Genomic DNA, 137,892 nt, shown 5'->3' with positions numbered 1-137,892 from the left:
TGCAGCGCTGGATTCCCATATGGGCGCCAGTTCAAGACCTGGCTGCTCCACTTCTGATCCAGCTCTCTCTCTGCTATGGCCTGGGAAAGCAGTAGAAGATGGCCTAAGTCCTTGGGCCCCTGCACCCATGTGGGAGATCCAGAAGAAGCTCCTGGCTCCTGGCTTCGGATCAGTGCAGCTCTGGCTGTTGCTGCCAATTGGGGAGTGAACCAGCAGATGGAAGACCTCTCTCTCTGCCTCTCCTCTCTCTGTGTAATTCTTTCAAATAAATAAATAAATATTTTTAAAAACAAATAAAAATACACACTAATAGACATTTTTAAAATTAACTCACCTGCGGTTGGTGGGTGCTCACCTGAAGGATAGAAGTTTGAAATATTTGTAAGTTGTTGGAAAGTTTTGAAATTGGAATTTTGAAACAAGTTTTCCATTAGCTTTACCACTTAAGATGAATGAAATGTAAATACTTCTTCAAGTTCTATTCTAGGAAAAATAGCAACATTTTAAGAGCCAAGCATCAAAATACAATAGCGCTTAGTTTTTGGTCATGTGATTATGGGGGGGCATTTGATTTTTACTTTTGTTTTAACTTCATTTTCCAAATACTGCTAATAAACAATAACAATTAAAATTAGGTTTAAAACTATCTATTTAAGTATTTGAAAGTGGGGTGGAGAAAGAGGGAGCGGGAGAAAGAGAAAGAGAGAGAGAGGTCTTCCATCCACTGGTTCACTCCCCAAATGGCTGCAAACAGCTGGGACTGGGCCAGGCCAAAGCCAGGAGCCAGGAGCTCCATCCGGGTCTCCCATGTGGGTGCAGGGGCCCAAGCACTCGAGCTGTCACCTGCTGCCTTCCCAGGCTGGATTGGAAGCAGAGCAGCTGGGATTTGAGCTGGTGCTCTGATAGTGGGTGCCGGTGTTGCGAGCAGTGGCTTAACCTGCTGTGCCACAGCCCTGGCTGTCTTGTGCACATCACGTGGAAGAGCAGCGAGTTCGGCTGTGTGTCCGTCATGCGGGTGGCGGGCGTGTTGCTTGCTTGTCCACACCTTCAGCTTCCACTTGGGAGCCACGGGAGCCTGGACTTGCAGCCTTTCCCTCCGACACACACTGCCCGGTGAAGAGCCTTAGGGGCCTGGGGCAAGGCCCCCAACACGTTGCTGAGCGTGCGAATCACCAGCCCAGCTCGGATACATCCCGGGCCTGCCACGTGGGCGCAGCCACAAAATAATCACAGGAAGGGACTTAGACAGGTGTCGGCACGCCCATGACCACCAACTTCACGGGCCTCCGTCCACAGGACCTCTACCCTACGTGACCTCCACCCCACACCATCAGCTCCCTGGGTGTGTCTCTGCCTCGCTTACAAAGAGAGAGCCATCAGTTCAGGCCAGTCCTTGTCCTTTATATCACGGCTTATCTAATTACATTAGTGAAGGTGCAAGTATTTTTAAAAAGATTTATTTGAAAAGCAGAGCTATGGAGAGAGGGAGACACACACACAGACACACACACAGACACCCTTCCACTGCTGGTTCACTCCCTGGAAGGCTGTCATGGCCAGGAGGGCTGGGCTAGGCGGGAGCCAGGAGCCAGGAGCTTCTTCCAGGTGTCCCACGTGGGTAGCAGTGGAGGGTCCCCACTCAGCTCTGGGTGGTGAGTAAGGGAATAGGGGGTTTGGAACAACTGTATGGCATCTTCCTTTCAACTCACGGCTCCAAGACCCTTCCTCCCACTTATGCCTGGAGCCCTTATAGTAACCAACCCCAGGGGCCGGTGCTGTGGCATAGCGGGTAAAGCCGCCACCTGCGATGCTGGCATCCCAAATGGGCACCGGTTTGAGTCCCGGCTGCTCCACTTCCGATCCAGCTCCCTGCTGATGCACCCGGGAAAGCATCGTAAGAGCCCACATGCTTGGGTCCCTGTACCCACATGGGGGACCTGGAAGAGGCTCCTGGCTTTGGCCTGGCCCAGCCCTGGCTGCTGCGACCATTTGGGGAGTGAGCCAGCAGATGGAAGATTTCTCTCTCTCTCTCACTGCCTTTCAAATAAATAAATAAATAAACAAACCTATTTTTTTACAAACCCAAGTCCTTCCATTTGCAGTAGCACAGGTGACCTGGAGGACACAATGCTCAGTGAACCTACCAAGGGGCCGACGCTGCGGGCATCCAGGTAGACCAGGCGTCTCGAGCAGTCAGGCTCACTCTGTGGGTGGCAGCCACAGTCCCCCCCATGTCTGAAACCCAAATGCTTCAGACTCTGGCTGACACGACGCCACAGGGGAAGGTGCCACCGCAGAAAACGTTATTTCCTGCTGTCTGTGCCCGGCATGGATGAGGCACAGGTGCGTTTTGGGTTTCGCCTTGATGACTCAGGATGTGCACAAAGATGGCAGAACCGCGTAAGAACCCCGAATCGGACCTGGTTCTGAAGCGTTTGGAATAAAGCGGCCCTTGCAGGGCCCTGAGCCCGCAGCCCACGCCTGCCTCTAACCGCGGTCAGCAGCGCTGGGAGGAGTGACATCATTCCAGACGTGGGCACCTGGCTGCCCTGCGGCCAGGCCAGCGGGAGGCAGCAGGAACTCTGCTCCCGGCCCAGGCGTGGACTCGCAGGCTCAGAAGCTTTGCCTGAGCCACAGCCAGAGCTCAGGGGCACTTGGGAACCACCTGAGGGGGAGCTGGACTTCTGAGAGCTCGCCCTGGGGCAGCTCGGGGTGGGACCGAGGAGGCTGGGGTGACCCCGGGCAATGCCTGGGGGCTCTGAGCTGCTGTCCCTCTTCCAACGTTCACATTGGAGCCCAGGGCTCTGCCGACCTTGAACCATCACGGGTGCACCCCTGCCCCGCGGTGGATGTTCCCTGACCACACTGCCTGCCCCAGGACCTGTGGTTCTCAGGGCATGGTGGAGTCTGTCCATGGGGCAGTCCTAGGGGCCAGGGAGCCCTCCGAGGATCTGGCCTCCTGGAGAATTGTGCAGAACAAGCATTTTGCACGAGGCAAAAGTCTCAGCTCTGGAATGAGGTGCCCCCAACACCCCACTCTGAGAACCGAGGCTGAGTGACCCGCGCGTCTCCGGGTGGCGCGCCCGCCCCTGTGTCTCCCTCTATCTTCAACACTCGTGTGTCGGAGCCTTGCACGTCCCAAACCTGCCACGTGTGCTTTGGGGGCTCCATCACCAGAAGCCCTGCCCCCCCAGCCAGGTCATCTGGAAACTGGCAGCCGCCCCTGGGAGCCAGTGCACAGGGCAGGGGCAGGCTGCGGGGTGGACGGGCAGAGCGGCGCCGCTGCGTCCTCAAACCAGACCCCAGGAGCCCAGGGCCTGGGGCGTTCTCCTTTCATGTGTCACTCTGAGAAACACTTTGTCCCCAAGAGGTCGAGTTCTGTGGGAAAACAGCACTCAGGCCGCATCCCGACAGCGCAGACCTTGTAGGATAGTTTTCACCAGCTTTTTTCATATCCATCCTCTCTCTCTCTCTCTCCATTTCTATCACCTATCATCACCTATCTCCATCTCTAGTTATCTGTCATCTAAATCTCTATGAATCACCTGTCCATCTGCCCACCTACGTCTCATCTATTTATCTATAGATCTATCATCCACCAATCCAGCTATTTATCATCCATCGGATATCATCAATCATCTACCTATCCACTGATCTATTACCTATCATCTATCCATCCACCCATCCACCGATCCACCCACCCACCCACCCATCATCCACAAATCCATACACCTATTACCTATCATCTATCCATCCATCCATCCACTGCCCATCCATCCACCCACCCACCCGTCATCCACAAATCCATACACCTATTACCTATCATCTATCCATCCATCCATCCACCTGCCCATCCATCCACCCACCCACCCGTCATCCACAAATCCATACACCTATTACCTATCATCTATCCATCCATCCATCCACCTGCCCATCCATCCACCCACCCACATCATCCACAAATCCATACACCTATTACCTATCATCTATCCATCCATCCATCCACCTGCCCATCCATCCACCCACCCACCCGTCATCCACAAATCCATACACCTATTACCTATCATCTATCCATCCATCCATCCACCTGCCCATCCATCCACCCACCCACCCGTCATCCACAAATCCATACACCTATTACCTATCATCTATCCATCCATCCATCCACCTGCCCATCCATCCACCCACCCACCCATCATCCACAAATCCATACACCTATTACCTATCATCTATCCATCCATCCATCCACCTGCCCATCCATCCACCCACCCACCCATCATCCACAAATCCATACACCTATTACCTATCATCTATCCATCCATCCATCCACCTGCCCATCCATCCACCCACCCACCCATCATCCACAAATCCATACACCTATTACCTATCATCTATCCATCCATCCATCCACCTGCCCATCCATCCACCCACCCACCCGTCATCCACAAATCCATACACCTATTACCTATCTATCTATCTAGCTAGCTAGCTATCTTTCCTCCCTCCCTCCCTCCCTTCCTTCCACCCATCCATGTATCTATCCATCCACCATCTACCCAACCATCCACCCATCCAGGCACCCGAGCACCCCAGAGTGAAGGGAGGGAGCTGCATGGTGACAAATCACACAGCTTCTGCCCGTGGAATTTCCCGATCGACAGCCTCATTTTTTCATCTACATGATTCAAACCCTTCTCTCTGTGTGCATGTCCATGCACTAAGCTCCTGGGAGCCACAGACGGCTTCTTTTCCTTTCGTAGGGCACGTGATGCTGGTGGCCGGGGGTAGGGGCGTCCCCTCCTCAGCGTCTCACACTTCACATGGGGCAGAGGCTGTGCGAGGCTCGTGTTTAAAACCCCCAGCCCCTGCCGCCCTCACCTCACTCCTCACCTTCGTAGCGAGTGCTTGCCGCACCGTGGAGCAGGGAGGCCCAGACGAGCAGCGCCCCCAAGGGCCGGGCCATGCTCCCCGCTCCCAGGACTGCTGGCCCAGTGGCTCGGCCTTGGGATTTTATCTTCCAGGGACCTGAACACGGGGTCCCACCTTCTCCTCCTGTTCCCTCGCCACCCCGCCCCTCTTCAGTGCCCAGCCTCCTCCTCTTCCTCCTCTTCCCCCTCCTCTCCTGGAGCCCTCCCTCCTCCTCTCCCCTCTCCTTCCTCCCTCCCCTTCCTCACCAGTCCTCCTCTCCTATCTCTATCTCTCTCTCTCACTCTCCCCCCCCCCCCCGCCCCAGAGCTGAGCCACCTGCCTTGCAGAGGAACAGAGACATAAAGAGGAAGCCTGAGGCATCTGGCACGCGGTGGGGACCGGGACAGGACGAGTCCCGGGGAGGAAGTTCAAGTTGCTCTGGGGAGAGAACCCTCGGGGAGCACGCGGGCAGCCATGCGAGGGGCCTTGCACAGCTGGGGGGGGAACAGAACGAGATCAACTTGTGTGTGTGCGTTTTTTGAAACCCATGAGCAGGATTTTCCTGATGTGTGCATATTCACAAGCCCCTGGGAGGCCCTTTGTGGATCCGTCTGTCCATCCGTCCATCTGTGTCTGGCACCTTGGCTTCTTTGTGAGTCAGGGTTGAGGAATCCCCTGGGGAGGCCGGGGAGGCTTCCTGGAGGAGCACCAGTAGCTCTGGTTGTGCTTGTTGATCTGTCAGCTGGGCCACCATGCGGGGCGGCTCTCCGTGGCTCTCTGTGGCTCTCCGTGGCTCTCTGTGGCTCTCCGTGGCTCTCTGTGGCTCTCCGTGGCTCTCTGTGGCTCACCTGGTGGGCTGCAGGGGACCTGGACATCCTGAGGATGAGCAGTGAAGCCTCAATGGTCCCCTCTGTTTCCAGTCTGCTGTGTTCTTCATTAGAATGAATTAAAGTGAAATAGAATGAACTCTTAAAAGTTAAAAATGGCTATCATTTCGGCTCCGCTGTTTTTCCCATAAATGAGGAGCTCCTTTGGAAAAAATGGTGGGGGAAAGTCCTGCCTCCAAGTTACAGCTGTCAAAACTCAGAAATCTGTCAGAACAGTTCTCAGCTGTGTGGCTTGTGGTGCTGGCACCAAACACACACACACACACACGTTCCTGGAAATGAGTACCATGCCAAACCAAAAAGCAGTGCGAGGATTTTTCAAAAAAACTTTTTAAAAAAGATTTATTTACTTATTTGAAAGGCAGAGTTACGGAGAGGCAGAGGGAGAGAGAGAGAGAGAAAGAGAGAGAGAGAGGGAGAGAGAGAGAGGGAGGCCTTCCATCCTCTGGTTCACTCCCCAGGTGGCTTCATCTGTTCGAGCTATGCCAATCCGAAGCCAGGAGCCAGAAGCTTCTTCTGGGTCTCTCACATGGATGCAGGGGTCCAAGCACTTGGGCCATCTTCTACTGCTTTCCCAGGCCTAGCAGAGAGCTGGATCAGAAGTGGAGCAGCTGGGTCTTGAACCAGTGCCCATAGGATGTCAGCGCTGCAGGTGGCAGCTTTACCCGCTATGCCACAGTGCTGGCCCTTCAAAAGTATTTTTCTTTTTTATTTTTCAGAGTTATTTTATTTATTTGAAAGGCAGAGTTATAGAGAGGGAGAGAGAGGTCTTCCATCTGCTGGTTCACTCCCCAAATGGCTGCAATAGCCAGGGCTGGGCTAGGTCAAAGCCAGGAGCCAGGAGCTTCCTCTGGGTCTTCCACATGGGTGGCAGGGGCCCAAGAACCTGGGCCATCTTCTGCTGCTTTTCCCAGGTGCACTAACAGGGAGTTGGATCAGAAGTGAAGCAGCTGGGACTCGAACCGGTCTCCATATGGGATTCTGGTGCTGCAGGTGGTGGCTTTACCTGTTGCGCCACAGCACTGGCCCTGGAGCAGAACCTTAAACAGGATTCCTGGATCTATCTGTGTCTATCTATCTACAGCATAGCTGTCTATCTTTCATCTATCATCTATCTATATCGCCTATCACTTTTCTATCTAAATTGTCTATCCATCTATCATCTATCGGTCCATAGATACCACAAATATCATCTATCTACATCATCTCCATCATCTCTCAGTATCTATCATCCATATACCTGTTGTATCTATAATCTATCATCCATCCATCCACCCACCTATGTACATACCCACCTCCTTATCTGTCTTCTATCTATCTCTACCTACCTTCATATCCATCCATCCACTTGGCCATGTAGCCATCCACTCAGCCGGTCACCTACCTACCTTAATCTATCTATCTATCTATCTATCTATCTATCTATCTATCTATCTATCTATCCATCCATCCATCCAGCTATTACCTATCCATCTATTACCTACCTATCATCTATCTGTCTGTCTGTCTGTCTGTCTATCTATCTATCTACCTACCTACCTACCTGCCTATCATCTGTCTGTCGATTTATCTATCGTCAACCTGCTATTCATCAAGAGAAACCAGGGGGCTGGCGCCGTGGTGCAGTAGGTTAATCCTCCGCCTGTGGCGCTGGCATCCCATAAGGGCACTGGTTTGAGTCCTGGCTGCCCTCTTCCGATCCAGCTCTCTGCTGTGGCCTGGGAAAGCAGTAGAAGATGGCCCAAATGGGAGACCCAGAAGAAGCTCCTGGCTCCTGGGTTCGGATCGGCGCAGCTCTGGCCATTGCAACCATTTGGGGGAGTGAACCAATGGAAGGAAGACCTCTCTCTTTGTCTCTCCCTCTCACTGTCTGTAACTCTACCTCTCAAATAAATAAATAAAATCTTTTAAAAATGCATAAAAAGAGAGAACCCAGAAGAGCTCTTCCAAAGTCACAGAAACCTGGGAGGGTGTGAGAAGTGGGGTACAGGGGCCCCCACCGAAAGGGCAGGAAGGCCCACTAGAAACACAATGCCAGCCACATGCAATGGTGTGCCTTTCATGACAGGTGCAGTTTATTTTAAATATTGTCTGCGAATCCCATGGTGTCTAAGTGATCATCATTCCAACAGGATCCCGGCAGGCGGCGGCGGCAGAGAGGAGGCGGTACCACCGACGACGCAGGAGGGTCAGGACCCACTGTGTTCCAGTGCTCGGGGCCACGTGGCTGCCCTCCGCGGGTGCGCGCCGGAGAGTTTCCTGAGCGGGCACCGGCAGCAGGCATTTCCGCGGCACTCGCCGTGGCCCAGCGTGGGGACTTCCCTCTGTCCCCGGGTTCTGCCCCGGTCGCCCTCCGCGGAGACCTCGCCTCCCCGCTGCCCCGGCCTGGACCGCTCCTTCCCCAGGCTGTGTGTGGCTGACTCTTGGTTTTGGTTCCAATTGCACCTGCTCGGAGAAGCCTCTCCTGTCCACCTGCAGGAGGCACCTGTCAGGTGCCCTCACCCTGTCACCTCCTTCTTGTACTTGTACATCGTCATAGGGTCAGACACTTCATTTTTTGCACTGGGAACGTTCAAGATCCCCTCTGTTAGGAGTTCTGAGACAGCCAATTAATTGTTGTCCACTGCAGCTACCCTGCTGCGCTGCAGGGCCTGCACACACACACACACACACACACCCCAGGGCCCGCCAAACCCCATGCAACATCTCCAGATGGGTTCTGCCCCCTCGGCTGAGCATCGGGAAACCACGCCCACCTGCCTGCGGCCACGCCCCTTGCGGGCTCCCGGGCGGGGTGCCAGAGCCGAGCACGCCCCGGCCCGGAACGCGGGGTCCGGGCCGAACGCCGCGGCTGGTGCTCCGGGAATAGCCCGGTCCTCGCCTGCGTGTTCCCGACGTGGGCGTTTGGCTCGTTTTGTCGCTTTGTCGCCGAGTCACCGTCTGGAACCACCCACCCGCAGAGGCTCTGCACGGCTTCTTCCCCGAAGGCCCCCTGGGAGACCCAGAGCTCGGGTTCCCGCAGGGCCCGGGGTGGGGGGCGGCACCTGCGGTGGGGGTTGGCGGTGCACACTCCTGCGAGTCCCCAGCCCTGGGGCTGTGACAGCAGCGGGACAGAGTTTGGAGGTGGGGGTCGCGGTAGAACCGGATGGAGGGTGTGGATTAATAAGCCCCTCCCACACTTCAGTCCGCTCCTGCGGCTGTGTCTTGGCCCCGCCCCCACCTCCATTCACTCATGAGTGGCAAGCCCTCACCACCTAGGTGCCTACCACCAGATCCCATCTCTCTTTTTTTTTTTTTTTAAAGATTTATTTATTTATTTGAAAGAGTTACATAGAGAGGAAAAGACAGATTTTTTCCCATCCATTGGTTCACTCTCCAGATGGCCGCAACAGCTAGGGCTGGGTCAGGCTGAAGCCAGGAGCCAGGAGCTTCATCTGGGTCTCCCACCTGGGTGCAGGAGCCCAAGCATTTGGGCCATCTTCTACTGCTTTCCCAGGTCATAGCAGAGAGCTGGATTGGAAGTGGAGCAGCTGGGACTCGAACTGGTGCCCATATGGGATGCCAGTGCTGCAGGTGGTAGCCCAACCCTGCTATGCCACAGTGCCGCCCCCGAACAACATTTTTACAGCTGGGCTGAGCCAGATCTTATACCTATTCTGAGAGGCAGGGATTTTTTTAAATAATATATTTGTACATTTATATAAAGAGTTATACTGTTACACAATTTTTAAAAGGTGGGGGGGATAGAGGAAGGAAATACAATATATTCTTAGAATTATATCTGCGTATCTGTTAAAAACTGATTAAAGGGGCCAGTGCTGTGGTGTTACAGTAAAGCCGCTGCCTGCAATGCTGGCATCCCATATAGGCACCGGTTCGAGTCCCGGCTGCTCCTCTTCCCATCCAGCTCTCTGCTGTGGCCTGGGAAAGCAGTAGAAGTGCTTGGGCCCCTGAACCTGCATGGGAGACCTGGAAGAAGCTCCTGGCTCCTGGCTTCAGCCCATCCCAGCTGCAGCCATTTCGAGCATCTGGGGAGTGAACCAGTGGATAGAAGACCTCTCTCTCTCTCTCTCTCTCTCTCTGTAACTCTGCCTTTCAAATAAACAAACAAATCTTTGTAAAGAAAAAAAATTGATTAAAAATAAAAGTACGTGTAATATAAATAGATGTTCTTTTTTCCTCAAAGATTTAGTTATTTATATATTTTTCAATTTGAAAGGCAGTACAACAGAGAGAGAGACAGACAGAGAGAGGTCTTCCATCTGCTCGTTCACTCCCCAAATGGCTGCAACAGCCAGGGCTGGGCCAGGCCAGAGCCAGGAGCTCCATCTGGGTCAGGGGCCCATCTTCGTCTGCGTTCCCAGTCACAGCCACAGGACGCCAGGTCAGACGCAGAGCCCGGGACCCGCTGTGCCACAGCGTCGGCCCCCATAGGCATTCTGGTCGCACGGTCCTCCTCAGAGGCGGGAATTTCCACACCGCGCTCTGCCCGGGAGCGAATGCAGCGGCAGTGGTTGGAGGACTCGGACCCGGCCTGCACCTGCTCTGAGAGCCGTCACCCATGCCGTGGCCCTTGTGTCACACAACCTTCCAAGCCTCGGTTCTTCTCTTAGGGGAAGCAGAGCTCGTGCGCCCACTGCTCGGGCTGTGGGAAGGATAAGAAGTTGGCTTAGGATGTCTGGCTGCAGAGGGCACGCGGCCACCGGGTCAGACCCAGTGCCTGTGGAGGAGGCGGGGCCTACTGCGCAGCTGGGATCCACGAGGAGGGCCCTGGGGGCCATCTGTGTGGGTTGGAATTCAGGCCCTGCAGTTTGCTTGCTGTGTGCCTGGCCTAGCTCTGCCTGCACGTGACCCCAAGTGGCACAAGTGGCACAAGTGGCACAGAGGGTCTTGAGCCCATAGGCTGGAATCTGCTGACTCCACCAAGGCCTCCATCCCATCTCCATCACACCGGAGGTGAGTGTGCCGCGAAGTGATGGAGAAGATTCAGAAACTGAGAACCAACGGACGGGGCCGCAGCAGAGGGAGGAGGTGGTGCGGCAGGGGTCTCGGGACAGGCCTGGGGTCTGGGCCCCGGCTCTGCTGTGTGACCGTGGTCAAGCCAGCTCACCCCTCGGGCTCCTGCGTGCTCTGATTTTGTGAAGTCCTCGTTGGCTGGGTTATTCCCCTCTGTCCACACTCGCAGGGAAATGCGTGCAGCCTGCATTTATCCAGCCACCTGGACATTCCAGGCACAGGGTCCACAACCGGACCAGGACCGAAGCTATAAATCAACCGCAGGCTGTCTCCTCGGAGTGACAGGTGCGGGCATGTGAGCTTCAGACCGGCCAGTGCGTTGGTGGAGACGGCTGTGTAAGCCAGAGCCTTGGCCTGGACTGCCCCGAGGTGCCAGGGGGGAGTCCCGAGAGGGAAGGCTGAGAAGAAAGGAAGGGCTTGAGCCACGCCCCCCCAGCCCGGGAGAGCGCGCGGCGGTGAGAACAGGAGGGCAGCAGGGTCTGGATTATGGAGGATTGAGACCCAGCTAAGAGGATCAGGCCATCTGCCGGGAGACGCTGCAGCTGGCTAATAGCCTTCATTACGTGTGGATTCTTAGCCACAGCCCCCTCCCCTCCCAAGGATGACCTTGACCATGAACAGGGCATCCGCCCTCCCCCGCCTCCTGCAGCTGAGAAGCACGGATGGTGACGGCGGCGATGCCAACAGCTGCTATTTGTGAGAGCGAGAGAGAGCGAGAGCGCCACCTGCTGATTCACTCCTCAAGTGCCCACAGTGGCCAGTGCCAGGGCCAGGTTGAAGCTGGAAGCGAGGAACTCGGGCCAGGACTCCCTCGTGAGTGGCAGGGACATATCAGTGTCAGGCTGCACATTAGCAGGACGCTGGAACTTGAACTCGGGCAGTCTGATATGGAGTGCCGGCAGCCAGGCAGCCACATGCCCACCGCGATGCTGTTGAGTGGCGGAAAAAAAAGAGATGTTCAGTAGGCTTGAATTCTCATTTGCATATTAATACTTCTGATGAACTGACTTTAAATTATTCCTTATCTGTTTATTTTTAAATGACTTCCTGTCATTTCTTCTTTTAAAAAAGATCATTTTATCTACTTGAAAGACTGAGTTGAGAGAGAGAGAGAGAGAGGAGAGAGATCGACCATCGTCCATCTGCTCGTTCACTCCCCACATTGCTGCACTGCCTGGGGCTGGGCCAGGCCAAAAGCAGGAGCCAGGAGTTCCATCCGGGTCTCGCATGTGGGTGCAGGGGCCCAAGCACTTGGGCCACCTCCTGCTGCTTCACCAGGCCATCAGCAGGGAGCTGGGCTGGCTCTGGTGCTCATACAGGAAGCTGGCGCTGCGGGCAGTGACTTAACCCACTGTGATGTCCTCGCACGGAACAGAGGTCCCAGGAGCCGAGTTTCCTACCCGTCACTGATCCAGGTGTTGGGCTGTCACTGCCACTTCCACTGGCCACCAGCATGGTTACCCACTCAGCCTTCGTCCTTTAACTTGCTCACGTTTAAATAAATTCACCGTAAAAGTTACCGTCAGTATCAAACCACAAACAGGGCAGAAGATAATGCCACAGTGCTTTTGCCCGAGTCTTGCCCTCTTTTTTTTATATTTATTTTTTGCTATAAAGGGAGATTATGAAGTCTTAGAGTTGCTGTGGAGAAACACCAGCATTGAACAGAAGCTTTCTCTTTTGTGTAATCAAGAAGTGAAAAGACCATTGGAAAAGGATTTTGTTTCAGTATGGTTCAAAAAAATTTTTTTTCTTTTTATTTATTTATTTATTTTATTTTATTTTATTTTTGACAGACAGAGTAGACAGTGAGAGAGAGAGACAGAGAGAAAGGTCTTCCTTTTTGCCGTTGGTTCACCCTCCAATGGCCGCCGCGGTAGGCGCGCTGCGGCCGGCGCACCGCGCTGATCCGATGGCAGGAGCCAGGTGCTTCTCCTGGTCTCCCATGCGAGTGCAGGGCCCAAGGACATGGGCCATCCTCCACTGCACTCCCTGGCCATAGCAGAGAGCTGGCCTGGAAGAGGGGCAACCGGGACAGGATCGGTGCCCCGACCGGGACTAGAACCTGGTGTGCCGGCGCCGCAAGGTGGAGGATTAGCCTAGTGAGCTGCAGTGCCGGCCTCAAAAAATTTTTAAAAATTACTTATGAGAGCCAGAGAGCCAGAGAGGGAGAGGGAGAGGGAGAGGAGAGAGAGGAGAGAGAGGAGAGAGAGGAGAGAGAGAGAGAGAGAGATCCCATCTTCTGGTTCATTCCCCAAATGCCTGCACTAGCTAGCATGGGGTGGGGACCTGGGAACTCAGTCCAGGTCCCCAGCACAGGTGACAGATGGCGGGGACCCAGTCGCTGGAGCCCTCCCCTGCACCTTGCAGCCCTGTGTCAGGAGAGGAGAGGGGGAGGCACCCCAGGGGTCCACTCGCTTCGCTTGCAAGGGACCAACAGCTTCTTCCCCGGGTGCTGCAACCATGTGGTCCATGACAGCAGAAGGAAGCATCCGGTGTAGACCCAAGGTGAGGGGCAGGAACCACAGTCTGGGTTACGCCCCCTGGCCCCTGTGGGTTACAGAAGGGACGGCGTCCGTGTGCATGGCCCAGTGCTGTTCTTGGCAGATTAATAAGGAGGAAAAAACCACAAAGTGTAGATGAAAATGGACTTGGGGCTGGCATCGTGTGCAGCAGGTAAAGCCACCGCCTGTGATGCCAACGTCCCGTATCCCTACTAATGTACCTGGGAAAGCAGCAGCAGATGGCCCAAGTGCTTAGGTCCCTGCACCCACCTGGGAGACCCGGATGGAGCTTCTGGCTCCGGGCTTCTACCGGGTCCAGCTCTGGCTGTTGAGGCCATTTGGGGAATGAACCAGCGGATGGAAGATCTTCCTCTCTGTTTCCTCCTCCTTCTGTAACTCTTTCAAATAAATAAATCTTTCAAAAAGGAAAGGAACTTGAGAGATTCTGTTCATTTTTTCAAAGCCCAAAGTGTTTTTAACAATTATATAACTTTTGTGGTTTTCTTTTTTCCATGCACAGAGGCAAAATACCATTTAATTTTTTTTTTTAATATTTATTTTAGGCCAGTGCCGTGGCTCACCAGGCTAATTCTCCACCTGCGGCGCCAGCACCCCGGATTCTAGTCCCAGTTGGGGCGCTGGATTCTGTCCTGGTTGCTCCTCTTCCAGTCCAGCTCTCTGCTGGGAAGAGAGTCCAGCTTCCCATGGCCCGGGAAGGCAGTGGAGGATGGCCCAAGTGCTTGGGCCCTGCACCCCATGGGAGACCAGGAGGAAGCACCTGGCTCCTGGCTTCGGATCAGCTCAGCGCACCAGCCGTAGCGGCCATTTGGCGGGTGAAGCAACGGAAGGAAGACCTTTCTCTCTGTCTCTCTCTCTCACTAACTCTGCCTGTCCAAAAAAAAAAAAAAAAAAGATTTATTTTATTTATTTGAAAGACAGAGTTACAGGGAAAGAGGTAGAGCCAGAGAGAGAGAGAGAAGTCTTCCATCCCCTGGTTCACTCCTCAAGTGACCACAATGGCCAGAGCTGAGCTGGTTTGAAGCCAGGAGCCAGGAGCCTCCTCTAGGTCTCCCGCATGGGTGCAGGGGCCCAAGGACTTGGGCCATCTTCCACTGCTTTCCCAGGCCATAGCAGAGAGCTGGATCGGAAGTGGAGCATCCGGGACTCAAACTGGCGCCCATATGGGATGCCAGCACTGCAGATCGGACTTTAACCCACTGCGCCACAGCGCCGGCCCCCATTTAATTTGTTTTAACCAGTTTCCCAGTGTGGGACACTGTTGACACCCAGCTTGTGACTGTCTGGGGCTCTCGTTCTCTGGGTGTGGTAGATCAGATACGCTCCCCGCTTCTCACAGATGTCCCATGACCTCCCTTTGGCCATCCCCCAGATGAAAGTCACAGATGATAGCACCTGTTTCCACTCCACTGCCTAACCGGAGTGTAGGATGGAAATGCAACACCGTAAGGAGGTGAGGAGTGGGGGTGTCGCAGCTACCCTGACGGCCGCCGAGAAGCCGCGGAGGCTGGTGCTCCCAGGCCCCGCCTTTGATCCGAGAGCTCAACGAGACTGCGACACCTGCCCCTCACCTGGGAACACAGCAGCCGGGAGAGGCAGGATGTGGCTGGGGGAAAACTCACAGCACCAAACGATGTACTGCCTTTGCTGGAATTCTGGGAAAGCAGTCACAACAGGGCAGAAGGACTACAGGGAGTAGCGAGACCACGCCAACAGCGTGTGCGCCCGGATAGGGTCCCAGCCCGCGGGGGAGGGGGGCAGTTCTACCACAGGCTTGTTTGGGACAAATTAAGTAATTGAATATATATTAAAGATATTATCTATTCATTTGAGAGGCAGAGCTACAGACAGGGAGAGAGAGAGTGATCTTCCACTTGCTGGTTCACTCTTCCAGTGGCCACAATGGCCAGATTGAACCCAGGAGCTTCTTTCGGGTCTCCCATGTGGGTGCAGGAGCCCAAGACTTGGGCCATCTTCTACTGCTTTCCCAGGCCACAGCAGAGAGCTGGATGGGAAGTGGAGCAGCCGGGTCTCCAACCGGCGCCCATAGGGGATGCCGGCACCACAGGTGGAGGCCTAACCTAGTATGTGGTCCCGTTTTTGTCTGTTTTACTCGGCACCATAGCTCCACGTTCCGGAGCAGGCTTTGCACATCATAGGCTGCAGGTGAGGATGTGAGCCAGGAGCAGGTGCGGGAGGCGGGGAGGACCTCGAGCCTCTCTCGGGGTTAACCGCGACCGCGGAGGCTGCTGAATCAGACCACGCACCCGGGGCATCCGCTTCCTGGACTTCCGGGCGACACGCACTCGGTGATGAAGGCCGGGTGACCCGCCCCAGGTGGTGGCGCGGTGGGACGCTGCTGTCCAGTTTCCCTGCGCAGATGGCCCCTGGGGTGCGCGGCGGACCGGGCTTCCGGGGTGGGCGAGGCCGGGGAGGGGGCCTCCAGGGGTGGGCGAGGCCCAGGGGCTTCCAGGGGTGGGCGAGGCTGGGGGGGGGGGTTTCCAGGGGTGGGCGAGGCCCGGGGGACTTCCAGGGGTGGGTGAAGCCAGGCCGGGGGGCTTCCAGGGGTAGGTGAGGCTCGAGGGGGGGGCTACCAGGGGTGGGCGAGGTCCGGCGGGGGCTTCCAGGGGTGGGTGAGGCCCAGGGGGCTTCCAGCAGTCGGCGAGGCGGGGGGGGGGGGGGGGGGCGGCTTCCAGGGGTAGGTGAGGCGGGGGGGGGGGGGCGGGGGCTTCCAAGGGTGGGCGAGGCCCGGGGGGGGGCTTCCAGGGGTGGGGCTTCCAGGAGTGGGTGAGGCCGGGGGGGGCGGCTTCCAGGAGTGGGTGAGGCGGGGGGGGGGGCTTCAAGGGGTGGGCGGGGCCAGGGGCTTCCAGGGGTGGCTTTGCAGTCGCCTGGCTGAGCTGGGGACTGGGGGCGGGGTGTGTATGGGGGGTTCCTGGCCACTCTCTCTCTGCATCATATTTTTTTTGGGGGGGAGGAGGATTAATCCTCCGGGGATCAGCATTTTCTAAACCTTCATAATCCTGATTTGCGATCTGCCTCAGTGCCCCGAGGTCGTTCCCCGGGAGAGGGACACGGGGAGGTCGGGGAGAAAAGACGCAGGCCGCGCCCGGAGTCAGCAAGTGAGGGGAAGCCGGCGGCCGGTGCTGCCTGTCACAGATTCTTCTCCAGGGCTCAGAGGGCCGGGAGCCCGCTCACCTGCACACTCGTGGGCGCCTCACACATAGCCTGCGTTTCAATTTTTTTTTAATTATTCTCAATTGCACCAAAAGAAAGCTCGCTCTCCGTTGACTTTTGATGAGTTTTTCCTGGGGTCCCTGGGTCTCTCCCTTCTTTATTTCTATAGACGCTCCCCGCCTGCCCCGGGCAGGGCTCTGATGCCAGCCCCAGCTCCGTCCATGCTGCTCCCCTCCCCCCACCTCCCTCCTGTGAGAGTCGTCCTCCGCCAGGGCTTGCTCCACACTGACCAGGTGGAAAGTTCCAGAAGCTTCTCAACGAGACATCATCTTCACAAACTCTGCAAAGGAAAGGTCCCCAGTGAGTCAGCTCCTGGTGACAGCAGTGGGCTCTAGTTTCTCGAGCCTTTCCTGTGCTCAGGCGCCACTGAGATCTTTGGGAAATCGCCTGGTCCCTCCAAGCCTCAGTTTGCTCGTCTGTAAAATGGGAACCACAGGACTGTTACTCGCGGGTGGGTTTTCAGAGGGTTGAATGACAGCGCACGTGAAGACACCCTGAGTGTCCCCCACAAATGGGCATTGTATCTCATCTTTCCCGCCACCCTGGAGGGGTTAGATGAAGCAGCTGAGGCCAGCGAGGGAACAGGTGCACCTGAGTGCCGGGGCCAGTCAGTGGCGGGTCCTGCCCCTGACCTCATCAGGACACAGTCTGGGCCGGGTGAACTTGCTGACCCCACCCGGGTTTTGAGGTCAAGACCCCTCCACTTACCCCCCCCCCAGCCTTTTGCTCATACTTGAACTTGGAGATGAGTGTGGCCTTCCCTCCCCCCATCACCTTCAAAGTCCACGGTGCCGTCCCCGTTCACGTCGGCCTCCCGGACGACCTCGGCGATCTCGTGGGGCGTGAGCTTCTCGCCCAGCAGCCGCTGCATGGCCTGCTGCAGCTCCCCCAGCGTGATCTCCCCGTCCCCGTTGGCATCGAACTGGACAGGAGCAGAGGGGCCCTGCTGGCGGCACTGGAGACAACAGCCAGTGTCCTGCGTCCCCAGTGCCGGTGAGCACCCAAGCCCTGGGGACGTCGCCCACCCGCACGAAGGCTCTGTGGGGATGGGTCTTTTGTGTGTAATTTTCATGTCCACATTCTGTTTTAAACAGCTTTACCGAGGTATAATTGATATGCTAAAAGCTGCTGGTAGGCCAGAAGGATCTTGGGTTTCAGATATGTTTTGCACCCAAATCAACTTATTTTCGAATGCTATTTTGCATGAGCCTTTTGGGGTCCCCTCGTATCTGAAGTGAATGGTTTGGCGAATTTGGACATTTGCATACTGCGAAGCACAAGAGGAGTAACTACAGCCACCGCCCCCACGGGTCCCCTGAGCCCCTTGGGAGTTTGTGTGTGAGTGGGGTAGGAACAGTAACGGGAGATCTGCCTTCTGAACCACATTTCTAGTTCTCATGTGTTTTAAGATGTGTGTATTTGACAGAGAGAGAGAGAGAGAGAGAGAGAGAGAGAGATCTTCTATCTGCTGGTTTACTCTGCAAATGGCCACAACAGCCAGGGCTGGGTCAGGCTGAAGCCTGGAGCTCCATCCAGGTCTCCCACGTGGGTGCAGGGGCCCCAGCACTCGGGCCTTCCCCTGCTGCCTTCCCAGGTGCTTTAGCAGGGAGCTGGATTGGAAGCAGAGCAGCCAGGCCTCAAACTGGCATCTCAGTATGGGATGCTGGTGTTGCAAGGCCAGCCCCTTTAACAAAATTTTAAAGGCGCAGTGCTGGACAGTGGATCTCTGGAACGGAGACATTCTGCATGACTGCATTCTCTTTGGATGATAACTTCCCACTTAGCCTTCTCCCTTTGCTCTGTTTCTGTGAGTTTGGATAACTTTAGAAATTTTACGTAAGTGGGATCACGCAACATGTCTCCTCCTGTGTAGTGTATGCATACAATGGTATATTATGCAGCTTTAAGAGAGGGTTCTAGTCCCAGTCGGGGCGCCGGATTCTGTCCCGGTTGCCCCTCTTCCAGGCCAGCTCTCTGCTGTGGCCAGGGAGTGCAGTGGAGGATGGCCCAAGTCCTTGGGCCCTGCACCCCATGGGAGACCATGAGAAGCACCTGGCTCCTGGCTTCGGATCAGCACGATGCGCCGGCCGCGGCAGCCGTTGGAGGGTGAACCAACGGCAAATGGAAGACCTTTCTCTCTGTGTCTCTGTCTCTCTCTCACTGTCCACTCTGCCTGTCAAAAAAATTAAAAAAAAAAAAAAAAAGAGAAGGAATTCTTGGGCCTGACACTGTGGTATAGGGGGTAAAGACACTGCCTGTGGCGCCAGCATCCCATGTGGGCACCAGTTTGAGGCCCGGCTGCTCCACTTCTGATCCAGCTCTCTGCTATGGCCTGGGAAAGCAGTAGAAGATGGCCCAAGTCCTTGGGCCCCTGCACCTGTGTGGGAGACCTAGAGGAAGCTCCTGGCTCCTGGCTTGGGATCGGCGCAGCTCCGGCCGTTGTGGCCAATTGGAGAGTGAACCAGCAGATGGAAGACCTCTCTCTCTCTCTCTCTCTCTCCTCTCTGTGTTAATGCTTTCAAATAAATAAATAAATAAATCTTTAAAAAAGAATCCCTATCCTGCTCGGGCCAAAATCCCAACCCTGTTCCCCAACACCAGTGCCTTCAGGAAGGGGTCCTGCCCTTTGCTACTCAAAGGCGAGTAGAGGGAGACAGACAGACAGACAGACAAGCCGAGAAGTCTCTTGTGCGCAGTGCCTACTTCTACACCTGGGGCTAGGCCAGGCCAAAGCCAGAAGGTGGCACTCGAGTGTGCCATGTGGGTGGCAGGGGCCCAGTGCCTGTCAGGGTCTAGTTCACAGGAAGCTGGAACCAGGAGTGGAGCTGGGACTCGGACCCCGGGCACTCTACTATGGGATGCGATTGTCCCAACTTGCGTCTTAATGTAGGCCAAAGGCCCGCTCACAGATTAACTTCTCATAATTGATTTTATTTTACCCAATGTAGCCAAGCGTATCATTTCGGAATGCAATGAATTTAAAAATCATTAATGATTAGGCCGGCGCCGTGGCTTAACAGGCTAATCCTCCGCCTTGCGGCGCCGGCACACCGGGTTCTAGTCCCGGTTGGGGCACTGGATTCTATCCCGGTTGCCCCTCTTCCAGGCCAGCTCTCTGCTGTGGCCCGGGAAGGCACTGGAGGATGGCCCAAGTGCTTGGGCCCTGCACCCGCATGGGAGACCAGGAGAAACACCTGGCTCCTGGCTTCGGATCAACGAGATGCACTGGCCGCAGCGGCCATTGGAGGGTGAACCAACGGCAAAAGGAAGACCTTTCTCTCTGTCTCTCTCTCTCACTATCCACTCTGCCTGTCAAAAAAAAAAAATTAATGATTTATTATTTACTTATTTATTTATTTTATTTATTTTTTTGACAGGCAGAGTGGACAGTGAGAAAGAGAGAGACAGAGAGAAAGGTCTTCCTTTTCCATTGGTTCACCCCTCAATGGCACCGTGCTGATCCGCAGCCAGGAGCCAGGTGCTTCTCCTGGTCTCCCATGTGCGTGCAGGGCCCAAGTACTTGGGCCATCCTCCACTACACTCCCGGGCCACAGCAGAGAGCTGGCCTGGAAGAGGAACAACCAGGACAGAATCCGGAGCCCCAACTGGGACTAGAACCCGGTGTGCCGGCGCCGCAAGGCGGAGGATTAGCCTAGTGAGCTGCGGTGATGGCCGTATTATTTATTTATTATGCACACTGGATGTCATAACCCTTAGCATACCAAGTAAACAGTACCCATGTACTTAGCCTACTTAGCTCACACATGGAGCAAGGAAATACACTTAAGTTTACAAACACACTTATGCTAAGTAGACTAAATCTTAATCCAGCACTTGTCAATGTGGACACTAAATTTTGATCAGAAATGCTTGATCTGATGGCCAGCACCAGGGAACAAAGGGTTAAACCCACTGCCTGTGATACCAGCATGCCATAGGAGCATGTTTGTGCCCTGGCTGCTCCGCCTCTGATCCAGCTCCCTGCTAATGTGCCTGGGAGAGCAGCCGAGGATGGCCCAAATGCTCGGGCCCCTGCACCCATGGAGGAGACCCGGATGGAGTTCCAGGCTCCTTCCTGCTTTTGGCCTGGCCCAGTCCTGGTTATTGTGGCTATTGGCAAGTGAACCAGCGGATGCAAGATCTCTGTCTCTCCCTCTGTCTCTGTAACTCTGCCTTTCAAATAAATAAATCATTTTTTGAAAAGAAATACTTAATACGAATTTCAACTGAAATTCCCAGTTGAAAGGGTGAATTCTAACACCCGGCCTGTCTCAAATGAAAGTTTTCTACAAATTTTCTGCAAATTCATTTGCATTTTAACACTTGGACAGAGGAGTGTGGTCAGTGGGATATTCATGGAAATTAAACAAATAACTGAAATCCACCGAGACGAGTTACAGCCGCGTCTCCGGGGCTCAGCGGCCACGCGCGGCCGGCTGTGGCTGCTGCCGTGGACCCGGCATTTCCCAGGTCACAGAAAGTGCTGCTGGGTGGAGCGGCTGTGGATCTGCCCGGGCCGACCTCTCCCAGGGTCTCAGCCCACGTGTGCCCGGCTCCAGAGACCTCGCGCCCAAGCTGGGTTCTGTCCTGTATTTTGGCTCTGGCCGGGGGCAGGACTTGGTCAGGGATGGAGGCAAGCCCCCTCCCTTCCCGGCTCCTGCAGTTCTGCCTCCCTACCGCAAGGGGCTTCAATGAGGCGGTCTCCTTGAGTTCCCTCCCGGGACCCTCATATTCTTGGACTTGCCCTCCTATCACATTAGACACCCGGCCACCCGCTTTGGAGGACGCAAGAACTTGGGGAAGCCCTGGAACCCCCGAGGCCTCAGTTTCCCTCACCGGCATGGCAGGGAGACGTGACCGCGAACTCCTAACGTTATTGGTGAGGGTTCAATCAGACAGAACACGCAGCTGTTCGAGTGTCTGGAGGATGTTACTGCCTTCCCCACCGATCCCGCCATGGCTGGAGAGCAAGTCCTGTCCATGGGAATGGCCGATGGCGGGGTCTCTGCTCACCTCCTTGAAGGCGTCTCGCATCTCCTGGACGCCGATCATCCCGGCAGTCTCTGCAAGCAATTTGGGGGTCATCAGCTCCACGAAGTCCTCAAAGTCTACACGGCCGCCCACTGGGGACAGAGGAGGTGAGGTCAGTGGTGCTTAATACGCCCCGCCCACTGGGGACGGAGGAGGTGAGGTCAGTGACACACGCCCCCTCCCTCCAATGCCTCAATTCCAGAAATCTATTGGCCTCCATTGCCCTGCTTTTAACCTTTGACCTCCTTCTACTTAGCCAACTCATGCCCTCCTGTGCCTTTAATCTGAGCCGGTGGGGCCATGATGTGCTATGCAGGAAGTAGCTGGCTCTCTTTAAAGAAGTATTTTTATTCGAACGGGAAAGGGAGACAGCGTGGGACAGAGTGAGAACAACTGAGCGAGCCAGCGACTGACCTACTATCCATCCATACACTGGTTTTCTCCCCAAACGCCCACACCAGCTGGGGTTGGGCCAGACCAGAAATGGGAGCTGGGAACGCCAAGCGGTGTCCCACGTGGGAGACAGAGACCCGGCTTCCTGGGCTTTTATCGCCACCTCCCCTGGCATTGACTGGAGGCAGCGGCGGGAGCAGAGGCGGGGCTTGAGCCCCGGGTGCTCCAGTTTGGGATGCGGACACCCCAAGCGATGTCAGCCGCCGCACAAGGCCCCTTTCCAACCGAGCTCTCACTGGCTGAGAGTCACACACAGTTAAAGGAGCATTGGGGGCTCTCCCAGACATGGACACAGTCATCCCTTGGTGTCTGTCTTGGGGTGCGGTGGTTCCAAGACTTCTCCGCAGATACCCAAATCCGCACCTGCTGAGGTCCCTGGTGTGCCATGCTGTGGTATCTGCAGAACCCACGCATGCCCTCCAAAGCCTTGGGTCACCCCCAGACCTCTCACAGCCCCTTAGCTGAGCAGTGTCGCTGTGTTGTGTTGTTTAGAGAACAATAGGAAAACAGAGCCCACATGTCAGAAGCCACTTTCCTTCCGAACGTTTCCCATACCCGCGGCTGGCTGACCCCACGGGTGCGAGACCCGCAGACGCAGTTGCCTTGAACTCAACCTTGTTCCCTCAGTTACCAGGAGCCCAACCCCAGTCGTATGCCAGCGTTGTCCTCGCTCTGCTCTCCATCTACAAACCCGCCCTTTCTGCAACGCTGTTCACCAGCAGCAAGTCCAGCGCCAAGCTTCCTTCTAACGCCCAGTGCAGCTCCAGCCTTGTGCTCCCCGGACGAACCTTGCAGTGCTAGGAAACCGGCATTTGATCAGAACCTACCAGCGGCTGAGCCTTTGCCTGCGTTAGCGACGTTGGCCCTTCCTCTCCACTTTCCCACGAGCCAGGGAGGGGAGCATGTTCACCCTACTGCCTCCACATGACTCGCCATGGCCACGCGGAGTAACTAACAGAAGGCAGACTTGAACCCAGACCTACCTCTGAAAGTCGCCCCTTGAGCCACTTCCGATGCTGTCTCCCCCAGTGTACAAGAGCTGTCTCTTCCAGACTTGGGGTCTTTCTCCCCTTGTATCCCCAACTCTGTGTCAGCTTCCGTACCCTCCCCCCAGCTTCCCCAGCCTCTCCGCCAGCCATGCCTCCTCCCCCCTTACAGTTCATGCGGATCTGCTGCCCCAGCTCCGTCAGCTCCATCTCCGTGGGCATGTAACCCATTGTCCTCATGAGATTCCCCAGGTCCTTGTAAGAGATGAACCCGTCTCGGTCCTTGTCAAACTCAAGAAATGCTTCCCGGAGCTCTGAAAGTTAAGAGAGGAGAGGGCATCTGGGGGAACTTGAAACAGTCAACGAGGAAGAGAGGCAGCCATTGAAACTACCAGTGAAGCACTGATTAGCGGCTTGAGGGAGAATACATTTTAAAAAGCTGAAGAGTCTAGCAAGCAGTGATGAGTGAAACATGATTGCAAGGGGAACAATCCCTCTGATGCTAAATGGCAGCCTTAAGGCCCTTCAGGCTCCTGGGACAGGTTATGGGGAGCCTTGAAACCACAGGAGAAAACCCAACTGTTTCCAGTTCATCCTAAAACTCCTGAGTCTCTGAGACACTTGGGGATGGATTCGTCTTCCAAATACGTTGGGGGATAAACTCCCACGAGAAAGAGGTTTTTTTTTTTTTTTTTTTAAATTAGGGCTGTGTTGGACGAGAGAGGTGTAAAAGAGAAGGGATTAACACGGAAATGCACAAAGGGACCCAGAGTGGGCTCAGGGAGCAGAGGCAGTGGGAGGCAATGGGGCTGGGTGGGGAGTGTTACCTTCGATCTCATCCTGTCCCAGTGGTCTCTCCTGGAAAGGAAGGGGTGGGGTGGAGGGAATTGGGAGAGAGGGTCACAAATCCAGCATCCATCTCTCCAGCAGGTCCCCTGTCCCCCGAGCTGTGCCTCCTTCTGCCTCTTCCTGCTTTCCCTCCTCCCCGCCCCTCATCTGCCTCCTCCGATCTCCCGGCTCCCCCCGCCACTGCCCTCCGCTCCCTGCCTTTCCCCCAATTTCCTCTTTCCCATCTTCCACTTCTGGTCTCCTCTTCCCTCCAGCCTCGCCCCGACATTCCTCCCTCTGTGAAGACCAAGTCACTTGCTCTACAAAGAGAGGGAAACGTTCTGTCTCCGCTAGCACGTTCAGAGCGCTAGGCTCCGCCAGGCTCTGTCCACAGCCATGTCTTAGAATCTCGGGACTGCTCGGTGAGGTAGGTCCAGATACCGTCCCCATCTTAGCCATGAGGATGCCGGAGGACGGGGAGGCGAAGGAAGTCGCCCAAGGCCACACGGCTCCTAAGTCGTGGGTCCCCTCTCACGGGAGGGAGAAACCGCTCCCGGGAAGTTCTGCAGAAACCCAGCTGTGGCCCCAGGACGTGAGTGCTCTGGACGTGTGAGTCAGAATTCTTTCTGCTACAGCCCACGGCCTCTTCTCCCGGCCACATCCATCTTTCCTCCCAAGGGCTACAATCCCTTCCCATGGGACAGTGTTCACCGGCATTCAGGCAGGGTCATCAGTGCCAGCACAGCCAACGCCTAAACCTCTGAGAATGTCCAATCCTTGCTGCTCTGCCCCCTCCTGGACTTGCCTGAAGGGTCGGGCTTGGACCCACGGCATCCACCTGGAAAGTCTAGGGCCACTGCCCTCTTCCGGTGCCTCATCGCCCTTTATCCTCGGTTCCCTTCCTCCAGCTTCTCCCTGACCACGCCCTCCGTGCAATCCTTCTCCCTCCCTCCTCCCTCCTTCCTGTGTTCCTTCCTTCTCCTCTCTCACCCCCCAGTCTTGAAGTCCAACAACTGAAGCATGCCCATAGGAATCAAATCGACTTGACCCTGCTGCTTGCTAACTGTGTCAAGGACTTCCTGACTCAAAGCTTCATTTTCCTCACCTGTAAAACAGGGATGCAAGAACCACTGACCTCATGAGTTCTCAGGAGTAAATGCCACCAGGGCATTTAAATCCATTTGCATAGGGCTGGGCAAACAGCAGCTGCTTGATAATGAGTGGCAGCTACTATCATCATCACCACCATCACTTCCATCGTTACCACCATCAACATCATAATCACTATTAACATCACTGTCATCACCACCCTCACCATCACCACCATCACCATCAACATGACCACCATGACCACCACCATCACCATCACCACCATCACCATCAACATGACCACCATGACCACCACCATCACCATCACCATCACCACCATCACCATGGCCACCATCACCCTCATCACCATCACCACCGTCACCATGGCCACCACCACCATCACCATGACCACCATCACCATGGCCACCACCACCATCACCATGACCACCATCACCATGACACCATGACCACCATCACCATGACCACCATAATCACCATCACCATCACCACCATGACCACCACCACCATCGCCACCATCACCACTACGAGTGTGCACGGGACGGAATGCTGATGATCTCTACGATGACATCATCCCGCTTCCCCCTTTGACTTCTGTTCCTCTCCCCTTTCCCCTGCCCCATGGGCTCTGACTTCGATTCCGCCCTCACCAGTCCTCAGGTCCCACCCTGTCCCCTTGAATTCTTCCGCCTCCTCAGGTCCCGCTGTCTCATCTGTCCCTTCGTTCCATCCCGGCTCCCTTGGCCGGCCCGCCACCCTTCCCCGGCGTCCCGCGCCTCACCCGCTGTTTCTCAGCGATGCCTTTCCTCAAGAAGATGCAGGCGGGGCCCATGGGGAACTGCATGGAGGGGGCAGGACAGAGCTCACCCAGCACTGATCTCAAGTTGGGCCCCCGCCTTCCTGCTCGCCCCCGGTGGATCAGCCTCCTTATCTTCTCAATCACTGCTGCGCTCGCCTCTCTCGGCCTCCACCGCGGTCCTGTGTCTCGGACTTGTGACAGCTGGACCAGAAACCTCTGCCTGAACCGGGGAGGGACCGGAGCAGCTCCTGCCTCCCCATCTGGCTGGGGAAGGGCGGGGAGAGCCGGTCTCGGGCTCTGAGACACTTTTATCCCCAGAATGGAATTGGAAAGCGTGGTTTGAAAGTGGGGATTAGAGCAGGGGGCAGCCGTGCCCTCAGCGCTCCCGCTCACATTTCTCGCTGGCTCTAAGCCTGGCCTTGGGGCAGTGAAGGACGGCGGGGACGTGGCCCCTGGCCTCCAGGTGCAATTCTGAGTAGGTCAGAGATGGGTGCAAAGGAGCACGGTGCAAGAGGGGCCAGCAGGGCTTCAGGAAGTGAGCGTGCACGGCGGGGAAGAGTATGGTCACCCCTTGCCTTCCATTCTTCCTGAATTATCGGGGCGGGGGAGGGGAAGGGTGCGAAGGGATGGTCATGTCAGGACCCAAAGGGGTGATGGGGACGCCCACTTGTGGAGGGGCCAGGGGAGAAAGAATTCCAGTGGGGTGCAGGGGAGTCCCCATGGAGGGGGGCTCAGAAGCGGGGATGAACCCACGCAGGGGCATCTTGGTGTGGCACGCTGGAGCGTGAGCTGAGTGGTGCTAAACGCGGACATCATCCCAAGTCAGGGTTTGTTCTGCAGGTGGGTCAGGAAGGAGCCCACACATGGGGGACCTGGCGCGCCATGTCACAACCCAAGCAGAGGAAGCAGGGTGTCCGCTCACCAAGGCTGCGTGGTGCTGGCCGTGGAAGCCCGAGGAGACTGAGAAGCCCACAGGCGTGAGGTGACAATGGGGAGGGAGGCTGGTTACACACGGGGATTCTACCAAGGGAAGCAGGAAGTGGGTCTCCCAGCATCAGAAAGGGGAGCTATTAATACAGAAAGGGGAGTTTGTGGTTCACCAGGGTGCTGGGCTGGAGTGGCAGGCGCTGGTCTGTACTGAGACTTCAGAGTGCGGTGACACAAACAGGAGGCTCAGAGCCGCGGGGAGGGCGTCCCTGTATTTTCTAGTTTTCTCACTAGGAGGACGGGCAAGCAGTGACATCCCCCATCGAGAGCGCCACTGGCCGGATCCGGACTTCTAAACACTGTCTTCCACTGAAACGAGCCAGGGTTCCTAGCAGAACGGCTGATTCTCCATGTAGACCAGGAAGTGGACAGGCATTGCTCAAAGTTACAGAGGACCCAGAGTGGCTTGGAGAAGCCCCATTGGCCACGCTGGGGAATTGGAGAATGAAAACGAACAATGAGAGTCAGAAATTGTGGATGATAGCGAGGGGCACAAGAAGCTCCTGAAGATGTAAATTCAGAAGTGTCTGGAAAGTTCCGTATTGCATGCCTCAAAGTATCTCCCTATCAAAGGAAAGAATCGTTTTATGGTGGGGAAATCTGGTAGATGTCATCTCAATCAGATGATCAAAATAAGTTTTGTCAGTTATGTGGCAAGTCAAAATTTGGCCCCGCCCCGTAGGGCGTGACAAGACCATGGCACTGCTTTTGTGATACTGAGTCTAAGACGACCTTGGAGAGGCCGGATTGGAAGCAGGGTCTGCGAAGTAGCTGGCCGGTTAGCTCCGCAAATATCAGGGTCACAAAAGTCAAGGAAAGGTTGAGGACGCATTCGAGATGGAAGAGACTGGGGAGACGCGGCCAAAGGCGACACGGACTTCTGAGTTCCCGCGGGGCAGAAGGGGACGACTGGTGGTCTGCCGGCAACTGTGGGGGCTCTGTGGCTTGCAGATGCAGCATCCCAGTAGTGGCGCTCCTCCTGTGTGCATGTCCGTCTCTGTGTCCACAACCCTGTTTCCATAAGGACACCCCCTACAGCGGACTGGGACCACTCTGATGATTTCACCGTAACTGCTCACGTGTGGACGGCCACACTCACGGGCGTCGGGGTTCCCACGTCAACGTGTGTTGGAGGACACCATCCAACCACTTTATTTTGTTTTAAAGATTCATTTATTTGAAAGGCAGAGTTACAGAGAAGCAGAGGCAGAGAGAGGGAGGGAGGGGGGTCTTTCATCCGCTGGTTCACCCCCCAGATGGCCGCAATGGCTGGAGCTGGGCCCATTTGAAGCCAGGAGCCAGGAGCTTCCTCCAGGTCTCCCATGCGGGTGCAGGGGCCCAAGGACTTGGACCATCTTCTACTGGTTTCCCGGGCCATAGCAGAGAGCTGGATTGGAAGTGGAGCACCTGAGACTAGAACCAGCACCCATATGGGATGCCGGTGCTGCAGGGGGCGGCTTTACCCGCTATGCCTCAGCGCCAGGCCACTTTAAGTTTTGAAAAGCTGCTGTACGGATCGCGCCAGGCACGGCTCTAAGGCCTTGACACTCGGGCAGGCGTCCCAGGGACACAGGCACCGCGGTGAGATGACCTGTCCTCCGCACGATGGGCCTGGGGAGCTTGCGGGAAGCTGGTGCCCTCAGCTCAGTCCCCAGCTCCACGCCGAAGAGGATGGGAAGGAAAGGCGGACGGAAGGGCAGAGCGGGGCAGAGCAGCAGAGGCCGGTGAGGAGGACGCACGGAGGCAGGGAGCAAAGGGCGGGAGAGTGGTGGGAAGCGAAGGGCCAGAGGCGCCCGCAGAGCGCAAGGGGACATGGGCGGCGGCTGGGGGGCGGGCGGACTGAGACAAACTCGCCCAGTCCATCACTGAGCTGGTCAGCAAGCACTAACTGAGCACCCATCGTGTTCTTAGAGCCTCCCTTGGCTTCTGAGAGACCAACACGGCGCAGGCTGAAGCTCGCACTCCGGCCATGCTGCTTATGTGGCTAGGACTGTGGTGTGGGTGGGTGTGCAAGGCAAGCCTTGCGCTCCACCACCACTTTCATTCTGGCCGTGCGGACGTTGGAGACGACGGCCCTGAGGGTCAGAGAGTCGTGCTCCAGCTGCAGGGTGTTCTGGGGGGTCTTCAGGGCGCATCTGGCCACCTTCAGCTCCGGGGACGTTCCCTGCATGATGCTGTGGAACACGTGCTCCAGAGAGGCGGTGGAGACCGGCCCGGCCAGGACGGCCACGGCAAACTCAATGCTGTGCAGGGCGTAGCTGAAGGGAACGGAGAACAGGAGGGCCAGGTGGGCAGCCCTGCCCTGGTAGACCAGCAGGCCCGCGCTGCCCTGGAAGCTGGCGCTCGCCTTCGTGAAGGAGCAGCTGACGGTGTGCTTGGGAGCCAGCACGGGGGGTGGGGCCTCCCGGGCATGGCCGCTCTGGCAGTAGAACCTGGAAGGACAGCGGGAGGTGGAAGTCACTCTGGCCGCACACCAGACAAGCCCAGAGGAGCCGGACGCCCCTCCAGAGTGCCCGCGGCTCAGGGGAGAGACGGTCTGTCCTCTGTGGAGAGTCCTGGGCGCTCACCCCAGCTCCTCCACTTCCTGGGCGGCGTGCTTACCACGCAAACGTGCACGTGTCTCTCCTCCCCTAGGAACCAGGCTAGGAACCAACTCTTCAGCCTGCATCAGGTACCATGAGACCTGCGAGAATTCGCCAGAGCCGGTCCCGGCCCCTCTCCATGCCTCCCCCACACTGACACCAACCCAGCAATAACCGCCTTTTTCCTGTGTAGACCAAGGTCATTTCTACCCCAGGGCCTTTGCACTTGCTTTCTCAGTTCTCCCCCTGCCCCCTATCATCCAGTCCTGGCAGAACCCTTCCTCCTGATGCCTTCCCAGACCACCCCTTTCCCTATGGCGCACTTCTCTCCAGTCCCCAGCCTGCACGCTTTGTTATCTTTAAGGCACTCTGCCTAACTCTCTGGCTGACTCCTTAGCTCAGCTGTTGGCGTCACGTTTCCGCCCAGGAAGATGCAAGTGGCACGAGGACCTGTGCCTTGCCCGACCGGCCTGCTGCACCTGCAGCACCTGGGGAGACGCCAGGTGTGCAGGTGCACGGACGGCACCCAGGAGGGCGGAGTCCATGGCAGAGCCCCAGGGAGCCCTGGGTTTGTCTTCCCTAACTGGGCAAAAACACGTGCACAGGAAGGTGGCACGTTACGTGTCACATGTCGGCAGGGCTCGGGTACAGGATGAGTTCATGGTTTGGGCTGCACCCAGCCGCCCGCTGCCCTGCTGCTCTCGGAGCCCGTGGCCCAGAGGGCTGTGTGCACAAGGAACACGAGTCCCCTCCCTGCAGCTTCCGTGCAGAAGCTCCAACACCCAGCGTCTGGTTTACACCAAGGCCCTTAAAGAGGCCACTCAGCTACAATGCGGTCTCCAGGCTGGGCCCCGAACCCGTGTGGAGGGGAGACCGGGACCCAGACACGTGCACAGGGAGACCTCGTGAGGACGCAGAGACCAAGGAGCAGGGCCTCGGGGACACCTGGGTCTGGTCTCGACCCCAGACCACAGCGTCCTCCGGCATCCCAAGCAAGGAATGTGGGTCCCTAAGTAGCAGACTGGTGGCCGGCAGATGACCTCCCCAGCCCCGCCCCGGGGACGGCTCTGGAGAAACAGGCTGGAGGACACGGCCAGCTGCAGGGTCCGGAGTGGCTTTCTCTCCCCTGTGCTCCACAACCCTGACAGGCTACAGGGCTCTACCCAGCCTGCTCACTGAGAAGCCAGGCAGCGAGCGGAGCAGGTGCGGTGCCCGGGAGCGAGGGCTGGCGTGGAGGCTATGGAAGGCACCCCTAGGCGTCGCACACCGGCCACGTGACCTGGGGCCCAGCCCTCGGGCAGCAGCCACTCCCTGCAGGGAGGGGCTGGCGAGGATGAGCGCAGGCTGGGTGCCCGGCAAGGAGGGGCCTTCAGGAACTTGCTGTGATTCCGCCTTGCCTGCGTCTGGACAGAGTCGCACAGGGAGTGCGTCCCACCTGCAGGCCCCTGGGTGGGGGCCAGGCCGTTGTCCAGGGGAACCAGAAGCCTAGACACCGGCTGAGGCCCTCGCTCATCCCAGCGTGGGGGTGCCCGCCACGGGGAGAAGGGGACGGGGACGGTACTCACACGGGGTCTGTGAACGTCTCGTCTGTGTTGTTGGTGATCTCGATGCCCACGGCCCGGGAGCCCGTGATGTCCTCCGCCACGTGCTCCATCTCGTCCTCCATCATGTCCTCCCTCATGTCCTCCGCCACGACCCCCGCCACTTTCACCAAAGAGTGCCTCATCACGTCCTCTATGCAGTGGGACCGGAACCTTGCCAGGGGCTCCTTGGCACTGGAGGGAGAGGAGGCCGTGAATCTCACCGAAAAGCTACTCTGGAGCCCCCACTCAGGTCGGCAAAGGGTCCGGCAGGGACGGCCCTCAGCGCGTCCTGCTTGGCCCTCACAGCCGTCCAGGTGCCGACGGCTTACACCCCCACCGCACCCCCACCCCGGCCGTGCTCCCATTCCTGTAGCAAGGCCTCTGCTGTGACAGCACCGAGGGTTGAGGATGAGCCGGGTCCGTCCCTGGGCGCCCGCAGGGAGCACCCCCGAGCTCGGTGCCCACTTCCCTACGTGCTTTCCTTCAACACGCATGACTGCCCCTTGTCATTCGAGCCATCGTCACTGCCACCGGGGCCAGGGGATCTGGCACGCTGTCTCAAGTCTCAGCCCCCAGCGTCACAGAAGGAGGATTATTCAAATCCAGGGAAGACATTCTCCACGGACCCAACCTGGTTGTTTCTTTTGCCCAACCCCTCTGGAACTTTCCATGCGCACTTTCCCAGTTCCTTAGCTTCTTCTCCTGCAGAGCCCAGGACCAGGCTCCGCGCGACACAGCTGCTTGGAAAGGCTCAGCGTGCTGAGGTCAGACAGAAGCGGCAAACACTGCTTACCCTGCCTCTCTTTCAAAAAGCATGTTAGCTCGTTAAAGGCTCTGACAAGTCCTGCAGCAAAGCCCCGGTCCCTCCAGCCTGGTCTGGCTGTGTCTGGAGCCTTGCTGAACTGCTGTCACCGGACGTGTGGAGGCCGGGGAGGCTGATGAACACCCCAGGCACAGGACTGGGGCTGGCCCTGAGTGTAGCGGGTAAAGCCATCGCCTGCGATGCTGGCAGCCCACATGGGCACTGGTTCATGTCCCAGTTGCTCCACTTCCAACTCAGCTCACTGTTAATGTGCCTGGGAAAGCAGCAGAGGCTGGCCTCCCAAAGCTTGGGCCCCTGCACCCATGTGGGAGACCCGGAGAAAGCTCCTGGCTCCTGGCTTCAGCCTGGCCCAGCCCTGGCCTTTGCAGCTATTTGGGGAGTGAACCCTGTCCCCCCACAGCTCCAAATGCCAGCAGTGCAGAGGGAGAGATGCCCTGGGGAGCCCTGGCTCCTTCAGGACAGGGCCAGAGGTGTCTCATGACCCTGGGGGGACAACCGGACCTCTGCAGTGACGCCGGCCTGATCGCCTGGGGGCGGGCTATGACGACACTTGGGGACAGTGGTCTTCAAGCACGCACCAGCCAGGGACAGAACGCAGCTGCAGGGAGAGACGGGAGGGACGCGGGGATGAGGGCTGCTTCCTGCTGCTCTGTGGCCCTGTCACCCTCAGTGTCTGTCACCTTCTAGTGAGCTCCATTCTCTGTTCAGCTCACCTGGAGCCGGCTTGGGACACTCGCAACCACACAACTGGGCGAGGCCTTCTGCAAAATATCTGTGGCCAGCTCAGACAAGTGACTGTCACGACACTCCGAGGGAGGAGGCCTGAAAACGCTAACACTGACTATTGCTTCGTGTGTCCATCGGGCCTTATCTCCAGCACAGGAAGACGTGCTGCCCAACTCCTGCCCACTTACAGATGGCAAATCTGAGGCCGGGGAGGTGCCGACCTGCCTGAAGCTCCCCCAGTAGTCTGGGCCTCCACTCTCTGCCGCCTGGGTGATGTGACAACTGCGTGGGACAAGGCATCCAGCTGCTCATTTGAAAAGGTGACTGCTGGGGCCGGCATCCTGGCGTAGCAGACAAAGCCACTGCCTGCAATGCCAGCATCCCATATGGGCACTGGTTGGAGTCCTGGCTGCTCCACTTCTGATCCAGCTCCCTGCTATGGACTGGGAAAGCAGTAGAAGATGGCCCAAGTCCTTGAGTCCCTGCATGAAGACCTGGATGAAGCTCTTGGCTCCTGGCTTTTAGCTTGGCCCAGCTCTCACAGTTGTGGCCATTTGGGGAGTGAACCAGCAGATGGAAGATCTCTCTCTCTCTCTCTTTATTTCTCTCTCTCTCCCTTAGTCTCTGTCCCTCATTTAGTCTGTCATTTTGTCTTTCTAATAAATAAAATAAAATCTTAAAAAAAAGAAACCCTAGGCAAGCTTGCCCTCTAGACACCCCAGCTACACGGTCCACACTGACACAGCGTGGCCACACACTGTGGTGGAATGAGAAGGCCATGCCAAGATGGCCTCTGGCAAGCGAGCGTCAGTTACTCAGGAATGGCTTCCAAACCTACCTGGCAATGGAGCCTGCCTGGCAACAGGCTGTGATTGGTTAGGGCATAAACTGTCCCTTGACCGGATTGGCTGCCTTGGCTATATAAGCTGCTGTACCAACTGAAATAAATGAGTCTGCAGGCTGCTCACCTCTGGCTCGCTTTCACCCAACTCCTGGGGACTGTGTGGTGACTCTGCACCTCTTGCCCCCAAGGCGCTCCTAATGGCAGTCCCAGCAAATGGCTCCCCTCTGCTTTATTCTTCCTCAGAAAGCCACTTGCTGCCTGTGTCCTGTGTCCCCCGAGGAGCGAACTCATGTGGGGAAAACCTGGCTTTGCTTCCCTGACCGTGGTGGCCCTCAGGGAGCCCAGGGTCAGCACAGTGGAGGGCACCCCTACCTGGCCGCCTTTTCCATCTCTTGGAGGATACGCTCCGTGTTCATCCTCACGTTCTTCTTGGACAACTCCAGCAGCTGGGTCACCAGCTCCAAGGTGTAGGTGTCGGCCAGCTTGATGGTGCCGTACGTGCTGACCCATTTCTGAATTTCATCTGAGAGGTGATCAGACCAAGAAAGGAAGCTTGGCGTGGGCTTGGACAAGGAATCCTACTGACTCTGTCTGCTTGCCACCAGGAGCTGGCACGTGACAGCTGAGGACCAAATGCAGAGGGCCCACGACTTGGCTTTGTCCATCCCTGGATCGTGGGTTTCTCTGTATTTCTGTTACTGATAGCCCCTGCCTGCAGGGAGGCCCACGTGAGAAGAGGAAGGTACTCGGACTTTGTCCCCTACTCTCCCCTTTGTCTCGTGCCAGGAGCCAAGCCAAGAGGCCTTTCCAGGCTGGTGTGGGGAGCAGCACCATCAGGGCACCCCAGGGGCTGGGTCGTCCAAGCTGCTGCCCATCTAAGCGTGAGTGAGCACCATGGGATGTCCCGATGTGGAAGACATGGGAGATTCGGGCAGGGCAAGGACACCCCCTACGGAGGCAACTCGCAGACACACCCATGACCCCTCCGCAGGCCCCAGGGCAGGCAGGATGGCCAAGACGCCCCTGGCAGGGGCCCCGCCCCGCCCCCCAAGCACCCACCTCCACAGGCGTCCGTGTTGAACAGGGGAAAGTGCATCACGACAGGCCCGGCGTCCCCTCTCAGGACATAGCAGCTGCCAGGGGCTTTGGCCCACTTCTTCAGCGTGGCCTCCTCCACGGGGGGGAAGGCGATCTTGTGGCGGTGGCAGTAGTCGGCCGTAGCCCTGATGGTCTGCGGGGAAGGCAGCGGCACCTGTCTCAGGACTGGCCAGGAGACGCCCGGGAGCCTCAGTGAAGACCCCCACGCCCAGCAGAGCAGGGTGCGGCCGGGTGGGGGTAAGCGTCCCCTGAAGGCACACTCTGTGCTTGCATTTTCTCCCGCTCAGCAGCTTCGTCCTGAGGGCCACTGTGCACCCGGGTGAGTGGACTTGGCCTCCTGGGCCCGCAGCCAGCTCCTCCCTGTGCCCACCTCCCAGCCTGCGTCCTCAGCTCCTTCCCATGCCCTCTCGTTACCTCGAAAGGATCGCCGGCGCTGAAGTCAAAGGAGAGGATGAGCTGAGCCTCACGCGAGGGGGGCAGCACGAGCGGGTAGGGGGTGTTGATGGCAAAGCCCGCATCCACCAGGTGCAGGAGCTCCCGGCTGTGCATGGTCTTGTCGGCGATGGCACCTGCAGCGGCCGGAAGAGAGGAGCAGGGATTTGCTGGGACCAGAAGTGAGGCTGGGACACACAGCGGGAGAATGGGAGAATGACTATTGCTGGAGTGGCGAGGGAGCCGGCTGCGGGCTGAACTGTGACCTCCTTATGCGTATGCTGAAGTTTCAAGTATTTTACTTATTTGAGGGACAGATACACACTGAGAATCTTCTATCCACTGGTTCACTCCCAATTGCTGAAGCTTGGAGTAGGGAACTCAATCCAGATCTCCTATGTGAATGGCAGGGACTTGAGCTGTCACCTGCTGCTTCCCAGGGTGTCCATAAAGCAGGAAGCTGGAATTGGGAGTGGAGCTGGGATTCCAACTGAAACTCAGGCTGTCCGATATGGAATGTGGACGCCCCGGGTGGCGACTTCACCACCAGGCCGCAGGCCCACCCTCTCTTCCATGGTTCAGTCGTAACCCCAGGACCTCAGAGTGTGCCTGTGCTTGGAGACGGGGTCTTACAGAGATGGGTTTTATTTTTTGGTGGGCCCCAGTCCCACAGGACTGGCATCCTTCTAAGAAGACACCAGGATATACACACACACAGGGGGCGACCAGGTGAGGACACAGAGGGAAGACAGCCAGCTGCAGGCTGACGAGGGGGCTGTGGACACAGCCAATCCTGCTGAGGCAGCTCAGGCACCCGGCACCCAGAACTGTAGTGAAGCTACCGCCTGCCACGCTGCCATCCCATATGGGTGCCTGGTTCCAGTCCCGGCTGCTCCACTTCCAATCCAGCTCCCTACTAACGCACCTGGGACAGAAGCTCAAGATGGCCCAGGTATTTGTGTCCCTGCTACCCCTGTGGGAGACCCAGATGGAGTTCCTGGCTTCGGGCTTCCACCTCTCCCAGCCCCAACCATTGTGGCCAGCTGGGGAGTGAACCAGCAGCTGGAAGGCCTCTGTCTGTCTCTCCTTCTCTGTGATTCTGTCTTTCAAATAAATAAGTGGTTGGAGGCCCCATGTGTGGTGTTGTGCTGTGGCTTCCCTGACCACAAGTCCAGTGCCTCTGCCAGTGCCTTCTGTTGCCGCTGGGGAATGATCTCCTCCAGCTCCTCTGGGAGGAATTTGTTGCTAAAACACCCATCCCGTGGCCCGGGGCGTGCACACTGGACAGTCTCTTCTGAGGCCAGCTTTGTGCAGACAGCTGCAGCCCCTGTGCCCTGTGCAATGTCCGGCCAGGGTTTACTCCTGCTCTGGCTGGGACGGCATCTGAGTGCAGCCCCCAGGCCGTGTGGGCTGGAAGCTCGGCTCTCGGTGCGGTGGGGTTGAGGACATGGCAACTTCTAAGAGGTGGGGCCTAGGGGGAGGTAACTGGGCTTTAAGAGGTGGGACCTAGGGGGAGGTAACTGGGTCACCACTCCCTGGAAGGGATGAAGCTTGGCCTCGCGCAGCGAGTCCTCCAGAGCGAGGGTCGTTACAGAGCAAGGCCGCCCCACAGGCTTGGTGTCTTCTGCACATCGCTGTCTCCCTTCGCGTTCTCCTGCCCAGCAGCCATGAGGCCCTCCCCAGAGGCTGACCACATGGGGATGCCTGAGCTCAGACTTTCAGACTCCAAAGCCACTAGCTAAATGAGCCCCTTTGCTTTACAAGTCCTCAGCTGCAGGTTTCTTGCTACAGCCGCCCAAGGTGGGCCAGTGGTCACGTGACTCCTCAAGCCTTGCCCAGCCCTGAACAAGAAGGGGTGGGTTGGGACTCACCTCCCTGGCTGATGCACCTGTCGTGACCTGCACGGAGCCAGTAGGGCCCAGCACACAAAGATGTTTAGCACAGTCTCCCCACAACAGCAGAGGGGCAGTTCAAAGGTGAGGGGTGGGCATGGCCACGGGAGAGGGTGCCCGCCAGCCTCGGAAGCCAACTGGCGTCAGTTCTACCCAATGGATGGGGTCCGTCCCGTGGGAGGAAAATGCATCAGGTGTGTTTCAGATCAGATCCTACAACAGGCCCACAGTGAGCTTGGGTTCCGACTTCTCAGGGACTGGGCTTTTCATAGTGCCTTGAACTCACGCCAACAAGGTCACACGTCTTGCCCGGGGAACCAGCACCCACAGGAAGACCCCCACAGCTCTTGGTGAGGGACAGGCCTGAGATCTTTCTTGTCCCTTCCCCCCCACCCCACCCCATCCGGTCCCCACTGGAGGGAGGATCCGGGCTTCTCACCATGTCTGTACAGGAAGTTGTGGATGGTCCCCCATTCCCACTTGACAAAGCACAATGTAGTTTTCGCCATAAAACAGCAAGACTCTGTGACAAACTCTAGAGGGAGAATGGAGAGGGCCAGAGTGAGTGGGAGGGGCTGACGTGTGCACCTGCCTGAACTCACAGTGAACCCGAGCCCCCCCATGTGACTAGTGGGGACAGAGCCTGAAAGTGGGACAGTGAGGCTGTGTGACGTCACGAGCCTAACAGGACACAAGTCCTTAAGTCTGAGGAAGACACAGCGATGGTGCAGGCAGAGGAAAGGCCCCAGGGGGCACGGCCAGGAGGCGGTCGCCTTTGGTCTGGGTTCAGCCACCAAGGCGGAAGCGCCACATCACCCTTATGTTGTCTGGTAAGTTAGGATAGAGGAGGGTACTTCAGAAGTCTCGCAGAAACTTCTAGACACCCACACGTAACATCTTCCTAGTGCGCGCTTTCCGTGTGTACGTTTCATGCGTTGCACACAAAATACATGTTATCTTTCCATCTCGTTTCCCACAAGCCTCTAGGGTTCTTATTTGGGTCAGATCTTTTCGGAAGAGCGTACCGGAGGCTTTTGTCACAAATCTCATCTCTCCCCATGACCCACAGGGAGGTGACCTGAGCATCTCATCTGACTTTCCCCAGTCCTCGGCTTTTCAACTATCGCCTTAAAGATGCCTTCCTTCTTCCTCAACCCCGGCTACAGGGAGGGGGGCCCTTGGCTGGGCAGTTAGGACAGCTGCATCCCACACTGGAGTGACTGGCACCGTTCCCAGCCCTGGCTCCTGGCTCCAGCTTCCTGCTAACGCACACCCTGGGAGGCGGCCACAATGACTCAAGAATTTGCTTCCTACACGCATGTGGCAGACCTCGACCGAGTTTCTGGCTTTAACCTTGGCCATTGAAGGCACGTGGGGGCAAACCAGTGGCTGGGGGTTCTGTCTCTGTCTCTCTAATAAAAAACGATATTAATAAAGGGAGCCTGACCAAGAGTATCTCAAAGGCACCAAGTTCGTGGCTGGCTTGCTATTTAAATTATATACAATGGAAACCAAGGAAGGGACAGAGTTCACCCTAAAGAGACTAAAACCAGGAATTTATGTAAGACTAAAAAAGAGATGAACCTAAGTGTCCATCCGCTGACGAATGGCTAAGGTAATGCGGTCTGTCCACACAATGAAATAGAGTTCAGCCAGCAAAAGGATGCAACCCTGTCAGTTGCAAGGGATGCGGTTGGAACCAGAGGTCACTGCCTTAAGGGAAAATAAGCCAGGCACCGGAAGACAAGCACTGCGTGACCCCGCGTGTACGTGGGATCTAAACAAGCTGACGTTATGGAAGTGGAGAGTGGCGTGGTGGCCATCAGAGGCTGGGGAGATTTGGGGGCTGGCAGAAAGACCGGCTGGCCGACGGGCTCTACACTGTAGTTAGGAGAAACGCGTTCTTCTTGTACTGCCCCTAGGGTGGCTGCAGACAATGCCACTGCGCTGCCTACGTCACGAGGCCAGGAGGGAGGGTCTCGAATGCTGTCACCCCGAAGGAAGGACGAGCGCTCACGGAAACAGACATGTTTACCTCAATCCGGGCAGTACACAACGTCCACGGCTCAGGACGTCGGTGGCCCCCACTGTAAAACACGCACCATTTGGAACGTGACAGCCATTTTTCCAAAGAGAGGAGAGAGGGAGCTGTAGAGCCTGAAGGTGGAGAACGAGCTCTCCTCTCCTGGACAGCTGCCGGGTAGCTGGTCTCCGGCGGCTGACAGCGGAAGCCCTAGAGCCCGGCTGTGCGGGGCCCGGGGCTGTCTCTGGTGCTCCCAGGCAGCGGGCTTAGTGAGAGGTTCTTGCAGCCCCTCCTCTGTGGCAGGGACCCCCAGGGGCCCCTCCCCTCCAGGTAGAAAAGAACAAACCAACCCGGAATGGGGGGTGGAGGGGTTTCCTGAGAAACACCACAAATCCAGTGAGGTCAGCCACAGGTGCACACGGCGGGGGCGGGGGGTGACTCTGTGTGGTGGCTGTGTGGGCAGTGCTATGGCTGTAGCACAAAGCTGGTGTAACAGTATGCACAAGGAAGCTTATCAGTTGTCTGTGCTGGGGACATCAGACCATGCCTTGCTTTGCTTGAGACCCATAATTTGGAGACTGAACCCTCCCCTGGCCCAGCTGGCAGAAGAATCAAGCTGTTTTCCCTGCTAAGAGCCTTGGTGTGTCCCGCCTCTCTGTCCCAGTTTCCTGCCACACCTCCTCACCAGCTGCCTGCACTCTCCCCTCCTTCCGTCTCCATGGAGTTTCGCTCCGTCTAGGTGGTCCTGTTTGTGGCTGGCTCACCTGTCTACTCTCCATCTCTTCGCGACTCTGAGAACCTGGTCCGTCCCCTCCGGCCTGCACCAACTCAGGACACCCCGGTACGTGCATGGACCGTGGGAATCTGGCCGTTTCGAGTAAGAGGGGGCGGGGCTCACGGATCAGCACTCACTGAAGATGTTCTTCACGGTGCTCATCGGATTGTATTCGAGGAGCCCCTGCATTATTGGGCCACTCCTCTCACTGCCTACGGGGGGCTCCTCTTCTCTCGTGAAGCAGTACACCAGGTATTCCAGGAACTGGCCCTGCTCTGCCGGGGGGATGCTGCTCCAGTGCCGGATCATCTCGGCCAGCCAGGTGTGTTCGGGCTCATCCTCTCGACCTGTCTCGAGAAACCCAGGTGGTCACCCCCTCGGACCATCTGTGTCCCCAGTTCCGTCTCACCCTTCACGGTGCTCAGCATCTCCTCCTATGCGGCTGTACCTTCTCCACGTCACCTTCTCTCGCCCCACTGTGGCCTCAGTGGCTCTTACTGTCCAGTCTCCCTGGACTCTACTGCAGGGCTCACTTCCAAGCCGTCTCCTCATCTGCTCTCAGCCACACCCATGAATCAGGAGCGAGTCAGTGTTGATGTGACTGCTCACACCTGTGCCAGGCCCACCCGCGGCTGCAGCGGGCACTCCCTCCTCCCACCTTCCCCATCCCCGTGAGGAAGGCCCTAGGGTACCCCACTGCACAGGTAAGGAGGCACTGAGGCACTCGCCCAGGTTCTTCCCCTGCTCTGTCTCAGGGGAATTCTGTGGCAACCACATCCTGTCCCCAAACACGTTCACCCATGTCCTAAAGCAACCAGGAATTCGTCAGCAGCACTGAAAACGGGGAAGATTTCCCACAGACCCCAGGTGTTCTGGCTTGTAACTGTTACCGATCGCCCTGGTGCACCCTGGGGTCAGAAGAGGCGGATCTGAACCCAGCACTGCTGTTTATGAGCTGTGTGTCCTGGGCTGGACCACTCATCCTCTTGGCGCTTCTGCCGTGGGATGGTGGTGAGGACTGGACACAGAGGCGTGCGGACAGAGCGCAGGGCTGAGCCCACGCCGCCTGGAAGCAGGGGTCCCTCCTCCCAGAATGCTGACCATCACAGGAGCTGAACGCCCTTCTCAGGACCCTGCGTTCCCCAGCCCCAGCCGCTCTGCTTAGTTCATGGGCCAAGACGGACCGGACCACACATGCGTGGGGCGCTGGTCCCCGAGAGGCTGTCGCCCAGTGACGTCATAGTGGATGCCCAATGACGCAGTGCTTCGAATGAGTGCCCAAGGCTGTTTACATTCCTGTTGGCTCAGCACTTCCCCCCCAGCCTCTGCCCCCTCGCCAGCGGAGCCGGTGAGGGTCAAGGGGAAGCAGCCACCCCTGCATCGCAGCCTCCCAGCCCCGTGGTCCCCACCGCGCAGGGGTTGCGGGCGCCCCCTGGTGCACAAACCTCCCCTCGCGATCTTCAGCTGCAGCTGCAGGGCCTGGAGCCTGTCGATGACGCTGCTGGAGCCGGGATCCTGGACGTAGGCCAGCAGCAGATCCAGCAGAGCCTCCTCCAACTCCCACCCTGCTGAGACAGCAAGCGCTCACCCTCAAGGACCCTGGTGCCTCACTGCCTCCCACAGTCCCCTCGGGACTCTACCGATGCGGGAGGTCCACGCCCTGGCCGCTGTGGGCTTTGCTTGTGAAGGCTTGGCCACGGGGAAGGTACCTGAGAGTGGACGTCCCTCCCGGGCCCACCCTTAGCCCATGATGGACGTGGATACAGCTGAGGGACGGAAACTCCCTGGCCCCGGAGGAGCCCTCACTGCTGCCTAGACTTAGTTTGCTTCAGGGGACCCAACAGGAGATGGGGGCAACCTCCGCCACCCCCAAACTGGTGCCACCGTAAGATGGGGACAGCTGAGCTCGAGCGGCTTGCCCATCGGCCCAGGATGCGAGAGATGCGGTTCCTCCCAGGACCACGGGGGCCTCTCATTCCCCTTCACACCCTGACGTCATTCTCCAGCCTGGACTTCCGGTTCTCAAGCCTCAGCTTCTGGCTCCGTCAAAGGCTTCCCACATGCACCTCGGGTTCTGGTGGGGCCTCTCCTCCCCCCTCACACCCTGACGTCACCCTTAGGCCTCAGGCTCCCGGGATCCGGGGATGGCACACGCGTTCCCCGCCTCCGCACCCCTAGCAGCTCCGAGCGCGTCAGCTTGGTCCGTCCCTAGGCACTGAGGAAGGGACAAGGCCCGGGCGCACGTCCAAGGCCGAGCGTGAGGCAGGCTGACGTCGCCTCAGGTTCCAAACGAGGACTTTCCAATCTCGGGCACCCACCATGCGGGCCCCAGGGCTCCGGAGAGGGGAAGCCACCAGAAACAGGGAAGCCACGTGTGGTGTGGCCTGGACAGCCAGAACCAGGAGGAAAACCGGCTTGCTGGGGGTGGGGGCATGAGGAGGGTGGTCAGGGAAGGCTTCTCTGAGGAAGTGGCATTTTGAGCAAAGCCCCCGGATGGAGGATGGGAGGGAGGCCTGTGGGTTTCTGAGGAAAAATAGTGGGTGCAGAGACCCTGAGGTGGGACTGAGAGGGGTGTGTGTGTGTTCAGAGACAGGGGGATGACCAGAGTGCTTGGTGGCCCCCAAGTCCCAGACTGGGATCCCAACCTGCAATGGTTAGGGTGGACTTAGGAGGCCCGGCCTCTGACGGGTGATGACGACATGAGCGTGGAGCCCTCCTGAGTGGGGTCAGCGCCCTTCGAAGGGGCCTCCCAGGCCTCCCTCGCCTTCTTTCTGCCACGTGAAGATACGGGGAGTCCCTGCTCTGCACCTAGAGAGGGGCCTCCCCGGAACCCCACTGCTGTGGTCTGGGCGTGGCTGAGGCCCGCAAGGCTTGTGTGTTGAAACGGAATCCCTACGGAATGTAAACTGTGCAACCATCATAGAAGACAGAACGGAGATTCCTCAGAAAACTAAAAATGGGTCTACCTTTTGACCCGGCCATCCCACTCCAGGGAATTTATCCAAAGGCAATCAGCACATGAGCGAGTTCCCTGGACCCCCACGTTTATAGCAGCTCACAGGAGCTAAGTTCTGGGATGAACCCAGATGGCCATCCGCTGATGGCTACATGAAGAAAATGGTCTACTCAGCCATAAAAAAAACCACAAGTGAGATCCTGACTTTTGCCGCAAAACAGAAGCAACTGGGATAAGCCAGACCCCAAAGGACAATATCACATTCTTCTCTGGGTTGTAGCTAGTATATGGAGAATAAAAAATCTAATGTGTACGAGTGAAATGGACATCTTGGGATTTGATTATTGTTCACAGCCCCTGCCTATATTCCTGCGGGACAGTGGTCTTTCTACTTTTTACTTGTTGAACTATTTAGTGGGGCATCAAACCTTTGACTAGAAAGAAAAGTAAAAATATGCAAAAATTAAAAAAGAGAGGGAGCAAGAGCGAGGATGCGAGGGGGAGCATCACTATATTCTCAGAATTGTATCTATGAACGACATGAAATCTGTTCTCTTTATATTAATTTTAAAAAAGCAGTTAAAAGTAACTAAAGAAATGTCACCCCCACTGTGAGAGAGTAAGAGGTGGAAACCGGATCTGTTGAGAGGCAGGGCTGCTGGGAGGCGATCAGGGTCAGAGGCGGCCACGGGGGAAGCCCCCGTGCTGGAGCCCTGGCTCTGTACGAAGACACGGAGAGACCTGCAGAGACCCAGGTGCCCAGCCTGTCTCTTGCCGTGCTGTGCCTGCATGGCCCATGGCTCTGCCAGCAAGACAGCTGCCGCCAGCTACAGGCCCTGGAACCCCCACAGCTGTGACCCAAATAAACCTCCTTTCTCTGCAACACCGCCCAGCCTCAGGTATCTGATTACAGTAACGGAAAACCAGCTCGACAGCAGCCCCGCTGGCTGGCACCAGCAACTTGCACCCTGGCACGCAGGTCCACGCCTGCCAGCCTCCCCTGCGGTTCCGGGGGCCGTGTGACTGACCTGTGTGACTGACGTGACCGGACTCGTTGTATGCCAGGCTCCTCAAGGTTTCTGTGGGACAAACAAGGAGATCTTGGGTGGAGAGGACGAGCAACCAGATGCAAAGAGGTTGGATTCCCGAGACCCCACCTGCAGGACAGCTCGGGGAGGGCCACCCTTCTTCTGGGTGAGCGAAATACAACCCTTTCCTCTCTGTCTCCTATGTCACATCTCTCCCTGTCTCTCTCTCATTACGCCTGCCCACACAGTCTTGGGGAAGGAATTACAGCTCGCCAGTGCCTTCTCCTGCAGCCGTGGTGGACGGAGCGCGGTGAAGAGAGCACCCCGCTCCTCAGGACCCCCTCTCGTGATAATTAACCCCTCCCGAGACGACACCATCGCCCGCTCACCTGAGCCAGTCCCCTCTCACTAGGTCATGAGACACCCCCCACACCTCCCCAGCACTGTCACCGTGATCTCTGGGGAGTACGTTCAAGCCCGAGCGACGGCCAGTGGGGCAGGGCCGACACCAGCAGTATCCACCTCAGGGGGGACGGGTCGCCGACGGCTGGCTCTGAGCCACCGCCCCTCCGTGTTCTCACTACTGATCCACAGCAGGCCGCTTACCTTCTCTGATCTCATAGTCTAATCTCAAGGTTCCTTCCATTGCCAGTGCCTTTTCTGCAAGAGAGCAGAGGTGAGAACACTGACGGTGCACCAAAGCCACCAGCGACGACGTCGGCCATTTTTAAAGCAAATATGGATGACCTGGGGGGTGGGGGACATCTCTGAGCTAGAAATGGCAGTGCCAGGCCGGAGCCTGCGGAAGGCCCCAGGAGCTGGTTTGTGCACCCGCCTTCCACCTTTGTGTTCAGTGAACTCAAACTGGTAACTTGAACTTGCACCCTGGCACGCAGGTCCACGCCTGCCAGCCTCCCCTGCGGTTCCGGGGGCCGTGTGACTGACCTGTGTAACCGGCGTGAATGGGTTCGCTGTATTGCAGGCTCCTCAAGGTTTCTGTGGGACAAACAAGGAGATCTTGGGTGGAGAGGACGAGCAACCAGATGCAAAGAGGTTGGATTCCCGAGACCCCACCTGCAGGACAGCTCGGGGAGGGCCACCCTTCTTCTGGGTGAGCGAAATACAACCCTTTCCTCTCTGTCTCCTATGTCACATCTCTCCCTGTCTCTCTCTCATTACGCCTGCCCACACAGTCTTGGGGAAGGAATTACAGCTCGCCAGTGCCTTCTCCTGCAGCCGTGGTGGACGGAGCACGGTGAAGAGAGCACCCCGCTCCTCAGGACCCCCTCTCGTGATAATTAACCCCTCCCGAGACGACACCATCGCCCGCTCACCTGAGCCAGTCCCCTCTCACTAGGTCATGGGACACCCCCCACACCTCCCCAGCACTGTCACCGTGATCTCTGGGGAGTACGTTCAAGCCCGAGCGACGGCCAGTGGGGCAGGGCCGACACCAGCAGTATCCACCTCGGGGGGACGGGTCGCCGACGGCTGGCTCTGAGCCACCGCCCCTCCGTGTTCTCACTACTGATCCACAGCAGGCCGCTTACCTTCTCTGATCTCATACTTCGGACTCAAGCTTGCTTTCAATTTATGTAACTTATCTGCAAGAGAGCAGAGGTGAGAACACTGACGGTGCACCAAAGCCACCAGCGACGGTGTCGGCCATTTTTAAGGCAAATATGGATGACCTGGGGGGGGGGGGGGTGGGGGACATCTCTGAGCTAGAAATGGCAGTGCCGGGCTGGAGCCTGCGGAAGGCCCCAGGAGCTGGTTTGTGCACCCGCCTTCCACCTTTGTGTTCAGTGAACTCAAACTGGCCAGGGAGGGGACATTTATACCATGGAAAATGGCAAACAAGTAAACACGTCAGGAGACCCCAGCTAAGAGCCAGCTTAGCAAGGCCCACTGTGGAAGTGAAGTTCCGATGTAGCCCGCAGGCTCATGCTTTTCTCAGACTGACCTTGAAACAACGTATGGCGAACACCAAGGTCAAAGGACAATACTCGCGCGAACGACCCAGCACGGTGCTTGGCTACCTGGGGGCATCTCTTAGCTTAGGTGTTAAATGAATGATGAGTAGTTACAGCTGTGAACCGTCAGCGACGAGACCCAGCGAGGCGCTGCCCTAAGCACTTTACACACATCTGGTCACTGAAACCTCCCATCCAACATGTGAGGCTGGGACTGCTCTCCTCTCCACGTCCTGGCCGGGGGGATTGGGTCACAGAGTTTAAGCAGTGGGCCTGTCCACGTAACTACAGTGACTCTCCGGTTACAGACGCACACGCTGAGGCCAGAGGGGTTAAGTAACCTCCCAGCGGCCGCAGGGCTCCTGGGCCCCAGGGTGACGCTCCGTCCCAGGCAGTCTTTGCAGCTGCCCACAGCGAGTGCGTGAAGAGCGGCAGCGATCTGCTAGAAGGTGCAGTTGTCTGAACAAGGACGTGCGGCTCTCCCTTCTGCCACGGGCCAGGAGAGCGCGGCCGATTCCCTCGTGGAAAATAACCTCTAGGCACGGACCACTCTGCTCCCCAGACACTCACCCAGAAGGAACTCCTTAATGGACTCCATGCTGGCTAGAGCGCTTCCCCATAAACCTGCAGAGGAAACGGAATTACAGTCAGAACGCCTCCCCCCACGGCTCCGACACCTGGCAGTGGGTGGAAGTCACCGTGCGACTCTGCGCTGGGAGGGACGCCTGTTCCTGCACTCGGGAAGTGGCGAGAGCACCGGGCACTTTTCTAGAAGGCAGCAGTAGACAAGACAGGTGGGGTGCCTGTTCTCGGGACCACGCTGTGGACGCGGCCAGCCAGCCAGCCACTGTTGACCGCCCCAAAGCCACCCCAAGCTCTGCACCTGCACTTCTCGGGACAGAGGCGGACAGGGCAAAGATCTCCCAGCCTGCCTTGCAGCTAGGGGGAGGTCGAGCCCTGGTCTGGGCAGATGGCATGGGGGGTCTCCTGGGAGGTGTTGCCCTCTTCCTGAAAAGGGGCCGGCTCAGTGGACATGGCCACCGTGGCAGATGCAGAGGGTGAATATAAATTAACATGGGTGGAGGCGCGGAAACCCAGACTGAACCCAGGCCCCAAGCTCAACCCTGCTGAGCGAAGCCCGTGTTGGCAGCTGCTTGCTCCTGTCTCTTTGTTTTGTGAGAAAATTAGACCTAGGATGGTCGTGTGGCCTAGTGGTTAGGATGCCCCTGTCCCACAGGGGAGCCCCTGGGTCCGACCCCTGACCCTGGCTCCTGCTTCCTGCTGATGGAGACCCTGGGAAGCCTGGATAATGGCTCAAGTGTATATCCGAATTATTTGCTGAATAAGTGGAAATTCAACTATCTTTGAGTTGTCGCTGCCACTAGCTGAGTGTTTCTGTTTGTGAGAGCCGACACAGCCACACCTTCGGGTACATCCTCCCCCCCCCCCCCCCCAGAATGTGAACAACTCAGCTGGACTGGTCCCACGCAGTGATGCCATCTGATCCCGCGGGGGACACCTTCCAGCCCCTGCGTGCTGCGAGGTTCACGATGCCACAGCTAAAAGTAGGATGACTGTCGAAGCGACAATCAAGACAACCTCGGCAAGTTCTGATTTCACCGCCGCTTCTTTAATTGCTTTTTTATTTTGCTTTGTGTAAATACCTGGTTGTTTTTGATGTGGATGTGTTTTGAGGGAGACACACACACACACACACTCACACACACACACAGAGCTCCCTCTACTAGTCCTCTCCTCAAGTGCCCACAATGCTTGGCGCTGAAGCCAGGGGTTTGGAACCCAATCCAGGTCTCCTACGTGGGCGGCAGGGACCCAGCTACTTGAGTCCTCAGTGCTGCCTCCCAGGGCCTGCGTTAGCGGGAATCTGGAGTCAGGAGCCAGACACTCCCAGTGGGAGGCAGGTGTCTTAACTGTTAGCCTACATGCTTGCTTGTTCCATCACTCTTTTTCTTAAGGAAAATCGTAGGCCCTTTGTTTTGCTGGTGCCCTGAACACATTCTGGATCTGGCTCTTGGCAGCTGCAGCCCTGGATCTGAGCCCTGGCCATCCTGTTGACTCTCCTGGGATGTCTGCTAAGACGCTGTGATCGGTGCCATTAAGGACCCCCTAGACAAACTGGTTCCTCAGCCGGAAGAACAAAGCCCCTTCCTTAGGAAGCCCCCAGGGCCTTTTCTTTCCTCCCAGAAATACTTGTAAATAGGAGCTGGGCAGAGCCAGGGGCAAAACCGCCTCCCCCCACTTCCCGTTCCCTCCCCCACGAAGCCAGGACCCACCTTTCAGGAAGGCCAAGTCTCGCTCAGGCTTAGCTGCGATCAGTTTCCCGTTCTCAAATCTGCTTCCAAAGTGGGTGGTGGAGACGTAGGCCCCGAGCGCAGGGTAGCCGGCGTGGTGAGGCGTGAACTCAAACCAGGTCTCTGGGCAGGACAAACAAGAGTGAGTCCCCAGCACCCACGGAGCCCGGAATGCAGCAGGTGCTCGGAGAGAGCAAATCTGTTGGAGGAGGAGAGGCGACCCAGACACTGGAACATCTCTGCCTGTGTGGGCTCAGAGGCCACGTGGACATCTCGTCCCCGGGCTGTTGAGAGCTGCTGCCAAGCTGGTGGTGGTTCACAGTCTCTGTGGCTTCCTGTTCCCCATATTCCCCAGAGCCTGAGCCCTCACCTCCATCTTCCTCCTCCCCCATCGTGCAGCCTCCCAGGCCTGGGAGTGCGGGGAGAGGTCAGGCCTCATCGCCACAAAACCGAACTGTGGGCACTTGGGAGGTCAGCAGGGCATTTCGAGGAGGGAAAGCACGGGACCAGATTTTTCAGTCTGGGGCTGTCCATCAGACCGCCATGGAAGGAGGTGACCTCACGGGACAGGGCAGTCAGTGAGGAAGTAAGTACAAGTCCTCCAGACCGTGAGCCCGGCTGGCTTAGGGGTGGTGGAGCGAGGACTAGGGGTTTCAATGAGGAGAGGTGACTTACAGGCTTTGGAAAGGACTGGATTATGGGATGTTATGGGAAGGAGAGTTAGCCGTGCCCAGGCTGGTGGGAAAACGGCACAGGGGTCCCTCCTGGGGAGCGAGGGGTGAAGCATTCAGGAGATGACGTCCAAGCACCGGGAGCATTGCCTGACAGATGGGGAGCAATCAGGTGAGCACACACAGTTTATGCTTGGGGACCTGGCTCAGGAGGGCTGGATCTCTGAGAGCCTGGGGCTCAGAGAGGAACCAGCCAGGCTGCAAAGTCAAGAGCATCTGGGTGAAGCTGACCTGTGAAGGGGAAAGAGGCCCCGTGCTGGCTCTCACTGTCCCTGTGCACGCAGAGCAAGCGTGTGCCCTGCGGTGCCTCCGGGCCTTCCCCGCGCTCTCCTGGGCTCGCCACAGGGAGCAGCAGGAAGACACCCCCACGCTCACTCCCTCCGTGCCTTGCAACCCCTCCCCTGCCCCTCCCTCCAGATAGTCTCTTACTCTGGGATTTCCTCTTCTTCCAGGCGGTTTGAAAGTCACCATCGATGGCTGCAAACAGCGGGTAGGGCAGCCTTCCTTCGTCCACAGGCTGCTGCATGCTGGACAGGCGGCATTCCTGCAGCTTTGGGTAGAGAGTGCCCAGATGATGCATGGGGTGCCCCCTCGGCTGCTCCCCTGCCTTTTCCTTCCTGTTCATCTTTGAAGACACCACAGTAGGTGGTCAATGAATGGCTTTAAAATGAGCGCTTTGTTGTACATCCTGCTCCTTGGTCCCCCTGGGAAGTGCCAACTCCAGCCTTGCCTGTGTACCTCCTCCTGTGCCTGGGGAGGTGACTTTGGGTTTGGTTAAGAGTTCAGGCTCTCTTGGAGCCAGAGCTGTGGTGTAGGAGGCTAAGCCGCCACCTGTGACGCTGGCATCCCATACGGGCACTGGTTCAAGTCCCTTCTGATCCAGCTCCCTGCTAATGCACCTGGGAAAGCAGCGGGAGATGGCCCAAGCGCTTGGGTCTCTGCACCTGCATGGAAGACCCGGATGGAGTTCCAGGTTCCTGGCTTCGGCCCAGCCCAGCCCCAGCTGTTGCTGCCATTTGGGGAGTGAACCAGTGGAAGGAAGATCTCTTTCTCTCTCTGTATCCTCCCTACTCCCCACTCTGCCTTTCAAATAAACAAAACTGTATTTATTTATTTATTTGAGTGCAGGCTCCAGAGGCAGACTGCTCTGCTTGGTCCCTCACGTTCACCTTTACTCACTGGGTCAACCTGGGCACTGTCCCTCATCTCCTCCTTCCTCGGCTTCCTTCTCCTCTCTATAATAGGGACTCTTTTTTTAAAAATTTTTTTAAATTTTTTAAAAAAATTTTTTGATAGGCAGAGTGGACAGAGAGAGAGAGACAGAGAGAAAGGTCTTCCTTTTGCCGTTGGTTCACCCTCCAATGGCCACCGCGGCTGGTGCGCTGCGGCCGGCGCACCGCGCTGATCCGATGGCAGGAGCCAGGTGCCTATCCTGGTCTCCCATGGGGTGCAGGGCCCAAGCACTTGGGCCATCCTCCACTGCACTCCCTGGCCACAGCAGAGAGCTGGCCTGGAAGAGGGGCAACCGGGACAGGATCGATGCCCCAACCGGGACTAGAACCCGGTGTGCCGGTGCCGCAAGGCGGAGGATTAGCCTAGTGAGCCGCGGCGCCGGCCTCTTTTTATTTTCTTAAATAGTCATTTATTTATTTGAAAGGCAGAGTTACCGAGAGAGAGGGAGGCAGAGATAGAGAAAGCGATTTTCTATCCACTGGTTCATCCCCCAAATGGCTGCAGTGGTCGGGGCTGGGTCAGGCTGCAACCAGGAGCTAGGAACTCCACCCAGGTCTCCCTCATGGGTGGCTGGGCCCCATCCTCTGCTGCCTTCCCAGATGCATTAGCAGGGAGCTGGTCTGGAAGTGGAGCAGCCGGGACTTGGGCTGGTGCGCACAGGGGATGCTGGCGTCGCAGGCAGCGGTTTAACCTGCGGCGCCACAACACCAGTCCCTGCGCTGTGTATAAACGCAGGGTTTCTATCTGCAAAGCCTGGAGTTTTAACCGAGTTAACTGGTCTTGGTGACAAGCCTGACCCCAGACCGTGCTGTCTTAGGGCTACCTCTGTATGTCACAGGGCTCAAGCAGAATTCGTATCTAGGCACTGAAAGCACTCGCTGGGCTAGGGAACTCCTATTTTGAATACTTTGGGAAAAGTAGTGCAGCCAAAGAGGGTGTGACTGGGTGGGAGTTACCCAGTGGAGGATTCTCAAGGGGGTCTCCATACGTTCTCCACGAGCAAGACCCGTGGCAGGGCTGGTGTCCACAGGTAAGATGCACGCGTTGGGCTCAGGACGGCCTCCCCCTCAATGCGCCTTAGGGGGCGCAGTGCCATCCGCTGCAGGCCCTACGTTGGACAGCAGAGCTCTGGAGCCGACTCGTGCTGCCTAACTTAAACGTTACACCCACCTTCCATTCCCGCTTCCCCACCCGGGCCCTGGGAGCCACTGCTCCATTCTCCTCTTCTGCGAGGCTGGAGGTGCAGTCGCCCGTGCTGGTCCCTCTGCGACTGGCTGCTTCCACCTAGCGTCATTTTTTTTTTTTTTTTTTGACAGGCAGAGTGGATAGTGAGACAGAGAGAGACAGAGAGAAAGGTCTTCCTTTTTGCCATTGGTTCACCCTCCAATGGCCGCTGCGGCCGGCGCATCTTGCTGATCCGAAGCCAGGAGCCAGGTGCTTCTCCTGGTCTCCCATGCGGGTGCAGGGCCCAAGGACTTGGGCCATCCTCCACTGCCTTCCCGGGCCACAGCAGAGAGCTGGCCTGGAAGAGGGGCAACCGGGATAGAGTCCGGAGCCCCAACTGGGACTAGAACCCGGTGTGCCGGCGCCGCAAGGCGGAGGATTAGCCTGTTAAGCCACGGCGCCGGCCCACCTAGTGTCATTTAAGAGGGCAGATTTCATGTTAAGTGTCCTTATCCCCTCCCCTTCCCGTGTCCACACAGAGCGCAGAACACGAGGTAAATTCTGGAGGTGATGGGTGTGTCTGGGATCTTGATTGTGGTGATGGTATCACAGGTTCGTGTGTATGTCTGAACTCATCAACATGCAGATGTTAAATCCGGATGCATGTTCAATTCTGTGTGTGCCCACTATACCTCGAGGAAGCTTGAGAGAATATCAAGTTACCACTGGAGGGTGGGGGAGAGGGAGAAAACCCCAGCTCCAGGCTCCCAGCGGCCAGGCGTACCTGGTCCCCTCTGTCATTGCTGAACCACACCTGTTCACCCAGGCGACACAGCCCCGTGGAAACCCTACTCCTACCCACAGTAACTTCAGTCTCCTGCCCTCTCCGTGTCCCCATCCCACAGGTCAGGCTTTCTATGTCCTGCTGCTCCCATTTCTAAGGTGGGACCACTGCTTAGCCCAGCCCAGCGGTTACAGATGCACGACCATCCTAAACCCTCTCCTGTGAGAACGGCACCCCGTGTTGAGGTCACCCCGGGAGCCACACCCGTTCGGACCCCACACTGAGCTGGCAAGCCACGTCTTCAAGCAGCGTGGGTGGCATCCCAGGACAGCCGGTGGGAGGCTCCCAGGGTGAACCCAGCTGGCATCCGGGGGTGCAGGAAACACTTGCAGTTCTGTGCACAGAGAAGCAGACATACGAAGTCCTCCTGACACACGGGAGCCAGACACAAGCGCAGACAGACGTGAATACAAGATACTGGGCAGCCAAGGAGAGACGAAGGGATGGAGAGAGAGCTTTTGCTTTGGACCCTTCCTGCTCTTGGGGGCCCCTGGATCTTCCCAATAAGTGCTATCACTGGATCACTTTGCATCCGCGAATCAGAGCCCAGTTCTGCTACTTGCAAGCAAACCCCAACATACTTCAGTTTCAAGGCCACATCCAAGTGACCAGATTTGGAAGAGGTCTGGGCTCTCTGGCCACCCTCCTTGGGGGTCCCGGCCGGGAACCACTTACTTCTCGGGTCTGTTTGGTGACCACCATGTAGGCCCAAAAGTCGGTCAGGGAGTAAGTGTCCTCCTTCGCCGCCTGGATGGTTCTGGACATGCTATGGTTCAGGTCCCACTCCCTCTGGTCGAACCGACGTCTCAGGTCATCCTCCGTGTCTTTCGTGTTACCCTGGTTACTGTAGAACGAGGACATCGCCCTGGCGGACAGGGCCAGGGGAGTGGGTTGGGAGCCAGAAGTGTGGACCAGGAAAGCCGGGGAGGGTGTGTGGCTCTGCATATCTCCCTCATAGAGCGGGTGGCGATCAGAGCAAGTGGTGAGTAATCACAGAAAACAAAGAACGCCGTGGAATGAGAACATGCCCAACGCACAGCCTTCAAGGCCTTCAGCCGAGAAGAGGAGGGCTGAGGTACAGACCCCAGTGTCGTGTACCTCCAAGGAGCGCCGCTGAGTAACAAGTTGTGAGATCCCTGTGCCGGCAGCACCCCCTGGGTTGTCCAGCAAGGCAGTTCTCTTCAACACTGTGCGTTCCGCTCAGCACGTAAGACGGGCTTTCAGGGCGTCCTGGGGTCCTAGGTGAGACCCTGCAGGACCTGCCTCACTCCCACGCTCTGCCTCTCTGCTCTTCATGCGACTGTCTCCATTAACCAATAACTTCATCCTCCATGCCCAGCTCAAAACTCAGCTGTGCGTCAAAGCTTGAGCTTAGAAAGAAACTCAATCTATCCAGCTAGGTCCAACATTCCTGCCTCAGCCTGGCCCATCTCACTCTGGCTCCTGCTCCCTGGTTTGTTCTTAGCTCTTGCACTGAAAATGTGCCACAATCAATTAGTAATGTCTACCCTGGGCTTGGAGCAGGTGCACAGGTGTGAGTGCTTCATTCCTGTTGTCTGGGGCCTCTTGAGTGAAAAGTCTTACACAGACTGAACTCAACACTATATCACAGAGGCAGAGAAGCTAAAGGGGCTGTGTCCATCCACCGCCAGTTCCAGGCTCCTGGCCTCAGCCTGGCCCAGCCCCGGCTGTTGTGGCCACTTGGGGAGTGACTCAGTGGAAGATCTCTCTCTCTCTCTCTCTCTCACACACACACACGGCCTCTTAACATAAATAAAATCTTAAAAAAAAAAAAAAAAACGAGCAGGCACTTGGCGTCAGGAAGACGATGCTCTTGCATTGTTTCAGAAGTCAGCCTGCCTCCCATCCCCAAAGGGGACACTTACCAGGTGGACCCTGAGACCCCTGCCAGGTATGTGACAGCATCCAACAGGCCTTGTTCTTGGAGCTCACTCAGGACCCCCAGGCAGGCGATGTGGGCCCGCAGCCCCCCACCGGAGCACAGCACGGCAATGACCGGGGCCTGGGCGTCGGGGGGAGGATTGGTTAGGGTGTGGGTCCTCGGGAAGAGTTAGGGACGAGCGGGAGTCTGGGCTCTTTCCGGCACAGGGCATTGTTCTCCTGTGTTGCTGCTGTTTCCTCCTCTTACCTCTGCTCACCCTGGCTGAGTCGGGCTGGGACCCCAGGCACCCAGGGACAACCCCAGAGCCCCCAGAACTCCCATGCCCTGACTCCTCCCTACCTCATTGGCCTCGATGTTCAGCTTTTTCAGAGCCGCCAGCACCTGTTGACTGCGTTTCTCCACGGCCGCCTTCTCTTCTTTCTGGATCCCAGGATTTATGGAAACCTCAGCGCTTCCCAGGACAAACAGAAACAAAAACCACAAGTCCCAGAAGATTCACAGCAGGATGGGAAGAGCAAGAACAGTGTGGTGGCTGGTCTACCACTGTGCATGTAGCCCAGGGAAAGAAACCAGCACATCAAAGATATCGCTGAGCTGCCCTGTTTATTGCAGCACTGTTCACAATGGCAAAAACACAGCCTCAACCTGTGTGTCCGTCGACGGGTGAATGGGCAAAGGAGACGTGGCCTGGGGACACAACGGAGCGCTATTCGACTGCAAAAATAATGAAATTCTGCCATCTGCAGCAACGTGGATGGAACTGGGAATGGTGGGGGGCAGAGGAACTAAGTGGAATAAACCAGAGACTGCGCTGTGGCGTAGGGCCTCAAGCAGCCGCCGTGACACCAGAGCCCATGTGGCAGCACCAGTTCGAGCCTTGGCTGCTCCACTTCCGATCCAGCTCCCTGCTAATGTGCCTGGGAGAGCAGCAGAAGACGGCCCAAGTGCTTGGGCCCCTACCCTTTACATGGGATAATCGGACAGAGTTCCTGGCTCCTGGCTGCAGCCTGGCCCATTTGGGGAATGAACCAATGGATGGAAGAGCTCTCTCCCACCCTCCCTCTCTCTCTCTGTCACTCTGCCTCTCAAATAAATAAATAAATCTTAAGAAAGAGAAGGAGAGAGAGAGAGAGCGAGAGCGAGCGTGCCAGGCACAGAAAGACAAACACCACACGCTCTCACTCCCAGTGGAAGCTGAAAAGCTGAATGTGATAGACGTGGAGAGTACAGCTGGTCACCAGAGATGAGGAAGGGGAGGGGGCTGAGGGGATGGAGAGGTCGGCCAACAGACATCAAACTGCGGTGCGATGTGAGGCAGGTTCCAGCGTTCTGCAGCACGGCACCTGGTCTATCACACGTTTGTAAAGAATCCTACATCAGGAATTTGAAGGTTCTCAGCACAAAGAAAAAATGTCTAAGGAGCTGGAAACGTGAGTGCCTCGATCCAGTCGTCATGCTTCCTACACGTCACATTACATGCATTCCAACACACGCGTTAAATGATCACACGGAGCCCCGCAAGGGCGTACCATTATTAGGCATCAATCCATTTTATTTACTTATTTTATCTAAAAGCAAGATTTATTTAAGTCAGAGACCTCCTGGTGCAGTGGCCAGGAGGGGAGCTCCAACAGAGGCAAAACCGGAAGGGGCAGGTGATACTCGGGTTTTTAAGCACAATTTTGGGGAAGAAAGAAAAAAAAAAATCCTGACTATCAACTTGACAATCAATAAAAAAGCAGGAACAAAACCCATCAAAAGACCTGATCTGTAATCTTATTTGCCCTGTCTGGCTTGCACATGATAAAACAAAAATGAATTTATTTGATTTTTAAAAAACATTTACTTTATTTATTTGAAAGGCTGAGTGACAGAGAAAGAGGAAGAACAGATTTTTCCATCTGCTGGTTCACTCCCCAAAGGGCTGCAATGGCCAGGGCTGGGCCAGGCTGCAGCCAGGAACCAGGAGCTCCATCTGGGTCTCCCACATGGGTGTCAGGGGCCCAAGCACTTGGGTCATCTTTTGCTGCTTTTCCAGGTGCATTAACTGGGAGCTAGATCAGAAGCAGAGCAGCTGGCACTCACACCAGTGCCCAAAGGATACTGTCATTGCAGGTAGTGGCTTAACCCACTATGCCACAATGCTGGCCCCTAAGTAAGTACATTTAAAAATAGAGTATAGAGTAGGATGTTTGTAGGTCTGGGCAATTACTGTGCCATTTTATGTAAGGGACTGAGCATTCAAGGATTTTGGTATCCGTGAGGGGTCCTGGAACCAATCCCCTGTGGACACTAAGAGTGTGGCTGGACCATATGCTATTAAAACCAACGGTAGGGTGCGGCCGTGGTGAAAACCAGTTTGGCAGTTAAAACAGAATTACTTTATAACTCAGCAATTACATTCCTAGGCATCTATGCAAAAGATTTGAAAACTGGTGTTCAAGCAAATACTGGATGTTCACAGCAGTGCTATCTGTAATGGCTACAAGGTGGGAAAGAGGCAAGTGCCCCCGGTGGTGAACAGATCCACAGACACGCACATCCAGGCCATGGAACATCGCTGGCCACAGACAGCACTGACACCTGATGCGTGCCGCAGCACGGACCAGCCATGGGGGCAGGTCAGGCCGAGGCCAGAGCCAGGCACAGGGGCCAGGTGTTCTACAACTCCCCTCATGTGGAATGTCTAGAATGAAAAAATCCACAGGGGCAGAAGGCAGAGCAGTGGCTGTCAGGGGCTGGGGTGATGCTCAGTAGGTCTTGGGCTCCCTTTGGGTGTGATGGGACATTCTGGAACCAGACAGGTGGTGGTTGCACCAGATCATAAATGTGACTGGATCATTCCCTTTAAAATGGCTAAAATGGTAAACTTGAGGTTGTATGTATTTTATCACAACAAAAAAAAAGTAGATAAAAGGAGAATCAATGGCACCTGTTTCTTTTTGCTTTTTTTGTTTGTTTGAAAGGCAGAGAGAGAGAGAGAGAGAGAGAGAAAGAGAGACTGATTTTCCTTCTACTGGTTCACTCCCCAAATGGCTGTAATAGCCACAGCTGAGCTAGACTGAAGCCAGGAGCCAGAAGCTTCTTCCTGGTCTCGCACGTCGGTGGCAGGGGCCTAAGCACTTGGGTCATCTCCCTCTAATTTCCCAGGTGCATTAGCAGGGAGCTGGACTGGAAGTGGAGCAGCCGGGACTCAAACCAGCCCCAGATGAGATGCCAGCCGTGCAGGCAGCAGCCTTGCCTGTATCACCACAATGCCAACCCCTCTTTTTACTTTAAGAAGAGCTAGGGGTGTGTGCGGGCCAGCCGCACCAGTAGAACAGAACCTGAAGGAGGGAGTGGGAATGAAAAGAGGGACAAGGGCGCAGAGAACGGAGCCAAGACAACGAGGCTGACCAAGGCTCATTTAGTCTAATGTCTCAGCGGTATTTATACGTAACCAGCTGCAGAACAAAGCAGCACAAAAGATAACAACATACGTAAGCAACTTATCGGGGCCCTCGGTAGCACAGATAATTTTAACAGAGCGTTCTTGATTAACATTCTTCTTCAGAATGGGAGTATGTGACTTTCTTATCCCAGGAAGACCACAGGCCTGGATTAGCCTCGACTTGTCCAAAGGCTGCCTACAGGGGCGAGCACTTGGCACAGCGGTTAGGACGCTTCCCACATGGGAGTGCCAGGGTTCTGTGCTGGAGTCCAGCCTCCTGCTAACGCAGCCACTTGCACAGGACTCCTGGACTGAGTTCCAGGCTCCTGGCTTTGGCCTGGCCCAGCCCTGGCTGCTCCAGGCCTCTGCGGGGAGTGAACCTACAGATGGGATCTCTCTCTCTCTCTCTGCCTTCCGCATAAAGACTACCTAGATAAAAACGTTGCTATTACATGCAAAGTCGCGCGTGTGGCTCACCTGTCACAGTCCATCTCGCCCGACTTCCTCAGCTGTTTGGGCTGTGTGCCTTTCCTCGTTCTGCAGCAGGTTCAAGGAGGTCTCTGGTCGGGATTCTGCTGGTGATGGTTCAAGATGAGAAGTCCCTAAAATGGATGAGATCATTTACCCTTCAGCCTATGCGACGGATTGCCTTACAAACATCAGGGATCAGACTCAAGTACCCAGAAAATGAACTGGGTAGGGGCAGGGGGTAAGTCTGGCAAGTTTGTCAAAGGCTTCTTAGGGTAAGTAGTCACTTGGTTTGGTGGGTTGGGGCCAAGTGTGCTTTGCAATCGCCCGCCTGGAGCCTGGCCCGCACCTCCTGTCCCCCTCCTCTGCATACCAGCTCTGCACCCCATCTGCCCAGAGGCACGGGAGACTTTGGGCTCCTTGGCGGGCACCAGGAAGCCAGCCCGGCGCGGCCATGCACACTTAAGTAGCTTCCAGGGCTGGCTGTGGCCCGAGATCCGTCCCTGCTCTGCCGAAACCCTTGAATTCCTCGCGTGTGAAGGGAAGGAACTGGGCCTGGCAGCATCTCAAGTTCTCATGGGGTTGCTAGGAGACAGGCTGAAAGGGATGGGACCCTGACAAGGGGACACCTCGGGCCACCCTGTGAGCTCTGAATACCCGCTCTGCAGCTAGAGCTGGATGAGAGAAAAAGCCCGGGTTCTATGGCAACATGAACTCACTGGGGAGCACGCACCCACGGGAGCCACCGCGGTCCATTACCAGCAGGGTGTCAGGAGACCCTCACACCTACAGTTTTTTTTTAAAACCTATATCTATTTTTTTTCCCCAACTGTTTATCTATTGGTCTATTCCTGCACTAGTGCCCATTATGGACACAACTGGTTTAAAGTTTCTCTATCAACGTTGCTGGTCACTACTGCCCCAAGAAGCCACCAGAGGCTGCGGAGTCCCTGCCTGTGGAGCCCAATGGGGAAGCCTCCAGCTGGGGGCCCCACTGCAGGTGCAGCTTCAAGGCCACAACACCAGACTTGAGTGAAAGCTCCAGTACTTACAGGTCCTGGGGGGCCCACAGCAGTCCTGGGTGCCAGTGCAGAGAGGTGGGGGAGAGGGCAGAGGCCAGCTGTATATATTGGGCACCAGGGTGTGGGTCAACAGGAGATAACAAGCAAATGCCTGGATGGTGCGTCTGAAGCAAGCGGAAGGAGAGGGGTCCTCTGAGTTTTTATCTGCGGCCTCCTGCTTGGGCCATCCGGGTGTGACTGGGTGTGACTGTTAATTGCACCAAGGGTGACCGGGCCCTGTTTCTGGGGTGAGAAAGTCCTAATGCCTGCTTCGAGGCTGACGCCAGGGCAACGCGGAGCTGCTGCCCTGTTTTAAATGTGACTGCTGCTGGGCACGTTGAAGTACCTCAGAGGGCAAGCTCCCTGCCTCCCCGCCACCCCCGTTTCTCGTCTTCACGGACATCCTTTCCCCTTTTGCTGCCAGCAATCTAACCCAGCAGCCTGGGGTGTGGACAGCACAGGGTTCGCCGAGCTTGCACTTCCACCTGGCTGCCCGTCGCCTCTCCCTCCCACTGTTTTCTCCCTGCACCTCTTTTCTCTCCCTCTCCTTCTGGGAACCTCCTGAGCTCCTGCTCTGGCATCCACATCTGTTCTGTGCAGAGCGGGGAGCTGCGCACCAGCGGCCGAGGACTCGGGCCACAGAGTGGACAGCGTGCTCGGCCTGCGCGGCTCACAGACCGTGGGACACACGGGTCCGTTTCTCTGAGCCGCAGTTCGCCACCTGGAGGATGGGCCTCATGGCTCCTATCGCCTATGATGAGGCTTAAATGGGACCACATGGAACTTTCCAGCATAGAACGAAAAACCTTCAGCAAACATCTGTTACCTCTGCCTTCACCGAGTTTCCTCTTTCTTCCTTCTGGTTAAAACAGCACCCTGAAGAGATGGCTTACGGTGTTTTGTAATTACAGACAAAATGTTACTTCCTCTTTCTCTCTTAAAGAGAATAGCTCCTTGGCCAGGTCTCCTTGTGCTCACCTGCAAAGTGAGGAAAACAACGGTACCTTTCTCTGGTGGGGGGTTTTCTTTTAGTTTTAAACGTTTCATTTGACATATAGAAATAGAGCTTGCGCTGTTGTACCCGAGACGTCGGATTCCCACCAACTAAGACCACCAGGAGCTGAGGTTGATGCAAGCGCAATAGTTTTATTTCAAACTCGAGTTTGGACCGACGTCCACACCAGGCACAGCTGGGCTGGATCAGCGGCAATACAGTAAGGTCATTAGGGCTTTTATATAGTTGAACAAACATCTGATAAGCTCATATTTTAAATTTATATATATATATTTTGACAGGCAGAGTGGACAGTGAGAGAGACAGAGAGAAAGGTCTTCCTTTGCTGTTGGTTCACCCTCCAATGGCCGCTGCGGCTGGCACGGTGCAGCCGGCGCACCGCGCTGATCCGAAGGCAGGAGCCAGGTGCTTCTCCTGGTCTCCCATGGGGTGCAGGGCCCAAGGACCTGGGCCACCCTCCACTGCACTCCCGGGCCATAGCAGAGAGCTGGCCTGGAAGAGGGGCAACCGGGACAGAATCCGGCGCCCCGACCGGGACTAGAACCCGGTGTGCCGGCACCGCAAGGCGGAGGATTAGCCTAGTGAGCCATGGCACCAGCTTAAATTTATATTTGTTTTATGATTCGCTGAAGTATAGGGTCCAAGCCGCTAGGTGTACGTGCCAAACTGCAGGCTTTTGGGATGTTATCAATCACCTTGACTCCTGATAAGATTCCTGGAATTTTAGGTGTTTCCCTACTATCTGCTAACTGGCTGTTGCTAGAGGACTTTATCGCAAGGGGAGTTTATTTTTCTTCTTTTAGGAGCTTTTGGCTTAGGGTTCAGGGCCCGGTCAGGCCCAGGTTACAAGATAGAGACCTAGTCTAAAATAGCTGCGCCTTGATCCAGGCTCAGGTCTCTCATTCCCCCCCTTCCTCTGGTAACTATGGGGAGCAGTCATGGTCCCCTTTTGCCCATTTTCGTGCCTGCTCGTCTAGGGGCTGGTATTGAGACTGCAGGACCATCACCTGTACAGTGCTGACCCCTGCCTTCTAGACAGTCTAGAACAAAGGACAGAAAGGTGCTCTCTAAGCCAAATAGAAACTGACAGAGGGTCCTGATAATAATCTGGTGGACTTCGAGGCCTTATTAGTTATGAGGCCCAGACCTATTTATCTTTTTACATGGGGTACATCTTAGGGAGGTGTGAACTTCCTTGGGAAGGCACCCTGTTGACTTCCATTACCTTGCTGGCCTGGGAGGAGAGCTGGCCAGGTAAAGGCAGGTGGCATTGCTAACTGGAAATTTACAGTTCTGCCTGCAGTGTTGCTGACCCTACTTGGCCGTCCCCTCTGCAGCGGTGGTCACTTTGGAAGCCAGGCCGAGTGAAGTTTTTCAGCTTAGAGCCAACAAGATCTGTGGCTCTGACCTGGGCGTCCTTCGACTCCAGGGCAGTTCTATTTCCAGTGACCCTGGCAGACTTCTGTGGAAGCCTGGGCTTTCCACATCGAAAACCAATGCAGTGGACTGGCCTGTTGGGTCTTTTCGAGGGCAGGCCACTGTACAGAGCAGCCATTAATAGGCCTGCCACTATCTTTACATTGCTTCTGATGTCTAGCTTTCTTTTCCTCCTGGTTTTTGTTAAAGCAGACCAGAGGATGCAAGTCAAGGGAGTGCCCAAGTCCCATCTCTAATCTTTGTGGCCTAAACTAGAAGCCTACAGTCACAGGCATGCTCTTATAGTTTTTATTTTGAGGCAGACAATGCCTGTGAGGAAAGCTATGTTCTCATTTTAAACTTTTTTTCTTGTTTGGTCCGAAAGAGAGGTTTTACTTGTTTACTGTACCCATGGCGAAGTAAGCCTAGCTGTGAAATTGTAATTTAAGCTTTCCTTTTGGCTATACTATTATTACAGAAAATGTTAGCCATTTTTTATAACATCTTTAAAAATTAAACTGCACACCTACAGAGTTCTTCAGAATAAAATTAGTTTCCTACCCGGAAGAGAAGAGAGAAATGAGGGAGCAGGTCCCAGACTGCTTGCTGACAACAGCAGTATTTAGCAAGTCATTTCAATGATTAGATAACAGCTTATAAAAACATTTACCAGAAGGTGTAATGTCTTATAAATTTTAAGAATATATGTATTTGGAAACATTTTTAAAATATTTAACATGGTGTAGCTTGTTTAACCAGCAAACTTAAGCATAAACACATAAAAACGATTTTAGTTTTTTGACCAACAGATTTAAAACATCTGATACAGAGATTTAGGTCACATGAATTAAAATGTATCTTTGATTAATTTTGGCAGTTTAAATTTATGAACAATCTTTCATCCATAAGTCAATTAAAACAAAGCTCTTAATAAATTTTCCCATGTAGACATACAATATGTACACACATATAACATAACGTTCACGATGGAACAATAAGGCAGTTTCAGTAGTAGCCTAACTCCTCTTTGTAAATTACCAATTGATTTAAATTAGTTTTTTGTTCTTAGTAACCTCAGTTAACCATACTTTTTCTCAGCTGATACCTGTAATACATTATTGGCTTCATCTGTTTACAGAGCCATCCCAAGTACTGAATACAATAGAGGTGGCTGGAAAAAGTCCATCGGAACCTACACGAAACTGTGGATGACAAAAGACTTTAAGTTGTCACGTTTAAAATTATAAACTCATTAACTAACAAGAGGCACTTGTTTATTACTTTACAGTATTTTTAAAAATACCTGTAGGATTTTACAAAGTAGTTAACTCTTTTATGCCTTTAGGGCTTTCTCTTTAAGATAACTATCATGTGTAGTAATACAAGATTATTAGACTTTTTAACTTTTAGACATTTGTAGCAGCAGCATTTTATATTAAGACTTCAAATTTAGCACCACTTTACATCTTGACAGTACTTCTAACATAATCTACATAGCCTGATTAGTTGGTGTCTCTACAAGATGATATGTGTCTTTGACAATTTCCAGGGGCCAATCTATAAATTGTCAAAGTTTAAATGTTTGAAATTTTGATTTTTTGAATGACTGTCAAGGGTGCCACGAAGGCTCAAAATCCAAAATATCTGGTTGAAATAAGATTTTTTTTAACATGATGACATAGTACAGACCAAATTTGATCATTGTTAGAAAGTGATTAAATGCCTGAAAATAAGTACATATTTAAATAACCCGTAGCTCTTAATAAAAAAAAAAAACTCATTTTTTTTTTATCTATTTGACAGGTAGAGTTATAGACAGTGAGAGAGACAGAAAGGTCTTCCTTCCATTGGTTTACTCCCCAAATGGCCGCTATGGCCCAGAGCTGTGCTGATCTGAAGCCAGGAGCCAGGTGCTTCTTCCTGGTCTCCCATGTGGGTGCAGGGGCCCAAGCACCTGGGCCATCCTCCACTGCCCTGCCGGGCCACAGCAGAGAGCTGGACTGGAAGAGGAGCAACCAGGACTAGAACCTGGCGCCCATATGGGATGCCAGCACCACAAGGCGGAGGATTAACCAAGTGAACAAAGGCGCCGGCCCCAACTCACCTGTTTTTAAACAATTAGAATTTAACAGAGACGTCAAGAGAACATAATAGATTACTTTAACTCATTAACAGAGGATCAGATTTTAATTTTATGGCAAAGAAAAATAGACTAATAGTTTTGTAACCAAAAATTTCTTTTTCCCATAATGTTCTGTGACTTTTTTACACCTTTTGTCCCTTATTTAAACCTTTTTTAAATTTTAGTTTAGAGTAAACTAGCCATTAAGATAAAACAATTTCTATAAACCATGTCCTTTTTTATTTAAAAATCTTTTTTTAACTCTTTTTTACCAAGAACACGCTTTTATACTTGTGACCTTTTACCACCTGCTGCTTTTCCTGATCTATACTCCAGCCAAACAGGCTTTGTCCGGTTCTTGGTGTTCCTGGCGGCTGGGAGGGCCCCTGTGTGGCATGGCTGCAGGCACAAGTTGAGCATCTCCGAGCTACATTTCTGCAGAGCACGGGCAGTTCACTCACATAACAATACCAGTTGACCGGGGCTTCTCAGCTCTTTTCCCCATGTGAGTGCTTCCAGGAAGCTGACGAAGGAGAGAGGAGGCCAGGTGATCTGGGGCAAAAACGCGCTTGTCAGGAAAACGCCATCATCCATCCCGGCAATGACTAACAGCACCCGCTGCCGCTCCAGACTGCTTCCAGGGGCCTTAGGACCTCAGCTCAGCGTCAGTGGCCTTTCCCCCTGTCTGGTAGAGGAGGGGCCTCTGGCCTCGGAGGAAGGAGATGGGGAGGTGACAGTAGTGGGGCCTCTTCTGGCTCTCCCAGGAGAATGGGTGGAGAGGCTGTGTTAGTCCTGGTGGGCCCTTGATCTCTAGACCCAGGGCTGAGTCCTGGTCACAAGAATTTTGCTCTGTTCCTGCCTGTTAGCACAGAACCATATCCAAGGAGGTTGAGTTAATGTAATTTGTAACCAAGAATTTATATAGGAACTCATCTGGGTGCTCTGCCTATCTGGTTATCACCAGGTACACCTTCAGTGACCTCCGGAGCTGCTGTGCTGGGCTCCAGCACCCTGGCAGCCCAGCAGAGCCTCAACATTAAGGACCTGGGCACTTCCCCTACGCTGGGCCAAAGGGGTGGCTCGGGCTCCCTGGTGGGTGGGAGGGGCACCCTGCCTCCCTCCACAGTGCCTGGTACTGAGCGCATTGGGCCCCCAGGCCATGTATCTAATTGGCTGGCCCAGTGGCCCACTCTCTCCTCTGCGCCTTGTACAGGTTTCCCTGAAGAGCCGCAGCAGTGACAATAATGACGACTCTGCCCTTATCTTAGATGGGAAGTGGCCTCTAACAGTTATTTAAATTAAAAGTTGGGCCTTTATAGATACTTTTTAAATTAAACCAAAAAATGTTTAACTTTGTAAGATCTACCTTAGAGGCCACAATAAAGCTCTGATTACCCGTTGTTACCTTGCCGGACCTGCGAAACAGGCAGGCAGCCTGGCAGATTACACAGTAAAAACTCTTTTTAAAACAGTGGTTTTTTTTGGTTTTAGAAGAGCCTAAGGCTCCTGGAAGCCTTTTAAAACTCAATGTCTAGTTACATTTTACCAAATTATCACAAGCCATAACTCTAGCAATTTTATGCATGAGATTGTTACTTATTAAGTATGTTTCCCTAGACTTTAAGTTGAATTTGAGCCTGGTCTTTCACCAAACAACTGTCCCAGGCTGTACCCAGTCAACAGTTAGACTGGTACCGTCTCTGAAGCAGAGTTGTTCCGGCAGCTGCAAGACGGCTCCCAAGAGTGACTGTGGGCCAGGGGCTGGGGTGTCATGGGTGAACATGGGTGTCACCAGATTGTTAACTTGACTTAGGAGACTTTCAAGTTATCCCTGCCCCATGCCGACAGTTGGTTTTGAATGGAATTTTCCCATAATGTGCCCCACCTTGGTCAGTGTCCCAAAACAAGAGACAAAGACCTCCGGAACAGGCGCTCATCCGGTCTGCGATCGCTTCACCCACCTGGCCATTCTCTTTGCAGAGAACACGGAGCCACAGCTTAGGGCTCAGACTCCACAGCTACAGGGCCGTGCAGCCACACATTCACACCCCACACACACACTCTTTCATTACAGACACCAGACAGGTACCTCACCAGGAGGACCCAACAGAAGCAATCATAATGATTGCAGGGAGGTGACCAGTCTCCCCTTCTGCAGGCCTGAATACTGAACGCCCTGGGGCAACTTACTGGGGCCTGAAGTCCTGGAGATCTGTCCACTTGCCCCATTTGGTTGGCCATGTAGTTAGGATCCCAGGGAATGGTCCAGTTGGGAGGTGCAGGGAGGTGTGCTTCCAATCTTCTTGTTCCTGGGCCCCTGCAGTCTTGCAGGTCAAGGCTCAATGGGCCAGCTTTGTTTGAACACCCAGGGGTTTCCCAGCACTTGCTAATGGCACAGTGGGTTTCCTGCTGCTTGTAAAGGGAGAACAGTGGAGTCGGGGGTCGGGGGCAGCTGTCCTTTGTACCCTTTCCCAGGTGGGGAAAGGTGGGGGAGGTGGCTGGTAGGGAGGAGAGAAAATCGAATCTTCTTCAGAGTCATCCGGTCAAATGGGATAGAGCATCGCTGAAGCTTAAGTTTTAGTTTTATTTATTTATTTTTTATCTGCTTTGCCAGGACAGTTCCAGACAGCTAAAATCTTTGAAGGCTGTTCCACTCACTCTTTGACATAAGCCCAGCAACACGGAGGCCCTCTGACCCCCACAACTGTGCCGTTTCCCGCCACCCTGTTGGGGATGTGCATGTCCGTGAGGGCAGGTAGAAGGAGGTCCCCTGGGAAGTGGCAAGTACGGCTTCTAAAAGCAACCTGGGTTCTTGTGCTGGGGCCTGTGCCCTACCTGACCCTGAGCCTCTATCCCACCTCTCCTCGTCCAAAAATCAGGTCTAAGGATGTCCCACTTGGCCCTTCCCGTCCCGTGTGCTCCTCTCAGCACCAGGCCCCTTGTGTCAGCCAGGGCAGGGCCACCCAGACCCCCAGCCCATCTCAATGACTCAGCATGATCGAGGGTTACTTCCCCCTCAGCACAGGGCAGTGAGGGCCAGCAGCCAGGCAGTGGGAGGGGGGGCATGTGGGGCTCAGCTCCAGGGCCCGGGCCTCTCTTGCACCCAACACCCCAGGGACCAGCACAGGTTGCTGAGTGTGGCCCTGGGCCCTGGGTTGGCCACTCCCAGCTGTTCGCAGCCCATCTCCCCTCCGTGGGAGGCAAGCACTGTCTCTGGCACTGTGCCCTGCTGGCATGCCCCCCAACTTCAGCACCCTTCCACCCTTCCCATAACTCAGCAACAAATACCCAGCGAGTCCAACCCGAGTGTCCCAGGCCACCCCTCCCCAGTCTGAGGCACCAGGTTTGGGTGTGCCCCGACTTTGAAGAGGGCCAGGCAAGGCTGACTCAGGGGACCACACTCCCTGTCTTATTTGGCCTCTACTGCAGGAACAGGAGTCCCGAGAGCCGCGGGCCAACAGGGGGACCCCACAGTCTCGCGCGCCGCCCTGCTCTGTCCTCCCAGCTCCAGGCTGGCCCTGCTCCAGCAGGAGCCACAGTCCAGGGGAGGCTGCCAGGGCCCTTCTGGAAGCTTCTGCATCACAAACCAACAGACCTCCCCTGGGCTGGCCCTGGTGCTCACACATCTGACCCGACCCGGAGTGGATGCAGGGGGTGGGGGTGGGGGCACTGGACTGGCCTGGTCCACCCGGACCCACCGTGCACTGGGGTGCCTTCCCCAGTGGGTGGCAGAGCTGGGTGTCACACGCAAGTCCCAGCCCTGCTCTAAAGGTCTGGGGCTGCAGCCTGCTGCCCGGTCAGCGCCCTTCCTGTTTCCCTGTCCCCTCACTGGGTCAGGAGAGCCTCCCTGCAGGACTGCTGGGAAGGCACACATGCTCTCTCACACACGCTCTCACGTTCACGGACATACTCACACATGCTCAAACGCACGCACTCATGTGCACGCACACACGCACTCACACGCTGACACACACGTGCTCACACATGCTCTCTCACAAACGCACACTTCAGACCGCCAGCCACAAGGCTGTTAACAGTAAGTGAGACATCAGAGTCCCCAGGGGCACTGGGCTCTGGCCAGGTGGCCTGCAGGCACCACACGGGGATCCATGGCACGGCGCCGGTTTAGGCGCTTGAAGCACGTATTAAAGAAATGCGGAGGGCCGTGCCCCAGAGCGCGGGTGTCTGGTGATTGTTTATTGAGGGAAATCGGTGAATGAGCCCCAGACACAGAACTCGAGCTCGGGCCTGCGTCACCAGCTCCATGCGGTCCTCCAGCCGGGCGGGGCTCAGAAGAAATCTTCCAAGTCGGTGTCCTCGTCCTCGTCCTGTTGGTTCTGAATCTGACTCTGCCTCCAGTACAGATCGGCCACCTGCGAGGGAGGCGGCGGTCAGGCGGGCCCTCTCCCAGAAGCAGGCCCGGCCCGACGCCCCCTTCCCGAGAGCCTCACCTCAGCACCGGTGGTGGCCTCTTCCGGCATCTTGTCTTTCCGGACGCGAACAAAGCGAGGGAAGCGAAGGGAGATCCCCTTCTCCTTGTCCACCTGCAGCAGGGGTGATGCTGCGACCTCCATGCGGCCACAGCCACCCCCGGTCGTTTCCCCTCCCCCTTCCCTCTGGCCTCGGCGCCCGATCCACACAGAGGGGCTGAGCACCGGGCTGTGGTAAGGGCTCAGGAAGCTGAGAAACGTGTGGTGCATAAGCGCTTGAGCAATACTGGCCACCACAGCAGCCGCTGCGATGCTCAGGGCTGGGGCACGTGGCCTGGATCCAGAGCCAGATCATGGGTTCAAATCCCACCGTCCAGCCTCACAGGCACCTGCACGTGTATGGTGGAGATGCTCACATCCCCACCCCTGTCCCCGTCCTGGGCAGACAGGAGACAGGCACGGCTGCCCGTGAGCGCTGCCCAGGCGCCCTGGCTCTAACGTGCTGTGCGAGTCGGAAATGAGACAAGTCAGATCAGAAGTTCTTGTTCCCCCACTTCCAACCAGAAAAGGACGTGCCGGCTGCGCTCTGAAGGATCAGAGGAATCCCCAGGACAGCGCCTGCTCCTCCCTGGACACCCGCCCTGCTGAAGACGGCAGGTGCATCCCCAGCACTGGCCCCGAGGGCCGAGCCACCAGGGAACTTCTGCTCCCTGCTCTCCTTTCTGGGACCCATTACAGGCCCGTGCCCAGCCCGTCACTCACCAGGCCACGGGCAGCAGGGTAGATGGGGGAGAGGGAGAGATCCGCACACTTCACCTCCCACACGGTGGTGGGGTCCAGCCAGTGGTCGGGGGCCACAGCACCGCCGGCCTGCACATAGGGGCGGGGCGCAGGCAGCACCAGGGCCTGCAGTGGGAAAGAGGAAGAGAGGGTCACAGATCCCCACCAAGGCCAAGGGTGGGGAACGAGGTGGAAAAATGAGGGGTGGGGACAGAGGAGGAGAGGGCAGGGGGAGGGGGCAGGGAGGAGGCAGGCTGAGAGGGGGGCAGGGAGGGGGCAGGCTGAGAGAGGGGGCAGGGAGGAGGCAGGCTGAGAGAGGGGGCAGGGAGGAGGCAGGCTGAGAGGGGGCAGGGAGGAGGCAGGCTGAGAGAGGGGACAGGGAAGAGGCAGGCTGAGAGGGGGGCAGGGAGGGGGCAGGCTGAGAGAGGGGGCAGGGGAGGAGGCAGGCTGAGAGAGGGGACAGGGAGGAGGCAGGCTGAGAGGGGACAGGGAGGAGGCAGGCTGAGAGGGGGGCAGGGAGGGGGCAGGCTGAGAGAGGGGGCAGGGAGGAGGAGAGGGCAGGGGGAGGGGGCAGGGAGGAGGCAGGCTGAGAGAGGGGGCAGGGAGGAGGCAGGCTGAGAGAGGGGGCAGGGAGGAGGCAGGCTGAGAGGGGGGCAGGGAGGAGGCAGGCTGAGAGGGGGGCAGGGAGGAGGCAGGCTGAGAGGGGGCAGGGAGGAGGCAGGCTGAGAGAGGGGACAGGGAGGAGGCAGGCTGAGAGAGGGGGCAGGGAGGAGGCAGGCTGAGAGGAGGCAGGGAGGAGGCAGGCTGAGGGGGCAGGGAGGAGGCAGGCTGAGAGAGGGGACAGGGAGGAGGCAGGCTGAGAGGGGGCAGGGAGGAGGCAGGCTGAGAGAGGAGGCAGGGAGGAGGCAGGCTGAGAGAGGGGGCAGGGAGGAGGCAGGCTGAGAGGGGGCAGTAAGGGGGACAGGAAAAGTAAAGAAATGGAAGACAGCGGAGTCGGGACATTACAGAGGCAAAGGGATGGGATCAGAGACCCAGAGGAAGAGGGACCCAGAGCTGGAGGGGAAGGGAGAGAGCCGAGGCCCAGAGAGGAGGGAACAAAAAGGGAGGCAAAGAACGGACAGAGGCAGAACCACGATCCAGACACCACAGCCAGGGGTCGCATTCCCAGCGCCCCTCTCACCGGGGCTAAGTATTCCACGGGCACAACCTGGGAACACCTGAACGGCGCTCGGCAAGCCCCGGTGTGACCGAGGCTCTGAGCTGGAGGCGGCCCGGCGGCCAGTAGCCGGCAGAGCTCTGGCGCCCGCCGTCCTCCTGCCCGCACCCTGAACCCTCCGACGGCGGAGGCTGAGAGGCCACGCAGCTCACCTGGAGGCTCTGGTGCTGCTCCTCCAGCTCCTCGTCGCTGAAGCCCGTCCCCAGCTGCAGGGAAGACGCGGGGTCAGAGGGCACCCACAGAATGGGGGTGCGGTGCGGAGGACCCCATCCTCTGGCTCTGGTCCTGTCTGGGAGGTCACCCCCTGAGCCCCCCAACATCTCCAATCCTAATGCCAAGGGTTTCCCGCTCTGCCCGAGGCAGAGGCATCCCAGCGGGGCGGCTCCTCACCCACTGTGTACAGTGGTACCGGTACTGGGTCTCTGGTACTGAGAACCTCAGCCGCCTTTCTGCCTTCTGTGCCGACGATACTGCTAGCGGAGGCCGTTTGGTGCAGCAGCCAAGGCACTGCGGGGGACACGTGCACCCACACTGCAGGGCCTGGGTTCAAATCCTTGTTCTGCTGTGGATCCAGCTTCCTACCAACACACACCCTGCGAGGCAGGTGATGGCTGAAGCAAGTGGATCCCTGCCATGGGAGGCCTGGTCCAGTCCTGGCCGTCGCCAAGTGTTTGGGGATGGGCCTGTAAATGGCGTCTCTGCCCGTCGGACAAATGGAGATCTATCCCAGCACTGCTCGGTGGCGACAGACAGACTGACGCTGCTGGACTGCAAAGGCACCTGTGTCAGACCACACGGGCTAACCGAGCTCACACTGCCAGACAGCAAAGGCACCTGTGTCAGACCACACGGGCTAACCGAGCTCACACTGCCGGACAGCAGAGGCACCTGTGTTGGACCACACGGGCTAACCGAGCTCACACTGCCAGACAGCAAAGACACCCGTGCCAGACCACATGGGCTAACCGAGCTCACACTGCTGGACTGCAGACACCTGTGCCGGACCACACGGGCTAACCGAGCTCACACTGCTGGACTGCAAAGGCACCCATGCCAGACCACACGGGCTAACCGAGCTCACACTGCCGGACTGCAAAGGCACCCGTGCCAGACCACACGGGCTAACCGAGCTCACACTGCTGGACTGCAGACACCTGTGCCGGACCACACGGGCTAACCGAGCTCACACTGCTGGACAGCAGAGGCACCTGTGCCGGACCACACGGGCTAACCGAGCTCACACTGCTGGACTGCAGAGGCACTTGTGCCAGACCACACGGGCTAACCGAGCTCACACTGCCGGACTGCAAAGGCACTTGTGCCAGACCACGCGGGCTAACCGAGCTCACACTGCTGGACTGCAGAGGCACCTGTGTCGGACCACACGGGCTAATCGAGCTCACACTGCCGGACAGCAAAGGCACCCGTGCTGGACCACACGGGCTAACCGAGCTCACACTGCTGGACAGCAAAGGCACCTGTGTCGGACCACACGGGCTAACCGAGCTCACACTGCCGGACAGCAGAGGCACCTGTGTCGGACCACACGGGTTAACCGAGCTCACACTGCCGGACAGCAGAGGCACCCGTGTCAGACCACACGGGCTAACCGAGCTCACACTGCCGGACAGCAGAGGCACCTGTGCCAGACCACACAGGCTAACCGAGCTCGGTGAGGACGTCATTCTTAAGGACAAGTGCAGAGAACTGGTTCAGGAACTCGGCGCAGCTGCACCTCAGAGCGCTGGTGTAGGCTCCGCGTCACACCCCGTGTTTCGTAGAATAAAGTACTGGGGTGGGCACTCTGCGGAGCCTGGGCTTCAGTCCCGGCTCCACTCCAAGTCCAGTCTCCTGCTAAAGCACGCCCTGGGAAGCAGCAGGCGGTGGCTCAGGTGTTTGGGTCCCTGCCACCCACGTGGGAGACCCAGCTGGAGTTCCGGGCTCCCAGCCTTGGCCTGGCTCAGTCCTGGGTGTTGCTGACATTTGTGGGGAGTGAACCAGGGGATGGGAGATCTCACTGTTTCGCAACATAGATTTTTAGAATGTGTCTTTAAAATAAATTATTTAAGGAGGAAAAAACAAAAAAAAGAGAATGACTCATAGACAAAGGTCTATGCATCAAGAAAACTGCCAGGGGCCAGCGCTGTGGCACAGCGGGTGAAGCTGCCGCCTGCAGTGCCGGCATCCGATATGGGCATTGTTCAAATCCCGGATGCTCCACTTCCGATCCAGCTCTCTGCTGTAGCCTGGGAAAGCAGTAGAAGATGGCCCAGGTCCTTGGGCCCCTACACCCACTTGAGAGACCCACAGGAAGCTCCTGGCTCCTGGCTTCAGATCGGCGCAGCTCTGGCCGTTGTGGCCATCTGGGCAGTGAACCAGTGGATGGAAGACCTTTCTCTTTGCCTCTGCCTCTCTGTAAATGCCTTTCAAATAAATAAATCTTTAAAAAAATAAAAAGAAAGCAAGCAAAGTGCCTCTGGAGTTACTGGTGCTGTTTCTTGCTCAGTGTGCGGGATGAGGGAGACCCAGTCACACTGCACAGCCGTAAAGGCCTCTCCGACTTTCTCAGCGGCCCCTGCAGACAGGGACCGGCCACGGAGGCGAATTCTAGGAGGCACAGGCCTTGGCCCTGTGCACTGTTCTTTATTATTTACTCATCTGAAGTGCAGAGTAAGAGAGAGAGAGAGAGAGAGAGAGACAGACAGACAGACAGACTCATTCTCTCACCCACTAGTTCACCCCCTCAATGCCTGCCATCGCTGGGGCTGGGTCAGGCTGAAGTCAGGAGCTTTCTCGAGGTCTCCCATGTGGGTGGTAGGGACCCCAATACTTGGGCCACCACCTGCTGCTTGCCAGGGTGCTCATTAGCAGCGAGCTGCAGCAGAAGCAGCACCGAGCCTCAAACCCAGGCACTGCACTACCGAATGCCAGCCTCCCAAATGGTAGCTCCACCCCTGCCCCGCAGAGCTGCCGCCTGGGTCCTCTCTCCTGGTGTCTGCAGCACGCATGGCCCTGATGGCCGGCACACTTGCAGCTACACTGTGACAAGGAGACCAGAAGCCCATTAGAAAGACAACTGTGGGTAAAGAGGCTCTGGAGGGGCCGCCGCCGCCAGACTTCCTGTCACAGAGAAGGGACAGTCCCTCTCTAGGCTGAGCGAGCACCAGGCAGCCGGACACAGTTCCCGACGTCCACAGCAGCCCTGCTGCAGTCGGGTCCTTCCTCGGGGGAGGGCTATCTGTCTCTGGACCTGGGCCCTCCTGAGGCGCCCAGAGTAAGCCCCCCAGGGTCGGCCCGGCGCCCGGACCTTGCAGATGGCCTGCAGTCCCTCGGTGTCTTCGTCGTAGCAGGCCAGCAGGAAGCCCCCGTAGCGGCCGGCACGCTTCCCCCGGCCCAGGTAGGCGCCAATCACCACGAGGTCCAGGGTGTCGCCCACGCCGTCCAGGTAGTCCTTCTTCAGCTGCGGGAGGGAAAGAAAGAGCAATGGGGGTGCCGGGCGCAGACCTTGCTGCCGCAGCTACGGGGGCCCAGGCCGGAACTCCTTGCAGGGCCTCCGAGGATGAAGACAGGCTGCCAAGAGGCCGCGCGAGGAAGGGGCTTCCAGGCTTCAGGAAAGGAAAGTGGGAGGAGAGGGCTGGGCCGGGATGTGGGGCCCCCTTGGTGCCACTGTCCCTCAGCCTGGGGACAAGGTGGCTCCCTCCACAGAGTACATGAGTCTCCAGTCACGTCATTGATTAAGCACCAACTGTGTGCCAGGCAACTTAGCCTTCAGGGTACAACAGTGCATAACGCCTAGGCCAGGGGCGAGTGACACACACACGGGACGATCCGGTTCCCTTGGCCCCTCTCTCCATTCGAGCCTCCCACTCCTCACACCAGTGTCTCCACTTCTGCCCAGTCCCGGGGCAGCAGAGGAGCCGTGCAGTCAGACCGCGGGACGATCCGGTTCCCTTGGCCCCTCTCTCCACTCGAGCCTCCCACTCCTCACACCAGCGTCTCCACTTCTGCCCAGCCCCTGGGGCAGCAGAGGAGCTGTGCAGTCAGACCGCGGGACGATCCAGTTCCCTTGGCCCCTCTCTCCACTCGAGCCTCCCACTCCTCACACCAGCGTCTCCACTTCTGCCCAGTCCCGGGGCAGCAGAGGAGCTGTGCAGTCAGACCGCGGGACGATCCGGTTCCCTTGGCCCCTCTCTCCACTCGAGCCTCCCACTCCTCACACCAGCGTCTCCACTTCTGCCCAGCCCCTGGGGCAGCAGAGGAGCTGTGCAGTCAGACCGCGGGACGATCCGGTTCCCTTGGCCCCTCTCTCCACTCGAGCCTCCCACTCCTCACACCAGCGTCTCCACTTCTGCCCAGCCCCTGGGGCAGCAGAGGAGCCGTGCAGTCAGACCGCGGGACGATCCGGTTCCCTTGGCCCCTCTCTCCACTCGAGCCTCCCACTCCTCACACCAGCGTCTCCACTTCTGCCCAGTCCCTGGGGCAGCAGAGGAGCCGTGCAGTCAGACCACGGGACGATCCGGTTCCCTTGGCCCCTCTCTCCATTCGAGCCTCCCACTCCTCACACCAGCGTCTCCACTTCTGCCCAGTCCCTGGGGCAGCAGAGGAGCCGTGCAGACCACGGGACGCCCCGGCTCAAAGCCTCGCTGGCAGTGTTATCTCAGGGTGGTGGTCCCAGGTGCCGCTGGCTGCTCTGACCTCACCTCGCCTGCCACTGAGGCCGGCCCCCTCAAGGCCTCTGCACTTGCAGCCCCCCAGCCCCACCGTGGTCGACCCTTCCTGTACTTGGGGACTTGACTCACGCACGGCCTCCGGAAGCGTTCCCCGGCCCCCAGCAGCTGGTGCTAACTGCACTGCTCACAGCCCCGGTTCCGGCCCAGCCTCACCCGGCCAGCACTGCCCGGCTTCTCTCCTGTGTGGAGGAAGCTGGAGCAGAGCCCTCCCAAGACTCCCCTGCGGCGGCAGCGGCATTCGCAGAGCGTGGCGGGGGCAGGGCTCGCCACCACCTCTTGCTGAGCTCACACATGGGACTCGCAGGGGCCGCAGTGGGGGGCCAGGTGGGGCTGTGGGGAGAGCTCCAGAGTTGGACAGGGCGGTGCCACACCCGACACCCACTGCCCCTCAGGACAGGCTGGTGGGCGGGATTACCTTGAGCCAGTTGTGCGATCTCTTGGCGATCTCGTAGGTGGCGTCCACGTCTAGGGTCTTCACCATCAGCCCCTCGCAGGAGTCTGGAGGAGACACAGGCAGGGTCCCTGGGAGCTCCCTGCCCAGGCCGGGGCATCTGGGACTCCAGTGACTTTCCAGGGCTGGCGATGGGGCCTGGGGCCAGCACGGGTCACGAGAGGCTGCAGACCTCGGTGGGGAGAGGCACGGGGGCCCTCACCTTTCACCGACTGCTCCAGGAACTCGGCGATCTGCTCGAGGTCCTTGGTGTCCAGGGAGGTGGCGAAGAGAAACTCGCCCTCCGTCTCCACGAAGTTCTCACGGAGCAGCTGCCGGCGGCGGGACAGGGGCTCGCGCACCAAGGACTGGGGAGAGAGGGTGGGTGTCACGGCACAGCAGCCCTGACTCCAGGCCCACAGGACGTGTACTTATCCTTACTGTAAAACAGCACGGTATCTGCCCGCAACCCCCACGTTCTCTGTACTTAAATGGCCACTAGGCCACCCGCGCCAGTATGCACACGCTGTCACGTGTGCCGCTCAGGGACACAGACAAAGCCTGTGCGTGTTTAGGACAGACACCGCCTTGCTGCTGACTGTTTCTGCTCTTGGTTGGACCCAGAGACGGGGGCCGGCATGTTCTCAGCTCTGGTCACAGCCGTGCAGCTTGGCTGACGTGGGGCACAGGGGGCACGGGTGACATGGAAGCACACGGGTGAGGCCTGAGGCCAGCGTTGTGGTGCGGCGGGGTAAGCCTCCACTTACGAGGCTGGCATCCTGTATCAGAGCCCCGGGCTGAGTCCCGGCTGCTCTGCTTCTGATGCAGCTCCCTGCTAATGCACCTGGGAGAGCAGCAGAGGACGGCCAAGTACGGGGTTCCTGCCACCCATGTGGGAGCCCGGAGGAGCTTCAGTCTCCTGGGTCTGGCCTGGCGGAGGCCTGGGGCCACTGCAGCCATGTGGGGAGTGAACCAGCAGATGGATCTCTTTCTCCCTCTGCCTTTCAAATAAGTAAAAGTTGATCTTTAAAAATAAATGGGCAAGACTGTGCTCCACAACACCTCCCGCAGACAGACCTGGCCGCAGACACAGCCGCTGAGCCCCGCGTGGGACCGGATCCGTGAGGGGAAAGCTCTGCCCGCTGTGCACGGTGCAACCACTGCCGTGTGGAGGAGCCACTCATGACGGCTTCGTTAGCGTCGGTGGCGCCTGCCCTGCGAACCTGCCTGACTACACTCAAACCTGGGCAAGGCCCGAGCCTCTGAGTGTGCAGCATCAGAGACGAGGAAGAGGGGAGGCGTCTCCTCGCTCCAGCTCCCTCGCTCAGCCCGAGGAGGGCAGGCTCACCTCCGCCAGACCAGGCGCCCGACACGACAGGCGACTCTCCTTGAAGTTTGTCCTATTAGAACTTAAGTGAGACGTCCAAGAAAACACGCCTACGTTAAAAGGCTTTAGCGGGAGGCGGGGCTCTACTGGAAGCAGGTGTTCCTGCCTGCTGTGGACAATCCGGCAATCCGCCGCCAGGGAGGGACTCGCAGGCCCCTCGGAACGGCCCCATGGAGAACCACCGCCCGAGCGTGGCCTCGGCTGTGACAAGGCAGGCCCGAGCTCGGCCACCCGGGACTCACCTGTCCGTTGAGGTAGATGAGGTCGAAGGCGTACAGACACACCTGCACCTGGATCTCCGACGGGTCCACATCCTGGGGAGGGCAGACGGACGTCAGGCGAGGGGAGGCTGAGACAGCACTGGTGGGCCGTGCCCATGGTGCCTGAGGCTGCTGCGGTCCCTTGCACTGCGCCCTCCTCCCCAGCTAACAGGCTCAGGCCCTGACACGTGGGGACTCCGCTCAGCCCCCAGAGCTCATCCTCCCGCACCAGGTGTTGGCTCCCAGCGCCCCTGCAGCTAGCGGTGGGGACGTGACACCGTGGCCAATCGGAAGTGGGGGCAGTCTGCTGCGGTGCACGCTGTGGGGGCTCCGGGAACGCCCCTTCCTTCAGTTAAATGGCAGGGTGTGGGTGGGCCTGTCCCCTTCCCAAACCGGGATGTCGGGATGGGAATGTGATGGCTGGGGCAGTGGCAGTGATTTTTTGCAAAAGTGGAGAGAATGGCATGGGGAGGGGGATGGGGAGGAGGGTGGAGGAGTGTGGCGCCACGGAAGGTAATGGCACGGCCGACAGTACCTTGCGTTTGCGGGTGGTGAGCACCTGGAACGGCTGGATCTGCTTCTTCTCCCGATCCCAGGCCACAGCCTCGGTGTCCAGGATGAAGGATGTGACTGACGGGAGTTTAATCTGGAAAAGGAAGGGAGAGATCGGGGCTCGCGACAGCTGGGAGGTGCGTCAGGCCAGACCCCTGCTCCTTCTGCAGCGTCAGCTTCAGCGACACAGGGACGCGGTTCTCGTCTGTCTCCACCGCGAGGAGAGAACTGAACCCTGACGAGGACTTGCTGTGGCCCTGTGAGTGGAAACCCAGAGGCCCTGGTCACTGCCGTCTCCCTCTCGCCCACGTGATTCCCAGGGAACTTGTGGAGTCCGTCCAAGCCGCCTGCTTCCCAGCACCTCACTGCACCCAGCCCACAGGCCTCCCAGCTCCCACACTGACCCCTCCAACCCAGGTGTGATCACGGCACGGCCCTGCTACGACTCCCTACAGCTGTGCTCTCCTTGTCAGCCCCTGGTCCTTCCCTGGGCCCCTCAGCTACTGTTTCTCCCGCAGACACCCCCCCCCCGCCCCCAAGCATGCTGTCCCCAGCTCCCAGGTGCCGTGCAACACGAGGGCCTGGCTTCCGGACACCAGGGCAGGCCGGCAGAATGTCACTCCTCCCCTTCAGAGCCAACAGCACGGCCCCGGTGTGAGCGCGGCAAGGGCGGCGACCCCGGCAAGCCTGGGTTATACCCCCTGCCTCCTGCGCAGGACCCCAAGAACCCGCATGCGGCGGATGAGCCCAAAGCAGCCGGAACCAGAAGGCGAGGAGCCATGTGGCACCACCCACAGGGCTCTAGAACACGCAAGGCCGGGCTCTGCAGGCCAATACAGCAATGGGGGAGGTGGGGCTGTCAGAGGACGGGCTCGCTCAGCCAGGGGCACGGGGAAACGCTCTGCGGTGAAGAACACGGGAACGTTCTCTAAGTGGACCGCGGCACCGGCTGTGTGCAGCTCGGCCCTGTTACAACCTACTGTACTGGGGCCGGTGCTGTGTGTCCTGGCAACTCCACTTCCAATCTAGCACTCTGCTATGGCCTGGGAAAGCAGAAGATGGCCCAAATCCATGTAGGAGACCCGGAGGAAGCTCCTGGCTTCAGATCGGCCCAGCTCCAGCTGTTGTGGCCATCTTGGGAGTGAACCAGCGAATGGAAGACCTCTCTCTCTCTCTGCCTCTCAAATAAGTAAATCTTAAACAAACAAACAAACAAACAAAAAAAAAAAACAAAACCAAAAAACCCTACTGTACCCTGCACACCCGGAATCACAGCCTTTCACGGACACTGCGCCCTTGTGCAGGTGCCGTGCCATGCCTGCCTCCTTCCCTGCCTGCACCGGTTTCCTAACCGAAGGGGACAGGCAAGGAGAAGGCCTGTGCTGTAGGCTTCTGGAAGGGGCCCCGCCCAGCACCATGGCGACTCTGGGCTCACAGCTTTGGGCCAAGGCCTGCAGGCCGGCCCCCTCCATGCCTGTCCCGCCCCCGCCATGCCTGTCCCGCCCCCGCCCCGCATTCCCTGCTGAGAAGCTGCGGTTGGAATCGCAGTTTTGTGGCTCTCGGGGCCACGCTGGAGTCAGTCGGGGCGGCTGCCATGCTCTGAATGGACTTGGCTCCCACACACTCACACTCCAAAGAGGCAGGTTGATGGCACCAAGAGAGCGGAAACTTGGCCCAATTACGGTGTCTGGGAGGGAGGCGGGCCTGGGGGAGGTCCTCAGTCCACAGGGGCCAGCCCAGACGTGGTTCTCGTGAGGTTGGGGATAAAAGGCTGGCAGCAGGGCCCAGCCGCTCGGTCTCCTGCCTTGCTGTGAGAACCTTCCTCTATGGCATTGCACCAGCCACCGAGCCGCAGCACTCGGCTGGACCAACAGGGGCTGTGAGCTTCCCAGCCGAGCCAGGTAAACCTCTCTCCTGAAGCAGCTCGCCTTGGCTAACAGAGCTGACCAACACACAGGCAGAGGACAGGAAGGATGCTGGGACCCCTCCCTCTCTGGAGATGTGACAGCTCTTTGCGGACTGTACAGGGACAGGTGTTGGGAGTGAAAACCAAGCAGCCTGGGGCAGCGGAGGCAGAGGCTGGAGTGAGCTGGGCTGGGAGGACGGCTGTGTGCGAGGAGTTGGCTCAGGATGGCCTGCCCTCGACTGGAGAGAGAACACCACCTGTGGAAGTCACCAGCTGCCACCTCTGACCCCCGCCCCCGCCCGTGCTGGCCTGGGTGGGCCTCAGCCTTCTGCAGCCGTCAATGTGGTCTAGCTAGGCAAAGTGCAGGCGAGCTGGAATTCTTACAGCCCCGCGATGGACCCCTGTCTCTGTCAGCTCAATACGATCCCCTTCCCAGGATGCACCTGTCTCATCGGAGACCCCACTCTGCATGTGTATCTGACTGTGGTCCCAACCCCTACCTCATACAAAGGGCAGAGTGGGGAGAGGCCCCTTCCTGCCAGGGCCCAGACTTCCAGGTACTGCTTTGCTCTCACGGACAGCCCTGCGGCACACGGAGTTCCTCCGTGTGAATGTATGTCTGCTCCCTCATGTTACACACCAAGTCCTGTCCTTGTCTGTGCAGGCTACTCATCTCTGCTTAGGATTTGTCTTCGCAGGAAACTAACACGCTCACTGGCCACAGCCCTCGAACCGCAGCTGCAGCACACGGCGGGCCCACCTTGGGGATGCGGCTGATGATGTCGGGGTACTTCCCAGTGTTGTCCTCCTGGTTCCTGCTGAAGATCTTCACCTCCCCGCCTTCCAGAGCATGGATCTGCGGTGCGGACACAAGGCGAGATCAGAGCCGGCCACCCCCCGCCCCTCCTTCTCTCCACCCTCGCCGGCAGGCTCTGGAGGAGGAAGTGGCCCACAGCCCCAGCACGCCCCTCCTTGGGTGCACCTGCGCCTCCTGCTGCCCTTCCCCTCGGCACCTCCAACCCCTGCAGCCCTCCCCGCAGCACGCGGCACTGCTGACAGACTCAGTCCTCCTGGCTCCTACTGGGAGCTCAGCAGTCCGCTCACAGTCCTGGAGTGCCCGATGCACGCCCTGCTTCATTTCACTGCCATCTTACGGCAGGGCAGCAACGGAGCCAACGTCAGGAACTCTGACGACTTCACCATCAGATAAGCTGGCGAGGGGCCGTCAGTGTGCTCACTGCACGCATCACTGTACACCACAGCCCAGGGAGACAGGTGAGGGGCGCAGGGCAGCACGCGGCAGAGGTCGGCCCGGAGCTGGGGTCGGGACCCCGCCCTGCTCCCAGCGTTCTCCTCCTGGGAAGGGCCGTGCCCCCCGTACCTGTGCCCTCTGCCCGTCGTACTTGTACTCGCAGGTGAAAGCTGCCTCCTCGAAGCGCTTCAGGACCTCGCTGACGCCCCGGGTCGGGTGGGCCAGCATTGGCCTCAAGGGGGTGCCTTGGGAGGAGAGAGGGAGGGTGTCAGGAAGACTGAGGGTAGAGAGAACACGGCAAGGGGTGGGGCGAGGATGGTGAGCTACGGATGTGCCCAGGACCCCTCTCCTTCCCAGCCACTGAGCTGAGCAAATGGTTTCGGAGCGGCTCTGGGGACCATGCCCCAGCTGCAGGCTGTGAGTCAGGGTGGGGTCGCCGCCTTCCGTAGAACCTGGGCATTCCCCCTCCCTTTCTACAATCCTAAACAGGAATACGCTCACACATGTTCAGGGGAGACTGGGGTGGCAGACAGAGACACAAGGGACTTGGGGTCTGGAACACAGCTGCCCGCCCTCCCTTGCCGGGTGTGCTCTGGACGCTGATGTGCGTGAGAGCGCCCCGCCTGGCCTGACCCACGGCCTCTCTTCTCCACAGCAGCTGGGAACGCTCCGAGAACAGGCCTTCAGCATTGGGGAGAGGCTTCAGCTGGGGGCGCCCGGCGCAGTGGGACGCGAGAGCCTGGGGCTGGCACCTGGGCTCAGCTTGCAGTGTTCCGGGAGCCGCTCCAGCCCGTGCTCCAGCAGCACCGGGATGATCCGGTCCAGGTCGGGCACCTCGCTGCGGGGTGGGGGGTCCTTTCAGAACGTGCACGGCCTGTGCTCAGAGCCTGGCCGCACTTGACAGCCTCTGCCCCCACCCTGTTCCCTGCCCCCTCCATGTCATTGCCACCGAGGCCCAGTAGGTTCTCTACTTGGCTACGCAAGGACACATTCTCCCCCAGCCAGGCTTCCCCTGCAGCGATGAACTGAACTGCGCTGGGCCAGGCCTGCAACCCAAGGTCGGTGGAGCCCAGGGAGGCGGAGCAAGTAGTGGCCCTGCCCCAGGAGCTCTGCAGAGCTGTGCACACCGGCAGCTGCCGGGGGCGCCTGCGATGCTGCTCACGGGCTCCCGGTTCTGACCTCACCCTCTCGCCGCCACCAGCCCTGGGCGGCTCTCACGGTGTCCTCGCGTGACTGTCTCCTGCACTTTCCTGACTGCAGCCCAAGCTGGATCCCGCTGCCCCCGCTTCCGCGTGCTGCCAGCGCCTCCTGGCTCTGCCTCCTCCCCGAGCCGTCCCCGCACCTGCCTTGTCTCGCTCGCCACCCCCGGCCACCTGCAGCGCCCTCCCACGTCCCCCGGCCGGGCCCTCACCAGAACGTCTGCTTCAGCACCATGGCCTGCTCCTCTAGCCACGTCTTCCTGGCCTCTGCTGTCCTGCCCTTCCCAGCGTCCACCACGGCGGGGGGGAATGCTAGGAGACAGGCACCAGGGACTTGGGGACGACGGAGCCCTCAGCCACCCGGGAGCCATGGTCAGGGGTTTGTCACCGGGCAAAGAACGCTTATGCCACTGCTCAGCTTTCCAGGCAGAGGAGCCCAGTGGAAGAAGTTGGGCTGGGAAGGGGGGGCTGTGGCTCCTGGGGGGGAAGGGAGCATCAGCACAGAGCGGCCCCGAGACCGCAAGAGCTCACCTTGGCCAGGGGGCGTGAGGCTCACAGCCTGGGTGAGGGCCATCAGCACCGACTGCTCTGCCAGCCCGAGGCGTAGCCGCCCCCTCAGGGCCCTGGGGAAGAGAGCAGGCTGGAGGCGGGCCTGTTGGTACCTCCCCCGCCTCCACACTTGGCTCCCACCTCCTCCTACAGGTCTCTGTAGACCCTGTCCTCAAAACCCACAGCAACATGCAGAGCCAGGAAGGGACCCAAGAGGTCACATGGCCTCGTCTAACAGGTGAGGGAGGCTGCCCAATGCCGACCACGACCACCGGCCTGTAGTGCAGGGCGGGAGTGGGTGCCCAATGCCGACCACGACCACCGGCCTGTAGTGCAGGGCGGGAGTGGGTGCCCAATGCCGACCACGACCACCGGCCTGTAGTGCAGGGCGGGAGTGGGTGCCCAATGCCGACCACGATGTAGTGCAGGGCGGGAGTGGGTGCCCAATGCCGACCACGACCACCGGCCTGTAGTGCAGGGTGGGAGTGGGTGCCTCGCAGGAACCTACATTCTCATCTCAGTTGCCCAGAGAGGGGCCAGAACTGAACACAGCCCACCCCCAACCCAACCCCCGCCTGTGATGGTTAACACCTGACCCAGGCACAGGCCTTGCTCCAAGCCAGTGACCTCGGGGAGTAGGCTTAACCTTCCAGCTCCCTGCTGTCAGCTGGGGTAAGGACAACAGGCCCCTCCTTGCAGAGCTGTGGGGGGGTAACTGACATAGGGCAGAACACCCAAGAATTGCTCCCAAGACACGCATGGTCAACACAGCACACGTGGCTCTGTGCTGCACTGCTGCGGCTCTCTGGCCAAGGCAGACATCACTAATCAATCACAGCACCCTTTACCCTTGAGCTTAAGGACCATCTCCAGGTGGCACCACCAAGGGGGAGAATGGGAAACGATCAAGCTTTTCTCATATGGGGGCAGTCAGAGCTTCAGCAGTACCTCCAGCCACTTTAGAAGTCCCCTCTCCCCAACCTCGCAGACCCCACAGTCACCTGGCGATGAATCGGGCTTCTGAGTGTCGGCAAGCAACAAAGAGGCCTTTGATGATGTCCATCTTCTTGGTCATGGACTGAGGAGGTGGGGGAGGGGCCGTCAGGGCCCAGCTCCCCCCCCAACACTGCCCTCACCGATGGCATGCCTCTGGCTCTCCTACTTCCCTCCCACTCTTTACCCAGCAAAGACTGAGAGTCTGTAGGAAGGAGGGATTGGCTCTGCTCCCCTCCCACAGAGGAGTCCCAGCCCCCGCAGGCCTAACCAGAGCCTTCCTGCCACACCCATGACCTCAGGTCCCCGAGGTGAGGGCCCTGCCCCACTCACAGCGCTGCCAGTGAGCCGGGCGATGTCCCGAAACTTGGCGAAGACCCCGGAGGCGGTGAGAGGGAGTGGCGGCAGCATGAACCTCTGGGTGACGCGGCTGTGCTCTGCCACCAGCCCCACGTCACCCGACTCGGCCGCTTCAGCCCGGACAATGTCCAGCTGCCGACCTGGGGAGGGGGTTTGACAGCTGTGGCTGGGTCTCCCTTGCTGGGGCCCCGATGCGCTGTCTCCTACCCTTGCCCTTTGCTCTTCCCCATGGCCCTGTCCCCTGACCTCTGTCTCCTTTTACCCGCAATGGCAACCAGAGATACCTCTCACCTGCCCACGATCCTTCTGGGGCTCCCAGAGGCCTGCATGATAGATGCAGAGCGCTCAAGGCCCTGGGCGGCCCCCACTCCCAGTCTTGTGCCCAGCCCTGGTGACCCTGCGCCTGCACGGCCCCCTCGTTCCCTCCCCTGCTCGGCTCCTCCAGGCGCTCCCAGCGTGAGTCCTTCAGGCTGTCTGCTACCCTGATCCCCTGCCTCGGTCCTCACTCCAGCCCCCACGCCCTGCCGCCTCCACCTTTCCCCGGCCTGGCCTTCCCTCACCTGCACTGCTGCCACCATGCTCTCCCCCAGGGTCCCTCAGCCGCCACTGCTCCCTCGCTCACCCTCCAGAATCCGCCCATTATCTCTCCCCCACCCCCAGCTCCCCTCCAGCACGGCCCCCTCACCTGTGGCCTGGGCCACCGCCTTGAGGAGGACGCCGTCCCCAACACCGAGCTCCAGGCCCTGCTGGGGCGGCCCCAGGCGGTTGAGGCTGAGGTAGAGGATGGGGAGGAGGTCTGGCGGCGACAGGGCTACCACAGAGCGCAGCAAGTTACTCAGCGTCTCCACCATCCGGAGCCTGCGGAGGGGTGGGGGCTGTGACCACCTGGCTCCTCAAGGTCAAGGTGGGGGTGGGGTGGGGGGAGGAGGGGCACTCCCCATGGGTGGGGGAGGTCAGTGGCTGCGGCGCCAAGCAGACTTGTTTCAAGCACTCGGCACATTTCAGCTCGGGGCCTACGTTAGCCCCCTGACATACGAGAGGCAGTGAGTGGCCCAGGTCACAGAGCCAGGGCTGAGCCAGGAACTGAGGTGGCTGCCTGCTGGAGGTGCCCAGCTGCGCCCTGAGCTGTGCTGCTCGCTACAGGAGTGCATCCGAGGCCACACACACCCTGGAGGAGCGGGCCGCCACGGCAAGCGCAGGGCCTGGCACACAGGAGCTGTTTTTCTCAGAGCAGAAGTCATTAACAAATGCAGAAGCAGGGGAGCCCCTAAGTCACCATCCCATAGACACCTGCAGCAGGCAAGACAGCCTCTGGGAGCGCGGTGAGTGGCGGAGTGGCCCCCACCCCCGGGCCACGCAGAGAGCCTCAGGAGGCGAAGCTGGGTCTCTGTGACCAGGGCTCCCGATGAGCTCACAGGAGAAGGCTGGGCCCTAAACCCAGCACGTGCTCTTGCAGGACAGAAAAGGACAGACAGACGGAGGCAACACGAGGGCGAGGCGTCCACGGGCTGAGAAACACCAAGGACAGCGGCCGTCACCAGGTACAAGCGGGGCCTGGCCCTGCTGCTGCTGCCGGCACCAAGGGAGGGCGACCTGTGCTGAGGCCCCGAGCTTCTGCAGCTCTCGACCATGCACAGATGCCAGCACGGGGGCCAAGGTCTAGAGACACGTGTGCTGCACCTGGCCTCACCGCAGACACCCACGAGGCGCCTGCTGACTGCAGGGCAGTCACCAGGGCCAGCCGAGCCTGTGGCCGGGAACCAGACGGGGGCGGCACAGCAGCCCTTCAGCAAGGAAACATGGGCGCCCTGAGCCGGCAGGCCAGCCATGGAGACAAGGACAGAGCCAGGGACAGGACGGGCAGGGACTCTGGCCGGGCCCTGGACTAGAACAGAGAACAGAAGCGGCAAATGGCAAAGTTCAGCACGTCACCTGTCGGTGGACCTAACGTGCGGCCGGGACCCCCGCCCCGCGCTGAAGCAGGACCTCAGCACAGACAGAGCTGCTCAGGGTACACGGGGCCTTTCTGCACCACGCCCGCAGCTTTCTGCGAAGTCTAAACTACTTTACAAAGTTTTGAAAATATGGTAACTCCTGTTTGGGGTTGGGGGTTATCAGGGCAGTCGCTTGCAGGTCTCCTGCACTGGGTGGTTTCTGAGTTTCTCCTGTATTATGTTCACAGTCCCCAGGGCGAACCTGAGACACAGTCGTCCCTTTACTCATGGAGAAGCCGTGGCTCAGACGGGCAGGCCACCTGCAGCCAGGCAGCAGCGGAGCCGGCCACTCCCAGGCCTGCCTGTGCCCTGGGCTGGGCTCTCACTTGGCTGCTGTCATGGCCTGGACTCGGAGCCCCTCAGCAGGCACCCGAGGCCTTGCCACACTGTCCGAGAATGTTGCGACTCCTCCCTGTGGGGCTTACGCCAACAGGGGAAATTTCTCAAATGTTCGCAAGGGGACACGCTGATAAGAATCAACCACTCTGGGGCCAGCGCTACGGGGCAGTGGGTTAAGCCGTTACTTGCGACACTGGAATCCCACATGGGAGTCCGTTTGAGTCTTGGCTGCTCTGCTTCTGATCCAGCTCCCTGCTAAGATGCCTGGGAAGGCAGCGGACAATGCCCCAAGTGCTTGAGTCCCTGCCACCCACATGCGAGAAAAGGATGGAGTCCCCGGCTCCTGGCTTAGCCCTGGCAGGTGTGACCATTAAGGAGGGAACCAGAAGGAAGTTCTGTCTCTCCCTCTCTCCAGCTCTTTCACACAATACATCTTAAAAACACAAGAACACGGCATCAGGAAGAGCCTGAAATGCCCCCCGCCTGTAGACCCCTGGAGAGTGCTGCGTGGCGGACAAGATGAAGGGACACCGGGGCAGTCGGGCCACGGAGACTTAGAACAGGAAGCAGACTGAACTGCGCCGTCAAGCCCACATGCGCTAACGCCCCTGCTCACGGACCAGCAACGCGGCCGTGAGAAGGACCGGAGTGCGGGCAGCCCTGGGCGCGGGGCCGCAGGAGCACCCCGAGGAGAGGTCCGGGCTGCAGCCGAGGTCAGACAGTTTTCCCAGCACTGAGACGGTAAGGAAGGCTCAGCCGCTTGCGCTGACCCAGGGCTGCCACCTTCTGTAGCTCCCATCATGCTGACAGGGAGCCTGCACCCCACCCTGAATCTGGGGTCGCTCTTCTGTCCGCTCTCAACAACAAAGCCAGGCAGAAATGAGGCTGTGGATTTCTGAGCCCAGGCTCAGACCTGTGCCCATGACCTGAGGGGATGGGGCAGCGGACGGCCACGCGGGGCAGGGAGGCACAGGGACAACTGGGGGGACAACTGGGGGAGTCCCACCCCCCAGCCCTGGTTTATTACCGAGCAGAGACCTCCTCAATCTTCTCAAATGTCCGGGCCACGGCCAGATAAGGGACCCTGGGAAGGCAGAGAGATGCAAGAGCCCTGTGTATCACTCATGGTCCCGCCACCCACCCTGGGCCAGCCACCTGCCCCAAGCGGCCCGGCACGCGGCCCGGTTCCTCCCAGTGAGGCCTCCTGTGGGGACGGGGACTGGGCTGGGCGTCGGGGGAGGGAGAGGCCTCACTTCTGGCCAGGTTTCCAGCAGGCGTCTTCCACGGGGTGGTAGTTGCTCTTGGCAGGGTTATAGTTCATTGGGTCCAGGGCTCTGTGGAGGCAGGAGAACAGACAGGGTACCCCTGGGTCAGCGAGAAGCCAGCCCTCCGCCAGTATCCCCTGAGCGCCTACCATGTGCCAGGCCACGCCAGGGCTAGGGCAGGAACCCTGCATCCCTGTCACCTCTGAGAGTCACGTCCTGCTCCCCCTGCGTGCTCCCCTCCGCCCCTCGGGCTCTGCAGTGCTGTCCGTCTGGCCAGGGACACTCCCTTGGCACCCCATCCACCCTCAGGTCTTTTACTCGACTGTCGTCCCCTACTGCCCCCGACTCCCCCGCAGCTCTCGGCGAGGACGTGACGCACGGTGCACGCTGCACGCTGCCTCCCCTGTTCCGTGGTGAACTGCAGAGCAGGGTTTTCTGTGATTTGTTCTTTGCTGGGGCTCCCGCACAGAGAGCCGCTGCCTGACCCCCCGTCCTTCCAGATAAACATCTGGAAGTGTTCGATGAAGTCCACTCTTTCACCGTGCATGTCCAGGCTCCAGAGAGGCCAGCCTGAGTGCTGGGAGCTGGCAAGGAGAACTGGACCCGGCCCTGGGAAGGCTCGTGGTCTGGTGGGGTGGGCACCTGGCCTTGTGACCCGGCATGCGAGAAGGTTGCTGCGAGTGCTGGGGACGCACATCTGCTCAGAGGGGAAGCTCCGGCCTCCAGCAGGCTCATTAAGCAGGGGCACGAGGGCCGCTGGGTCGGCACCAGTGCTCTGGGGGCCAGTGTGTGCAGCGGCAGGCAGCGGAGAGGGGAGTGAGAGACTGCAGGTGCCGGGAGGCTGGAATCTACTGGGGGCAGGGCTCTCAGGAGGGCCCGAGGAGCTGGCCATCTACCCTGGCTCTGGCAACCACAGGTTCGGGACAGGGCAGGGACGAGGTCTGCGCTCGTTACTGTGAGGGACAGAGACGTCCTGTGCACACGCCAGAGAGCGTCCTGCCAGAGCACGAACATAACGAGGTAATTACGTATCTGACACGCGGAACCCCACTAGTAGGCAGGACAGGCGCTCAGCTCTCAACGCAGAGCAGATGTGGCCGCCAGCCAGAGGGCCAGAGGTGTGCAGGGCAATGGCTGAAGGGCTCGGGGCCCGTGCTGAGGACACCGGGCAGCCTTGAGAGGCCCAGCCCTGCGCACCACGGCTGCAAGGCTGCAGGCCCTACTCCTGGGCGGGCGGTCTGGCCTGTGCTCAGCAGAGCTTTGCGGCTGGGGCTGGCTGGGGCCCACGAGGGCTGAAGCACTGGCTGCTGGCCCTTCTGGGCAGAGCGCTGGGGCTGGGCTGGGCACCTCTCAGACCCGCCACGCCGCGCACTCACCCCCTGGCCTCCTTCCTCGCAATGCCCGGCTCCTCTTCCTTCACTTCTGCTTTGATGGCCGGCTCCTCTTCCTTCACCTCTGCTTTGATGGCCGGCTTCCGGGGAGCTGGGAACGAAGCCAGGGAACAGTGGGTCTTTTCTCTTGAGAGACCCCCGCCTCCCACCAGATCCAGCACTGCCCAAGGCTCGCGGAGACAGGGGACAGGTGGGGTGTGGGGTGCTCTGTAGAGAACCAGGAGAGCAGACCACAGAGAAACTCACTGAAGAAGCTGCTGAGTGTCCGGGGGGCGCGGGCAGGAGGCTTGGCCTGGTCCTCCTGTGGCTCCTGCTTCACGGCCACCTGGGGCTCTGAGCTGCTTCCCACCGGGACCTCTTCTAAAGTGAGGGGGCACAGGTTGAGGCGGGCCGCTTCCATCCCAAGCCTGCTGTTTGTACCCCCCGCTACAGAGGGAACATGGGGGCAGCTCTGCCGGGCATGTACACGGTACACGGTACACAGCAAGCTGGAGGTCCACACCGGGCTCATACTGCTGGTCCTCTGATGGCACCTGACACCCAACCCAGGGCGGGGGGCCAGGGGGAGCAGAGGACCAGAACTCACTGGGGGACTCGGGGGGCTCAGGGGGTGTCACAGGCCGGGGCCCCTCCTCTGCATCCTTCTCCTCTGGCACTTCAGGCTCGGTGGGGCTTTCTCTCGGGGTCTCTGTTTCTGAGGACAGAAGAGTCAGATGGCCTAAAAATAAATAAGTCAATAAAAAAATCATTTCCCTGAGGGCACTTCCAGCCCAGAGACACCCGCCCCACGTGCTTTCTTGTGCCCCAAGCACAGCGGGCAGCCACGTCCGTGAGCCCTCAGGCCCACAATTCAATCAACCACGATGGCAATCAGCTGTGTCTGTCATGAACAACACAGTACAACCACCATGGACACGGCGTCTACACCGTGGGCGTGAGACACGAGTCACCCCGAGACGATTTAGAGGGGACAGGCCACACAAGGCCATTTCATCGAGGGGCTGGAGCGCTGGAAGATTTGGGGATCAGTGGGGGCTGCAGACGCTGAGGGTTGGCTGCCTGTCTATCAAGTGACGGAGGTGTCAGGCTGAGCAAGGCAGGGCCCTCGGGAAGAATCCAACTCCAATGCCCACTTGTGTGCTAAACAATAAACAGACTGCGCCCCCTTCCCAGTAACAAGTCTTCTGTGAAACGTACCATGTGAAAATGCACCTGACAGCTTATTGAAGACAAAGCTTAAGTCTGAAGATACTGACTGAAAAACTCTAAGGGTAACAATGAAACCAGCAGAGTTACCTTGGGGACAGCTTGCCTTGCTAGAAAAGGGCCGTGACCCTCCCCCACCGACCATGGCCAACACTGTATACAACTTACAATGATGTTTGCTCCTAAAAACTGCTGACAGGAATTAAAACCTTGGCTGGCCAGCGCCGCAGCTCACTAGGCTAATTCTCTGCCTGTGGTGCTGGCACACCGGGTTCTAGTCCCGGTCGGGGCGCTGGATTCTGTCCCGGTTGCCCCTCTTCCAGGCCAGCTCTCTGCTATGGCCCGGGAAGGCAGTGGAGGATGGCCCAAGTGCTTGGGCCCTGCACCCGCATGGGAGACCAGGAGAAGCACCTGGCTCCTGGCTTCAGATCAGCGCGATGCGCCGGCCGCAGTAGCCATTGGAGGGTGAACCAACGGTAAAGGAAGACCTTTCTCTCTGTCTCTCTCTCTCGCACTGTCCACTCTGTCAAAAACAAAGCAAAACAAAACAAAACAAAACACCTTGGCCAAATGCAAATCTGCCCTGGGGACAGAACTCTGAAGAGGACTTTTTTATCAGACAAGCAAACATGCAGTAGTGGCGAATGTGTGACTGGTACCATCTGAGATCTGAGAGGCCGGGAGCAGCCAAGGGCCCAGGTCTCCCTGGCTGTGTGCAGAAGAGCCCAGGGAGACTGGCAGGAAGTGAGACAGTTTCCAAGGAGACCCGGCGACCCCTGCTGGACGCCGTGTGAACTACACGCTTGAGGCCTCACAGCCTGCAGGGACGCATCTGCACAGCATGGTTTTCACTTTAGAAGAGGCCCCGGTGATAAACACTCAGAACTGGGCAAAACCCCACGTGAGACCGACACGGGGTGGCCATTCCTGCTGGATTCCATGGCTTCAGATGTGTGGTAAGCACGGTAGCTGTACCCCATTAGTAAGCAGTCAGGATTACGTAAGAACAAATCACAAACAGTGGTTTTTCTCTGAGCGGAGTGTATCACTCAGCAGCTGCTAGACCTAGCTACTCCATATACGGAGCTGTTACGGTAATGGCCTAGGGAGCACCACGACAGATGACGACACTAGGAGGGCCACGAGCCAAGAAAAGTCTGGGAAAAAATCAAAACACTCTCCAGAAAATAAATATAAAACCAGAAGACAAAAATGGGGAACTGAGTTGACACTGAATTAGGGTGGCCACACAGATGCATTCCAAAGTGCCTTCGACAGCAGCTCCTGCGGGCGTGGGCTGAGGCGGACGCCTTCAGATGCCTGCAGCAGCGGCCTGGGCCCCCACCTCCCGCCCCCGCCCGACTCCTCCCTGGGGGTCTCACCTTCCTCCTTCTTCTTCCTCTTGGCTTCCCGGTCCTTGTCCTCATCCTGTCCTCCCAGGACATCCTGAATCGTCCGTTTAGGGAGCTGCTTCCGAGCTGAGAAAGCAAAGGGCTGAGTGCGGCCTGCTGCTCTGTCTGCTCTGAGCGCACAGCCACGACGGGGCCCCGAGAGGGCTCTGAGTGCCTCCCCTTCCGCCCGCAGCCGCTGCCCCGGTGCAGGCCTCGTCCTGCAGGCCAGCTGCTTCCTGGCTGTGTGGGCCTGGGCAGGCGACTTAACCTCCCTGCGTCTGCAGTGGAGCGAACCCCACGTGCTCAGACAGGACGGCCCTCGACCTCGCTGTCTCCGTGTGTCCCGGACAGCTCGTCCGCAACCTCCGGCCCCTGGAGGCGGCAGGGGATCATCAGGCCTCACCCAGCGACGGGTGAGACTCGGCTCCAACACGCCGACCCCCTCGCACCTGGGGGAGTTCGGAGGTGTGTTTAGTCTCCCAGGGCAGAGCCACAGAGCTGGGGTCCAGTGGCTGCTCCCCCTGACCTTCAGGGCTCTGCTGGGGCCCCCAGGCTCCACCCTGAGCTGTGCACCTTTATCACGGCCGACACGCACTGCGCCGACGGGGCTGGGCCCCATGCTCAGCACTTCACACATCAACCTTTACCCCTCCCGACGTGTCGGTGCTGCAGGTGCTGACAGAGAACGCAGCCAGAGCTCAGACACGCCAGGGGCCAACCCAAAGCCACACAGTCAATGGCTGGTGAGGCCAAGCGCTTAACCACAATGTTCCGATCGGGACTGGCATGGGGCAGCCGCCCGGTGCAGAAATCCAAGTGGGGAGAGGAAGGCGGGGGCCACGTGTCCTCACCTGTGAGGCGCTTTGGGATGCCGGCCGTGGACAGGCCCACGGGGGAGGAGTCGGAGGGGCAAGGGGTGTTCTCAGGCGATGCGGCAGGGCTGGGCGGGGAGTCCTGCGGGCACTCTGGGTCAGGCTTCTGAAGAGGAGGAAAGAGCAATTCTAGCGTGGGGACTTGGCACCGCTCTCTGTGCCTCCCCTGCCCCTCCTCCTCCCCGGCCCTGTCCCCCGTCTGGGCCACCACTCCACGGTCCAGGGAGGTTTCAGGATCTCAGTCTCCCATCAAGGACCCAAGAACAATTCTGTTTTCTACAGCATCCGAGTCTGATTCTGGCCTCGCGGACAACTCCGTGTCCCAGGCTCCCTTGCAGCGAGGAGGGGTCGTGAGCCTCAGTGCTGGCCGGGGGGTGCACAGGGAAATGAGGAGCAGCTCCTCTGGTTAAGGAACACCCGCCTCACGGGAGGGCATGCTCTGTCCGGGCGCCGAGCGCTGCTCTGACAAGGCCATGGGGCAGCAAGCACGGGCCCGGAAGCAGCTGGGCCCCTGGCTGGGTGACTGCCACACTGAGCCAGCACCCGCTGAGCCGTCAGGAGACACAACCCTGAGGCGCTGAAGCCAGGGACTCGGGTCTCGGCTCCAGGGTGGGCAACTGCCCGAGTCCCGGGCTAGCGCCCCTCCCTCACACGGCATGGGGCTGGGCTCTCTGAGCCCCCTCCTACTCCAGTGGCGGCTCTGGGTACTCTTGAGCCCCTCCTGTTCGGGCGGCCGACTCTGGGTCTTGGGGTACAGTGGGCTGAGCCCCCTCCTGCTCGGGCGGCCGACTCTGGGTCTCGGGGTACAGTGGGCTGAGCCCCCTCCTGCTCTGGTGGCCGACTCTGGGTCTTGGGGTACAGTGGGCTGAGCCCTCCTGCTCTGGCGGCCGACTCTGGGTCTTGGGGTACAGTGGGCTGAGCCCCCTCCTGCTCGGGCGGCCGACTCTGGGTCTTGGGGTACAGTGGGCTGAGCCCCCTCCTGTTCAGGCGGCCGACTCTGGGTCTTGGGGTACAGTGGGCTGAGCCCCCTCCTGCTCTGGTGGCCGACTCTGGGTCTTGGGGTACAGTGGGCTGAGCCCTCCTGCTCTGGCGGCCGACTCTGGGTCTTGGGGTACAGTGGGCTGAGCCCTCCTGCTCGGGCGGCCGACTCTGGGTCTTGGGGTACAGTGGGCTGAGCCCCCTCCTGCTCGGGCGGCCGACTCTGGGTCTTGGGGTACAGTGGGCTGAGCCCCCTCCTGTTCAGGCGGCTGACTCTGGGTCTTGGGGTATAGTGGGCTGAGCCCCCTCCTGTTCGGGCGGCCGACTCTGGGTCTTGGGGTACAGTGGGCTGAGCCCTCCTGCTCTGGCGGCCGACTCTGGGTCTTGGGGTACAGTGGGCTGAGCCCTCCTGTTCGGGTGGCCGACTCTGGGTCTCGGGGTACAGTGGGCTGAGCCCCCTCCTGTTCAGGCGGCTGACTCTGGGTCTTGGGGTATAGTGGGCTGAGCCCCCTCCTGTTCGGGCGGCCGACTCTGGGTCTTGGGGTACAGTGGGCTGAGCCCTCCTGCTCTGGCGGCCGACTCTGGGTCTTGGGGTACAGTGGGCTGAGCCCCCTCCTGTTCAGGCGGCAGACTCTGGGTCTCGGGGTACAGTGGGCTGAGCCCTCCTGCTCTGGCGGCCAGCTCTGGGTCTCGGGGCGCAGCGGCTGGGTCCGCAGGCCTTCCCGGCACCTGGTCCGTGTGCTGTCCCAGCAGAGACCCCAGCATACTACCGCCAGCAGCCCCCCGCAGCTGTTTCTGCACAGGCTGATGGGGACGGACCTGGGCCCTGGGCGGGCTGAGGGCTTCGTCCTCCTCCTCCCCTTCGCTGCTCAGGACGCGGGCCACCTTCTTGCCGGGCCTCTTCACTGGAGAGTCACTCCCGGCCACCACGCCATTGCGCTCCTTCAGCGCCACCCTGGGAGGCGGGGACCGTGGGCATCAGGACAGGCACCGGCCCAGACACATGTGTGTCCCCCACCTCCCCCCTTCCTTTCCTCCCAGCAGTCAGCGGGTGCTCTCTGGGCGTCTTCGTGATGTATTCTCTTGGTCATCCACCCACCCCGCCCACTCGGGAGGCAGTCCCCTGCCCAGGGACTGACTGAGTAACGTGAGCTGCTCAGGCCATGCTCTGGCCAGCGGGCTGCTCCAGGGCCGGTCATCTGACTGAGGCGAGGCCAAGCCAGCGGCCAGCCTCTCTGCCTCCGGGAGGAAGTCTGGCCTAGGAGGAGGCCGGGCCAGAGGCCAGCGCCGAGGCCCTGCATCCCGCTGGGCACGGGGCGGACCTGCCTGAGGCCTCCAGCCCCTGGACTACAGCTTCCTCCCGGGCCTGAGGCCTGCCGAAGGCCCCCCGGGCCCCTGCGTACTTGGGGGGCGGCTCTGCCTCTCTGCCGCTGTGGGACGTCTCCTTCTCAGGCTTCTTCGTCTTCCCCTCTTTCGTGGGGTAGAAAAATGACCTGCAGGACAGGGAGAGCAAAGGAAAGATACAGCACCCGCACCCCACAGCTGCCAGCGCCCCCTGCCCCAGCTCGACACCCCTCCAGCTTCCACCATCTCCTGCCCCAGCTCACCCCCCAGCACCTCCTGCCCCAGCTCACCCCCCCCAGCCTCCAGCCCCAGCTCACCCTCCCCAGCGCCCTCTGCCCCGGCTCGACACCCCTAAAGCTTCCACCATCTCCTGCCCCAGCTCTAAACAGGGCGGACACCCCCAGGACCGACGGCGGAGCTGAGGCTCACGTGGAGGAGGCCACGCTGTGCTTATTTTTTGTCCCAGGTCACCTGAGGAACACAACACACCTCAATCCTCATTCAACAACACAGGGGTGGGCACTGGGGCACACCCATACCCCACACCCACACTGTGGGGCCTGGGATCAGGTCCAGGGTGACAGCCAGAGTCCCTGGGCCCTGGATGGGGCGCCAGCCTCCTGGCTTCAGCCTGGCCCAGCCCAGCCATTACGGGCATCTGGGGAGTGACTAAGTAGATGGGAGAAAAATCTGCACTACCCTTTGAAATACACAAGAAACGAACAAAGAAACAGGGAGGAAGCACAGCCACATGGTGCCAGAGGCAGTGACCCAGGCTGCAGAGCTGGTGCTCCTGGGGGCTCAGCAGTGACCCAGGCCACAGAGCTGGTGCTCCTGGGGGCTCAGCAGTGACCCAGGCTGCAGAGCTGGTGCTCCTGGGGGCTCGGCAGTGACCCAGGCCGCAGAGCTGGTGCTCCTGGGGGCTCGGCAGTGACCCAGGCCGCAGAGCCAGCCCTGGTCCTGGAGGCTCAGCAGTGACCCAGGCTGCAGAGCTGGTGCTCCTGGGGGCTCAGCAGTGACCCAGGCTGCAGAGCTGGTGCTCCTGGGGGCTCGGCAGTGACCCAGGCCACAGAGCTGGCGCTCCTGGGTTGCCCTGAAGACGTGCGGGGCCGGGACGCCCAAGTGCAGCACAGCACCCAGAAAGCACAGTAACAGACACAGGTGTGACCTGAATGACCACGTGGAGTCTGGCTGCTGACAGCTGTGCCGACCAGAGCAGAGTGACCTACGACGCCACCAACGGAAACGCTGAGCTACCCATGTGACTTTCCCTCGCGCCTAAAACCACTCCAAAGTAAATGAAACAAGGCGTGGGAGCAGGAAGAGGGAAGGTTCTCACAGCTTAGCACCACCTACCCCAAGATGTCTCACTGCAAGAGGAAAGTGCAGCCCAGCGCCTGTGGCCGCCACTGCCGCCCAGCTGACTGCCAGTCCTCTCGGCACGCATGATCTGACCGTCCGGGCCAGGGCACTCAGAGACCACACGCTAACCTACAGGGGCTGCTCTGGGCAGGCAGGTGCACCACGTTGGCCAACGGAACACGACTCTAGATATTGCCGGGACAGCAGGACAAACACAGCTTTTCCCACCGGGACCACACATCCTAGGGAGAGTTCGCCCGATAGTGCTAACAAGACAGAGACAGATCTCAGCGACGAAGCTTCGGCAACTGGACTCAGCTGCGCCTGAGGCCACTGATTCCAGAAAGTTCTGACCACACAGCCAAGACATTCCCTTTTACGTTTCTGGAAGGCAGCCTGCTTGGGCTTCTCTGCTGGGACTCTGATGTTCCCGGCGAGGCCGTGGCTGTCCTGTGCGGGAAGCCTGTCCCCTGTCCTCCAGGCGCCAAGGTCCTGACAACCAAAGAGGCCGTCCGACCCCGGCAACGTTCCCAGGGGAGGGAGCGGCGCCACCCCCGAGAACCACCGTCCCCGCAGCTGGAAGCTTCTTCCGCTACCACGCGACCCGGCCTCCATGCAACTCAAGTCCTGGGACGGCTCCCAACCTGAGGCTGAACTCGACTGCTTCCGAGAAGTGGCCTGGGCTTAGAGAAAGCAGCAGAGGACTTGGAGAGAGAGAGAGAGAGCGTGTGCATGTGCGTGCACGTGTGTGCGTGTACGCGCGCGTGCGGAGGGGACGGCGGGGTCCTCACATGATGCTGCGCTGCATGGTGGCGTCTCAGCAGCTCGCTTCGCTCCCGTCCCTGCTCTTCTCGTCCTGTTAGGCGTTCCTGAAACACAGCCACACACTTGCTGAGAACACAGGTTGGGTAAATTTCTCAGGGAGAGAAAAAGCAGAACAATGACATCAGAAACACGAGTTTCCCCTTCGAGAAAAACTCCCGTTTTACGAGCCACGATGCCCCGCTAGTGAGACCGGGGAAGACTGGCTCGCTCTCCTTTACGACTTCTGCAAGCCCAGATAAAAGGAAGCAGAACGAAGGGCACTCGTACGGAAAGTTCTAGAAACATGAAGTAAGCAACGCTGCAGCATGAAACAGCACGGGGGCAGAGCAGTGCTCAGTGAGCGTCGTCTTGTCAGAGGGCAATGACAGCACCCACGCATGCGCCATGACAGCACCCACACATGTGCAATGACAACATCCATGCGCGCGCAATGACAGCACCCACGCATGTGCAATGACAACATCCATGCGCGCGCAATGACAGCACCCACGGATGCGCCATGACAGCACCCACGCGTGCGCCATGACAGCACCCACACATGCGCCATGACAGCACCCACACGTGCGCCATGACAGCACCCACGCACGTGCAATGACAACATCCATGCGCGCGCAATGACAGCATCCACGGATGCACCATGACAGCACCCACGCGTGCGCCATGACAGCAACCACGGATGCGCCATGACAGCACCCACGCGTGCGCCATGACAGCACCCACGCGTGCGTTTATCCTCGGCTCCCTCTGCTTTTGCAAACGGATAACCAAACACCAAACACTCGACCTCTAAAAGCACTCTCAGAGTGTGCCGGGCTCAGATGGTGAGGCCGTATGGACTCTCGCTTTGCTGAGGAGCGCAGCACCGGCACGGGCCTTGGGAACACTCTGGTGGTCTCTCACCCACCCCACGGCCCCGAACCCTGCTCCCCCCACCCCCAGTGAAGCCCTGCGTCCACACAAGATCCTGTGAGCCAAGGTGTGCTGCAGCTCTGCCCCCAGCCTCAGCCGGTGCCGCCAGCCGGACTGCGCTTCCCGGGGAGGACACGCGGGGGCGCGTGTGAGCACAGCTCACCTAGCTCTGGGAAGCGGGCAGGTTTGCTTACGTAAAAGCAGCAGTGACCAAGACCCACTGCACAGCACACGCTGCAGTGGCTGCGGGGGGAAGGCTGCTGGAAGACAGCGCAGGGCGTCTGTCGGGGGAATGGACGGAGTCTTCACTGTGGTGCTTACGTGACTGTTTCCCACTCAACACTCACACCAAAGGCTGTATTTTACTGTATATCCTATTAAAAAAGAAAAACCCAAACCCCGATTCCCACTGACTCGCTGCCTTCTCTCAACCCCAAACTCACGTAGGACCAAGTGGCATCGGCTCTGCCTCCAAATACTAACCGACAAGCAGCCCCTCCCGACTCCCTGGCTGGGGCTGGGGGGGGGGGCGGCCCCCACCATCACACCTGAGTGCCGCGCTCCACTCTGGCTCAGCCTGCTGCCAAAGCACACTCTCCCCTGGGAGGCGGCAGCTGATGGCTTAGGGTACTTGTGTCCCTGCCAGGCACGTGGGAGACTTGGATGGAGTTCCAGGCAACTGGCTTCGGCCTGTGTGGGCATCTGGGCAGTAAAGTAGCAGACAGAAGACACCTGTCTGCCCTTCAAGTAAAAGAAAATTTAAAAAACTTAAAAATTCAAAACTGAACCCTGAGTCACAAAAAAAGTGAAACGCGGGGCTGGAGCTGTGGCGTAGCAGGTAAAGCCGCCACCTGCAGGGCCAGCATCCCATATGGGCGCTGGTTCCAGCTGCTCCACTTCCGATCCAGCTCTATGCTATGGCCTGGAAAAATAGTGGAAGATGGCCCAAGTCCTTGGGCCCCTGCACCTGCATGGGAGACCTGGAGGAAGCTCCTGGCTTTGGACCAGCTCAGCTGGCCATCTGGGGAGTGAACCAGCAGATGGTAGGCCCCCACCTCTCTTTTCTCTGCTTCCGCTTTTCTAAGTTTGCCTTTCAAATGACAAATAAATCTTTTAAAAAAAATCAAAAAATAAAAATAGATGCATCAAAGGCCTCCCGTTAAAAAGTGAAATGTGCCTGTGAGACTCAGGACTGAGTCCCTGTCCTTGTCTGCCTCTAGTTAGTTTCCATTTAAATAGCTCACGCGGCCAGTGGCTACCCTGCTCAAGGCAGCGCTAAAGCGTGGGTTCCTGGAAGGTGCAGATTTTGCCTAGTTCATTCAGGGACGTGGCCACAGAGCCTAAAGCAGTACTTAGTACTGAACGCATTGGCCAATACACGCTTGTGACCCCAAATCAGGGTAGCAGAAACAGCCGTCCATGGCAATTCCGGGTGGATAAGCAGGATTTTCCAAGCCCGCAGGCTGTGGTGGTGGAGCCTCCGGGGTCTGTGGGTGACAGGTAGGGACGGCTGAGCCCGCCTTTCCCTCAGTGCACACGCTGCCCGTCTGCTCCCGGAACAACATCTGATGCTCTGTTCTCTTTCCCTAAACAGGCAGTTCTTCCTTCCAAGGACCAGAAGGAAGCTGGCAGGATCAGGGCTACCAGGCGGGCCAAGAAGCACACCAGGGAGAGGCCCCAGCTCGCAGAAGCAGCTTGGATTGAGGTCTAAGCCCGCCGCCCGAGAACCAGTGCTGCAGGCCGGGAATGCCCAGGGGACCCCCGGCACAAAATGCAATCAGGGAGGCCTCACCCAGCCTGGACCTCGCACCCACCCCTCGAACCCCGCTGCGTGCTCTCCCCCGGTATCAGATGCCAGGGCCCTCTCCCAAGGCCCCTCTTCCCCTCTGCACAGCCCGCCCCTTCGACCCTCCCAGCGTCTCCTCCCCAGGGGAAGTCAAGACCCCGCCTCCCTGCCCCGCCCCCTCTAGCCCCCTCCCCAGGGTCTGGCCGCACGGGCTCCGCGCCCTCCGCTAGGTCCTTCCCTGGACTCGACCACTGACCTCCCTCCCGGTCCCCACCTGCGTCCAGCCCGGCCCACCCCTGACAGCCGGCGCGCCGCATTAGCTCCGCCCCCTGGGCGGTGTCCAAGCACCGCAGGCCCCGCCCACCCCACGCTGCCCGGCCCCGCCCCCAGCCGCCTCCGGCCCCGCCCCTCCAGGCCGCCGACGCCGCGGTCGCGCCCACGGCCGGCAGCCACCGACTGCCGGGCCCCGGCCTGGCTTTCCTCGCCCCCGCGGCCGGCGGCCCCTCGCCCTCGCTCTCGGTCACCTCAAGCGTCCCCAGCGGCCGCTCCCCGGCAGACGTCCCGACCTGACGGAGCCATGGCCCCCACCCCGCGTTCGGCACGCTCGCCGCCCCCAGCGAACTCTGCCCCCCGCGCGGGCCTCCCCACTTGCCTGGCGCCGGCCCCGCGCGCCGAAATCCCCGGCACCACAGTCGGCCCGGCTCAGCGCAGCCCCGGCGCCCCGAATTCGCGCCACGGAATTCGCGCGCAGAGACGTCGGCGGGCGGGGGCGGGGGCGGAGCCCAGCCGAGGGGCGTGGCCCGCCGCCGCCCGGAGGACGCTGGGAGTTGTAGTCTTCCGAACAGGAGACGCCCTGAGAAGGGGTGAAGTGGGGTGAGCCCTCCCGCAGAGCATGTCGGGAAGCGGCCCCGCGCCTCGCCTCGCCCTAGATGAGCGATGGTGTAGCAGAGCGTCCCAGGGGGGTGACTGGCGGAGTAAGAAGAAGGTTGGGGGGAAGCCGCCGCGCGAGGCACGGCGGGAAGAGAGGCGAGAGGCAGCGCGGAGCATCCCGGGAGCAAGGGCCGGGCCGGGCTTCAGCGCGGGGCATTGTGGGAAGTGGACGCCGCTCCGGGGTGGGTAGGTGAGTGGGGGGGGGGCGGGAAGGGTGCACATCTGGGGGAGCGGAGAGGCGCAGCTGGGTGGGGCGGCGGAGCTGGGAGGGGCCGCGGCGAGCGGGGCTGAGCGGGCTTGGGGAGGCGGGAGCCGGCGGGCCGGAGCTGCAGCGAGTGGGAGGGCGTGGGGGGAGCGGCTGGGGGTGAAGAAGCCCACGCGAGGACCGAGGGCCATGTCTAGAAAGAAGAGGCACGTTGAGGGGGATGGTGGCGGCGGCGGCCGCTGGAGCTGGGGGCCGCGTCTCGGGAGGAGGTGGCGCAGCGATGGACCGCGGTGACACTTCTGAGTTGGACGGGCCACGAGTGGGGCGCGCACCTGTAGGCAGAGGCTCCGTGGCCGGCCGCGGGGAGCGCACCTGGAGATGGGAGCGCCCTGGGGCAGCGGGAGCCGCAGGAGTTGCCCGTGGGGAAGTGGGGGGGGGGGTGGCAGCCGCACCTGGGAGACCACAGCTGGGGAGGTGCTGCGGCAGGTGCATGGATAAGCCTGGGGCTGGGGGCCCATGGGGAGGTGACAGCGGGCCTAGGGGGGCGTTCCGGTCGTGCAGGGGGCGGGGGCCCTGGCTAGAAGACCACACACATCTAGGGCGATGTCCTCGTTCGTGAACCCACCGAGTCCCAAGTTTCCAGTCAGAATACCTCAGCGACACAGCGTCCAGGTTACCCTGAGGGCTTTATTCGTTGTTCCACTTGGGTTTTTCCAGGGGTCCTAACACGGGGGACGCCGGGACATAACGGGTTAAGGCTCTGCTTGGGAAGGGGGACCCCCAACCGTACTGGGGGATGGGGACCGAGCAGGTGGGGCCGGGCCTGACACCCAGCGCCTCTTCCCGCCCCCTCCCCCAGGGCCCCAGGATGGAGCCGCTGCCGGAGCCCCCTCCCCGCGCGGTGGCGGCGGCGGGGCAGGAGGAGCAGGAGCTGCTGGAGCGGGCCTTCTTCTCCTGGGCCGAGTTCAGCCGCTTCTTCGACGCGTGGTGCCAGCAGCGGCTGGTGGTGTTCTCTGTCAAGAGCTCCACGCACGTGGCGCGCAGCCCCTGGGCCAGCGCGCCGCCGCTCTACCGGCTCATCGACGTGCTCAAGTACAGCTACGTGCGGCTGGTGTGCAAGGACATGCGCGCGCCCGGCCAGCCCGCCTTGTGCGTGAGCGCGCGCCGCCCGGGTGGGCTGGGGGGCGGGGTCACGGGGGGGGGTGTCTCCATAACAGGGGCTTCCAGAAAGACCCTTAGGGAGGCAGATGGAAGAGTCACAGAACATTCTAGAAACGGGGATGTGGTGGTGGGACCTCGGGGGGCTGCAGTGACCTAGTGGATCTGAGATTCCAGAAAGACCCTTATGGAAGGAGACAGATGGGAGAGTCACAGAACATTCTAGAAATTAGGGACGCAGTGTGTGTGTGTGTGGGTGCCCTGTGGCTCTGAGTGACAGGCTTCCGGAAGGACCCTTAGGAAAACAGGGAGACAGAAGGAAGTCCTAGAATATTCTAGAAACCTGGAGACGCTTGGGCGGGAGAGGGGCCTGAGTTCCGGACCACAGCCGCCTGGCCAGGGACACTCTCATTGGTTTTAAGCCAGGGTGGTCGCCCCTGCAACCGTGGGTTTCAGCTCCCCTTGGCACATAGGAGGTGGTAAGGGACACGTGGGCCACCTGTCCCCCTGCCGTGGGACCCGCTCTGCCCTGACTTCACATTGTCACTCCCTCATCCTGCGGCCTGGCCCTATAGGTGTGTGGGTTTGAGACCCGTGGACAAGGGCACGGGCCATGCCTGTAGGCTCCGCCATGCCCTGGGTGGGTGTCTTTGGGCAGTGGACTTGGTAGGTGCAGGCTTCAGTTTTCCTGTCTGTGAAATGGGTTTGTGGCAGTACCTGCCTCCGTGCTGTTGTGAGGAGACCCTGAAATCAAACCTAAGAGTGGCACTGAGCCTGGGCAGGTGCAGCAGCCCGGACTGGACGGCTCCTGCACATGGCCAAGGGACTTCAGCTTCCTGGACCTCAGTTTCTTGGTAAAGGGGGGTTGTGTGAGTCTCTATCTTGTAGGTTCTGCGAGGGTTAAGTGAGCCGATCCGAAGGTACGTGAAGAAGTTCATGGAAAAAATTGAAAGTTCAGTTTACGTTGGTGCAAAACAAGGTTTTTCCTATGGGAAAAGTATGATGTGATGACTGCATTCAAGATTTGGTTTTGCACCAAAATAGGCTTTTCATTATAAGTCCCCTCGTGCTGTTCCGAGAGCCACCAGCCCCGAATGGGTTCCTTGGGAGCTGTTCTCGCCGTCCTTGTTAGAACGCTCGCTCGTGGCGGGGTTACTGGTCTCGCTGGTCAGTTCCCTAATTCAGAGGCAGAGATCGGAGCTGTGATCAGCAGCCGCCACCCAGAACTGCAGCGCTGGGCTCTCCCTGTGCTGACGGAACCCAAGTGGACATAATGGATACTCACCGAGCGCCTGCCGTGTGCATGCCCTTCGGCGCTGGTTGGAACCCAGAGCTCAGAATGCAACAGGGGGATTCCAAGAAGGCAGACGGCAAAGGGGCCAGGTTGAGGGGAGATGGCAGGTGGCAGCGCCGGCTCCGGCTCCACTGCTGTGCCGCTTAGTCTTTGCCAAGCACCCGGAGGATCCTGACAGCCCACCGGGTTGGGAGGAGCTGGGCTGGGGAAGAGGGGGTGGTACAAGGCGACCCAAAGTGGAGGAAATGTAAAAAGCAGCGGAAGTGTCTTTGGAGACGGCAGCTCGGGTGTCCTCAAGTGTCCGCCGTGCGCTGGCCTGTTGGCTGCCCCCCTTACGAAGTCCTCAGTCCTCTTGGGGAGGCCACTGCCGTTGTTAAACCCCCATCTCCAGGTGAGAAGGCTGGGGCATAGGGTGGTCAAAAAAAATGGATTTGAGAGCAGACGCAGCTCCCCTCCACTGGTTCACTCCCCAAAAGCCTGCAGCAGCCAAGGGGGAAGCCAGGAGCCCAGCGCCCAGTCCAGGTCTCAGGTGCGAGGCAGAACCCAGCTACTGGAGCTGACCCTGCTGCCGCCCAGGGTCTGCATTAGCAGGAAACAAGAGGCAGGAGCCAGCGCAGCCAGCGAGACCCCGGCACTCCGGTGTGGGATGCTGGCATCCTAACCAGCGTCTACCACGAGGCCGAAGGCCCACCCCACGCCCATGCCTTTTTGAAAAAATGGTTCTGTATTTGCTGTATTATATCTAACTGAAAGGCAGAGCAACAGAGAGAGGGAGCTCTTCCCTCTGCTGGTTCACTCCCCCAATGCCTACAACAGCCAGGGCTGGGCCCGTCCAAAGTGAGCATCCAGAACTCCATCTGGGTCCCCATAGGGATCGGCAGAGGCCCAAGCACTCGAGCTGCCGTCTGCCACCTCCCGGGATGCATGAGCAGGGAGCTGGACCAGAAGCGGAGCAGCCAGGACCTAAACGGGCTGCTGCTGTTGGGAGCAGTGGCTTAATCCGTGGACCAGTGTCCGCCCTGAGCCTGGCTCCTCCCCTTCTCGTCCACTCTACTTCCTGTGTTTGAGATTTATTTATTTATTTGAAAGGCAGTTACAGAGAGGAGAGACACAGAGGTCTTCCATCCGCTGGTCCAGTCCCCGAATGGCCACAACAGCTGGGGCTAGGCCAGGCTGAAGCCAGGAGCCTGGAACTGCATCTGGATCTCCCATGCGGGTGCAGGGGCCCAAGGACTTGAGCCATCCTCCACTGCTTTCCTAGGCCATAGCAGAGAGCTGGATTGGAAGTGGAGCAGCTGGACTTAAACTGGTGCCCCTAAGGGATGCTGGCCTTGTATACGGCGGCTTAACCCACAACACTGGCCCTGTCTACTTCCCATCTTTGGATCTTGGATTATGAAAATGAGAGTGACATGTGTTTGCTCTCTGAAGATTTCTTGGTTCCAGGCACCAGCCTATTTAACCATTCATCTAAGAGATTTGTTCTGAACACCTGTGCACAAGGGGTGTGTGCGTGTGTGTGTGTGTGTCTGTCTGTCTTAGATGCTGGGGTTTCAGTGGGGAGCATGCATTACAAACAGGCATCCATCCAATCTGTGATGGAATCTGTGCTAGCCTGGGGGTGGTCAGGGAAGGCTTCCTGGAGGAGGTGGTGCTGGCTTTGAGGCCTGATGAGTAGGAGTTGACCAGGTGAGAAGAAGGGACAGGGAAGGGGAGAGAATTCAGGTTGGTGGCATTGGAAATGGAAGAAGTGGATGTTTGGGAAAGGTTCCGGAGGCAGAACGGGCAGGACTGTGGGTGGTGTGTGTGCACTGGGGGTGCTGTGTCCCAGGGGGAGGTGTGCTGGGGGCGCCTAGATTACCAAGTGGGGTTCAGTCACTCCTACAGTTGGTTCTTGGACCCCCACGGAAATCAACTCTGGGGGCCGCTCAAGCGCTGTGTGTGACACAGGGTGGTTTTTACATAACCCGAGTCGCGCAGCTGGTGTCCCAACAGGCACGGGGGTTTCCCTCAAGTATTTCCGACCCAGCATCGGCCGACCCCCAGGGCCTGGGCTGGCTGCATGTTTATTTCCTCCCTGGCCCCTTGCACGAGATGAGTGACAGCTTCGTTGCTCTGTGCACACCAGCCTCCTGTAGGCTGAGGCTCCCCCTCAGAGGAGCGCCCGCCCCCTTGCAGGGAGCAGGTGCACGTTTTGAATGTTCTGTGCCAGGACCACGCGCGGGCGGATTTTCTCCCCTGGTTGTAGCTCCCCGCGCTGATTCCGTGCCCTGAGCTACGTGGCTTCCTGGGCCAAGGGTGTTGTCATCTGCAGAGGAGGCTCAGAGAGCCCCGGCAGAGTTGGGGGAGCGCCCCGGGGGTTGGCAGAGTGTGAGGACAGGAACTGAAAAGGCTTCACAGCGTGCAGTGTGGCCAGGCAGGCAGCAGGTGGCTGTGTGTGACGTGGTGGCCGCGTGTCGGGTCTTCAGTTTGTGCAAAGTGCCTTCTATGACCATGCAGTGCTAAGGGCTAGGAAAGTCCGCACCACTTCCCATGGTCTTTGGTGCGAGGTCTTGTCCTTCATTTTTTAAAAATTTATTTTATTTATTTGAAAGACACTTACAGAGAGAGGTAGAGCCAGAGAGAGATCTGCTATCCGTTGGTTTACTCCCCAAATGTCCACAATGGCTGGAACTGAGCCAATCAGGAGCCAGGAGCTTCTTCTGGGTCTCCCACATGGGTGCAGGGGCCCAAGGACTTGGGCCATCTTCTTCTGCTTCTCCAGGAGAGCTGGATTGGAAGTGGAGCAGCTGGGCTTCAAACCGGTGCCCATAGGGATGCTGGTGCTGCAGGCCAGGGCTTCAACCTGCTGCACCACAGCGCTGGCCTCCTCTGTTTGCTTTTTATTCTTTGTTGGAGAGGCACAGAGACAGAGAGTGCTGCTGTCTGCAGATTCGCTGCCTACACACCTGGAACAGTTGGGGCTGGGCCTGAACCAGGAGCCGGGAACTTGATGCAAGCTGGGGCCCAGCTACCTGGGTCTGCCGCCTCCCAGGCTTTGCACTAGCAGGAAGCTGGGGTCGGGGGCTGGAGTTGGTAAAGAAGCTCCAGCACCCCAGAACAGGATTTGGGTGGGCTGAATTCCCACGGCCCTCCCTCCGTTGGGCAGCCCCTTGTCATGTCCCTCCAGCTTGCCTCTCTCTTCCCCTTAGAGGGACCCCCTGATGACATGGAGTCCACCTGGATAACACAGACTCTCCCTGTCTCAAGGCCCTTAATTCAGTTCCACTTGGAGCGTCCCGTTTGCTGCCTGCGGCGATGCGTGCACAGCCCTGGCACGAGATGTGAACATCCCCGGGTAGGGGCCGGGGGGAGGGATGGCAGGCTCCCTGCCACACTGCTAGAAAACACAGGCTTTCTGCGTGCACTTTGAAAAAGCGGGGCGGGGTGGGGGGTGGGGTGGGCGGCGGTGCTGTGGCCACTTGGTTAATCCTCTGCCTGCGGCGCCGGCATCCCGTATGGGCACCGGGTTCTAGTCCCAGTTGCTCTTCTTTCAGCCCAGCTCTCTGCTGTGGCCTGAGAAGGCAGTGGAGGATGGCCCAAGTGCTTGGGCCCCTGCACCTGTGTGGCAGACCAGGAAGAAGCACCTGGCTTCGGATCGGCGTAGTTCTGGCCGTGGCGGCCATTTGGAGAGTGAACCAACAGAAGGAAGACCTCTCTCTCTGTCTATAACTCTACCTGTCAAATAAAAAAAAAAAAAAAAAAAGAAGAAGAAAAAGCGGAACTCCCCCCCAAGAAGTGCTACCGCCCTGTTCGTGCCTCCTGATAGATTTCCCCAAAGAGGAATGCACACGTAGCCAGCATCCAGAACCAGAAATGAACCCCGTCCAGTCCCAAGAAGCCCCCTCATGTCCCCACAGAGGGTGGACACCTGTATGGCAGAGGCTAACTCTGCCCTTGGTGGAACCCTGTAGATACACACAGGGGTCTCTCCTGGTTGGGGGTGGGGCTCCTCTCACACAGCAGGTCTGCAATGCACCCCGTGTTGGAGACGGTCCCGGCTCCCTCATCCCTACTGCTCACTACTGCTCGTTCTGCTTGGATGTGTGCGCCGCAGGTGTTCAGCTAACGTGACGAGTGCTGCCGTGAATGTTCTAGAACACAGTGTCAGGTGTCGGGTGCCTGTGTGCAGGCATTTGTGCTGAGTGGGCTTGCCGGGCAGTCTCCGTGGGGCCGTGCTGTTCCGTGGTCCGTCGGCCATGCGTGAGGCTGCCTCCCAGCCTGCTTTTTTGGGCCCCTGGGGGTGTGCCCTGCGTTTTCCTAGGACTTCGGTTGGTTATTTGCTTGGTGAGGACCCAGTTTGAGCACCTTTTTGCATATGCGACCTTTTGTTTGTTTTGAAGATTTTCACTTTATTTGAAAGGCAGAGTGATAAGGAGAGGCAAAGACACACGTGCACACACGCATGCACGCACGCACACACACACACATCTTCCAGCAGACCACAGCACTCTCTGAAATGGCTGATTCCTGAAAGATTTCCTGCTAACTCTAAGCAGACCTCCACTCCATGTCGGGAGGGCTGGGCGGCAGGGGCAGAGCTATACCACACCTGTGGCGGCCACCAGGTTGCAGGCACCGTTTATGAAGTGCATTCCGTACCAGGGTACTCCAACAGATCGATAGAAAATGTGATTAAAAGATAAGGTTGTCTTGGTGCAAGAAAAAAAAAAGATCATCAATGGGTTCATGGAAAATGTGGATTATGAATTAGGCATGAATTTCATTTTTTTTTTTTTTGCAACCAGAATAGATTTACCTTGTAATGCCATTCCCCACCAACTTCTACAAGTACCCAGGTACTGTCAGTTCTCTTCCTCCTCCCGGCAGCCCTGGGAGAAAGGCGCGGTGGTGACCCCTTCCCACTTCATACCTGGGGAGACTGGGGGCCCTCTGCTCTGCTCCACGCTCACAGCAACCCTTGCTCAACCAAACCAGAGCGAGGACGAGGAGATGGGCAGAGTGGAGTGACGGGGGCGGTGGTCGTTCCTCCCGCAGGGCCCCCCAGCCCAGCTGCCCGGCCTTCATCACCGTGAAGCTGAGCCCGCTGCGGGACCGCCTGGTGGTGTCCGAGTGCCAGCTGACCCACTCGCACCCGGCCTGCCCGCTCGACTTCGCCTACCACTTCCGCCCGGGGCACCTGCTGGCCAACGCCTGCCTGCCCGTGCGCTTCACCAACAAGATCTCCAAGCAGTTCGTGGCCCCGGCCGACGTGCGCCGCCTGCTCTCGCATTGCAAGGGCCCGGACCACGGCGTCCTGGACGCCCTGCGCGTGCTTGAGGGGCTCTTCCGCACCGACCCCGAGGCCAAGGTAGGGTCTCTGGGAGTGGGGGGAGCAGGACCCTGGGCCATCCATTCGCTCATCCACCCCTCCACCCACTTCATGCATTCATTACGCCCGCACCGAGGCACAGGGGAGGCTGCAAGGGGCGGGACACGTGTGGCCCCCAGCACGCATCGCTGCACAGCCAGCACTTTGCACTGCAATGGAAATGTTCCGGGCCCCTGAGCTGCCCGCTGTGGCAGCCCCCAGCCACCCGTGGCCAGCGAGCACTTGCAGCGTGGCCTAGCGACCCAGGGACTGAGCTTATTGTATCGTAATTAATTGAGATTTTAATGGCCACTGGCAGCTGCGGTCCACAGACTCTTGAGGGTGATAGGGCTGGGAGCTAAGAGGAAGAGAGGCCCAGGTGAGGGAAAGTGAGATTTCAACATTCTTTTAAAAAGCTGGCCTGCACACGTGGGAAATGTACAAAATGCAAGGTATGCAGTCAGGCGAATGCTCCCTAGTGAGAACACCCGGGGACTCACCACCTGGACGGAGAGTGAGGAGGCGAGGGTGGGCTTGGAGGGGGATCCTGGCCAGGGGGCTGCTTTAATGTCAGTGGGCGAGGAAGGCCTCTTGAGGGAAGTGATGGTGACTCCGGGGGCGTGGTGTGGAGGGGAGGGGAGGGGAGGGACCCCCAGGCTGTCATCGCAGGCATTTGGGACAGCAGGTGCAAAGGCCCAGTCGCCGGAGCCAGCTTGAGGGTTGGGGAGCAGTGGGAATGCCACTTCCTGCTGCTGTGATTCAATGTCTGGGCAGAATTGAGAGAGAGAGAGAGGTGGGGAGGGGTGGGAGGTGGGGGGGGGGAGACAAGGTGGGACTGGCTTCCCCACCGGTCTGTGCCTTTGTCTCCTGGGTGGGACTGGCCCCTGCCCAGGGTACAGCTGAGGTGTGGACCTGCTTTCCTGATTCAGGCCCCCTCCCGGTTCAAGCTGCCCAGCCCAGCCCAGCCCTCGGTGTTTCTGTTTGAACTTTCACCTGACGTTTTTGGTTTGTTTAAGATTTATTTTACTCATATGAGAGGCACAGCTACGGGGGGGGGGGGGGAGGGGAGAATCTTCCACCTGCTGGTTCGCTCCCCAGATGGCTGCAATGGCCAGAGCTGGGCCAATCTGAAGCCAGGAGCCAGGAGCTTCTTCCAGGTCTCCCACGCAGGTGCAGGGGCCCAAGCTTTTGGGCCATCTTCTACTGCTTTCCCAGGCGCATTAGCAGGAAGCTTGATTGGAGGTGGAGCAGCTGTGACTCGAGCTGGTGACCATATGAGCTACCAGCAGCGCAGGGAGAGGCTTAACCTACTGTGCCACAGCGCCGGCCCCCTCATCGGACTTTGATCAGGCACCCGCTGTGCACCAGGCATTACCCTAAGTGCTGCAGTCCTGTCATTCATGCCAGTCTCACTAGGGCCCTCCAAGGAAAGATCCACCATTCTCCACCCCTTTTGCAAACCAGGAAGCTGGAACACAGGCCAAGGAACTGGCTCAGGGTCACACAGCTAAGTCGTGCCAGAGCTGAACTTGGACGCACAGTTTGGGTCCAGGGTCATCCGTGTTCACCACTACTTCCTGCAGCATTTCCCAGTTTGAAAATGAAGCCTCCCCTCCTCTCCCACCCCCCTCTCCCCCCAGTCTAACTTCCAGAAGGTTGACCACCCCAGCCAGGTCAGTTTGCCAGACTGTGAAATGGGTACACACACAGGGACCGCACTCCTGGCCGGTCTTCACTGACTGTTGCCCACCGGCCAGGGTTGAGTGACTAAGCCCCGCCCCTTCGCGGGGGCGCACCTTGCATCCCGGACAGGAGAGTGGTTCACCTTTAAACTCCCGCTTGGGAGGCTGTTGTGGAATCCAGAGCGAACCAAGGCCACGTATGAGTGTGAACACCCAGAGTGAAACAAGTCCTAGAAACCCGTGAGAGGCTACTCCTGGATAAGGAAGCACTGAACCGCTGACTGTTTTACATACCAGGCACAGGCTCCGGGGCCGGAAGGCAGCAGGGTGAAGAGCACCCTGGTCCCCTGCCGCCCCCAGGCCCCCTCCCGGGTGAGGTCGTGGAGTTGTTGGCCGGCGCCTTTTGGCTGGGACAGCACAGCCCTCCCTGGGGCAGGTGCATTCGGGTGCCTGGCTAGACGCCAGGCCGCTGGCTTCTGGGAGCACGCGGGGCAGGAGGGCTGGGGAGTGGCCTGGTCAGTGGGATGCACTCCAGCCCCATGCCCTGCGCCTTGCACGGGCCTGATGTCCCCACGGCCAGCGACCTTTTCTGCTTGTCCCTGTCTGCAGAGCAAACCCTCACTCCCAGGAGGGGGAGGGGCAACGTGGGGTTCAGAGATGCAGCTGCTCCCCAAACAGCTCCCCCCACTAGGCTCTGGGTTAGCCCCACGCTCTCCATCAGGTGCAGCCAGTCCCTTGCTGGGGCTCTGCTGTTGGATCCCAGTGTTCCCCGAGTCGCTGGCTTAGGATTCATGGGTGCTGCCTGTGGCTATCTGCTCGTTTTTCCATCAGACCAGTCTTCTTCGCGATGATAAAGTCACCCCAGTACCTCAACTCCATTTTTTTTGAACCACGAGTGCTTCGGAAGGTTCATGGGAAAATGCAACTTAAAAACTTTATCTTTGAAATCCATGCCTGCAAGTAGTTTTCAGAAAGCTCATGGCAATGTGTATCATGAAAAACTGCATGGATCTAAAAAAAAAAAAAATGCACCCAAATGTACTTATTTTCTAATTCCCATTGCCATGGGCTTTTTGAAGTACCCCGGTATGTGCTAAAAGCTTTGTATACATTCTGGCCGTGCCTTTTACTGGCTGGGGGATGTTGAACAAGTTATACACGGAGGCAGAGAGAGAGAGAGAGCGATTGCTCATCCACCTGCTGGTTCACTCTCCAAAGGGCTCCAACGGCCAATACAGGAGGCCCCTGGCGGGCAGCTGCCCATCTCCCCTCCCTGCCCAGTGACTTCTTTTGCAAACACCAGGCGGCCAAAGTGGCCGAGGCCGAGGTGGCTGCAGAGACTGGAGATGAGGGCCGAGGGTCTGGGTGCCCAAGGCTGTGTTGGGGGCTCACAGTTTGGGCTGCAATGCAGGTTCAGGGAGAGTTCCAAGCCCAGGGAGGTGCAAGTTGAAAATGCCCCTTGGGCTGCCGCGTGGGCACCACTGGGAGCCCAGCGGTGAGGCGGCTGCGAGGGTCATCAGGATAGGTGGTGGTGGTGGCTGGAGCCAGGATGGCGGCGGTCAGGGGCATGGGGGAAGCAGGGGAGAGCCTGGGGAACGGATCGCGCGTGCGCGGTGTGGAGCGCCTGGACTGGGGCCTGAGTTGCGGGGCGGGGAGCGAGGCCGGGTTTTTGCGAGTTCAGGGCCGCGGTGGGCTATGGACGAGGCACCTAGAGGCCGGGAGGTTGATCGGATGGGTGGGATCCCCTCGGGAGAACACACAGAGACGGGGAGAGACCGGGAGAGCGGGGCACGGCGGGAGGGGCGCGCGGTTAGAAGCGGGCCAGGAGACCCTTGACCTCTGCCCCCGCCCCCGCCCCTGCCCGCAGGTGAAGCTGGTGTTCGTGGAGGACCAGGCCATGGTGGAGACCGTGTTCTTCCTGACGTCGCGTACCCGGGCGCTGCTGCGGCGCTTCCCGCGCATGCTGCTGGTGGACCGGCTGCCGGGCCTGCAGGGCGCGCTGGACCTGCTGGCCGTGCTGTGCGTGGACGGCGCGGGGCGCGCGCGCCAGGCCGCCTGCTGCGTGGCGCGCCCGGGCACGCCGAGCCTGCTGCGCTTCGTGCTGGTGTCGCTGCTGCAGAGCGCGCCCGACGTCAAGGGCCGCGTGCGTTGCCTCACGGCCGGGCCCGAGGTGGCGGCGCAGCTGCGGGCCGTGCGCCAGCTGCTGCCGGGCGCGCGTGTGCAGATCTGCCGCGCGCAGGGCCTCGAGACGCTCTTCAGCAAGGCGCAGGAGCTGGGCGGCGCGGGCCGCGAGGACCCGGGGCTGTGGCCGCGCCTGTGCCGCCTGGCCGGCGCCGCCTCGCCCGCCGCCTACGCCGAGGCGCTGGCCGAGCTGCGCGCCCACGGCCCCGACGCCTTCGTCCAGTACTTCGAGCGCAACTGGGCGCCTCGGCGCGACATGTGGGTGCGCTTCCGCGCCTTCGAGGCGGCCCGCGACCTGGATGCGTGCGCCCTGGTGCGTGGCCACCGCCGGCGGCTGCTGCGCCGCCTGAGCCCGTCGCGCGGCGTGGCGCAGTGTCTCCGAGACCTGGTGGCCATGCAGTGGGCGGACGCGGCCGGGGAGGCGGCGCCCGAGGGCCCCGACAGCGGGGGCGCGTGGCTCGGGGCCGAGCCGGGGAGGGGGCCCCAGGTGGAGAAGGAGAGGGGAAGGGTCCCGGAGACCGGTGACCGGACAGGGGCGACGACGACAACGACGGAAGGGAGCATTTGGAGGGGGCCCCAATTGCAGGAGTGGCCAAGGGGGCTGGAGACCAGGGGCTGGGGCGGGGTCCAGCTGGAACGTGAGGAGGGGCGGGGCCTGCGGGTCAGGGATTGGAGAGGTGGGCAGCTGGGGAGCCAGAAGGGGAGGGGGCTGGAGGGGAGCGTGTGGAGAGGGTCCCAACTGGACAGAGAGCGCTTGAAAGGGCCAGAGGTCAGAGACTGGAGGGGCGGCCAGTGGGAAGGCGGACTGAAAACCAGAGGCTGGAAGGGGCCCCAGGGGGCAGTGGAGAACCACAAGGGGCTGGAGGACCTGGGCTGGAGGGGGGCGCATCTGGAGAAGCCGCTGGGATCGCTCCCTGAGAACGGAGACCAAAGGGCGCCCCCTGGCGGCGATGACGGGGGACGAGCGCCGGAGGCTGCAGAGGAGAGAGGGGCGAGGTGGGCGGTGAAGAGGAGGCAGGGCCTGGAGGACGTCGTTCTGGTCCGGCTGGGGGACGCGAGGGTCGCAGCAGCGGAGGACGGAGGCGGGGTGCCCCGGTGCGTGGGCGCCCAGAGCAGGGCAAGGCAAGGGCTGGAGTGGGGGGACGCCGGAGGGCGGGGTCTGGGGCCAGGGCTTGGAGCCACGCGCGGCGCCGCGGAGCCGGGGACCCTGTTGGAAGTCGATCCGGACGGGGCTGCTGCGGAGAGCCAGCAGGAAGGGGGCGAAGGAGAAGCCCCCCGGGATCCCAAGAGGCTTTGCTGCCGCTCCAGAGCAGAAGAGGAAGAAGTGGACTGGGAGCCCCTGGCCAAATTCCGAGCCGCCTGCGGGCCGGAGCTGGCAGACCTGGTGGCCGAGGAGCTGGCTTTTGCCAGGCAGCACGGGACCAGGGATTTCCACTGGACAGGAGCTGGCTTTGCCCTAAAGGACGGCAACTCAGACTTCTTCCTGGACGGGGCCCTGACTCGCTGCAGCTGCTCCATCCACGCGGCCCGTCACCTGCCTTGCAGACACGTCTTCGCCGCGCGCCTCCTCACCGGGGCAGCCTTGTTCCACGTGGACTTGCTCAGGGACTGCTAGGCAGAGCCCCGGAGCCCCTGCCCGCCGCCATCCACTGCGAGGGGGGGGCGAGGCATTCTTTGATCCCAAAGATAAAAGGAAAAAAAAAAAAAAGGGGCTGAGGCCACGCCCCTCTGGCCACCCCCCTGGGGTCACCCAGGGACCTCACTGTGGTCTGAGGGGAAACCGACAGTGTTTATTAGGTCTCGGATAAGGTGCTGCTGGCCAGGGTGGGTTGGGGGCTTCCCTCGGCAGAGGAAATGTGGAGTCAGAGGTGCACAGAGGCGAGGAAGGCACAGAGCCGGGGGTGGGGCAGGGGGGGACAGCAGGATATGGAGGGAGTCTGGCGGGAGTGGCCTGCTCGGTCCGGGGAGGGCTGGGGGCCGGGGAGGGGGGAGAAAGCCAGGGAGAGCAGATTGTGCAAGAAGAGGGGGTGGAGACAGGGATGCAGGAGAGAGCAGGCAGGGGCTGGGGGATGCGAGAAGAAAGGAGGGCGGGGGCTGGGGGCTTCTCCCCAGACCCGGAGACCTGGCCCCTTTGGCAGGCAGGTTGGTCGTGCCCGGAGGAGTAGGAGCGGGCACTGCCGTGTGGTGAGCTGGGCTGGAGACTTGGCCTTGGGCTGCCGAATTCCAGGTTGGAATAAAACAGTGTTATTTTGGTGTGGGTGTTCAAGCCTTGGCTTCTGGCGGGGTTGGGTATGGGAGGGCGCTCCAGGCGGCCTTGATTTGCCACAGTGACTCCGCCTCCCCTGCCTGGACCCGTGTGTCACAGGGCGACTTCCTTGTGCGGTGGATTGTGCCCTCCTGCCCATCATCCTTGCTGGTGCTTGGCCTACGGGTGGGCGTGGGGCCCTGTCCCAGCCGGTGAGTCTGCTCTGTTGGGGTGGGAGGCCAGGGAGGCACAGAAGGGGATGCCAGGCCCAGGCACCCCCTTGGTTCAGTGTGAGAGCACAGCCCAGGCCCAGGACGACGGAGCTCAGAGATGAAGAGAATGTGGCCTCTCTGAAGGGAGTCGCTGAGGTCGGCTGTACCATGAGCTTCTCAAATCGGAGACGCTGTCATGGTTGAGCACAGTTTTTAAGAATTTAATTTTCATTTATTTGAAAGAGAGAGAGGGAAAGATTTCTTCCATCTGCTGATTCACTCCCTAAACGCCCACAAAGCCAGGGCTGGGCCAGGCTGAAGCCAGGAGCTCGGAGCTCTGTCTGGGTCTCCCCCGTGGGTAGCAGGGACCCAAGTGCCGCACGGAACGCTTGCCGGAGGTGGAGTTTCTGATGTCACAACAGACGCAGAGGACTTGGGTCTACTGCAGGTGTCGCCGCCCAGGTTGAAGCAACTTTTCAAACTTGAATGTGACCGTGAGTGAGAAGGACACTCTGCCTCCAGCCCGACGTTCCGGCCACCTCGCTGAGGGGCTGGGGTGCATACACAGAGCAGCAGCGAAGGGACTTGAGATGCAAGAGAAATCAGTGACCCAAAAGAAGCCAACGTCTTCAGCTGCAGCTCCATCGGGGGCGCAGAACAATGCTGCCCTCCCTTCTCATTGTGTGATGTGTTCCTGCGAAAGAAGCCTATTTTTTTTTTAAACTTGAGAGTCAGAGTTACACAGAGAGAGGAGAGGCAGAGAGAGGGAGAGAGGGAGAGAGGGAGAGAGAGAGAGAGGGAGAGAGGGGGAGAGAGAGAGAGGGAGAGAGGGGGAGAGAGAGAGAGAGATCTTCCACCCGCTGGTTCACTCCCCAGATGGCTGCAATGGCCGGAGCTGTGCCGATCTGAAGCCAGGAGTTTTTTCCTGGTCTCCCACGTGGGTGCAGGGGCCCAAGGACTTGGGACATCTTCTACTGCTATCCCAGGCCATAGCAGAGAGCTGGATCAGAAGTGGAGCAGCTGGGACTAGAACCGGCGCCCATATGGGATGTGAGTGCTTCAGGCCAGGATGTTAACCTGCTGTGCCTCAGCGCCGGCCCCAAGAAGTCTCTTTCCTTTGGTTGAGGGTGACAGCTGCTGGAAGCTTGGATCTATGTAAGCTCATATCTTCACCCCAAATGCCTTTCCACCCACACCCGAGTGTCAAATCTCTAAAAAAGAAATCAACTGCATCTACTAAGGCTGTCAGTTATGTCCCCCACCCCCACCCCAAATCGGCATTTTTACCTAACAGTTCTTTTTGATATACTTTTTATTTTTTAAAGATTTATTTTATTTCATTTGAAAGAGTTACAGAGAGAGGTAGAGACAGAGAGAGGTCTTCCATCTGCTGGTTCACTCCCCAGATGGCCACAACGGCCAGAGCTGTGCCGATCCGAAGCCAGGATCCAGGAGCTTCTTCCTGGTCTCCCAGGTGGGTGCAGGGGCCCAAGGACTTGGGCCATCTTCTACTGCTTTCCCAGGCCATAGCAGAGAGCTGGATCAGAAGTGGAGCAGCTGGGACTAGAACCGGCGCCCATTTGGGATGCCAGCACTTCAGGCTGGGGCTTTAACCCACTGTGCCACAGTGCCGGCCCGATATAGTTTTTTTTTTTTTAAAAATTATTTATTTGAAAGGCAGAGTGATAGGGAGAGACAGAGACAGAGATATTCCATCCACGGCTTCACTCCCCCAAATGGCTGTGATGGTTTGGGGCTGGGCCAGGCTGAAGCCAGGAGCCTGGAGCTTTTTCATGGATCCAAGCACTTGGGCCATCTTCCACTGCTTTCTCAGGTGCATTAGCAGGGAGCTGGATCAGAAGCAGATCAGCCAGGTCTCGAACCCACGCTCCTATGGGATGCTGGTATCGCAGGTGGTGACTGAACTCGCTGTGCCACAATGCCAGCCCCCTATCAGCTACATGAATGCTGTGTCAACAGCTACAATGCTTCAGAGGACGGTAACTATTAGCCATTTCTTGTTTGTGTGACTTGGGCTACCCAAGAGGTGGGTCAGACCCTTGCTTTTCAATGTAGAACCCAGCATCATCAACATTCCCCGGGAGCCTGTCGGTAACACAGGTGCTCAGACGCCACTTGCGCCCTGCAGACGCCGAGTCTCAGCCTATGACGCTCCCTGGCATCTGTGTGAAAGTTTACAAAGCCGCTGCTCCTGGCTGAGCCTGCTCACGTATTGGGGGAGGCAGCTAGCTGTTGGCTGGACTAAAATAGCCTTGGCTGGGCAGAGGTGGCTGACCCAGCCTTGCTCTCCATGTCTCTCGGCTCTTGGCAGGCTGGACAGGGTGTACTGTGGTGACAGCAGAGGTGCGGGGGACAAAACCCACACCGTGCGTCTGATGGCGTCGCTCTGTTAAATCCCTCTGGCCAAGGCTGCGCGAGTCGAGGAGCTCTGTGCCCAGGGTCCATGCAGAGGACTTGGAGGGAGGGGTGAGGGGTTGGAGCCAGCAGTGTATTGTCCATCTCATGCCCAGGCCTGAGCCCCCTGCTGTCGGTTACCCAGAGATCTTGTGTTGGTTACAGTTCTGGAGGGGCGAGGGGGAGGGACTGAAGCCCACAGTCTGCCACCTGCACTCTGGAGACTGAGCAGAGCCAGTGCTGTGATTGTGAGACCGAGGGCCTGAGAACCAGCGACGCTGAGGATGCGAGTCCCAGGTGGGGAGCTGGAGACGATGAGATGAGATGTCCTGGCTCCGACAGAGGGCAGGAAACAAACCAGGGGAGCTGAGAGTCTCCTTCCTCCTCCATGGTGCGTTCTCCCCAGGCCCTGGGTGGAGGGAATGATGTTGTCACATTGAGGTGACCGAGTCCCTGCTTACCTCCGCAGACCCACCCAGAAACGGTGTCTTGTGAACGGACTCCCGTAGTGCATGAAAGGCGCCATCACATGTGTTAAATCACAGATCGCCCAGGCCTGGGCTCAGGGTTTCTCGTCAAGCAAGGGCCTGAGAGCGTGTGTGTCTAAGAAAACTCCACAGGGAAGCTGATGGACACCCGCCTGTCCCTGCTGCAGGGCAGCCGGATCACACAGAGTCACATCCAGTGCACAGGAAGCCTTCTCTAAGGAGGCAGGGGAATACTGCTCAGGCAAACCCAACCTCTCCAATCGGCTGCTTTATCACTGCATTCTTGGGTGTGGTTATTTGCTGAGTGACAGCGAGCTGAACTAATTCATTAGCATATTCATATACATATCATTATGCATATTCATATGCATATTCATTACAAAGAGGCCTAGGGGAGAACAAGACCTCAGCTATTGAATAGGTTGAAGAAAGGCAGCCGTGGGCGGGTCGAATGTGAGACAGAGGAGGAGGGGAGTCTGCGAGGAAGGGGGGACCTTGCACAGGGTTCAAGCAGGGCTGAGGTTTGATTGGATGTGCATAAAAACTAAAACCACCCCGGCAGCCTGACTGGGACAGATTGGGTGGGGTGCAGAGTGGGAAGAGAATGATGGTTGGTAAAACAGGCCAGGGCAGGGCCAGGAAAAGGGGCGGAAAGAGCACATTCCTGGCAGAGGGCACAGGTGCACGGCCACGGTTTGCTCCTGGGGAAGGCAGGGACAAGACCCTTAAACCTCTGTGCACCCCACAAGCCAGGCTCACAATAAATGCCACCTCCCCCCTAGGGCCCCGAGCGGCCCGTGTAGCGGTCACTCCAGCCCCTTTCTCTGCGCAGTCTTCACAACTCTTGCACGGCCTGAAATGGGGCCACATCACCGTCCACCAACTGGGCCTTGTGGCTCAGAGGCCCAGCGCCAGCCGCACGACTTCCTGCTTCTGTGAGCGCTGGGGCAGCGTGGGGACAAGACAGCGCCTCCTGTTCTCACACACTGCCTGTGTCTCCTTCTCCCCCACAGCACCCAGGGCACCTACAAGGCCCCTGCTCCCAGAAGCTCTACTTTGTTCTCCATTGACATCGCCCACAACGGCGCCTGGCACAGAGCAAGCCGAGTCAGAAAAATGAAAGAACACAAAAGATTGAATAGTGCGGCTGGCGCTTCCTCGTTGCCATGGTGACCATCGAACCCAGCAACCTAGTTTCCACCCCCATCCGTGGGCCACTCGACCCGCTTGCGGCTGGGACAGACAAAAACTACAACTCCCAGAAGGCTGAGCGTATTGGCGCCTGCGCAGTAGAATCTGCTGCCCTGGCGCTCCATCAGAGCTTGTGCGGACTGCGGGGTGTTTTAGGGGTGTGGGAAGAGTGGTCGGGAGGACTGGTTAGGCGTTGTGAGGGTCCCCTGGTTCTCGGTCTGAGAAGTCTGGGTCCTGGGGCCACCGGCTGTGGTGAGGGCAGGGGGCGCTGCTCTGGTCACCATGGTAACAGGCGTTGCCGTGGTGACCATGGAGTGGGAGGGGGCGGAGGTGCGAGGGTGGGAATTTAGGGTACCCGGGGAGGGGTGAGGGCGTCAGAGGCGGGGAGCGGGGGTGGTCGTGGGTGGATGGGCAGTGTGGCTGGTCTGGAGTGAAGGGAGCCGGGTTGTGTTGGAAGGGGTGGAATGTTTTAGGGATTAGGCTGTAGTAAGGGGATTTGGGGGAATCGCCGGGAGACGGGTGTGTGAGTGGGGTGCTTGGAGCACGTGGAGAAGCTGTGGGACTGCAGGCGTGCTCGGCTCCCGTGGTGACCCCGAGAGCCCCCCGGCTGACCCTGCACGGCCGGGCGCGGGGCAGAGGCGGGGCGGTGGGTTGGGGAGAGGGCGGCTGCTGTCCCCTGCGGGGCTGGGGCTGGAAGGAGAAGCTGGAGCCGGGGTGCCGGATACAGGGCAGGAATGTGAGGAAAGGCGAACACGGAGACAACCTGCCTGCCGCCGTCCGCACGCTGCGAGGCGGGGACGGATGTCTCGCCTTTTCTGAAGGAGCGCCATGGGACGTGGAGGTGGCGTGCGGACGGATCTGGTCACAGAACCAGCGAGAGGGGAACGGGGAGAATCCAGCGAATTCCGAGAGAGGGGGCTCCTGCTTAGTGCCTCGCAAAAGCAAGCAGAACCTGGCATCCGCACGCGCGTTCCGCCAGCGAAGCTGCCATCCCAGGGCTGTTCCGCACATTTTGTAAATCTATTTAAAAGGAAGACCTTTCTCTCTGTCTCTCTCTTTCACTGTCCACTCTGCCTGTCCAAAAAAAAAAAAAAAAAAAAAAAGTGTGCTAAATGTATATGTAACAGCCAGTTTGTCACTTTAGCCATTTTAACTTTGCTCAGTGGCATTGTGTGTTCCCATTTTTGGGAAAACATTTCCAAAACATTATTGTTCATATTGTTTTCTGGTCCACTCCCCAAATGGCCACAATAGCAGAGGGGAGCCAGGCTGAAGCCAGAACCAAGAACTCCATCCGGGTTTCCTACATGGGAGAGAGGGGCCTAAGTACTTAGGACATCCTCCACTGCCTTCCAGGGGCGTTAGCAGGGAGCTGGATCAGAAGCGGAGCAGCCAGGACTTGAACCAGCCCTGAGAAGTGGGATGCCAGCATCACAGGCAGAAGTTTAACACATTGTGCCAAATACTGACCCCAAAATTGTTAAATCTTAAAAAATATATCAACATAAAAATATATCAACTTCAGGGCATATCCATCAAAACAACCAAAGAAGCCATTAGTGGGATCATGATTTGCACCAGCCGTTGGAGACGAACTCCTGATGGCTGTGTCGTCCTGAAGTTTACTTTCTGACACTGCTCAGCTGGGGAAAACGCAGCCCCAAGCCCCGACCTCCTGCTGCCCCTGAGGAAACCCCGTGCGCCCCCAGGAGACTCCTTGTGCGCCTGGAGGGCGATTGGGGGCTCTCCTGGGGGCGTCAAGGTGACGATGATAAACAAGGCAGTGGAGGCCGCAGGGACGAGGTGACCGGTGTCCTCCGGGAGGAGACGTCCGCCGGCCCGGGCCTGATCCACAGTCAGTGCCGGGCGGCCCCAGCCTGTGCAGGACGCCCCCAGTAAGGCCCCTGCACCCCAGCCTGGGGCGGGAGGGCAATGTCCAGGCCTCGCCCCCTGCCCGCTCCCTGCTCCACAATTCCTTCCAGAGACTGATTTTTTTCCAATTGTGTTTTGCTAGTATTTTCTCTGTGATCATGTACCTAAATTTCCTCCTTTGTTATTTTTGTCACTATTTCTTCTATGTAAGACATATTTCCCTTTCTTTATTCTTTCACTTCTTTTGTACTTAGCATTCCTTACAGCTCCCAAACCGCTGTCACTGTCTTCAATTTTGTTTGATAAATATCACACTTTATTCATCATTTTAAAAAAATATTTATTTATTTATTTGAAAGGCAGAGTTACAGAGAGGCAGAGCAGAGAGAGAGAGAAGTCTTCTATCCGCTGGTTCACTCCCCAGATGGCCGTAAAGGCCAGAGCTGGGCCAATCCGAAGCCAGGAGCCAGGAGCTTCCTCTGGGTCTCCCATGCGGGTACAGGGGCCCAAGAACTTGGGCCATCCTCTACTGCTTTCCCAGGTGCATCAGCAGAGAGCTGGATTGAAAGTAGAGCAGCCGGGACTCGAACTGGTGCCCATATGGGATGCCTACACTGCAGCTGGCAGCTTCACCAGCTACGCCACAGCACTGGCCCAAATTCATCATATTTTGACTTTTTCCCTTTATTATTAACAGCTACAACCTGAACATTTTTTTGTGTTGGGGCTGGCGCCATTGGAAGACTTTCTCTCCCCTCCCAACCCCGTAGCTCTACCTCTCAAATAGATAAATGAATCTTAAAAAAACAAATGAACCATGATACAGAGCAAGTAGCCCATGAATACCCCAGAATACAGCCTGTAGTTTCCAAGCCAGAGGACACAGAGGGTGACCCAGGCTGCACGTGTGTCTCCCTGCATTGCGGAGGCAGACGGTGACCAGGAGTTCACAGCAGAGAGAATCGGCGAGCAGAGGGCTGTGCAGAGATAGAGAACAACGCAGGAGCCCCACGTGTGCAAGTGGGGGCAGGGAAAGAACCACACGGAAGGCCTGGGAGGAAGCCCCACTCAGAAGTCACCCAGGCCAGGGGCTGTGCTTGTGTCCGCCAACCAGCCTGGGAGCATGGAGCAGAGATCGCGAGCCAGGGCAGACAGTGCCCCAGGCCTCCCATGTCGGGGGTGGGGAGGCTGCGGGGTTCCCCTGCCGGAGCTGCCTTCAGCTGAGCGACGCCCCGAGTTGGAGAGAGGGTGCCCCACTCTGGGGATAGACAAAGCTACTCTCGGCCTCCGTGCACACCTCGTAGGAGGATGCAGGCTTCAACGTAACAAAACAACAACAACAATAAAAATAAAACTGTGAATACACCGTGCCTGTGCCTTAGCTGGGAGCAGAGTGGGGCTGGGGTCCCACGGGGGACGGGAGCTCAACCTGGCCAAAGGCGCGCTGTTTGCACTGCTTTCCTCATCCAGCTTTGTGGCCCTGCACCCTCCTCCAGGGTCACCCTGACCGTGCCCTGGGCTGCGCATTTCCCCGGACTGACTCCCACGTCCGTTCTGACCCTGGCTACCTCGCAGAGCTCTGCATTCAGGTCCATCAACCCTCAGTGTAGAGTTACCCATATTTCCCTTGGGTTTATTTTAATTAATTTATTTGAAAAGCAAGAGGTGGTGGTGGGGAGAATCCTAGCCACTGGTTCACTCCCCAAATGCCTGTGACAGCCGGGGTTGGAAGCTGGGAGCTGGGAGCCAGGGTCCCAATCCAGGTCTCCCGCCTGGGCGGCAGGAACCCATCACTGCTGCCTCCCAGGGTCTGCGTTGCTGGGAAGCTGGAATCAGGAAAGTACTCTGAAACGGGAAGTGGGCATCCAACCTCCAGGTTAAGCCAAACACTCCCGTTCCCCCGCCCCCCCCCCCCCCCCATCATGGTCCAACCACTGGCTCCCAGTGTCCCTCCCAGTTTTTGTAAACCTGTCATTCCTCTGGCTCCCGCAACTCTAAACACAAGGTTGGGCCCCAGGCAGTGACGCTGGCTGAGACCTGTGTTGTACTGTTTTATTTTTTTTTTTATTTTTTTATTGACAGAGTGGACAGTGAGAGAGACAGAGAGACAGAGAGACAGAGAGAGAGAGAGAGAGAGAGAGAGAGAGAGAGAAAGGTCTTCCTTTTCCCTTGGTTCACCCTCCAATAGTCGCTGTGGCCGGCGTGCTGCGGCTGGCGCACCATGCTGTTCTGAAGCCAGGAGCCAGATGCTTCTCCTGGTCTCCCATGCGGGTGCAGGGCCCAAGCACTAGGGCCATCCTCCACTGCACTCCCGTGCCACAGCAGAGAGCTGGCCTGGAAGAGGGGCAACCGGGATAGAATCTGGCGCCCCAACCAGGACTAGAACCCGGTGTGCCGGCGCCGCAGGTGGAGGATTAGCCTATTGAACCATGGTGCCAGACCTGTGCTCTATGTGAACACAAGGGGGCGCCACTGAGGCAGTGACACATCCCCTCATCCTGCCTGGTTTCTCCATAAATGTGGTTCCCTCCCTGTCCACTATGTCCCTCTAGACTCTCATCCTAGCCTGGCTGTGGCCGCACTCCTAATGTGACCCCTGAAGACCCCCGCACGGAGTGGGCTCTGAAGGAGGCACGGTTGGTGGGGTCCAGCTGGCCGTTGAGAACCTTCCTCCTGCCCCCATGGCGGGGAAAACTTCACCACGCCCCTGAGAAGGCGGTGGAGGCTTTGGATGACAGCTCTCAGGAAAGCAGGAAATGAGTGTCCTTTCTGGGGCATTTGACGTCTTCCTCCCACACAGCCCCGGAACAAGGAGGGTTCCTGGAGCTGGAAGACAACTTAGGAGTCATCCATGCCAACCTCACGGTGCCTCTTCTTAAGCGGGATCCTCATTGATCGCCCATCCATCCACTCATTTCTGCTTCGTCTGGGACTCCGACCGGATTTCATGGGCATTGGAGGTACAGGCGACCACACCTCGGTGCACAGCAGCAGCCGGCAGCCCCTTTGTGCTCAAGCTCCTAGGATTTCACAGGTGAGGCAGCTCTTACCTGGGAGGGTGGCATAGGCCAGGTGCCTTTTAATGGGGTGAGAGGAAGGCAGGAAAGATCTGGAGCTTTAGAACCAAACTGACTACTTCTGGTGCAGCTTCTGCAGGTCCAGCTTCTCTGTCAGGGTGAGGACCAGGAGGAAACCGTCGGGGCAGGTGAGAGTTCCTGGGAGGGGCAGGTGGCTCCCGAGGCCCGATGCTCTATGATGGCTCATCCAGTGGGGCAGGGGGAGCAGGAGCCCCACAGCAGGGAGAGGGCCCTACGGGGGAGGGAATGGAGGGAGAGAGATGGGAGGAGGCTGGAGGTGTGGGAGAAGTTTGAGCTGTTATTATTCACTTTTTGGACAGCGTGACGAGGCTATATGCAGATGAAGCGACTGGAGATTTAAGGGCAGTGGCTCGAGGAATGGCCAGGATGGCAGACTGAGTGAGGGCACAGCCGGCCAGAGGAGCTCAGCTTCTCTCTGCGAGGGGTGAACTCTGTGGACATTGGGGTGCCTTTCACAGGGGCCCTTGCTGTCACGAGACAGAAGCCAAGCCAACAGTTGCTGTGTGTACGTGAGGACTCGTCTCCCTCCAAATTCAGGCAGGATGTCTGAACTCTGACCTCTGCATGTTGTGGGTTGGGGGAGGAGATTTGGTTTCACAGTGGCAGCGAGGGGGCCCCTGGGGGCGTGACCTCCGAGGGCGGTTCTCGCAGGAGAGCTGGCTATTATTTGAGTTCATGGTCAGCGTCCGTTAGTGCCCAGCCCACCCATCCTGTCCCCTCCAACTGCGAGCTGAAATAAACCTTTTCCACTTGCTGCAGCCACAAGGGAGACACACCCTTCCCAAAATACGAGGGGAAGGTTCTTCTTGGTTCTCCTTGAACCTTTACAAGGCCAGCCAAGTCGATAGGTCTGACCCTGTTTTTAATTTCGTGAGCAAATGCCACACCGGTCTCCACAGCGGTTCTGTGGATTTATATCCCCCTCACGCTGTGCCAAGGCCCCCCGTTTGTCACATCCTCCACAGCACTTGTCACCTGCTCTTTGTTATGACAGCCACTCAAGTAGAAGTGAAGTGGTATTTGATGGTTTTAATTTTTTTAAGATTTATTTTATTTATTTACAAAGCCTAGTGATGCAGAGACAGTGAAGGAGAGACAGAGATCTACCCACAGCTTCTATAATTTCACAGAACACTGACGAAGAAAAACAGCTATGGTTGTAAAGAGGGTATGGAGTGTAGATTCTTACCCAGAACATGAATATTCAGTTGTCGGCATTGTGAAGCAGCAGGTTAACTCGCCACCTGTGATGCCAGCATCTCATATGTGAGCATTAGTTGAAGTCCCGGCTGCTCCACTTACGATGCAGCTCCCTGCTAATGCACCTGGGAAAGCAGCGGAGGATGGCCCGAGTACTTGGGCCCCCGCTCCCATGCGGGAGACCCTGGTGGAGTTCCTGGCTTCTGACTTTGGCCTGACCCAGTCCTGGCTGTTGTGGGAATTTGGGGAGTGAATCAGTGGGTGGAAGATTGATGATCAATCTCTCTGTCACTCTGCCTTTCAAATAAATAAACTTTTTTTTAAACAAGAAAGTGAATATTCATAAATAACCAGACATTATTATTAACTTTTATCAACACAAACACAGACAATAATCTTTTTAAAGGTTTATTTATTTATTTGAGAGGCACAGTTACAGAGACAAGGAGAGACAGAGAGAAAGAGGTCTTCCATCTGCTGGTTCACTCCCCAAATGGCTGCAATGGCCAGAGCTGGGCCAATCCAAAGCCAGGAGCAAGGATATTCTTCCGGGTCTCCCACACGGGAGCAGGGACCCAAGCACTTGGGCCATCTTCCATTGCTTTCCCAGGCACATTAGCAGGGAGCTGGATTGGAAGACTAGCAGCCAGGACTCAAACTGGTGCCCCTATGAGATCCAGTGTTACAGGCGAAGGCTTAGCCTACTGTGCCACAGTGCCAGCCGCAGGCAATAATCTTTAAAGTAAAGGATAATACCTAAAACACTCAAGAAGGTTTAACCTGGGAGAAAGAAAGGGTCATGTCTACTGTAGCAGCAGGTGTAGGTGTTTATGGTCATTGACAGAATTCTGTTAAACTGCTTTCCGTGTATGTATTCCCCTTTTATTACTTTCTATAGTGAATCGTGTATTATCTGGAAAGCGTGCCATGGTAACATTCTGGAGGGAAGGTCATTGTTATATTGAAGTAGACGAATTTTAAAAGAGAAGTGGAGCCCACAGCAAACCGTGTGCCACAGCCTCGAGTTGTATTTGTGGTGGATACAAAGAAACTCAGTGGGTATTTGGCCGTCTGGTTTAGACACCCAGGACCCACATGGCAGTACATGGGTTCCACACGTGGCACTGCTCCTGAGTCCAGCTCCCTGCTAACATGCACCCTGGAATGCACTGGTGATGGCTCAGGTAGCTGGGGTTCTACCAACCAACCCAGACCTGGATTGAGCCCCTGGCTTCTGGCCTGGAACCGGCCATTGCTTGTACTGGAGGTGGGGTGGCGTGCGGTGGGCAGTGAATCTGCAGGTACAAGCTCTCTTTCTGTCTCTTCCTAACTCAAATCAATAACCAAAGAACTAAGTTATAAAAGCCATGAACTTGCAGTGAGTTTGAGCTTTACGGTGCCTCCAAGTAGCTGAAGCTCATGTAAATGCAGATGCCCCTTAGGCTCTGCAACCTCTCGGGGAGGAGCGAACCTATTTCCTGAGCACAGATCCAGAGCTCGGTCATGCCATGGGCAGAGCAGATTGCCACCAGCTGTTGGAGACGAACTCCTGATGGCTGTGTCGTCCTGAAGTTTACTTTCTGACGCTGCTCAGCTGGGGAAAATGCAGCCCCAAGTGCCGACTCCGCGCTGCCCCTGAGGAAACCCCGTGCGCCCCCAGGAGACTCATTGTGCGTCTGGGAGGGCGATTGGGGGCTCTCCCGGGGGCGTCAAAGTGACGACGATAAACAAGGCGGTGGAGGCAGCAGGGACGAGGTGACCGGTGTCCACCGGGAGGAGACGTCCTGCTCGCCTGGTGCTGATCCACAGTCAGTGCCAGGCGGCCCCAGCCTGTGCAGGACGCCCCCAGGAAGAACCCTGCATCCTCAGCCTGGGGGACAGGAGGGCGATGTCCAGGCCTCTCCCCCTGCCCGCTCCCCACCGCGCCTGCTCGTCTTTCTAACGTTTTCTACTTCTTGTTTCTTGTTTTCCCTGGCCCATTTCTCTCCTCCCATGTACGGGTCACTGTCTCATCCTCCTGTTTCTTTCTGCCTTGCATCTCTGAAAGCTCTCAGGCCTCTCACTGGCTCCCGGCACTGAGATTTCATTTACCACTGGCCGCTCTTGCTTTCTGACCTGTTCGGCGTGAGTTCGGGAATCCTGCTCAGTTCCTTGTTAGACCTGTCTTGTGCATTTCTTTTCCGCCACTCATTTTCAATTCCTTGATGGATGTTTATTTACATTTAAAACGACTCACCTCTCGATTTGTTTCCTTTCTCCCCTTTCTTCCCCACTGTCATCCTTCATTTGGGGGGGGGGGGGGCAACATCAGTATGTTTATAGATAAAATCTTTTAACTGAAATGGATGAATAGCCATGCTTATTTAAAATGTTTTGATCCTTGTAGGCTAGTTGATGGCACTGTTCCTAATGAGAGGTTTTGTGTGTTTTTCAGTGTTAACTCCTAGGTTCACCATATCACCATACCCATATGCTGTAATTCTTTAGGTTGTGTTTTAAAAATAGCTTTGCAGTGGAATATTGAAAACTGAGTGATTTTGATACTAACTTTGCTGTCAGTAAAACTGCAAAAATCCCTCTTAATATTTCAAATTGTTTACCTAAGGATTCTGGAGATTTCCTTTCTAGAACTCAGGACATCACTTTCTTTCCAAACGTTAACACATTCTATTTTCTGTCTTTACAACGGATTCCCCAGTAGTGTGAAGAATAGAAACGGAGATAGCTCTAGTATTGCCCGTCTCCAAAAGGCAAGGTTTTTAATATTTAACCATTAATATGACACTGTTAACCATGTAGTTGAACTTATCATAGTAGAGTAATCCTTTTATTGCTGTATCATAAAAATCTTAATCATTAATACGTGGTAAATTTTACCAAGTGACTTTATGTATTACTTGAGGTGACTGAATATTTTTCCTTCATTTCCTAGTGTGTTCATCATCAAGATGAAGCTTATAATGTGAATCCTACCCCGCACAACAGGCCGTTGCTCTTGGTCAACAGCTTGAATACTTACTTCTATGTAGGGTGCAACTCACTGTTACAATTATTTTGTGTAAACTGCTTTCCACTTAGTTGTGAAAATAGATATCCTTTTCATCATACTTTATGATTTTTTTAACCAAGGTTGTGCTAATAACAAAATGTGATTCATAGAATCCCCCCCCCCCCATCGTAGGAAGCATCTTTGATAGTTTTCTGTCTGATGTGTCTGGTGCACTGCACTGGTGGTGTTTCTTCGCATTTATGGAAGGACTTTTGCCCACTATTAACCTTCATCATCAGGATCCTTGCATATTATGACCATGCACGGTTCTAGTATCTTCCGTGGTAAGTTAAGTTTCCAGGAAGTTACCTGTATCTCTTGACCTTACAAATGTGCTGATGTGGTTAGTCAAGTGTAATTTTTTTTAGAACATATTTACAGCTCCTCTGTTTTGATCTCTTTAACATCTTACTTGTGAGGTCATTGGTGGCTTTCTATTGGGCAGTGGTGTGGTCTCGCTAGAGGGTTGCTGACGTTGGCATTTGCAGCTTCCTGACCTTTGGCCTTGCTTACCCACCTTGGAATGCTTTTATTCTGAATTTTCTGTATCATCTTGCTGTGAGTGCTGCCCTGTGAACTTGACCTGTGGAGTCTCAGCCTCTACCCACCGTGTGTCAGGAGCTCTGCAGGAATGGTGAGAAAAAAAAATGCCTCCAAGCCCTGTTGGCAGGGGGAGGCCAGAAGGCCAGACTTGGAAAACACTGTGCTATTTTTGCATTAAAAATTAATTATGGATTTTGGCTGCGATAGTGCATGAGTGAACAAAGCCCCTTGTCTTGAAAGAATTGTGTCTGCAGTCAAGATTCTAAAAACGTTCTGAGACACAGGTTACACTTTCTGTGGTCAAAGTATAATATGGTGTTCTTGACAGAGATGGGAGTACTGAGCATAGGTTTGATACTCCGAAGAGGAAAATGTCTCAGACAAGCAAATTTCTCTCTCCTACAGGCTGCACGTGCTTCTGGGTAACACACACGAATGCAGGAGGCAGCGTCTGAGTCCCACCTCCTTCACAGCCCCTTTTTCCTTGCTTGAGGTTCCCAAGAATCCCTGGAATCCAGTTTCTGAGGCGGCCACAGAGGAGCTGGGCGTTCCAGCATGCTCCCCTCGTGTTGAACTCTCATTCTGTACTTTCCTAGGCTCTGTTTTTCAAGCGTTGTACAAGACATTCTGCTTCTTGTGCAGCGGAGGCCAGCCTCACCTGGGTGTTAGAATGCCACTCATGTTTCCAAGTGACACGATTGATAGCCGCCTTCTCATCTCCCAGACTTGTATCGGTGTCGCAGGGAACTTGGTGCTCTTGGTGGCATACGTGTACACCTTCCTGATCCAGCCGCACCTGAAGAAGCCCATAGATGTGATTTTCATGTACCTGACAGCGGTCAATATTTTAACCATCCTATTCACGCTGACTCCAGATATCACGTCATCCTTGAGAGTGAGACATTTTTTGGATGATGTAGGTTGCAAAGTCATCTTGTACATATTCAGAGTTGCCCGGGGTCTTTCCATCTGCACCACCTCTTTCCTGAGTGCTTTTCAGGCCATCACTATCAGTTCCAGTGGTTCCAAATGTGCATGGCTGAAATCAAAACTCTCTGCATGCATTTTCCCCTCTTTCCTTTTCTTCTGGGCCATCAACATGCTGATCTATATCTATATCATTGAAACTGTAGGCACCAGATCCAATATCACCATCGGCCATAAATATGTTCACCCCCACTGTCAAACTAGGCAACTTGGAGACCACCACTTAGGGTCATTTCTAAGTGTCATAATGCTTCGAGATGTGTTCTTTGTGGTGCTCATGGTCTGGACGAGCCTGTACATGGTGAATCACCTCTGCAGACATCACAGGAGAGCCCGGCACATCCACAGCTCCAGCTTCCCCTGCCAGACACCTCCTGAAAACAAAGCCATCCACACCATCCTTTTGTTAGTAAGTTGCTTTGTGTTCTGTTATTGCTCAAACAATCTCTTCACCTTTTATTCATTGTATACACCCAAGAAAAACCCAAGATTCAAGATGTTTCGTGGAATTTTATCCACATGTTACCCAACCATCTGCCCTTTTGTGCTGATGAAAAATAATAAAATCATTTCCCGATTTACTTCTTCCCTCTCTGTGATGAGAACCATCTTTTCTCAAAGAGCTTCCACTGGCTGATCTAATGCCACTGTCTGCAACAGAGGAGTCTCCATAAATATTGTTTAAAGCATAAAGGCTATTCTTTTTTAAACACATGACTTTATTTCTTCATTTGATAGGCATAGAGGGAAGGAGAGAAAGAGGGGAGAGGGAGAGGGAGAGGGAGAGGGAGAGGGAGAGGGAGAGGGAGAGGGGAGAGGGAGAGGGAGAGAGAGAGGGAGAGAGAGAGAGAGAGAAAGAGAGAAACACTTCCATCCACTGGGTTACTCCTCAAATGGCTGGGGCTGGACCAGTTCAAAGCTCAGACAGAGGTAAGAACTTAATAGAGGCCTCCCACATGAGTAGCAAGAACACAAGAACTTGAGATGTCACCTGCTACCTTCCTGGGCACACATTAGCAGGAAGCTTGAGTTGGGAGTGGAGCCAGGACTCAAAGCCAGGCTCTTCAATATGGGATGTAGGTATCTTAACTGTTGTGTTAACTGATAGTCCAGCCATAAAACATTTATATGAGGGGAAAAAAAGGATGCATGGACATGGAACACTTGATTGTTAGATTTGAAGTACGTTATAAATTTTAACAACACTCTGCTTTTGAAGACTTATGAATGAAAGTCATAAAAAGATCAATTTTACATTGATTGTATGCTAAACAGATAAAACATAAAGCATAACAACTAAAGAGACTATGAGGAGTGTTTGTGATACAGAAAAAATGAATGTGCCCATGGAAAGAGCTATACAAACAGCCCTGTGAGATGGAGAATGAGGGACGTTTCTCTCTAATACACAATAAAATGCAGAAGCGTGTCTGAGTCTCTGCACAAAACCCAACCATGGTGAGCCTTTTACCTACTTCATGCTGACATACTTGTTATTTAGGTCTAGTGTGTTATGATAATTTCAATTAAATACCTCTCCATTCCAGTATTCTTCATCAGCAATGGCATGACACTTTACCAGTGTCCCGTGGCCCATTTGTTTTACATATATTTACTTTGCAAAAACTTTTTGCACATTTTTCCACTCCCTCTCTCAAATTCTCTTACTCTAATTTTCTGTGGGATTCATGTCCTCAGGGCTGTGAGGCCAGGGATCTTCAGAGTGAATCCTTGCACATTGTTCTGTCACTGTGGCTGATGGATTCTACCTGGCCTTTCTGGGATCCTGGTCATTCAAGAGTTCACATTTCCTAGGGGCCGGTCCTGTAGTGTAGCAGGTAAGGGCATTGCCTATAGTGCCAGCATCTCATATGGGCACCATTGAGTTTCAGATGCTCCACTTCTGATCCAGCTCTCTACTATGGCCTAGAAAAACAGTGGGAGATGGCCCAAATCCTTGGGCCCCTGCACCAACGTAAGAGACCTGGAGGAAACTCCCGGGTCCTGGCTCCTGGCTTTGGATTGGCACAGCTCCAGCTGTTGCGGCTAATTGGGGAGTAAACCAGTGGATGGAAAACATCTCACTCTCCTTCTGTCTCTGTGTAACTTTGACTTTCAAATAAATAAATAAATAAATAAATAAATAAAGTTTTTTTTTTAAAAAGAGTTCACATTTCCACTGTCATCAGTTTCTGTGGCTCTAACGACATATCTAAACCAATAGTATGCTCTTCCTACAAAGATACTTGAGTTTTCCTCAGGAGTGTTTAGAATCTGTACTCCCTCCTGCTGTATCAACACATGGATGGGATTTTTGTTTGAGTGTCTCCCAAGGGCCGATGTGTTAAAGGCAAGGTTTCCAAAGTCTTATGTTGATGCTTAATGGATCTGTGTTGTTAATGGATTAAAGGTGGAAACTTAGTCCAATTATGATGTCTGAAGGTGAGGACTTTGGGAAGGGGCCAGACTGGATTAGGTTGTGGGATGAAGTCCCCAAGATAGGTCCTTGTATCTTTACAGGGAGGGACCACACAGACCTAGAAGCCAGGGCTCCTCCCCATCTTCCTGCTCCCTGCTCTCCATGGGACCACACTGCTCACACTGCCACCCTCACCACAGCCATCCTCCAGCCTTAGCAGATGGCTGAACGCTTGGGCCCTACCCTGTCTTGGGCTGTGAACTTCCAAAGCCCTGAGCCAGAACTGACCTCCCTCCTTCAAAAGTAGCTTGCCTCGGGTTTACTTGCAGGAAAGAAAATCTGATGGACGTGGTCAGTCCTGGAGCAACCTGGGTGTGTGGCTCAGTGCATCTTCAATGAAGAAATGATCAGTCTTTCCCTCCACCAGTTCCTTTCTATCCAGCAGGAATTGCTGCTCATTGCCAGTGCACGTGGATGCCTCCTGGATTGCTCTTTACCCCTTTGTTTGCCTTCTGTTACTTTAAAATATCTGAGAGGAGCTCTTAGGGGAAAGAAGATGTTGATTTCAGGTTATAGTTAGAGGTTACAGGATCTGGTGGTCCCACAATCCAGTGTCTGGTAGAGGTTGGTCACGGTTGGTAGAGGGGCAAAATTACCTGATGAGCCAGGTGGTTAGAGAGGGAGAGAGAGGGAGAGAGAGGGTGAGAGAGGGAGGGGGAGAGGGGGAGAAGGGGAAGAGAGGGAGGGGGGAAAGAGAGGGAGAGAGGGAGGGAGGGGGAGGGGGGAAGGGAGAGAGGAGAGAGGGGGAGAGGAGGAGAGGGGGAGATGGGGAGAGAGAGAGAGAATGAATCTAGGCTGAACTTGAACTCAAATACCAACCGGGGGCATACTCCCCAATAACTCAAAGATCACCCTACTGGCCCCTCCTCCTGGATGTCACAATTAGATCAAATCTCTATTCTTCATCCATCAACCATTAAAATCATAACATCAGACTTTTAAACATTTTGTGTGAGTATGGAGGAGACAAGTCCCACTTCAAATATAACAACCTCCATTCTGTCCAACACGAGTTCATGTTCTAGATCAAATACAAATAAAAATTTTTCTCTTCCTTGATCTCCCAAACTCAGTGTTTTAAAATAGACCAATCTTTACTTCATACGAATTCGTTATTTTTCTCAACCACTTAAACAAATTTTTTTTTAAATACTGATTTTTTTTTGAAAAGCAGAGGGACACAGAGAAGAGGGAGAGACAGAGAGAACTTGGTTCATGCTCCAAAGTACACGACAGTCAGGCTAGGCTAAGGAGAAGCCCGGAGCCAGGAGCGCCATCTTTCTCTCTCATGTGGGTGTACTTGAGTCAGCACCTGCTGCCTCCTAAGCTCATTAGCAGGAAACTGGATCAGAATGTGGAGGAGCCTGGATTCAAACCAGGCACTGCGATATGGGCTGTGGGCCTTCCAAGTGTCAGCTTCACCCACTGCACCACACTGCCTGCCCCTCGAGGACTTTTTACAACAAGTGTAGGAAACATCCAGCAATTTCTCCTGCTCCATGGATTTTCACGTGGACACACCCAGGCACCAGCACCTAGATCCGGAAGAACAGCACCATCGGGGCCGGTGTCATGGCGCACTAGGTTAATCCTCCGCCTGTGTCGCTGACATCCCATAAGGGCGGTTCTAGTCCCGGCTGCTCCTATTCTGATCTGATCCAGCTCTCTGCTGTGGCCTGGGAAAGCAGTAGAAGACGGCCCAAGTGCTTGGGTCCCTGCACCCACATGGGAAACCAGGAAGAAGCACCTGGCTCCTGGCTTTGGATCGGCGCAGCTCCAGCCGTTGCAGCCATTTGGGGAGTGAACAAGCGGATGAAGACCTTTCTCTCTGTCTCTCCCTCTCACTGTCTATAACTCTGTCAAATAAAGAAATAAAATCTTTAAAAAAAAATGGAACATTTCCCCCAAAAAAACAAAAAACAAAAAAACAGCGCTCCTGCCCTGGGCCCCCTCACACCTTCCCAGTCCCCACCACATGGTGTCCGCTCTGGACTAACAAGCTCGCCATGCCCTTGTCTGGTCTTACCCTCACGCCCATGCCTGCTATGAGTCTACTGAGCAGGACCTACGGCTTCTCAGAGCTTCCCATGTAACTGCTCCCGTTCCACCATGTCTGCTGCGGTCGCTGGGACAGTTCCAAGGAACTCGCCCGCCAGGTGGCTGGCCAATCAGAGGTGACATCGCACTTCCGGGTCTGGCCGCTAGCGCTGGAGCCCCGTGGCTTCTGAGGAGGACGCAGAGAAGTGACGTCATAGAGGAGCCCGGATGCAGACGTTACCCGGCCGCTGTCAAGGCAACAAGTGGAGGCCTCTTTGTCCCTGGTTTGATGAGATAGATTTGCCTCTTAAAAAAAAAAATCCAAAATATACAGCAATGTCTACTTAAAAGTTAATATTCAAAGCCACAGAATGGCTCAATAGCCTTTAAAAACCCAGCTTAAATATGTGCTGCCTTCAAACACTTCATTTTTTAGGGCCAAAGTAAAGGAATGGAAAAATATATTCAATGCATATGAAACTCTGTAGAAAACAGAGCAGGGGTCACTACAGTTATACAGAACAAGATAGGAGTAAATAAAAATCTATAGGAGATGAAGCAGCTCACTTATATAATGATAAAATGTCAATTTATCAAGTGCATACAGCATTTGTAAATAATATGCATCATGAGATTTGCCGCTTTGAAAAAAAACACCCAAATAATATGCATCAGAACACCTGATTTTATAAAGTAAATTAAAAAAAAATTATCTGAGAGGCAGAATTACAGATAGAGAGGGACAGAGACAGAGGTTGTCCATCCACTGGATCACTCCCCAAATGGGCCAATCTGAAGCCAGGAGCCAGCAGCTTCTTCTAGGTCACCTATGTGGGTGCTCTTGGGCCATCTTCTTCTGTTTTTCCAGGCCGTTAGCAGGGAGCTGGATCAGAAGAGTAGCAGCCAGACACAAATCGGTGCCCATATGGGTTGCCAGTGCTACAGGCAGAGGCTTAGTTCACTACACCACAGCGCCAGCGCCTATAAAAGTAAATATTGACTACTGAGAGGCAGATAGCAATACAATAATAGTAGGAGACTTGTAGTCACTTTCAACAATCAGTAGAGCACACAGACATAAACTCAATGAGGAAACATTGGACTCAAATTATGCTTAGACCACATGTACCCAACGGATATGTGCAGAATGTCCTGCCCACAGCAGCACAGTACACCTTCTTCTTAAGCACACACCAAACATTCTACTGGACAGATGATGGTAGCCACAGAATAATAACAACAAGCTCAAGAAGATTGAAACCATATCAGGTTCGAGTCCTGACTGCTCCACTTCTGATCCAGTTTAGAAGATGGCCCAAGTGCTAGGGCCCCTGCACTGGCGTGGGAGACCCGGAGGAAGCTCCTGGCTCCTGGCTTTGGATCAGCACAACTCCAGCTGTTGCGGTCTTTTGGAGAGTGCATGAATGCATGGAAGACCTTTCTCTCTGTTTCTCCCTTTAACTGTAACTCTACCTCTCAAGTAAATAAATAATTTTTTTTTAAAAAAAGATATACATGTCTTAAAGCCATTAACCCCTCACTGTAGCGCAGACCTCAGAAAAAAATTGCAAGTAACTGCTTTCAACCACATGCACAAAAAATTCATTGTGGAAAACTGAGATGGAGAGAAGAAACAGAAATAACCAAGGATTTATCAACTCAAGACTGGATGAGCATTCTGGCATACTCATAACTCAGGATACAATTACAACAGGAATGCAAATTAACTACAACTTCAGCTTTAAGCTCCTATAAAAACAAAAATTTTTTTGAACATAAAATCTGTTTGATAAGGATGTACCATCTACACAATGTGAAAGTCCACAAAACCCTAAATATTCTACACTCTGTCAATCAAAACCTTCATAGACATTAACTATACAAAGAAGCACAATGAATAAAACACTAAGGAATGCTTAACTCTGAGGGAAAGAGGTGAATATATTAATTTTTGAAGCCCACACATTTATGTATATATAGTTATAATATTCTATGAATTAACTTATATCTTACATATTTATAGTCATGTTTTTGTTAGAGTGCATCCATTACTGTGTAGGAAATGTTCAACATTTTAAATTTTGTGGCAGTTTCAATCTTCATACGGTGGGAAACAATTTTAAAAGAAGAAAACTGCCCCACAGCAAGCCACGTGCAACGCACGCTGAGAGCTTCCTGTGTCGGGAACAGCACCGCCCCCTGCTCTGTGCCCGCCATGCACTGTAGACACGGAGGAAGTCACAACTCCCTGAACAGCGCGCTGTGCATTGTGGGACGTAAGGGAGGTTACACCTTCCCGCCCCACATGCGCTGTGCACTGTGGGACTAAGGGAAGTTACAACTCCCTGTACCACGCGCTGTGCATTGTGGGACATAAGGAGGTTACAACTTCCCGCCCAGCACGCGCAGTGCACTGTGGGACGAGGAGGGAGGCACAACTCCCAGCTCGCGCAGGGGCGCCCCAGGCCGCAGTGGGAAGTGAGTGTGAGCTCTGGGTCCCGCTCAGGGCCGGGCCCTGTGGAGGTGAGGAGATGGCCACCAGCTGTTGGGGACGAACTCCTGATGGCTGTGTCGTCCTGAAGTTTACTTTCTGACGCTGCTCAGCTGGGGAAAACGCAGCCCCAAGTGCCGACTCCGCGCTGCCCCTGAGGAAACCCCGTGCGCCCCCAGGAGACTCCTTGTGCGTCTGGAGGGCGATTGGGGGCTCTCCCGGGGGCGTCAAAGTGGCGACGATAAACACGGCGGTGGAGGCAGCAGGGACGAGGTGACCGGTGTCCAGGGGGAGGAGACGTCCGCCGGCCCGGGCCTGATCCACAGTCAGTGCCGGGCCCCGGCCTGTGCAGGACGCCCCCAGTAAGGCCCCTGCACCCCAGCCTGGGGCGGGAGGCGGCGAGGCCTCTCCCCTGCCCGCTCCCCGCTCTGTGTCTGCTCCAGGGTCTCCCTGGGTTTTGTTTTTCCAGATGTGTCCTGCTAACACTGTCTTCCTGTACCGTGTTGTTTCTCTGTCCATCGCTCTGTTTTCACCTCTTCCTGCTTTACACCGAGGGTCTCTGAAGCTCTCCGGATCGCTCGCCGTCCTGTGTGCACCGAGTGTTGTTTGCTCTTCCGCTGTGCGCTCCTCTTTCCTCTGAACACCTCAGTGGTCCTTATTACACTGCAAGTTCTGTACCTGGAATTGCATCTTGTTACTTCCCATTCTGTTCCGGCCTGTTGTTACAGCATCATTGCATTTTGTTCCTACCCTATCAAGTGAATGGATCCACATTTTCATTTTAAGGGATTTGTATTTAGATAAACTTATGTCATCATTTCCAATTAGAGATTTTTCCATCCCAATTCTGACGTTTATCATGTTTGTGTTAAACAGTATGGATCTAATTTTATTTTAGAAACTCAAACGGTTTATATACTGAGTTTGCTCTCAACAACCTTGAAAATTCCTCAAATCAGAGCAGGCATTGTGGTGCATCTCATATGGGCGCTGGTTTGGGCCTTGGCTGCCCCCCTCCTGGTGCAGCTCCCTGTTGGTGCTGAAGATGGCCCAAGTGCTTGGGTCCCTGTGCCAGACCCTGTGCTGGGGTAGGAGATTTGGGTGGAGCTCCTGGCTCCTGGCTTCAGCCTGACCCAATTCCAGCTGTTGCAGCCATTTGGGGAGGGAGCCAGCTAATGGAAGACCTCTCTTTCTGTCATTCTTTCTGAACTCTCCCTTTCAAATAACGAAAATAAATCTCAAATAAAGAGACTTTGTCAAATAGTTTAGGTAATTTTGCCAATGATATTATGAATTTCTGTCTTAAATCAATAACTGCTCTGGATACAATCTGTTCATTCCTTTGTAATGATGTTAATTTTATTCTTACCTAAGATAGACCCCTCCAAAGGCGTGAGGAAGATGAGTGGAGATAGCAGATGTTGTATTTATATTCAATCTCAACACAAAAAACTTTCAGTAATTAATGATTATGTGGTAATGTGATATGTAGATATATTATCATATAGTGTTAAACCTTTCTTTCTGTTGTGTGACATCAATCTTAACCGTTTCAAAGGGTGATTCTTTTTTATTATTATTATTATTATTATTATTATTATTTTTTGACAGGCAGAGTGGACAGTGAGAGAGAGACAGAGAGAAAGGTCTTCCTTTTTGCCGTTGGTTCACCCTCCAATGGCCGCCGCGGTAGGAGCGCTGCAGCCGGCGCACTGCGCTGATCCGATGGCAGGAGCCAGGTGCTTCTCCTGGTCTCCCATGGGGTGCAGGGCCCAAGCACTTGGGCCATCCTCCCCTGCACTCCCTGGCCACAGCAGAGAGCTGGCCTGGAAGAGGGGCAACCGGGACAGGATCGGTGCCCCGACCGGGACTAGAACCCGGTGTGCC

General features: G+C 57.3%; 6 protein-coding genes across 8 annotated transcripts in view; 2 read left to right on the top strand and 4 right to left on the bottom strand.

Annotated features, from left to right (window-relative positions):
- The window catches only part of LOC133747606 (binder of sperm protein homolog 1-like), an 11,800-nt gene extending 3,474 nt beyond the window's left edge, over window positions 1-8,326 (bottom strand). Inside the window, exon 1 of the mRNA XM_062175932.1 lies at window positions 8,298-8,326. Within this exon, the coding sequence (XP_062031916.1) occupies window positions 8,298-8,326 (29 nt within the window). The remainder of the gene's footprint in view (window positions 1-8,297) is intronic.
- An 8,495-nt stretch (window positions 8,327-16,821) lies between these two features.
- On the bottom strand, window positions 16,822-25,816 carry CABP5 (calcium binding protein 5). Of its 2 annotated transcripts, none has more exons than XM_062177033.1 (6): window positions 25,754-25,816; window positions 23,865-23,895; window positions 23,208-23,351; window positions 21,581-21,690; window positions 17,342-17,489; window positions 16,822-16,847 (listed from the first exon to the last, which is right to left on the bottom strand). In XM_062177033.1, the coding sequence occupies exons 1-6, from the start codon at window positions 25,814-25,816 to the stop codon at window positions 16,822-16,824; spliced, it is 522 nt and encodes a 173-aa protein (XP_062033017.1). The 2 variants fall into 2 exon arrangements, with proteins under 2 accessions (XP_062033017.1, XP_062033018.1); XM_062177034.1 differs by having other exon boundaries at window positions 23,865-23,892.
- Window positions 25,817-28,742: 2,926 nt separating this feature from the next.
- Window positions 28,743-54,133, bottom strand: PLA2G4C (phospholipase A2 group IVC; the record flags this gene model as incomplete). Its single annotated transcript, XM_062175931.1, has 18 exons — window positions 28,743-29,190; window positions 30,906-31,115; window positions 33,689-33,839; window positions 34,376-34,547; window positions 34,829-34,983; window positions 37,178-37,273; window positions 39,674-39,883; window positions 40,982-41,101; window positions 43,521-43,571; window positions 44,127-44,180; window positions 44,466-44,516; window positions 45,071-45,124; window positions 46,064-46,117; window positions 47,788-47,928; window positions 48,966-49,086; window positions 52,453-52,642; window positions 53,664-53,800; window positions 54,020-54,133. Coding segments are annotated over 18 exons (2,529 nt in total), but the record flags the coding sequence as incomplete, so codon positions are not given.
- Window positions 54,134-67,369: 13,236 nt separating this feature from the next.
- LIG1 (DNA ligase 1) lies at window positions 67,370-99,660 on the bottom strand. 2 transcript variants are annotated; one of them, XM_062176497.1, is made up of 28 exons: window positions 99,551-99,660; window positions 96,170-96,247; window positions 94,076-94,165; window positions 93,492-93,627; window positions 91,674-91,800; window positions 90,814-90,909; window positions 88,812-88,943; window positions 88,472-88,585; window positions 88,211-88,316; window positions 86,823-86,903; window positions 86,597-86,653; window positions 83,922-84,094; window positions 83,210-83,376; window positions 82,885-82,961; window positions 81,866-81,957; window positions 81,547-81,646; window positions 80,888-80,973; window positions 80,265-80,380; window positions 79,644-79,739; window positions 76,961-77,071; window positions 76,408-76,479; window positions 75,002-75,146; window positions 74,764-74,846; window positions 72,926-73,078; window positions 69,771-69,824; window positions 68,385-68,528; window positions 67,644-67,736; window positions 67,370-67,565 (listed from the first exon to the last, which is right to left on the bottom strand). In XM_062176497.1, exons 2-28 carry the CDS (start codon window positions 96,184-96,186, stop codon window positions 67,482-67,484), a joined length of 2,802 nt encoding a protein of 933 aa, XP_062032481.1. In that variant the 5' UTR covers window positions 96,187-96,247; window positions 99,551-99,660; the 3' UTR covers window positions 67,370-67,481. The 2 variants fall into 2 exon arrangements, with proteins under 2 accessions (XP_062032481.1, XP_062032482.1); XM_062176498.1 differs by having other exon boundaries at window positions 88,812-88,919.
- Window positions 99,661-100,867: 1,207 nt separating this feature from the next.
- Window positions 100,868-113,583, top strand: ZSWIM9 (zinc finger SWIM-type containing 9). The gene is made up of 5 exons (XM_062177337.1): window positions 100,868-101,182; window positions 101,668-101,670; window positions 107,523-107,835; window positions 111,385-112,206; window positions 112,288-113,583. Exons 1-5 carry the CDS (start codon window positions 100,902-100,904, stop codon window positions 113,311-113,313), a joined length of 2,445 nt encoding a protein of 814 aa, XP_062033321.1. The 5' UTR covers window positions 100,868-100,901; the 3' UTR covers window positions 113,314-113,583.
- A 15,107-nt stretch (window positions 113,584-128,690) lies between these two features.
- LOC133747604 (vomeronasal type-1 receptor 4-like) lies at window positions 128,691-129,635 on the top strand. Its single transcript, XM_062175930.1, has one exon. The coding sequence runs from the start codon at window positions 128,691-128,693 to the stop codon at window positions 129,633-129,635; it is 945 nt and encodes a 314-aa protein (XP_062031914.1).
- The last annotated feature ends 8,257 nt before the right edge of the window (window positions 129,636-137,892 follow it).

Source organism: Lepus europaeus, chromosome 19 (assembly GCF_033115175.1).
Source record: "Lepus europaeus isolate LE1 chromosome 19, mLepTim1.pri, whole genome shotgun sequence".
Lineage (NCBI taxonomy): Eukaryota > Metazoa > Chordata > Mammalia > Lagomorpha > Leporidae > Lepus > Lepus europaeus.
The sequence above is the reverse complement of the archived record's forward strand: the minus strand, read 5'-3'. Positions and strand labels throughout refer to the sequence as shown.

What these genes read in the sequence shown, in the direction of transcription:
- LOC133747604 (XM_062175930.1), top strand. Translation starts at nt 128,691, where the DNA reads ATGTTTCCAAGTGACACGATTGATAGCCGCCTTCTCATCTCCCAGACT.
- LIG1 (XM_062176497.1), bottom strand. An exon ending in GAAGCCCGATTCATCGCCAG is followed by an intron (nt 81,958 to 82,884) that starts GTGACTGTGGGG and finishes TCTCTTCCCCAG; the next exon opens with GGCCCTGAGGGGGCGGCTAC. An exon ending in GTGCTGAAGCAGACGTTCTG is followed by an intron (nt 80,974 to 81,546) that starts GTGAGGGCCCGG and finishes CCCACCCCGCAG; the next exon opens with CGAGGTGCCCGACCTGGACC.
- CABP5 (XM_062177033.1), bottom strand. Translation starts at nt 25,816, where the DNA reads ATGCAGTTCCCCATGGGCCCCGCCTGCATCTTCTTGAGGAAAGGCATC. An exon ending in GCATCGCTGAGAAACAGCGG is followed by an intron (nt 23,896 to 25,753) that starts GTGAGGCGCGGG and finishes CTTCCTTTCCAG; the next exon opens with GAGAGACCACTGGGACAGGA. An exon ending in CGGCACCGTGGACTTTGAAG is followed by an intron (nt 16,848 to 17,341) that starts GTGATGGGGGGA and finishes TTTCCTTTGCAG; the next exon opens with AGTTTGTGAAGATGATGTCT.
- ZSWIM9 (XM_062177337.1), top strand. Translation starts at nt 100,902, where the DNA reads ATGGAGCCGCTGCCGGAGCCCCCTCCCCGCGCGGTGGCGGCGGCGGGG. An exon ending in GCACCGACCCCGAGGCCAAG is followed by an intron (nt 107,836 to 111,384) that starts GTAGGGTCTCTG and finishes CCCTGCCCGCAG; the next exon opens with GTGAAGCTGGTGTTCGTGGA. An exon ending in TGGAGAAGGAGAGGGGAAGG is followed by an intron (nt 112,207 to 112,287) that starts GTCCCGGAGACC and finishes CAATTGCAGGAG; the next exon opens with TGGCCAAGGGGGCTGGAGAC.